The sequence below is a fragment of the Ambystoma mexicanum genome, chromosome 6q (genome assembly GCF_040938575.1).
Source record: "Ambystoma mexicanum isolate Mex_15411 chromosome 6q, UKY_AmexF1_1, whole genome shotgun sequence".
Lineage (NCBI taxonomy): Eukaryota > Metazoa > Chordata > Amphibia > Caudata > Ambystomatidae > Ambystoma > Ambystoma mexicanum.
In genome coordinates, this window is record NC_090937.1 from 673,724,989 (window position 1) to 673,869,167 (window position 144,179).

Sequence of the window (144,179 nt, forward strand, 5' to 3'; positions counted from 1 at the left end):
AAATGCACCCCTCAACCGTGGGCGCTTTTAATGACAAAAGGGCGCCCAGTAGCCCCCACTATGCCAGCTTGGGAGGGAGTCTTTCAGGGGCTCCCCCGAGCTGGCATAGTGGCAGAAGGTGTGGCAGGCACCCCATTGTTATTAAATGCGCCCACGGCGGCAGAGCGCATATAATAACAATAGGGTGCTGATGCACCCAACACATATAATTACCTCAACGCCCGAGCGAGGAGGTTAAAAACAACAAACAAATTGCACATCCTGCCCGCCCCTTGTTGACCAGGGGACGCGGGGGTGGAGAGCGGGCGCCAATTCACCAAGGGCGCTGCTGCCCCTAAGGCCGGCCCTGCTGAGATCCCAGTCTCCTGTGCACTAGCTCAGAAGACCATAGGCTTGTTTTTTTAAAAAATGTTTTCAATGGGACTTGCCCGTGTTAAAATATTTGTGTAAATCAGGCCCTATATAATACAGTATATGAAGCTAGAAGCGCTATAATAACTAACAAGACCTGATATCCACAGAGACACGTGTGGGCCAACGCTGTACATTTGCCCACCCCCCTCCTTGCCCCTCCCACTCCACCGCAATGGCCGTTTTAGGGCACCGCAGATGCAACAAGGGGGTACACACAGAGAAATGACACAAACACAAGAGACACAGGAATGAATGGAAGTGGGGGAGCCTTCTCTTCTAAAATAGCATCTGATAGCATCTGCGCTCTCTCCTGGCGATAGCAGGTTAATAAACGTGTTAGTTCTTAGCTCTGGAGGCAGGAAAAGTCCACCAGAATTCGTTATGTAAAGGGCACTTCTTCCGTATTCCCACATGTGTGTCCCACTCGAAGCAACCAATCCCTTGTTGTCTATAAATACTTGTTTTTGGAAATACCACCTGTTTTACTGCTTCACCAAATTAGGGAATTATTTCTCCAATAAAACGTTCTGCTTTCGAGTGCAGGTAATTACCAAAACATAAATACAGTAAAACTGTATGTTACCAATGGAGTCCAAAACAGGGAATAACTGTGTCCACGTGATTCGAAAATCTTCACATTACCACATTATCACACCATGATATGATATGATATGGCATTTATAAAGCGCTGGTACACATGTGTTTCTAGGCAAGACAAGGGGGGGGGACAGAGGGACGACAAAACAACGGTCTTACTAGGCCTTGTGTCATTCAGATCACGCAAGTGCATGGAAGGGGAGAAGTGCCAGGGGGGAGGCGAAGGGGGAAGTGCAGGCAGTCAAAAAGTTCAGCAAGCGGGAGACTCAGTGCAGGTAAATCAGAAAGTGCAGCCAAGGGACGGCTTGTAAGTGCAGAGAGAAGGGACTGTAGGGTTACAGACACAGATCAGAAGTGCTGGGGAGCCAAGAGGCAGTGTGAGGTGCAATAGGCCATGCAGGGACCTGGGCCCAAGTTCAGAGGGTAGACAGGTGACCAGTGTGTGGTGCAGTCGGGACATCAGCAGGGGATAGGAAGGGAGAAAGCAGAAGCGAAGAGGAAGGTCTTGAGTTGTTTCTGGAACCGGCGGTGGTTCTGCCCAAGTTTGAGAGCGGCAGGAGGCTGTTCCAGATGGAGGCCCAAGCCGAAAATAGAGATCTGCCTAGATCTCTCTGCTTGGAGAAGTGACTCACCCTCAGAGAGTTTGAGGTGGATGAGCTGAGATCTCGAGTAGGGAGATGTTTAGGAAGAGAGAGTTGAAGGTAGTGCGGTCCAAAGCCCCAGAAAGCCTTGTGGACGATGCAGAGGGTCTTGAACTTGATCCTTGCCGCATCTGTGAGCTAATGAAGAGATTTCAGAACTGGAGAGATACAATCCCTGGGCTTGAGGCCAAGGACAAGTCTTGCAGTACTGTTTTGGATAAGTTGTAGAGGACGGAGAGTATGGGCAGGAAGATTTAGAAAGAGGCTGTTGTAATAGTCCAGCCTAGAGAGGACTAGAGCTCCTGAGACAGTGAACCTCTTGGGGAAGGTGAGGAAAGGAAGAATACCTCTGAGGAGGTGCAGCTGATAGTTTGACTTCTTAGAGTCAACAGAGATGTGAGGAGAGAAGGAGAGGTTGGAGTCGAAGATGACCCTAAGGTTCTTAGCCTCACAAGTAGGAGCAGGAAGAGGGCCTAGAGTGAGCAGCCAGAGAGAGGGGAAAGGAGGGATCTGGTGTTCTGATGAGGAGGATCTCCATCTTACTGGCATTAAGGCAAAGATCATTGGCGGCACACCATTTCTGAATTGTGGACAGACAGTCTGGAATGAGAAAAGGAGTAGAGGTGGTCGAGGGGAGCCTGAAAGAGAGCTGGGAGCCATCTGCATAACACTGAAATTTGGAACAGAGAGCAGCGATGCAGTGGGTAAGAGGTGCCAGGTATTGTTTAAACAGCCAGGGAGAAAGGATAGACCCCTGGGGAACACCAAAGGAAGAGAGAGAGATAGAAAAGAGGAAGGACCCCATCTGAACCTGAGAGGGTTGATCGGTGAGAAAGGAGGTCAGCCAGGCCAGTGCCTGATCAGTGATACCCAGGTTATCACATAGGGGATTAAGGAGGATGCATGGTTGACCATATCAAAGGCATCAGGACAAAAGGAAGGTTAGAGTCAAGGTTATAGAGCAGGTCTTCACGGATGTTCAGGAGAGCAGATTCCATGCTTCTGGCAGCTCTGAAGCCAGACCGGTGTTCTTGGAGACAACCAACAGCTTCAGTGTGACGATTGAGCTGGGAGATGGCCAGCTTTTCCCAGAGTTTGCCCAGGAAAGGAGTGATGGAGATTGGGCAATAGCTAGCCGGAGAGGAAGGATCGGCAGAGGGCTTCTTTAGGAGGTGGTGCAAAAGGAAATGCTTAAGGATGGAGGGGAAATTTCCAGTGGCAAAAAAGAGTGCTTGCAGAAATCAGCCAAGGCTGGTGCAAGGGTGTTGATGTGGTCTTTAATGGTTCTGGATGAACAGGGAAGAACCTGTTTTGATAAGGCTTTTATATATCAGACTTATCTAGAAGGGTTTTCAGGGGTGAACAAGGGAAAGGAAGAGAAGGGAGGAGGAGAGGCGGCCACAGACAGGCCAGGATTGGAGGAGGAGGAGGAAGAGAGGGTGAACAGTAACGTTAATTGAGTTTGGTGGTATTATCCTATGTAATACTGCCAAACTCTAAAGAGACCCTAAGGGGCTCTTTTTTGAAGTTCCGGGAGCATGAATGAATGTGCAAAAGACCGGTGTATTGGTTTTACACCTGTCTTAATACCTCCATTCATGCTGTGGGGCACTTTTTCTTTGTTTCTGAAGGCAGAAGGTGGAGTGAGAGTTATATGTCTGCCTCATTTTTACCTTTCACCTTCAAGAACAATGGGTTTTACGACAGAATGACATTTTCATGATGCTGTAAAACCAATGATTTCCTATTGTGACGGATTGCCATTTGGCAAGGGTGTAGGGTTTTTTGATTTTTTGATTTTCTTTAATTTAATAAAATGATGCGGGTAGTTCAAGCTCTGAAAGGGTAATATGCTGATCAGATTCCCCTTTCATAAGCTGCATGCAAAAACATAGTGTGGACTTGTGGCCTGCTGCATCAGTTGCCTGATCTGCAGCACTTTTACCAGTGGCACAGAGCAGGTTCATAGGTCACATGTGCCCATTTCACAGCTTCAGTAACATCCAAGTCTCTGTAGTGCAGGGGCTGCATTTAATATGTGCACATCTCTTTCAAACCCTATAATTACGAGTCTACCTCCTAGTGGCAGAACAATCTTTAAAAATAAGCTATACCTAAGTTATGGTATGGTGGATATTCTCATAATTATTACATCCAGAGCAATTCGATATCACACATGTGTCAGCCCTGTGAGCCCATGCGCAGCTGTCAAAGGAGTATGTGTATTTTCCTCAGACAGGCTGGACCTTGATATGATATGATATGGCATTTATAACACGCCTATATACACGCGCCTTGGCACTCCTGACAGAACTGCAGCCTTGGGGATTGCCTCTGTTTGTTCCTTTGTAATGGTAACTATAGCCCTCCCCAGAAGACAACCACTCCACAGGAAGCTGGCCTCGGAAAAAGATTTAAAGGGCACACCCATTCACAAAAGGCTTGGCCTCACACCAGAGAACTGCATTTTGAAGGGCCTTTGATCCTATTGAGGAGGGAAGGTGCTCTGTACAGATGACGGAACTGAGTGGCAGTGACCAGGCCCTGCCACTCAGTTGCTTAACCCACCACCAGTTTTCACACCTTCCAGGTATATTCTTAACGACTGCAGGCCCATTCCAGGCAGAGTGCATTGAGGAGGCTACTGATCATGTGACTAGGACCTACCACTCAGTTGTTCCACCCAAAGCCAGCATTCACGTCTTCCAGGTATCTTCTTAAGGACACCAGGTACACTTTATTGAGGAGGCTGCTGGTCACCTGACCAGGCCCTGCCACTCGGTTCCACCCACCACCTCTTTAACCAGTCCTCCTTAGGTCTCCTTGTCCCTGGTGTCTTCAACAAAGGACAGCCGAAGACAAGGATGTCACCTGTTTGTGCCTATTCAGGCCTGATAGGGCCACGTCCCAGACCTGCTATCCTGCATTCCACCTAAAAAGTAGTTGCTACTGTTATTGCTCCCCGAAAGTTATCACCATGTGCTACCTCCATCCACAACCTATCCCCACCCTCGATAGGGTTGAATCTGCAAGTGTCCTGGAAAACCCCGGCAAGCTACCCTAGTGCACCTCATCAATATCACCATTGCCCCATCCAACACCCTCAACCCACACAGACATGCCCCTCATGCTGATCGATACTCTCTCAGCAGTCGCTCATGCCACAGAGTTCGCCAACCTCATCTCATACAACCGTGAAGCCATTTTTGTCACAGAAACATGGTTAACCCCACCCTCCCCACAGGTTTTTGATGTCCTTCTCCCCCAGGAAACTGCATCCAACATGCTGACCAGCCAGGAAGGGCAGGAGGCAGAGTGGCAATCATCCACAGGAGAGATGACCATGCTCCATTATCCAATCTCCCTGAACACGATCATTCAAATCACTCAACTGCCAATTCCCTCTATCTCCCAAGGAATCCATCACCTTTCGCCTCATCCCAGACCACCTCACATGAGTGGCTCTTTCACTGCTGACATCTCCAACTTATTCTCCTCAGCCGAACTAGCACACACTAATAATGTATTTCTCAGTGATTCTAATGTCCCTGAGTCTCACGACAAGTACCACACTCAAAGCACTCTTTTTGCACCCCCACGCACAACAAAGGCAACACCCTAGACTGAGACTTTACATCATCCCCCCCAAGCCCCTCATCACCAGTTGTCGAAATGGGCAGGAGCGGTTGAGAGCGGTGCTCATCTACTTTTTAAAACATCTTTTACTGTCCCTGTACTTTTATTTTAAAAAAGAACCGTTCCAGAATGGTTTACTTTTGAAATAAAAATGTAGGAAGAAGTTTAAACTTGCCCTTCGGTACACTAGGCTGAGCATTCCCTTAAACAGCGGGTCTGTTTGTTTGATGCTTTGGATTGTGCGTGGGAGGGGGCATAGCGATGGGTTTTGCGGGGAGCAGAAGCAGGCCAGCAGGGAACATAGTTCAACTACTTCTTTTCTGACACTTCGACCACAGCTCATCACCTGCACAGACCCTCTTCCACTCAGCTGGTCTGACCACAATTATTCAACAACTCAGCTATGAATCTGGTGGACAATCATGTCCCCCTAAAAACCACCTGTGCTAATACCAAACAATCTGCTTCTTGGCACAGCCCCAAGCTCACCTCGAACAAATGCTCAGTTTGAGCCTTAGAGAAACAGTGCACAAAAAACATAACCCTGGACATCTCACTAACTTCAGATCTCTCTGGGCCAACCATAGGATTCTGATTACACAGCTTATTTTATTTCTTTTATTGTGACCGTGAAGTGCAAGCAACTCAGGTAGATCTCTGTCTTCGACTGGGGCCTCCCTCTGGAACAGCCTTCCTGCCACTCTAAAACTTGACGAGAACCATCTGCGGTTCCGGAAGCACCTCAAGACCTTCCTCTTTGCTTCTGCCTTTGCCCCCCCCTCTCCCCTGCTGACTCTACTCTCCCTCTGCACCATGCACCTGGCCACCCTCTTTCCTCTGGGCCCAGGTACCTGCTACTCTTGCCACCCGCACACACTGCCTCTGGGCCACCCCTGGCACTGGGGTCTGTATCTGTACCCATGCAGCCCCCACCCCTTTGTTTTGTTCTTCCTGCACTTATCAGACCTACCCAGCCTGCTGCCTTAAACCCAGCACGGCCACTTGCTGGCTGCACTCCCTCTGTTTGTTGACTTTTTATTTATTAATTAATTTATTATTATTTATTGTTTTTGTTCCTCCTTTTATTCCCCCTTCCATGCACTTCTCTCTCTCCCCCTCTACCATGCACTTGCGCGTTCTCAAGGTCACTGGCCCTAGTAAGATCGTTGTTTTTGTTTCTCCTCTGTTCCCCTTCCCTTGCCTTGTCGTGCTCTGAAACACTTGTGTATGAGCGCGATAAAAGTAAAATATCAATATATCAAGATCAATAAAGATGCTACAGAATCAACAACTATTTTATTTAAAAAAGAGACTAAATTTGACAGATCATTGAAATCAACCTCCCACAGCATTAGCCCCACCACCCTGAACTCCAGCACGCACACTGCCCCTCTTAAATGGATTTTCGCCTCCCTCTCCCCAAACCTTCAGAAAACAATCACCTCTCTCAACCTACTTCCTACTAGGGGTGTACCGAACTTCGGCTTCGAGTAAGTATTCGGCCGAATTCCGGCTGAAAAAAAGCTATTCGGCTCCGGCCGAATAGTTTCTTGCCATTCGGCTCTTGCCGAATACTTTGACATCCTCATTTGAATACAATGCAACATGAACTCAGAAAGGCAAATATAGACTGCAGTTTGCAAAACTGAATAGAATTAGACCAGACAAATTGCTATCACACTGCTGAAAAATATCTTATATTGTATAAAATATTTGTCTGCACACATCTATTACTGCGCCACTAGGAAGTATTCAATATCAACCAGAGCCAATTTCATAATGTTTTTCCTGTATTTTATATTAGGTTTCTGCACGCACCAATGCGACACTAAAGATACTAAATCATTGTGATACTAATGGAAGTCGCGGAGGTCTAAGGGTGAAATATAAAAGTTTCCCGTGTTTCTCAGATCTTATATTGTAATCTGCTCTTTAGGGCATGTTTTGTTACAGATTCTTAGACAAAAAAAGGTGTTAATTTTTTTATACTTAGCCTGCAACAATACAGGAACATCCTTTCTTTTGGCGAATGCTTATGTGCAATGTGCACTTTTTTCAGTTGGAAAAAAACAAACTGAAAGAAATGTGCATAGAAACTTTAAATTCCTGTCATGTCACTTCCCATTGCATACGTCATAGTCCCCCCTTTTCTTCTTTTTTAAGAACTTGAGTCCTGAGTTTAACATTATCTGATATTTTATCAGGAATTATAAATTGCATATGTTTGTGTATTGGTGAGATGGCGTGGCGAGGATAAGTGAAAAGTGAGCAGCATTTGTTTGGGTGGGGTGAATAGTTGTGAGATGGAGTTCACGCATTTCAGATTTCCTCTTGACTTGTGTCCTTCCTCAGCCGACATGAACCATTTCATATATTTCTATGTGAGCTGCAAAGAAGTTTCAAAAATCGACCACATTGACTTTGTAACTGGATAGAGAATGCAATGCATCTGATTAACAAAGGCAGTCCTTTTGCATTTGTGAAGTCTCCTACTCTAATTGGCACTGAATATGCAACAATCTTCTGTACATTTGGTCCGTTCATTTTGGTTACATCTGCTTTATTTCTGGCTTTTATACTTTAAATAAAGATGCTACATGAATTACAATGAAGAGAAATAAAAGTATAGAATGCATTTAAAATGGTGCTTCATATGATTTTTTAATAAGTGTGTTTTTTGAAGTTTGGAACATGATTTACTAAATAAAGCAACTATTCGGCTTCATACTCGGCTTCGGCCGGATAGTTGACAAACTATTCGGTATTCGGCCGAACACTAAATATGCTATTCGGTACAGCCCTACTTCCTACTCTGATGATATCATTCCAGCCTCCATCAACAAATACTTGATGGGCCCGGCACTCAAAGCACTACTCAGCATCATTAATCCCTCCCTCACAGACATCCTTAAGATTGGTCTCATACGACGATATTTGACGACTTTTGACAAAAATGACCCTAGACCATAGGTCATCAAGCTGTGTGGCACAGCCCCCTAGGGCGGCGCTGCCGCATCCCAGGGGCTGCAGGCACAAGAGCCCAGCATGAAATGTAAAATAAAATTGTAAAAGAAAAAGTATTATTTTTCAGATTGGAGGAAATGGGCAGAGGCGGCTCACATGGTCTGACTGGGCCATAAAACTGTCTCAGGCACCAATGAAAAACTGGCCCACAGTTGCAAATGGATATTCATTCCCTTAGTCACAGACTGTTTGAATAGTTCCCAAGGGGGTGTTTTTTGTTAAAAAGAAATGTAAGCAAATTGTGATATTTAAAGAATATTTATTCAGCAACAATGATCAAAACTACTAGTTGCATAGTGAAGTAACTCATCAAATTGGCCCACATTGGCCAAAAAAGTAGCCCATTTTGACTGGCCTACACTAGCATTTTCCATTTTTGGTATGGGCATTGCCCTATGGCGCTATAGCCCCTGCCCCGTTATGGAGGAGCTGAGGAGCCAGTCCAGTGAAACACTGAGCACTCCCTCAGCTGCATTTTCCAGCTGAGGAAGTGCTCCTGGGCTGGCAGAACAGAAGTATACTCTAAAATGCAACATTTTAACCCATTATTTTAAAATTATTCATGGGGGGGAAACCCCCCGAAACCCCTTTGATTGGTTCAGGCTCCCTTGCTGCGCTCGGTCGCTATGGCATTTTTTAGTGAAATATTTATGCACCTCCACTTAAAAAATTCACCAGCTCCCACTGGCCCTCGGACTGTGTTGGGAATGGGGTCGGGGGAGCCCAGGGACTGTGGTGGTAGCAGGATAAGCGGGAACACTGGGATAGTGGTGGGAGCAGGGTGGAGAGAGCCCAGGGTCTGTGATGGGGTGAAGAGAGCCCAGGGACTGGGTAGGAGTGGGATGAGGGAGCCAAACATCTAGGATGGGAGCAGGTGGAGGAACCCAGGGACTATACTGGGAGTAGGGTGCAGTTACGGCAATCAATAGTTCATAGCCATTTGTACATACTGTCCATTTGGCATTTTTGGGGCGGGGGCAGCCTGCCCAAATTTTACTCAGGGCGGCCCCAGGCTAAACAAGTTTGAAGACCACTACCCTAGACCCAGGCGACTGACGAACTACTGGCCCATTATGAACCTCCCGTTTATTGGCAAAATCTTGGGCAAAGCAGTTGCTACACAACTACTCACTGGAATCAATGCACTATGCCTCCTAAATGATTATCAGTCAGGGTTCCATCCCAAATGTAACATCTAGTTGGTAATCATCCAGATGTTGGATGATGCCACCCAAATCAGGGATACGGTTGACTCGTGCCTCCTCATACTTTTTGACCTCAGGGCTGCATTTGACAAAGTAGACCACCATATCCTCCTTACCCTCCTCAACAAAAGTTGAGGATTCTCTTTCACCGTCCTGAATTAGTTTACCTCCTACCTCTCGGGCAGACTCCAGGCCATCCAGATGAACACGTGTTCTAACCAACTTCCAGTCTTGTGCGGATTCTCCCAAGGCTCCATCCTCTTACTGATCCTTTTTAACCTTAACATGGAGCCTCTGGGGAGACTCCTCGAAGACCCTGATATAGCCATCTACCAATACGTGGACAATACTCAGTTGTACATGAGAATAAAAAGCCAACAGGAAATCAGTTGTCTGCGCATTTACCTAGCCATCATCCAGTCCTGGATGTCTGCTGCCTACCATAAACTTAACCCAGTCAAGACCGAATTTGTCCTCATCATTCCCTCACTAAACAAAAACCTCTCCAACACTGGCTCAGTGAAATGCACCTGGAAGGATTTCATCCGCAACTCTCCGACAAGGCAAAATCCTTAGGGCCTGATTCAAGGAAAAGTGCACATTTATCCAGCAAGGGCCATGCACCGACAGAATATAAAATGCACACTGTATTCACAGAATTGTTTTCACAAAGTAACCGTGTATGCAAGTCACGGCTGGAACGCCCCCGACACGCCGACATGCAAAGCAAAAACATCCAGAACAGCCACCTTTGCATGCTCCCCCAGGTGCGTATAGATGCACCCTTCAAACAGTGGCTGTGGTCCCCCTCAAGCATGCCTACCTCTCGGGGACCCTGCACGGGGTACCCCGTAACTGTTTCTGGCACCCCAATAACATGCATAGGATACTTCTTAACTCAGGTAAAACTCAGAAAACATGCATGCAAACCACTTTGAACCATTCCTGCACCCCGCTACACAGCGTATGTGCAGCCCTAAGTCAGATCGGAAGCAGGGCTGTGTGCACGCATCCCTAAATCCGACACCTAATCTTACCTCTGTGTGGGGATTCACATGCGCAAGTGTCTGTATGCCTGTCTTTGGGTGGCGGATAGTATGAGGGCTTTGTGTGTCCATTTCCACACTGAGAGGTTGTGCACTCGGATCCATGAATATGTATCATTCCACACAATAGTCGGCATGCGATGGACTGCCTGTGGAGTGTCCCTCGTAAACACCCACTTTTTGCTTTGTTTTTCTTCATTTTCTGTGTTCCACCCCTACCCTGCCCTGTGCGCAAGCCACACCCATGCTCTGTGTGGTGTCTCATGCAAAGCACTCGGCCTCTTGCAGCAATGTGCCGAGCTTGTGCAAAGTCACTGCAGAGTAAGAAAAAGTGTAGCGCAGTCGATTCCATGAATCAACAAATGGAATTTTGCATGCAGTTTGGCACGCAAGTCCCGATTTTCCTGCAGATAATTCCATGAATCATGCCCTAGGCTTTGCCATTCACAGCAGTGTTTCCTTCCAGAAACACATAACCAAGAAGGCCAAAACAGCATGGCTCCAAATCTCTACCATTCACAAAATCAAACCCTTCATCCCGCCGCAGGAATTCGGGACCATTGTGCAGGCCTTTGTGGTCTTACACATCAATAGGGGAAATACCCTCTTGATAGGGCTCTTGGCCACTCACTTGGCACCCATAAAACAGCCCACCTCTCTGCAGCACGTCTTATTATGGGTGTGCAGAAATTTGACCAAATTACCCCTGTCCTATGTGAACTACATTGGCTTCCTCTCCAGGACAAGATAATGTTCAAGACGGAATGTATAATCTACAAAGCAGTCATGAGCAGCACACCAGTGTACCTGGCAGCTAAGCTCCATATATCTGGTGGCAAATGTCCCTTGCACAGCATATAGAACAAACAGCTCGACTCACAACTAGTATGCAAAGAGAGGCCCTGCAAACAATCCTTCTATTTTCATTGACTCACCCTCTGGAACTTGATCCCAGTATCGACTCGAAAGGCCCCCACAATTCTCCAATTTAGCTAATTTCTCAAAACCTGACATTTTCAACAGCATCTGACCATGGACTAATCGCAATGGATGCACAGAATGCAAATCACAGCTCTGCGCTACTGGTAAAAGACGCCAGCCCAATTGCTGGTTACCCAAACATGGTACATTGCTCTGCTGCACTCAAGTTAGGTACGCTCTTTAAACAATAAAATAAAAAATAGAAATAATGAAGTTTCCACCATCTTGTTTCTCTCTGCCTCTATCTTTCCTTTTTGCCCCCTCCATTTCCTTTAGCACAAAGCACTTTGGGTGGGATGTCAGAAGAACAAAGTCCACTTATTTTAAAAGCAGGGATGGGACACCCAAAGCAGGCTAGCTTTAGACCAATCACCCGTGGACATTTACCAGTAAAAGAAGGGGGCATACAACACTTCTTTACTTCACTTCTGAACATAGGCTTGGAGAAGAATTCATTAAGCCTCTTTTGGGAGACTTGATCTTTCCAAAGTCCTCCGGCACTGAGGTGAAGACTGAGTGTCCAAGGAAGAGGTGAGCTCTGTCACCTAACCATCCCCAGGGACCATTAGGGATGACCTGCTGATGATGCATGGCCTGCCTCTCTTCCAGCCACAACAGTAACATGACCTTATCGCGTTATAAGATTCCTGCACTTGTGGACCAGCCTCCCTAGTGCTCGAGAGAACAAGGACCAAAACATATCCTAGAGCTCTTGGATGGGGACTCACACCAACCAGAGGACCAAGACAGCTAGGAAACCTGTGTTCTTACTGTTGAACCAATTTGCGACGTTATTGGAGCCTGTTTGATGCCTTAAGGCCCACAGGACTCTGAGGAGCTGCTGTCATCACTTTACCTCCTTGAGCCAATGTCCTGAGTAATCAGAACTGTTCAACACTGAACTGCGCTAGCTGAGCATGTCATTGCCACACTCGAACTACATGCTCATCATTGCATCTGCTTCATTCAAACCGCTGCTCGATGGACCACCATTGCCAGTCGAACCAACCCAGGTGATTCATAGAGCCTCCATCATCAAACACTACATTGACCCACTTGAACCAAACTGCATATCCAATCTTCAGCATCTTTGCTGTCGAACCAACTTTGAAATTGACCCTGGTAGCCCTTACGATCTGCAGCTCCTCAAGCGCTTGATTGAACTGATTCAGAGGAACCGCGCATCCACTCTCCAGCATCTTCAAAGTCTAACCAACTGTCGAACCGATCATGGTGGCCTTTCTGCGTCACCCTTCTCAAACATTATGTTTCAACTGCAGTGAGCCCCTGTTCAAACGCAGCTCAGCACCGCTCTCCATCTAGAACAACGTGACTGCTGCTCTTGAACTGCTGGACTCTCCCTTCAAACCAGTTTGCAGTTGCATCACACCAGCTGAGCACGTTGCTACCCCAGCTCAAACCTGAAGTTCATCCTTGCACCCGCCCTCTTCGAACTGCCTCTTTGAACCACCAGCATCTTCACTGCAGGTCTTCATCAGCAGTGAACCAGGCTGTAGAAGAAACCTGATCTTCGAACACTGCATTTTAAGCACACATCCAGTCACCAGCAGCTTCACTGACAAACCTACTCTGGTGTCCCTCCTGCTCTGGTCCTTTTGGAACGGCAAGGAACTTCTATATAGTCATTTTGCAGATGGTGTGCTTTAATAAAGTATAAAGTGAGTCACATTCCCAATCGTCTTAAGAGCGCCTTCCCTCGGCCCAGGTTACCACAAAAGGCATAGGAGGTACATCTCTTAACGGTGCCTGTTATAACTTCAGGATTGCGCTGGTTCTTGGATTGTAGAAGTGTGAGGGGTGAGTGGGCATGTTAGCCTCACCTTATCCTTGTACTTCTGCAGGGCAGAATCCAATTTTTCACACCTACGTAATCCACCGGCTTTTTACACGAGCAAAAAGCAGGCAGATTGTGCAGGAAATCTTTTCTAAACTCTGACTGCATGCATACATGGCACACTGCATTTACTCATTTTGCACTGTGGAGTGCAAAAGAGAGGTTTAAAGAGGCTTCCAATATCACTTTACGCTTGTATTTTTCACTCTGCAGTGCACATGACGAAAATTGCCCGGAGGGGCCCTGTTTGCAAGTAAGTGCAAATGTAACCGATCCCCTCCGGGCAATGTATGTTCATTGTTTAAATGAGCTCCAAAGTCTTTACATTTAATGGCCCATTCCTTGGCAATGGCAGGTCAGAGAGGGCCTATATTTTGCCAAAAGAAAAGAAGTGTGAGAAAAAAGCATACACAAAATGGATTAAAGGGGAGGGGGCAGATTTCATGATTAGCTAATCGTTTTTAATTCTATTTCACATACCTATGCTAGTCATGTGTTTGGTATGTGTTGGGATGTCTATCAGAAAGACACATACTGTGTAACATTAAGAGCACCAGGGACCATGGGTTGCCGCGCCCTCCATATTTGTTATCGGTACACTAGCAGCCAGTTGTTGGAAACTTGTAAAAAGCCCTGTGCTCGTGGTGCCTATTGTGTGTATCCAGAGAGAATTGTTATAGTTTCCACTCATTCGGCGCGTGTGCAATTTCTTATGCTGGGATTTACCCCATTGTCTTTTGCTGCATTTGAAAAATGTAGTTAACCAAGGTTTGTGATTTTCAGTTTTTCCAATCTTTTATTCTCTCGAATTCATCAATTGATGATATAAAAGGTGGTGACGACACGTGTTTCGACCTAACAGGTATTTTTCTAGGCTACCGTTCATCATTTTTAATAACAATGGATTCAATACATATTTGGTGCCAATGTGGTCCCAAGATCGGGCATTCACCATTCGTGATTGGGTGTATATCATGTGACATTTGTGTTTGGACATATTATGTGTGGGTGATTTAATTCCCAGTGATCGTGATATATATACAGATTCATAGTGATTTGCAGATTGGTTCATACATTTTGCAGTCAAAAACAATTATCAATAGACAGTATTGAGTACATGTTAAGGGAGAGAAAAGAAGAGATTTCCGTAAGTTTGGTTGGCAATGGTCCTAATTGGTTTAGAGTGTTTGATAATGATTGGTAATGATTGACTCATTTGCAAGGGGTCTCACCTGGTAGGTAAGATAGAGGGATTGTCCTGGTTCCTGCTTGTTGCAGGTAGGTCAGTTAGTTACTGGGTAGTGGTAATAACAAGGGCTCAGTCCGCCGAGTGCCTGGTTTAGCAGAGGTCAATACCTACAAATAAAGAATTAAGGTAAACTAGTGTGAATATTTAGTGCCCAAGGGCTGAGCTACTAGGAATAGTTAAGAGACATGATTCCGTGGCTCAGTTCATGCGTGGTATCAGTTGTTTCCATTGTGTGGTCCCGACAGTGGGGAAGTGCCCAGTTGGGTTTCAGTTTTCAAGGTGATTATCATAATTAGGGCACTGGTGCCCTGGGACCCTTCCCTCACTGGCCTTGAGCGGCTTCCTTGGGAACGGTCTTGGTGCTTATTGTGCCGAGGATGCATATAGTATACTTAGTGCTGACCCACATTGTGAAGGCCGGGATCTAGATCAGTGTCGTGTTGGGCTTTGTTTGAGTGTGCTCTGGCCATGGGAGCGCCGGTGCGTGAATACATATGATGTTACGCATACTGTGTAACATCTGTTCTGTAATAAACACTGCCTTTCTTCAAGGATAATGACTGAACTTTGGATGGGTCTTAGATAACTGGCCTGTACAAAGGTACATGGAAACAAGCACACAGGGCCCTTACTTAGTGGAAAGGGTTAAGGTTATCATGGAACGCAAATCTCCATTTGAATAATTTAACCTAAGCCTGAAAGGAAGGGATGTGATAATGGAGTGAAAGGATTTATGTTAACAAATTAAAGCAATTGGTTTTCTGTTTTCTCCATATAATAATAATAGTAGTAATAATAATAATAATAATAATAATAATAATAATAATAATAATAATAATAATAATAATAATGTGTTATTTATATAGCGCTTTTATCCAGAGAGCTTAACAAAGCACATATTTAAATATTGTTGTGGCATTCATCCCCCATTCCAGCGTGCAGCCGGCCGTCGGGTGGCTTGGAACGCAGGCTTGTACCTGCGGTTCAAGCCAGCGTTCCTAGCCATCTGATTGGTTGCCCCCCCCACCCGGGTGCTAATGTTTGTTAAAGCCTCATTGTGCGTTTGGTGGCAGTAGACAAATAGTTGTCAATTCTACGTGTTTCACTGCTCTGCCAAATATTCGTTTTTGTTACTGAAAATCGATGTTTTTTGTGGAAGATAATTACTCCTCACAAATGAGGTAACAGATGCAGTATTATTGTATTATTACCCTGAGGATGGGGGTGATATGATATGATATGACGTGGCATTTATAACGCACCTGTACACAAGTGTTTTTAGGTGCGACAAGACAAGGAGGGGGAAACAAAGGGAGGACAAAATAACGATCTTGCCAGGTCTTGTGTCATTCAGATCATGCAAGTGCAGGGAAGAGGAAAGGGGAGAAGTGCCAGGGGGAGGCGAAGGGGGAAGTATAGTTAAATCACAAGTGCAGAGAGAAGGGACTATAGGGTTGAAGATACAGACCCTTAAGAGCTGGGGGCCGGAGGCAGTGCAAGGGCAACTGGACATGCAGAAGCCTGTGCCCAAGTTCAGAGGGTGACCAGGTGACCATTGCACGGAGCAGTCAGGTGCATCGGCAGGGTGGAGGAAGAGAGAAAGTGGAAGTGAAAAGGAAGATCTTGAATTGCTTCCGGAACCAGAAGTTTTTCTGCTCAAGTTTGAGAGAGGCAGGGAGGCTATTCCAGAGGGAGGAGCCGGAACACCATCTAAGGCCCATGATGAGGCCCTTTTTCATTAATTCCCTTTCTTCCATGCTGGACTGATCCTCTTTTCCTGGGCACCGGCAACCCTCCTTCTGCCTGCAGCACTCATCGGAGAGCGCACCGCTTTGCCAGGGTAAGCCCATGAATTGTGCTGCACATTGCGCCTGAATTTCTTCATCTTTGATTTAAAAATGTTGCTTTGCTGCTGGATGGGCACAGGATTGTATGCATTGCAAGTTTTCCTCACTTTTCACCCAATTTGTGGCTTTTAAACTTGCCACACTTTAACTGCACTGTGCATCGGCCCTTCCAAGATGGCCGTATCTTCTGCTGTGAAAGAAAGGCTCTTCAGCTGGTCTGCACTCCTTCCCCTCATTGGTTGGCTGAGCCTTGAAAGGTCAATTGGCACAACCGCTAGACGAGAGCCGGCACACAATTGAAGGCCTACCTCAAAGGCACCTGTCAGCTTCCTGTCCACTACAGGTATGCTACCCATGCCCCTGGTAGCCTGTGTTGTTGTGTGTGACCCCAACCCTCCCCCCTGGTTGCCTGTGTTGCTGTGTGTGCTCCCCACCTCCTCTGGTGGCCTGTATTGCTGTGTGTACAACCCACCCCCCCTAGTCGCCTGTGATATTATTGTGTGTGCCCCCCACCACCCCCTTGTCACCTGAGTTGCTGTGTGTGCCACCCACCCCCCCCTGGTCGCCTCTGATAGTGTGCCCCCCACACCCCTGTGGTTGCCTGTAATATTGTGTGTGCCCCCCCTGGTCACCTGTGATATTTTGTGTGCCCCCCTGATCATCTGTGTTGCTGTGTGTACCCCCAAGTCCCCCCTTGGTCGTCTGTGTTGCTGTGTGTGCCCCCCACCACCCCATGTCACCTGAGTTGCTGTGTGTTCCACCCACCCCCACCCCCGGTCGCTTCTGATATTGTGTGCCCCCCACAACCCCCTGATCTCCTGTGTTGCTATGTGTGCCCCCCACCCCTCCGGTCGCCTGTGATATTGTGTGTGCCCCACACCCCCCTGGTCACCTGTGTTGTGGTGTGTGTCCCCAAACCTCCTGGTTGCCTGTGATATTTTGTGTGCCCCCCACCCCACCTCGTGGTCATGTGTGTTGTTGTGTGTGACCCCCATCCCCCAACCGGGTCACCTGTGTTGTTGTGTGTGCCCCCGCCCTGGTCGCCTGTGATATTGTGTGTGCCCCCCACACCCGCTGGTCGCCTGTGTTATGGTGTGTGCCCCCCATGCCCCCCATGGTCCCCTGTGATATTGTGTGTGCCCCCCACACCCTCCTGGTCGCCTGTGTTGCTGTGTGCCACCCACCCTGGGCGCATGTGATGATATGATATGATATGATATGATATGATATGATATGATATGGCATTTCTAACGCGCCTATACACAAATGTTTCAAGGCGCGACAAGGCAAGGGAGCGGGAACAGAGGGAAGACAGACAACGATCGTACTAGGCCAGGTGTCATTCAGATTGTGCAAGTTCATTGGAAGGGGGAAGTGGGAAAGTGCGGGGGGGAGGGGAGGGGACAGTGCAGTACATAATAGTATAAATAACAGTAAGTAAAAGTACGGCCAGCAAGTGGCAAGTGCAAGGGTAAGTGCAGACAACAGGTGTCAAGTGCTGGTAGTGGGACTCTAGGGATACAGAAACAGTCCCCAAGTGCGGGGTTTGCCAGGAAGGCAGTGCAGGTGTGCGACTGGCAGGGGAGAGGACCTGGGTCCGAGATCAGAAGGTGGCCAGGTAACCAGTGCAGTTTCAGTTTCGGCCAGAAAGTCAGCAGGGGAGAAGAGGAGAAAAAGCAGAAGCAAAGAGAAAGGTTTTGAGGTGCTTCCGGAACCGGAGATGATGATCCTCAAGTTTCAGGGATGCAGGGAGGCTGTTCCAGAGGGAGGCCCGCCTCCAACCCCTGGGGTAGTTGGAGGCGGATGAGCGAGGAGCTCGAGAAGGAAGATATTCAGGAAGAGAGAGTTGAAGGTATTGAGGCCCCGGGCCCCAGAAGGCCTTATGGACAATGCAGAGGGTATTGAACTTAATCCTCAGAGCCACTGGGAGCCAATGGAGAGATTTCAGTCCTGGAGATATACAATCCCTGGGCTTGATGCCAAAGACAAGTCTTGCAGTCCTGTTCTGGATGAGTTGCAGAGGGCAGAGGGTAGAAGCAGGCAGATTTAGAAAGCGGCTGTTGCAGTAGTCCAGCCTAGAGAGAACCAGAGCTCTGGAGACAGTGAGCTTCTGGGGGAAGGAGAGGAAAGGAAGATTACCTCTAAGGAGGTGCAGCTGGTAGTGTGACTTCTTTGAGACGTCAGAGATGTGAGGAGAGAAGGAGAGTGTGGAGTCAAAGATGACCCCGAGGTTCTTAGCCTCACAGGTGGGAGCAGGAAGAGGGCCAAGAGAGGCCGGCCAGAGAGTGGCAGGAAAGGAGGGAGCGGGTGTGCCAATGAGGAGAATCTCGGTCTTCCTGGCATTAAGGCAGAGATCATTGGCGACACACCACTATTGGATGGTAGACAGACAGTCAGAGATGAGAGAGGGAGAAGAGGTGCTGAAGGTAGTCTGAAAATGAGCTGAGTGTCATCCGCATAGCACTGGAAGTTGGGGCAGAGCGCGGCAATGCGGTAGGCAAGAAGGGCCGGGTATTGGTTGAACAGCCAGGGAGAGAGGTTAGACCCCTGGGAAACACCATAGGTAGAGATAGAGATGGAGTAGAGGAAGGTCCCAAGTTGAACCTGGGTGGATCGATCAGAGAGGTAAGAGTTCAGCAACGCCAGGGCCTGACTGGAGATACCTGGGTTATCACGGAGTTGGTTGAAAAGGATGGCATGGTTGACGGTGTCAAAGGCAGAAGAGAGATCAAGTAAGATGAGGACACAGTGGGGGTTGGAATCAAGGTTGAAGAGCAGGTCTTCACGGATGTTCAGGAGAGCGGTTTCCATGCTTCTGGCAGCTCTGAAGCAAGACTGATGATCATGGAGACAACCAACAGATTCAGTGTGAAGATTGAGCTGGGAGATGGCCAACTTTTCCAAGAGTTTGCCCAGGAAAGAAGTGATGGAGATTGGACGATAGTTAGCTGGGCAGGGCTGGTCGGCAGAGGGTTTCTTAAGAAGAGGATGCACAAAGGAGTGCTTCAGGAGGGAAGGGAAGAGTTCAGTGGTGAAGGAGTGGTTGCAGAAGTCGGCCAGAGCAGGAGCCAGGGAGTTATTGTTATCCTTGATGGTTTTGGAGGAATGGGGATGAACCTGTTTTGATGAGACTTTCAGAGATCAGACTTGTCTAGATATCTCATCTGGGGAGAATAGGGGAAAGGCAGAGAAGGAGGGAGGAGAGGTGGCTGAATAAGGGCCGAAGGAAGAGCAGGGAGTAGAGGGAGGAAGGGGAGAGGAGGAGAGAGAGGACCAGATGGTCTGAGTTTTAGAGATGAAATCAGAAGCCAGTGCTGTGCAGAAGGCCTGAGAAGGGACAGGAGAGGTAGAGACTGCGGCAGGATTGGCCAGTTCTTTGTATATTTTAAAGAGTTCAGCCGAGTTGTTAGATGCCACAGAGACGCCGGCTTGGATGTGAGCTCTCTTCTTGGTGAGGACAGAGAGCTGGTATTGCCTTTGGAGCCCGCGGCAGGCGAGTTTGTCAGAGGATGTACATGAAGCACACCATTTCCTCTCGGTGACCCTGCACTTTCGTTTAAGGGTGACGAGGTCTGAGTCGTACCAGGAGTTGCTCTTGGCTTAGAGCTTCAGGCGGATCCTCATGACAGGGCAAGAACATCATGAGTATCAGATATAGCAGAGTATAGCATGGAAAGGGCTGTGTCAGTGTGTGAGTCAGTCAAAGGAGGAGGGAGGGGTGAGAAAACAGCGGCAAAAGCCTCAGCTGACACTCGCTTGATGGGTCGGATGATCGAGAAGGTGGGGGGCAGTGATGGAGTTGGCTTGGCCTGAGGGGTAGAAAGGGTGAGCTGGGAGGAAAGGAGAAAGTGATCGCTCCAGGGGAGAGGAGTGGTGAGAGGGTTAGAGAGGGGAAGGTCTGAGGAGATCGGAACATCCAGAGTGTGCCCTGCTGAGAGAGTCAGGCCAGAGTGGAGAATAGAGAGTGAGAGTCACAAAGGTCGCAAAAGAGTCCATAGGAAGGACAGGAAGCATCCAGGTGGATGTTGAAGTCTCCAAGAAGGAGGAGTTGAGTGGTTGAGACCAAGAGGGAAGAGGAGAGGTCTGCCCACTCAGAGAGGAAGGAGGAGATCTGACCAGGTGGCCGATAGATAGTAGCCACAGTAAGGCAATGGCTATGAGAGAGAGAGCCTGCAGACAAGGCATTCAAAAGAGGAGTAGACCTGTGTAGCAATGACAGAGGCAGGAATCCACTCAGGGAAGATCAGGGCAACACCCCCTCCGGAACGGTTAGACCTGAGAGGATCTTATAGCCATCAGAGAGGAGAATGTCAAAGCTCGTGATAGAGCTGGCCGTAAACCAAGTCTCAGCGAGACCGAGGACATCGAGGTCAAGTTCCTCCAGAAGGTGGCAGATGTCGGAGGAGTGTTTGACAGCTGAGCGAGAGTTAAGAGTGGCAATATGGAGACGGTTGCCGTCCTTGAAAGATTTGCAGGGAGCGGTACAAATCAGAGGTACGCCCTGCAGAGGTTTAGAAGAAGCCCTAGGGTGGGGCAGAAAGGGAAGGAGGAGAAGGCAAGGTAGCCAAGGAGGCAGCAGCAGGGGGAGGCAAGGAAGCCATGGAGGGGGTAAAGGGGACAGCAGGAGAAGAAAGGAAATTGATGAGGTGCGGGAAGCAGAGAGCTTGAGAAGGAAGATGTTTTGGAAGAGAAAGTTGGAGGTAGAGCGGTCACAGGCCCCTGAAAGCCTTGTGGACGATACAGAGAGTCTTGAACTTGATCCTTGCAGCCATCTGGAGCCAGTGAAGAGATTTCTGAACTGAAGAGATACGATCACTGGGCTTGAGGCCAAGGACAAGTCTTGCATTCCTGTTCTGGATTAGTTGTAAAGGTGGAAGAGTAGAAGCAGGAAGTTTTATAAAGGGGTGGTTGTAATAGTCCAGCCTATAGAGGACCAGATCTCTGGAGAAGTTAGCTTCTGGGGGAAAGTGAGAAAAGGAAGAATACCTCTGAAGAGGTGCAGTTGATAGTTTCACTTCTTAGAGACATCGGAGATGTAAGGAGAGATGGAGAGAGTGGAGTCAAAGATGACACCAATGTTCTTAGCCTAACAGGAAGGAGCAGGAAGAGGGCCCAGAGTGGGCAGCCAGAGAGAGAGAGGAAAGGAAGAAGTGGGTGTCCCAATGAGGAGGATCTCAGTCTTACTCGCATAAAGGCAAAGATCATTGGCGGCACACCATTCCTGAATTGCGGCTAGGCAGCCAGGTAGTGGTTGAAGAGCCATGGAGAGAGGTTAGACCCCTGGGAAACACCACAGAGAGGGATAGAAGAGAGGGAAGACTGCAGTTGGACCTGAGAGGGTTGGTCAGTGAGAAAGGAGGTCAACCAGGCCAGGGACTGGTAAGTAATACCAAGGTTGTCGCGCAGGCGATTGAGCAGGATGACATGGTTGACTGTGTCAAAAGCAGAGGATAGATCGAGGAGAATGAGGACAGAAGATTAGATTCAAGATTGGAAAGCAAGTCTTCACAGGTGTTCTGTAGAGCAGTTTCCGTGCTTCTGGCAGCTCTGAAGGCAGACTGGTGGTCATGGAGGCAACCAACAGATTCAGTGTGTAGATTCAGCTGGGAAATGGCAAGCTTTTCCAAGGGTTTGCCCAGGAAAGGAGTGATGGAAATCTGGCGATAGTTACTCAGAGAGGAAGGATCGGCCAAGGGCTTCTTTAAAAGGGGGTGCACAAGGGAGCGCTTACATGGGGATGGGAAAGTTCCAGTGGCAAAGGAGTGATTGCAGAAATCGGCCAAGGCTGGAGCTAGGGTGTCGATGTGGTCCTTGCTGGTTGTGGATGAGCAGGGGAGAACCTGCTTTGACAAGACTTTCATATATTAGATCGGACTTGTGTAGAAACATCATCAGGGGTGCACAGGGGAAAGGAGGAGAGAGGAGGAGGTGAGGCGGCCTTAGACGGGTCAGGAGTAGCAGAGGAAGAGGAGGTAGAGGCAAATAGGGTGAACAGGATGTCCTGAGCTTTAGTAGTGAAATGAGAGGCTAAAGCTGTGCAGAGGGCTTGGGAGGGAACAGGAGAGGTAGAGACTGCAGCAGGATTGGCCAGCTCCTTGCAGATTTTGAAATGTTTGGCTGAGTTGTTAGATGCTGCAAAGATGCAGGCCTGGGTGTAGGCTCTCTTCTTAGAGAGGGCAGAGAGGGCAGAGAGTCTGTACTGCCTTTGGAGCAGGGGGCAGGCCAGTTTGTTGGAGGTGCACCCGATTCCATCTGCTTCCTCTATGCCACCCTACACTTCCGAGGGTGACGAGGTTGGAATTGTACCAAGAGCTGCACTTGGATTTGGGTTTCAAGCGGATCCTCATGACAGGCGGAAGGACATCCAGAGTGTTAGAGAGAAAAAGGTTAGAGGGGGCTGTGTCAGGGTGTGAGTCAGCCAAATGTGCAGGAGGAGGAGAGAAAGTAGCGGTTAAAGACTCAACTGACACGCGCTTCATGGGTCGGATGACCGAGAAGGTAGGCGACAGTGCTGGATTCAGCTTGACTTGCGGGGAAGAGGGAGAGAGAGGTGGGAAGAAAGGAGAAAGTGATCACTCCAATAGAGAGGAGTGTTCAGAGGGTTAGGGAAGGGGCAGTCTGAGAAGATAAGAACATCCAGGGTGTGCCCTGCAGAGTGAGCCGGGCCAGAGGGAAGAATAGAGAGAGCGAGAGAATTGCAGAAGTTGCAAAAGAGTCCTGAAGAAGGGCTGGTAACATCCAGGTGGATGTTCAAGTCTCCAAGGAGGAGAAGTCGAGAGGTAGAGGCAAGGAACGAGGGAGAGAGGTCAGCCCACTCAGAGAGGATAGTGGCCACAGTGAGAGAGAGGCCAGGAGAGATAGAAAGCCTGCAGAACAGGCATTCAAAGGATGAGCACTGCTGCATTGGAATGATAGATGCAGGGATCCACTCCAGGAAAATCAAGGCTACTCCCCCAACGGGACGTTGTTTCTGAGTTCAGAGAGGATCTTGTAGCCGTCGGGAAGGAGAGTGTCAAAACTCGGAACAGAGCTGACAGTGAACCATGTCCGGGGGAGACTGAGTATATCGAAATCATACTCATACAGGAGACGGCAGATGTCAGAGGAGTGTTTGACAGCTGAACGAGAGTTGAAAGTAGCGATGTGGAGCAGGTTGCCACATTTCAAATGACTTTTGGTGAGGGGTACAGGCCAGAGGAACACCCTGCGGAAGTGTTGGAGGTGCCAGAGGATGGGCATAGGAGGAAAGAAGAGAAGGAAAGGTAGTTAGAGAGGGAGACGAGGATGCCGGAGGAGGGAGGCAACAGGGTGGGCAGAGAAGGAGCAGGGTGTGCCGAAGAGGAGACAGAGGAAGGCGGTGGCAGAGGAACCAAGCGGGGGTACGAAGGGATAGCAGGAGAGGAAAGGAAGTTGATACGGCATGCCAAGCATTTATCAAAGAGGAGGAGATTGGCCTGAGGGCCCTGGACCAAGACGGTGCCATTTAAGTAGACATTAATGATGGTCTTAAAGGAGTGGAAGGGGGCCAGGAGGGCCTCCCACCGGGGGTCACCATTAATGAGAGAAGAGGAAAAAGGAGAGAGAACAGTGACCGTATGGGGGGTCCATAGGCCTGGAGAGGAAACGACAAAGAGAATGTCGGTAAGGGTCTGGTATAGTTATCAGTGATACGGAGGCCTGGGTTAGAGACCAGGATGTCGCTTTTGAGCTAGCTTCTTCCTGCCAGACTTAGTGAGAGGGATAGGATAGTCAATAGAAAAGCAGTTAGAAAAGATAGGTGAGACAGAGCGCACCATAGAGGGTGCAGGTAGGAAAGAGGGGTGTGAGGTAGGGAGTGAGGAGCCCAGACAGGGGGGTAATACAGGGAGGGCAGACAGGAAGGAGGCACACAGCGGACACGAAAGGGAGGGGGGCACAACAAAAAATAAGAACAATGGACATACAAATCAGATGTAGTACAGAAGCATCAGAAAGAAAAGAGTACAATAGGGAACCTAGAAGTAGAGAAAGCAGATGTAGTACAGAACCAAGGCAAAGCTCAACAGGGAACCTGGAAGTAAAGAATGCAGATACAATACAGGAACAAAAGCAAAACACAGAGGTCAGCAGGGAACCTAGAAGTGAAGAATTCAGGCAATTGCAATGTGGCACCGCAAACCTGGGATAGAAACACAATATTAAGAACCGTAGAGAGCAAACATAAATTCAATACAGTCAATGAGGCATAGACCACAACAGGAACCCAGAAGAAAAATGCAGGCAGTAATGCCAGAAAAACAGTAGAGCATTAGACAGTGTCAGAATAGTACACAATAGATCGAAGAGGGAAGGGCTGAGATGTGAGAGGAAGGAGGGGAAATGCAGGAGGGGAAACGGAACAGGATGCAGGGACCTACGATGTGAGGAAGGGCACGCGGCTAGAGAAGCAAGGCAGAGCACGCGGCTAGAGAAGCAAGGGCGTGCACGCTGCCAAGTTGTGCGTGCCAAGTTGTGGGCTAAGTATTTGATAACAGGACAGTACAACACACACAAATTCAACTTTCCTAGAAGGGGCAAAAGGCTATGTTTTCGAGCACAGCACAATACATCAAAACCAGATTCCACTTTCCTAGAAGGGGGGAAAAGGCTACGTTTCTGATCATAGCACAATGCCACACATCCAGATTCGACTTACCTGATCAGTTGGGTGGGGAAGAGCAGATAGAAGAGGAAGAGGAGAATAATCGGTTGGGAAAGGGGAGAGAAAGATATTTTGGAAGGTAAGGGGAGAGTTCAAGATTTTAGCAAGGGAATGGGTGAGTGGATAGAAGGGGAGTGGATTTACCCATGGGTCCAAATGTTGTGATCCGGGACAAGTACCTTTGTCACTGTACTGTGAATTTCTATTCGGCCAAATCTGGAAGGAGTTCAAAACAAGATTCTTCCAAATTTTAACAACTATATAAACAAATATTTGCGTTGTGTGCTAACAGTAAAGCAAACACCCAGGCTCATCACATCAAGGGGTGGCTTCATGCACCCTGAGGTTGCCCGATACTGGTTAAGCCTGGTAGATGCTGATGTGCCCAGTAGCACACTATTTGATCAAATGGGGGAACCTGAATTGGAGAGGACAAGATTGCTGGCTTTATGTACATCCTAACCAATAGACAAGGGGCTAAATCCTAAACATCACATTGCAATTGTTTTGTATTTGTCCATGGGCGAGGCTTGCGTTTTTCATCTGTGTGCCACTAAATATTTTCAGTTTGGTGCAAAAAAACACACGTGTCTCTTTGGGTGAGCTGTAATGAGCTCATAGTCTTCTGTAGGCCTGTTCCATTCAGAATGGACTGGGAAGCATCCTAGCTGCACTGGCAATGCTTTGGTGTACGTGGCCTAAGAAAGCCAGAGCTGTAATGCACCACACCATTCCCCCATATACGCAGGTGTTTTGTTTCTCTCCGATTCCTAATTGAAATCTTGGATGAGGTAATAGGCCAAGCACAGACTGGTGTTGTTCGAAAGCTGTGAACTGCTATGCTAGCGGGTAGTGACACTACTGTTGGACAAACTTGGTCAAACGGCAGGACTGTTTCCAGCTAGAGGAAGACAACTAGACACACGTCAAGCATAATAAAAGCAGAGTACTTAACAAATTGAAATATTGGGGGTCATTATGAGTATGCGGGCCGGAATTAAGGTGCTGGTAACAACGTGTACCAGCACCTTTTCTCTGATTCTGTCGGTAGGGACAGTGAACTACTGCAAGCCCTGACCTGCTGGTAGTTCAGGCCCCTACCAGAAGATAATTCACTGAAGCACTGGCACCGTTCACAACAGTGCCAGTGCTTCAGTGTTTCCCATCCCATGGAGTCCGACTCTATGGGAATGGGAACTTACCGTTACTCTCCGGCCTGTGATATTTCGGTAATACCTGGTTAGGTGGGCAGTCATAATGTCGACACCAATAATGTCGACAGTCAAAATTTCGAAAAATTAATGTCGAAAACAATAATGTCGACAAACAAAAATGTCGACATTATTTTTTTTCGACATCTATTTTTCGAAATTAGTAAAATAAGAAGCATTCATCAATTACTACAATATTAAATAATTTATTAATCACAGGTAAGTAAAGTAAGTTTTTATTAATACAATATAATATTCAAATAGTAAATATATCATTATAATTATTAGTTACATGTAATTATTGTTTTTAAATAAAAACTTTTAGATGCATGTATCTACTTAAATAAATAAATAACTGTATACTAAGTCAAAATTTCATTTGAACATGTAATATATTAAACGACCATTTCATGGTGCTAGTGTGCTAAAAATGTATGTATACTAATAATAACAAATGTTTGTTTTGGTTTCTTACGCACGGTACGTCCGGCTACGTAAGCGTAAGCGCCATTTTTAAAGTTCACTCTCGAAAAGCTTCTCCCGCGGTCGCGTCTCCGTTAGTTCCGTCTTCGTTTTTTTCAGATTTTTTCGTGTTTTCACTACTTTTTCTTGCATTTTTCATTGGATCGACCGGGTCTACTTGGATGCTTCCTGGATTCTTGGATTTACGGATTTTTTCCTTGGAGCTTGGATATTTTTTTTTTCCTGTTGGTCTGGATTTTCCCCTTGGAAGCATCACCTTTTTCTGTTCATCGGAATTTCGTTTTTTTCGGTTGGCTTTTTCGTGGTTCAATTATATGGTATTCAGCTTTACACCAGGATTCGTGGGATTTTCTTGGAGTCTTCACCTATTTCACTGTGGAATCGTGATCACCATTAACTGTAAGTGCTTTTCAACATTTTAAATTAAATGCCAGTGAATCTAAATAACTTTCCTTGTTTTCCATGTTGAATTCGTGTACTATTTGCATTAATTTACTGCCATAATCTCTGTTTTTTTTTCGTTTTGGTGCCTGGTTTGCCAACGATATTGTTTGTGAAATATGTAATTCCTGGTGCTGTTCTTCTAATTTTAAATCCTTTAAAAAGTGCCATAAATTAGGATGCTGTGTGTTGAAATTTTTATTTATGCGACTATGCCAGCCTTCTAATGCGTTATTTGTTCTCGGTGTGTTTTCCATGGTAGCCTGGTGGCAGTTCCACAATTCTATTGGGTATTTTGGTCTGCGTCTGTTTCCACTTCTCGTTAATTGGCCTATCCAGGTGTTCTCAAAGTAGTCAAGTAAATTTGTACACTCCTCCTCATGATTTTTATAGTATTGACTTTCTATTAAATGTTCGTAAAAAGCAATGACATGATTTTCTGGTACAAAAGCTAAGGCAAAAAGTTTCTTAATGTTAAATTGAAAGCAACTGTCCTCTGTATATTTTGATCCCAAACCTAATTTTTGTATCTTTCTCCAAACACTCTGTGTAAAATGAAAAAAACATCCCTTTACTTTAGTTTCTCTGTACACGGTAGAAAATCCCTTGATCTGAGCTGTTTCGTAATCCATGATTATTGTCTCTGGTTTCGATTCTGGTGCTGTTTCCTTAATTTTATTGTACACGGTTTTGTATGTTTCCTCTGTTTTTTTTGGCATAAAAAAATATACTAGCGGTATTATTTTGTCATTTATTGTCCCATGTACTGTGTAAAATTGAAAAAACGGGTGAGGGCATACTTTAAATGTTGCGTCACTGTGCCATTGTTTGCTTCGACTCAGATGCTCAAAGTTATTTGCGGTAGAGAATACCAAGATTTTGTCAGTGTTCATTGCAAGTGTGCCATGGTAAAAATTCTCTCCTCTTGCAGTTACCTTAAAAATATCCGGAATTGTTATATTTTCAAAGGACATTGGTGGTGGTGGCAGGTTTTCATTTGCATGTTTTGTTCGGTTAATTGTGCGCTGCATTAATTTTTCAGCCGGCAACTGAGCTGTTATATGGGTCGGTAACTGGCCACAAACTTCTCTTAGCACAGATCCGCTAGCTTCCCCCTGATGTTCATTTGCTTTTCTTTTCAGTTCCGCCAAGGTTTTCCTGATGATTATATTAGTCTGATCAGGCATATGATTGTGTTCTTGTTTCCCTTGTACGTCTGATCCGACTGTTATTGCGCGTGCTGTACACTTATTTTTTGTATATTCCGCGCAGCGCCAGTAAATCCGTTCTTTTCTCTGTAGTTCTTTATTGAACACGTAACCATTTAAAATTAACTGCTTTCCGCCTTTTTGACTGCTTATGAATTCCACGTTGTCTTCCATTATATCACCTGAAACAATACATACAATTATTTTTTGTGGTATTTTATACTATGTGTTTTATAGTACATTTTATTTTATTTTAATGTTCGTGTCTTACCTGTTTTGAGTATGAATGAATTGTAATCTATTGCCTGAAGTACGATCTCACGAGATGTTCTGTCAGGTAATGACGGTTTTCCACAGCCGTTACTGGTTTCCTGCTACCAAAAGAAGGTGCTTTACTCAGGAATGTCACCTATTGTGTTAACCATTTCGTAACCTACCTTTCTCTAGTGTGTTAGACGAGTGGGTGATCACGGGTGAGGGGGAGGGGAGGGGGTGTTGGGATGGTTCGTGATGTAGGGTGAGGTTGGGGGGTTGGGGGGGGACCCCCCCAATAATAAACGGTATTTTTGTTATGTTTATTTATTTCGTGTTATTGCTTACGTTAATCGATCATTTTTTTTCGACATTTTTTTTTCGGAAAATTGACTTTCTCCATTATATGCATAGGATGTCGACATTATTGTTTTCGACATTTGTTTTTCGACATTTTTGTTTGTCGACATTTTTTTTTCGACATTATGACCATAAACCACCTGGTTAATTGGGTGGTGCAAATGGTAGAGCGAGATTTTAGGCAAACTGCTGGTACTAGCGCCGTCTTACCGACAATTTCGTAGTGACCCTCATCGTCTACTAAAGTTTGCTGCGGTCACTTTCATGGGCGCAATTAACTCTGCTCACCCTAAGCCCTGCCCACACGGGACCCTCTGTCAATCTTGCCTACCAGGTCCTTTGCCTTAAATATGACATGGGGTTATGGATGGACAAGCCTGAGAAAACAGTGTGGTTTGCCGTCAGTCTGGGTGGTAATGACTGCACCCCCTGAGCACCCAAATGTGGACTTGACGAGGACATGGCATACAAAGGAAAGGGATCATCAGCAGGAATGATAGTGCACTTGGGCGCCAGTCCTGACACATACACTGGTGATAGTGTGGGTGGGTTATAGTGTGCGAGTGTGCGTGTGATACTGAGCGCACAGGTGTGGAACAATGAACATGAAAGTGGGTTGGGAATGGGAGGGAATGGTGTATGCCAGGGGTCAAAGCGTAAAACATAAAAGTCGGGGAACAATGTTCCCTCTGCGCCTTTTCGCCCACATATGTATTTGCATTTATTTAATTGTTATTTAATAATGTCGCTAATGCCGTACCTGAGTTTGGTTTCTTAGCACAGAACTGTGATTTGAACCTCTGTTGCTCTGCGTGGTCTTGCTTCCAAGACCAGCGCGTTGCCTCTGTGCTATCCTCCCTTTATATCCCATACGTACCACCACTCCCCACCTCCCATTCAAATTGCATACCTGGGTACTTCTTTGCCTACACTCCACCCCAAGACGTTTTACAACACTACTGTCAAGCCTGAAGAAAACAACAAATGTATTTAAATGACCACCATTACCCACACAGCATGCGAGTTTGTGCAACCTCCCTTTGCATTCACCCACCCATTCCCACTGCTTATGAGACATGCCCATGACTGTGGCCACACACATCCGCAACCCTCCCATTAGCTGCAAAGACCTCTGTAATTCGCAATTCAAAGGCAGCTCGCTCCCGAGCTGGGCGCCTTGGGAGGGGAGATAGGTATGGCCCAAGCAGTTTGTTGAACTAAACAGAGGGAACCCAGCACCTGCCAGACAGCAGTGCATGTCACAGTGAAGAGTAACCTGCAGGTATCTGGTTCGAATACCCAGCAGATAAAAATGACAAAGAAAAATGCAAAGGTGGCCACCCGTGCCATCCTGGATCATCATACCCATTAGTTCCCGCCCACTGTGACCTCTGGTGTATGGGGAGACAACACTGCAATATAGGCTGCTATCTCAGGGATGTATGGGATTTCTTCCAATATATTTCTCCTAATGGGAAATTCACTGAATCCATTTCACTGAAAAACAAAATATTTCTCCTTTTTCTACTTTTTTTATGCTTGTGGAGACCCCCCTCAGCCCCCTCTCACCTCTCCCTACCCTAATTTATACCCTTACCCCACACCCTACCTATTATGCATTACACATTTACTACCTTTTTCTGTGAAATATATTTGGTGAAATCTCATTAAGGGAAATGGTATTCGGGGAAATCTACGGTAACGCTATCTAAGAGCCTCGGTAAGGATCATGTGACCCTCTGTGATGGCCACAAGAGGACTGTATATTTACATGAGAGGAATGGGTAAGAATGGAGGAGATAGTGTATAGGTCAATGAGTGTCGAGGGAGGGAAGGAAGGAAAGAATGGAGGGAGAGAAGGAAGGAAGGAAGGAAGGAAGGAAGGAAGGAAGGAAGGAAGGAAGGAAGGAAGGAAGGAAGGAAGGAAGGAAGGAAGGAAGGAAGGAAGGAAGGAAGGAAGGAAGGAAGGAAGGAAGGAAGGAAGGAAGGAAGGAAGGAAGGAAGGAAGGAAGGAAGGAAGGAAGGAAGGAAGGAAGGAAGGAAGGAAGGAAGGAAGGAAGGAAGGAAGGAAGGAAGGAAGGAAGGAAGGAAGGAAGGAAGGAAGGAAGGAAGGAAGGAAGGAAGGAAGGAAGGAAGGAAGGAAGGAAGGAAGGAAGGAAGGAAGGAAGGAAGGAAGGAAGGAAGGAAGGAAGGAAGGAAGGAAGGAAGGAACTCTTACCCTTTCTAAAGGCAAAATTACTCGCTGAAATAGAAAAGACCATCCGAATGCAAAGAGTGTGCCTCAGAGTTTCACTTGTTAAGAATGCTGGAACGAAGTGAGTATTTCTGAAGTGTTTGAGGAGGACCGCTGGCGCTGAGTGCAACACTTCGCGATATCCAGTGCTGATTGAACAGTCTCCAGTCGGCACCGTTGGGGGTCAGCTTCTACGCTCTCGGAGTGCCGATGGAGGGTGAAACACTACTCCTTCACGTTGCTGAATGCTAATCCCCCTCGCCCACCGCGCGGACGCTTAATCGCGAAGGTTCCCGATTTGCGAGTGCGTCACACGGCAGCTGCGTCAGAGGCACTCGCTCCCGTCGAACGAGGGACAAGTGACCGAATTGAGTGGTTCCTATGGTGCGCGTTTCTGCGTTAGGAAACAAGTTCTTCACGGTCAGAAGAGGGCGTGACTCCATCACTTAGCGCATGGGCTCTTTTCGGTGTAAGAGATCCCGTCAATGTTTTGGGGAGCGTTGGTTTCGTTTGATTGCAATCACACGGTTTGTTTTCGTATTTAATATTTTTATATACTCATTTGGGTAATCTATCACTGTTTCAAAAATATAGCACACACTCGAGTGCGAGTTAAACATGCAGCCAGTCTCTGTTTTGCGTTAGACTAAGAGTACAGTATTATCCCACAAAAAATGAAAAAAAAGTCCGGCTTTAAACATGCAACTATGAGAAAAGCCTGTCGACATTCAAACAAAATAAAATCAATTCGTCGGTGAGACAGAGGGGACTGGCTCTCCATCCACCAGCATCCAGCACAGAGAAGCCAAGAAGGGCGAAATCCGACTCAACAAGTCCCCTAAGGCAGAGCCTCAAACCATGGAGCGTCCAGTTTTGAAAAGGTTTACACTGTAGTATATATTGTCCTAGAGTGTCTAAGGCTGTTCGGGGCTGCATGTATATCATGCGTAGGGAGTGCCCACGTATTATTATTATTATTATTATTATTATTATTATTATTATTATTATTGCAACAACACAAACTATATCCTTGAAATTACTGGACCTTCGAAACGTGATACCGTTTCTCCTTCCTGGCATATGACAGGCACCTGCAAACATTTCGAGATTACAGACCAGCAGAGCCATCTCATATTGTATATACTTACACTAAAAAAAAATAAAAAAAAAACAAAACTGCATGTGTGCAACACACAAGAACACATTCCACTAACTAAAAACTACGCGTAATACCTTTCATCGTTAAAGTGGAGCGCTACAGGATGAACAGATAAAATGTGTACTGGAGCTCAGGGCTCCCTTCTAACGCTGAAATCGTCTGGACTTTCGTTTTTTCCCCTCTTCTTACAGAGCCATCATCGCTCATACGTCCTATGTTATCCTCACATGAAACAGAACGGGGACTCTGTCTGGTATAAATAACCCAGACAAGTCTTTGAAGCGCGAACATGTGTTCCGTGTGGGAAGCCCTTCGCAGTAATATGGCTGTCCCGGAAAAAAAGGAGAAAGAAAACGCCTTCATAGCAGAAATATGAAAGAAACGATGAGTGCCAGGTTTCGCTGGAAGCCACACAGCCCCTGTGGGGGTGCGCCTTCTCGCCCTGTTACGGCGTCTCTCAACCCTGCGCAGAACCCGAGCAGAAGTGACTCACTTTCTATCGCTCTGCGCGGAACCCGAGCAGACGTGACTCCCTCTCCCTCCGCCCTGCGCGGAACCTGAGCAGAAGTGACTCCCTCTCCCTCCGCTCTGCGGGGAATCTCCCAGCTGCAGAAGTCACTCCCTTTCCCCTCCGCTCTCCCAGCCGAAGACTGATCGCCCTCCGAGCAAATGCATTCAACTACCCTATTGCACCGAATAACACCTCTAAGAGCGTATCATCTCCGCACTGCTCTCCCGCTCCGGTATCTCCTGGTGGCTCAGGCATGCTCGACACCTTCGCCAAGAGCCTCAAGAGGGCTCAGATATGACACCGGGTCAGGGCAAAGGTGACCGCGGGGTCAAAGGGCAAACCAAGTGGTACATCCCTTCTAAAATGTAATTCCGTACCAGGGGTGCATTTTAGGGAAATGGCTCACCTCAGCAATATTCTGTCACACGGCGATACCCTGTGGGAGAACATCTCCCGCATCATGGCACGTGAGAGGGGGCAGAAACGACATGCCATGTCACTTAGAGGCGGCCGGCAGGCAAGCCGTCCTGTTTTCAGAAGGGGGCAGCGGGGTGGCGACTTATTTTAAGTTGGACGTTCCGCGGGCAATGTGCACGGTCCTGAAAGGCTTCTCACTCGCAAGCACACACGTGTAGTTCAGAGATGCACGTCTTTAAGACGGACACCTTGTGCGCTCTGTGTAAAGCCCAATGTGTGATTTTCTTTCCGCGGGGTCTTCCTCACAAAGTTAACCGAATGCTACCTTTTCAAATATGTAACGCGTGCCAGTGAAGCTTCAAGGTTTCCGCCGACCGTACTCACCATGTTGAATAGCTCAATTCGCAGCGCAGGTATCACCCTCCATGTGTTGCCGAAATGCAGCGGGGTGGGGGACAAGCTCTCGGAGGCGCCCCTAGGTAAAAAGCGGATCAGTCAAACCTTATGCCAGTCAGAGACTTGGCTGGGCAGCTCTCCGGGCATGGCACAACCCCAGGGCTGCCCCTTGCGCATCCATTGGGGATTGCCTGCGTGGGCCGGAGAAAACAAACCTGTATTCCTGGGGTCTGCGCTTGGGGTCTGCCACTTTTTCTATAAAATTAGATGTCAAAATCCAGCGGACGACCACCCCGCTGCAATATTCCCTCTCCACGTCAGGTGGTTTACAGATGCGAAGAAAAAGTACCCATTACACCAACTCAGCAAATATCGATTCTCTGGCAGATGCGCACACAAGAACGCGCGCAAATACGGTCATACGTGTGTTTATTTTACACGAGGAAAACCACTAACTTGTCACACACACATATCTCTCTTTAAGTTAAACACGCTACATCTGTTAATTGGTACAGCACACCCATATCGCCCATTTCCCCCGTGGTATGCCTTATTCTGCACTCTGTGTGCTTTGATGTGTCTTCCCTGCTAGGTCGCTGGCCTCGCCGCCTCTCCCTGCCTCCCCAAGTTCTGTCGCCAGTTTGCTGCTTGCTCTTATACCTCGTGGGCGGGGCCTATAGGATAGAGTATAGAGCGACTGGCGATTGGCTGCGTCTCCCTGTCCCGCGCCCCCTGATTGGTGAGCTGTGTGCCAGTGCCTGTGGGTGCCGGGCAAGGGGCGGCTCTGCGCTGCTCCCATATTGACATCCCGCGCCTGGTGCTGTCCTGCCACAGACTAGCAGCGGGGACCGCACACTGCACACACACAGCTCAGCCCTGCTCCTCCCGTGGGACACCGCCCGCCTTACCGACGCAAACCCTGCCTGCACACAACACAGGCGCGCCAAGAAGCCTGCCCCGAAAGAGCTTTGGCCAATAAAGCGCCTTGGCCCAGCAACCTTCCGCGGCACTGGATCAGAGCAACAGGCGGCTTACTCTTTCAGACGTCCATAGGGGGCGAACATTGACAGGATCCCACTCTGCAGGCGAGGAGAGGCGTGTACCGTGCAAGGTAAGGTGCCAGCATGCCCCTTGCTTCTGCCCTCAGTCTTTCTCTCATCACCCTGTGTCTGTGCTTCACAGACCCTGGCGGGCCCCACACGCGCCCAGGTGTGGCTCCGGACCTTCTTGGTATTGTGCCCCTTGAAGCCTTCCTTAGACTGCAGTGGGAAAACTCTTTGCGGTTGCTCTTGTAGTGTGCCCCTGTCTTTGCGGGCGGGTGCGTGCACTCACTGGGGCTCGCTGCCCGTGGGGTGGCCTCGAGCTCCCGAGATGCACCCCAGCAGGACACTGCGCCCGGAAAGGGTAGCTTCTCTGCGCACAGTGGCGGCAGCAGTACACATCCGACAATGAAGCGGCATCCCTAGGACTTGGAATGTGCAGGCGATTGGGGGGCCCCACCCTACCCCCACCCACGGCTTCACTCGAGCACCCACCGTTTTTAGTGCGCTCGCTACAATATACGCAAACATCACAGAACTTTCCACAAAGTACCTTACATGTGCATTTCTATCAGTACTGGGCACAGGCATCATGCTGCCTTGCTCTCGCTCTAAGTGTTTCTTCCACCGTCATCCTCGCCATCTCTCGCCCACTCGCACGTTTCCAGGTGGTTGGCCGAGTAATGTGCGGGTCCGATGAAGGTGTGGCGCGCGTGCCCGCTTCTTCTGTCCCCTGCCTGTTTGCGTCGGGCGAGCGCAGCGTCAGGCGCGCGGGTTGGCGGTGCTGCCGCCCTAGATAGCGCCGCATTGAGACTGCGTGTGCCAGGCTCTTCAGTGCTCGAATCATGACTTCTGGTTGCAGATGTAGGTAGGCACATGCTATGCTGGCCCGTCAGGTGGCTGCAGCGTGTCGTGTCCGTGCGTGCCTCTCCCTCGCCCGGCTGGAGACTGCTGGCTGCGGTGCGGGGTGCAGTGGAGTTCTCGTGTTCTGGTGCTTGCTGTCCAACTCGTGCTTGGCTCTCGGGGTCAGTGGTGGCCCGCGCTGTGCTTGTGTTGGGTCTGGTGGATGCGGTGTCACGCCAAGGTTCTGGTTGCGATCGTGTGCCGTGCATGTTAGCGTGTGCTGTCTACAGTGTCGGGCGGATGGCCTGGTTATTATACCAGGCTGTGTGTTAGAAGGTCGGATAGATTTGCGTGCACGTGCCCGTTTGCAGTGAGTGGTGTTTCCGACTTTGGTGTTGACTGCGCGTTTCTTGTTCTTGCCTGGTGGCTGGCGACTGGCAGCCGTGAGTTGGCCTTGGAGTTTGATTGTAATGTGCTATTTTTCCCCCTTTTTTCGGATTGCTGCAGTGTTGGGGTCCATGTAGAAGGTCTTCCCACAGTTCGGTGGCTGTAGTGTTTCGCTCAGTGGTTGGGTATGCAGTGTGTGATTTTTTTCCTGGTGTCTAGAGTCTCTGGGTTGTGGTGTGCTCGTTAAGGCCTGGTGGGTAACGTTAGAGGGTGTGCTTCTTAGGGCCTGGTGTTAGGTCTGTGGCCGGGGTGTTATGGATGCGTGCGCTCTTGCAATCTGCTTGTCTGGGTCCGATGACTGGAGGGTTAACGTGTGGCTGCACGGTGATTGCAAGGCCCTGGGTGCAGGGGTTAAGGTTCGGGGGCTGCAGGTCTAGACCCAGGGTCCTGCTGAGCTGCACTCGCCAGGCTTAGGGTCCATGTTGGCTGTTGCTGGTTACAGGGTGGTGGCAGGGTGCAGCTCGGGGACCAGATGGCCAGCAGCGCTCTCTATTTTCCCGTTGGCGAGTTGGCACAGGTCTGCCCATCCTGGGAGAGGGTTCTCGTAGAATCTTCGTGCGGGGATAAAAGATCTCATTTTCTTTGAAGACACAGGATTGCAGTCCCCCAAAACCAAACCTCAAACCCCGGATCAGCGCAGTAAAATAAACAGGAAATTGCCGCCGCCGTGGTCTTTAATCCTCGGCGGGCTCCACCCGCAGCTGTCCTCAGGTTGCTCCCTGTGGCATCTGCTGTTTGTTTTCGGAAGGTAGGAAGTGTTCTTTCTCGGGAGAACACGCGGAACCGATCTGGAGGCTGCGAGGAAAAGTGTGGCTTCGTGTAATGGAATGGGTTATTTATAACGCGCTTCAGCGCGGGCCCGGGGATCGAACCCGTTTTGCTCGGCGTCCCCTTGCTTGCAAGCCGAGCGCGTATCCTTCCCGTGCATGTTGCCAATGGACGCCTCGCTATCAAGTCGGTAGATGTGTTAAGGTCGTTAGCCAACGCTAGTCAGGCATGTAGATGTTGTTTGCTTTTCTGAAGTGTCACGTGTCGTCGGTCTGCCAGGGAGCGCTTAAGCGCCGCGCAGAGGCACAGCTCCTCGCTAACCCCCAGAGACCCGGGGGATCAGAAGCTTCACGAGCCGAGCACATCATGCACACGTTAAATATCATTTACGTTAGACGAGTTAGCGCGTTGTGCTTTCTTTTAGAACTGGGTTCCAATTGGTGAAGCAAGTCTGCCTGTGTAAAGCGAACACACAGGCAGGACGGCGCTGCGAAGGCGGGGGTGGGGTGCAGAGCCGTGGAGCACCCCTCGCGCTCTTGTAGCTGCCATATATGCTGGTAATTCTTTGGCTCCTCGCGGGGCTGTTTCCATTCCCATCATGCTTCACCCGTGGAGGTTTTGCCCTCGTTCTGCATCCCCCCACACGCCCCCCGTCCCCGCCCTCCCACCCCACACACACACATACTGTTGTTCATGTTATGAGTGCCCCTGAAAAGCACACGGGGAAATAGATACTAGTCCAGCCTGGCAGCAGACGCCCGGGCCATGATGACCCCGAGTCACCGGGGCAAAGTGTATGGCAGAGGACCTGGGCGCCTTAGAAGGAATATCGGGGACATCACGGCTGACAGGGGCTCGGCGTGCGTCGGTGGCCTCCTGCGCGACTTGTCGCTGTTCCAGGCAGGGGCCACGGGCGGGCGCCGCGCTCTGCCCTTCTCGCAGGGTGCGGTGCCTAAAGCGGCCACAGCGAGGCACTCGAGGGACGCGCCTGGGGGAGGCTCCAGTTAGCCTTGAATGTTGCCTCTGCAGAGCGGTAACACTGAAACCCGGTGCATGTGTCCGGGGAGGGTCGAACATTGCTTAAATAATGTAGTGGAAAAAGAAACTCTCTGGTCCTCCTGTCAGTAATTATGTATTCACTGTACCAGTTACACCTCATTCACGGAAGTTCTCCTAATTGACAGATGATCAAAACGGATTTTGCGTTCGGGGTTCACAGGCCCCACACCACGTTTTCGTAACATGTATCTCAACATTTTCCACATCAACTTTTGAGATTGTTGGAACTTATCTCTGTACTTTACGTGGGACGGGTGCACACAGCACAATCTCCTAGAGGCAGGGTCGGACTGGGACTTACAGTTGTCTCGGGCACCATTGAAAAAGTGGCCCACAGTTGCAAATGGCAATTCATTCCCTTTTGTGACACTGAATAGTACCCAAGGGGGGGTGTTTTGATAAAATGTGATGCAAATTGTGTATTTTATAGAATATTTATTCAGCAACACTGGGAAAAACTACTAGCCACATAGTGAAGCAACTCATCCAACTGGGCCACATTGGCCAAAAAAGTGGCCCACTTTGACCAAAACAACGGACCCACATCAGTATTTTGTGTTTTTGGTTCGGCCACGGGCCTATTGCCCTATAGGGTAGTGCGCGCCTGCCGGCATAGGGGATCGTAGCAAGAAAACTGGACCCCACTTGTGTGTCTACATTTCGGGTGTGCACAGTAGATGTAGAAAACACGGCACCACATAACTAAACAGAATATACACGCGCAAGCACAGACAACGACACAGGGAGCCTGACCTACAGTAGGGCTTCACAATCATGCGATCCCATTGGAAAATGCTTTGTAAATCAGGCCCCAAGGACACAAAGATGTGTGCTTATGACACATGCACAACACACGAGGAACATAAGAAACGGTGTATAAAGGAAAGCTGAAAAACAGATGTGTCATCAAATTATTGTCATGCACAATTTGGCGATGCACAGAACACACACACACACATCCATACACACAAAACACAATTCAACAATATGAAAATGATACGTTTAAGGAAATGACCAAGGCTATGCTGTGGCATCTCAGTAATCCGGCACGCGCAACGCTTGGAAAACACACATACAAATGCGCACGCGTACAGAAACAGTACACATACGAAACACGCCTGGGCATATACATGTACCAACCGATCTTCATTAGACAGAAGCACTATACAGTTGTGGCATGCCCAGAACATGTGGAAAGCACATAAGCGCTCTGGAGAACACAAGTATTGCCAATACAATTCTGCAAACACATATGCTTGAATATGTAATACGTGTGTGTGTGTGAGAGAGAGAGAAGTACAGTTCTCCTTTGTGCAACTGACATTGTGCGCATCTGAGAAAGTCAAGGTCACAGCATAAAAGTGTAGCTGGGCAGGCTCCAGTCATGTGTTGAGTAGTCGGCTGCATGTCAGGGATTTCAGGGGGGGGGAGGGCAGTGCGTCTGTTAAACGTTAGTGCTGCACTGTCCGCGCCATGGTGGAAGGGTTTGTTTCGATTGCGTTCCTGTGGAGAGAGCTTCAAACTCAAAAGGAGAAGAATTATTAACCGCTGGTTCATGCTACTTTAAAACAGCAGCATGGAATTCAGATATAGGACACCACTTTGCAACAGCGTGCACAACATTGGAAGGTCAACATAGCATGCTACTAGAAAGAAACTGCCCTCTTCTCCCCCTCTCCTCCGACAGCAGATGCCCCATCAGCGCCGTGGAGGCTCTTTTTGTTTGCATTAAGGAGCTGGAAGGCATGGTAACATTACACACGGTGAACACAAGTTCATCATAAGTTTGAACAGGGCCACCGAAATAGTACGTTGATTTGCAAATATTGGGCCTGCATAGTATTTAAACGAGAAAAGAAAACATACTCATATTTTGAAAGGGCCGGACGTTGTATTCCATACATTTTGTTTCGGAGGTGAGGGGTCTGGGAGAGTGGTAGAAGTGCACCAAAAAAAGTAGTTGCACTGTGTCCCCGGCGGGGCACAGAATAGGAAGAAGTACCGGAGCAACGTGCAACACATTTGTCAAGGGTGGCCGCCATGCTGGTTGACAGCGAATTGAGTTGAAACAGGTTTCTGTTTAGCTGTAACCGCTATCCGGTGGTAAAGTGGAAAAGAGTGCTTTAACTTCACAAGGAACAGTTCCAGGATGGTGAAAGTGGTTGCAAAAAGGCGTGGAGCTATTAACAGTAAACGATTTCAAAGAAGTGGAACGCTGTCCCCGACCGTTCCCGCTCACTTCGAACGCTGGACTTGGAAGGAATTGTGTTTGTTTATCATCTGAACAGGTAAAAATAAAGAAACATAGTATTTGTAAAGGGCACCCTAACAGCCACCTTCACCCAATATTTTAAAGAGATTGTGACATAGGGAGGCAATGGTGTGCCAAATCGCGTTTTCAGTAAATATTTCCTGCTTTTCTGCCATGTGTGGTGCTTGAATCACTACAGTGTCCAAACTCGAATGTTCACTGCTGGTTTCAGCGCACATGGGGTATCATTACACCCCTGCAAAGTCAACTTGCCATGCAGCATTGCCCCCCACCCTACAGCATGGGGCTATATGTCGCATGTCAGGCCACGCAGCCGTCTTGAAACTGCGTGGCTGCCCCCCCCCAACCCCTTCCAGGGGGGCATGGCCAGGGAGCACACAAGCCTCTTAAAAAAGGGAGTACAGTGACTGCTTTCAATAGAAAATGTAAGTAGATATGGCACCTATGGGAGGCCCGGCAATACCGTTTTTACTCAAGGAGCGGCTCAGCATGAAAAAAGATTCAATACCACTCAATACCACTCAATACCACTGCATTAAAAAAAAAATATGCTGTTACATATGAAAAGTTAGTCTATGAACATGCCGAAGTTAAGGATCCACCTCTTGTTGAACACTAAACATAATATAACATAAAATTAACATTAACACCAACATTGTTGTAACCTTAACTCACACGCTGGTTTTGTATTGTTGCGAATTTCTTAATATTATTTGATGCTAAGTTTGTATGTGCATCTATGCTTGTTTGCATTTTGCCTGTAAGTGCCTTTCTTGAGTGCGGATCAATTTCATTTCAAGAATTTAGTAAGAGCGTGTTATGTAGTGAACTAGCTATTTTATCAACTGTGGTTGCATGTGTTGACGTTATTGTATATTATTCCTATCTATTGTAATGGTAATGTGAGTTTTTAGAACACATTGTGGGTTTTATGTTGGTTTTTTTTTTGTTGGTGTATGTTGTAAAGTTATGCCTGTGTGGTCATGTTATTCTGTTCCTTGTCCTTTGTGAGTTTGAGTGAACACAATGGGCTTTATTGCTGGTTTTATTTTATGACATGTTTAGTGTTTAATGGGAAGTTTAACATTAACACTGGCTTTCCCAACATTTGTAGACTTTTACTTTTTGCTGTGAGAAACCTTCCCTTTTGAAATGTTGTTTTCCCCACTGATTTCTGTGTATTTGAAATAATTTGTCTATGAGTTGTGTTAGAATATTTGTGTTTGACACGGGACATCATGGCGTTCATTTTGGCACATATTTCTAATTATGTGGAGTATTTTTACTGCTGTTGTGTCGCTCTAACCCTCCTGGTGAGGGGTGGCAGCCCTAGTTCATGCTGCCTGGGCCTGATCATCTCTTGCATTTGGCAGAATGTTTCTATTTCCCTGGAATATTTACTCGTGTCCCTCCAACTCTCCAGAACATGACTGAAGTAGCGGTTTCTTTATGGGTGTGGGGGGAGTGGGGTAGGGGGGGGGTTCATGCGATTCTGACAATTTTGTGGATTTCTCTGGTCACCCCACTGCTCCACCACACCTACTGCACATGTAAGGAAATGAGCAGGAATATACCGACTTTTGTCATATTCACTTTTGTGTGTGTGGTGTGCATTACCTCAGGCTATGGGTTAGGTTTGTGCTAACGACGTGCAAAGTGAAGAGAAGAGTTTGAGGTAGCATGGGCCAATGAGAACGTTTTACCGCTTCTGTGGAAAGGGCAATGCAACACACGGTTTGTTGCCAGCACGCATTTTCGGTATGAAAACATTGTGAAACGTTGGCATGTGTGTTTTTATTTGATCCGCTCAGTGACCTTTCCCATTTATTGAAGTTTCATGAACAACAAAAGTTACAGGGGGCAACCTTTATACATTTTCTTTTGTAAAGTGATATGTACCCTGTTGTTGTATAACATATTTAAAAAGTCCTTTTTTTGTTTTATTTAAAAGGCACCCACTACAAGTTGATTTGTGGCATGCATGGAGTTTTTCTGGCTGTCTGTGATTGGTCAATTCATGACCACATGACATCGTTTTTTCCTCTGTCCCAGTTTTGAACCTCATCAACATCAATTCAATTTGGTGAGGAAATAGGGATAGACTGTGGAGTGATATGATATGATGTTTTATTTCTATCGCGCTCATACACAAGTGTTTCAGAGCGCAATAGAGTTGGTTTTGACCTGGACATTGGAACAAGGAGGGCCCTGAAAGTGGAGACCGGCCTAGGGCAAGGGGTGAGGGCTCAGGCAGCCATAAATGGGTTCTGATTCCCATACCTTGTTGTAGGCATGTGACATGGTCAAGAATTAAATTTGGCACCCCACCCCCATCAAAGCAGGGGGGGATTGAAACGGCACAAATTTTGCGCTGGTGCTGAAGTGGGCACTTAATTAGAGCGCCACGGCTAACCAACACCGCTCTATGGAAATGGAAAGCGCCCTTCTCCCGTGCTGGAGTACCCGAGAGTGGGGTGCTTGTCTTTTTAATGGGGCGCCTTTACAACGCCAGCTCTGTGAGCCTTTACCAGACCCCCCCAAAGTGGCTTGGCAGGGGGAGAATATGGCACCCTGGGCGATTGCTGAGGTCGCCCATGTCTCAAGCCGGCTCTGCTTCCCAGCCACCTCACCTTACTTAACTGCAACCGATTTCTGGCATCTTCAAATGAATGCACACACCTTTTCAAAGACCACCCACCCGCTCACTTTTCACAGTATTGCTGGTTGTGCAACGCGACCTGCACAACAGCACTCAAGTTCCCTCCATCAAAAGTATACTTCGTGAGGTTCGCGGATCCGTCGTTACACTGACATGCACTTCATATTGTTCTATGCCGCACGTTGATCTATGCCGCGCGCCCCTATGATTATTCAGATAGAAATGCAGGGTTTGCTTGCAGTGGATCACGTCCACAGTAGCTGTAGCCGTGCAACCACAGACCATCCTGCGCTGGAACATCCCAATTGTGGCCTTTCTTGACTCCATTCCAACTTAAGTGGCTCTTTCAGGCTGTGCACGTGTACTTAAGGGCTCAGCTGAAACATGTGAGCGTGAATTTCACACGCGCTGCTTCAGGACAAAAGTGTATTTATCTTGATGTACTGTAAAAATGGAAACCACCATTCAGTTTTTTTTTTCAATTTGTTCTTATTTTCACAACAGCAAATAATAACAACATATGGTATTAATCTTTAAATCATGCTCCTAGTCAATGAAAGTCAAAACATACTAAGCAGTTCATCATAAACTACCACTAAATACCCTACACAAGAGAAAGAATAGAAGTGTAAGAAGGGGAGAGAAGAAGAAGAAAAGGAAGAAAGGAAAAAGAAAGAAACCATCAAAGCCAGAGACAAAAAAAAAATCACAAATGTTATAACCATGCAGCAGATTCAAGAATATCACAAAAACATTGTATAAAACTATAAGTAAATATACATAAGAGTAATATACAAAGCTAGGGGTACACCATTCTTGAACGAAAGTCCAAACTCAACCATAGACATCAATTCATGTCTCTACGATCTTAAAACAAATTAACCTAAAACCTTAACATTTGAGTGAAATATCCTGGACACTCGCTCAGGCCCTGCTCTTCATAAATAACTTGCTTTCCAGGCCTGCTGCATATCCCAGTGGGGGCCAGCGTAGGCCGCTATTGCATAAAGTGCATTCTTCTGTAGTAACTGTGAAGTGGGACAGTCTGTCGTGAGCTCTGACTCCGTGAAACAGCATGCGTGTCTCTAATGCGATGCGGGATATTGTGAATTCTAGCTTAACACCTCTAAACGTAGGCCAGTTTATTTCTAAAAGCCTCGAGGAAAGAACGAGCTCCACAGAACTCCAAAACGACATACATGCACGCCCGACTCTCCACGACCAGGGCGTGCACCGCATCCGGTTGACACTTCGCATGCAGCCACTTCGGAATCTCAAGACATGTCAACACCACTATTTCTATCATTCATATGTACGCGTCTGTGATGTCTCTGTCTGTGGGAAATTCGAATTTGAAGGGCCTAGTCAAAGTAGTTCATCCTTTATAATATATAAAAAGAAAAAGCACATACGCGCGCGCGCACGAGAGAGACAGCACGTTAAATCAACAGTTTAACACTGGTCTTTGCCATACAAAAGACAAGTAGAGTTTTAAGAAAGCAAACTGAGTGCTGGGTATTTTGAGGCCAATATGTGCAGGAGATCAGGATCGCTTACATGTCATTTCACTTCCAGCAAATTTGCTTCAAAGTGATCACTTCGAAATTGTACTTCTTTAAAAAAAAATAATAATAATTTGAGGAGGCCGCCCACCACCTAGCCCCCTTTCCTTAAACTACTGCCCCTAACCCAAGCCCCTCCCCACCCCCTTTTAGCCCTTATCCCACAACCCTATATATATTTCAAAATAAGTCAACGTAATTACTTCGAATTGATTTCCATCGGTTAAACTATGGGATACCATCATGATCTATGGCTGTCCCCCATTATCAGATCATAACAGCTAGAACGAAGATACAAACATAGCTGACATTCTGGTCCTGTGAATATATTGAAGGCAATAGGACCCCCATCGCGAAAAACAAATTAATCACGGCTCAAAACCTGCACAGTTACAACAGTAGCTCTGAACCGTTGTTAAGGATAGCGAGCATTTTTTGTAAATCCCCTTTAAGTATATTTGTAGTTTATTTTGCTCTATCTGTCTACTTGCCGCCTCTCTCTTAGGATGAAAAAAGATAGTAGACACTTGTGGTTCATGCAACTACTGATTTATTTTTTAGTGTGAAAAAGGGTGCAGTCTTTCCATTGCATGCCTTACATGGGGAAATGTGAGAGACTGGTGGACCTTTTTTTTCATTACCAATGATGTTGTTTTGCTGGATAATGGGTGATCTGCTGCAAATGTTTGTTTCGTGGACAGACGTCCACATCGGGTCCCACGAGGGAACCTCATAATATTGCGGAATGGGTTTAATGGGTCCGCCACCATTAGCGGCACCTGTTAACCCATTCCACAATACTTATAATGAGGCCCATTGCCTTAAGAGAAGAGCTAAGGGTTATGTGGGGCATGGACCTCTGTTTCATAGAGATGACTACACGAGGAATGAACTGCAGGAGCCCCTTTCTCATCCCTAAGCATGCTGGTTGTCATGCCGAGCGCCCTCTCAAACTTCCCCTAACTTGACTGGTGAGGCTGGATTTGTGTCCATCGGGAAATGAAAAGTTCTAATCGGGCATTCGTAAGGCGGCTGTGAAGGGTCCAGAATCCCCAGTCATTGCTCCCAAAATTCGACCCCAGTGTCCCTTGCAAGCCTAAAGCTTCTCCCACACAGCACAATCCGACAGATGCCAACATCCAATTCCCACCACATTTTCACCTGGTTTCGAGTCAACTCTATAGCTTAATTTTCAGAATGATGATGCGCTCAGCAGGGGGTTCACATGATGAGATTAGGAGCAGAACTAATTAAGGGTGTTAGGTGGATGCCTCATAGTGTACCGTGAAGATGGGTTTCCCATCCCTTGTCCTGTAGGGGGTGGCCCAGCTGCAGGAAGGTGAAGAGAAGCCTGCTGAAAATGACATAAAGGGGAGTGGGTTGGGGCCTAGGATAGGCAATCCAACAGCATGGCATTGCCAAGTCTAGAGGATCTACACCACCTTACTAGCTACTGATCCAGGCCAGAGCTTAGTGGTAAGCTTTCCAAAAGAGCTAACGAAGGAGCCATGTTACAGACTGTAACGCAGGACTCATATACTTGTAGGGCGTGCCTGTCAAGGCTTATCACATGGCTTATCACATGGCCATGGTGTGAACTTCCCCACATAGGGCTCTTGGAGCCGGGAAGAAACTGTCTCACCCATCAACAGCTATTTGCACTATAAAGAGGAGGAAGGTGTATTGTGTGGGTGGACAATGTGTATGCATACATGGACAATTTGACACACTTTTATATGATTTCTAAGATGAATTTCAAAACTGTGTTTGCATAGTTTTGAAGCTGTTTCCCAAAAACAAATAAATGACATATCCGTGTCCACATGGGCTCCTTTTGATTGCCTGGTCATTTCTGACTGCGTGTGACACGCGGTCCAGGCCCTTCATGTTCTCCAGCTTTATCCTTGCTTGCCCGCTGATGACTCTTTCCCTTCTGCTTATTGCATGCTTTCACTTGCTACGCAGGCCCGTCTTTATACCTGCCTTTCCGGTGCTGTTTCGCCCTTTGGTCTGTACAGGTCCTGCCTTCTTGTGTCACATGGGCCCTCATGGCCCATTATTATTGTTTGTATTATTATTGTGGTATTTATTGAGTGCATATTGAACTTTGTGAATCAACGGCGCGCTATACAGAGGTATGCCACAATGCAGATACACAACAGAGCGCTATACAGAGGTATGCCACAATGCAGATACACAACGGAGCACTATACAGAGGTATGCCACAATGCAGATACACAACGGATCTCTTTACAGAGGTATGCCACAATACAGATACACAACGGAGCGCTATACAGAGGTATGCCACAATGCAGATACACAACAGAGCGCTATACAGGGGTATGCCACAATGCAGATACATAACGGAGCACTATACAGGGGTATGCCACAATACAGATACACAACGGAGCGCTATACAGAGGTATGCCACAATGCAGATACACAACGGAGCACTATACAGAGGTATGCCACAATGCAGATACACAACGGATCTCTTTACAGAGGTATGCCACAATACAGATACACAACGGAGCGCTATACAGAGGTATGCCACAATGCAGATACACAACAGAGCGCTATACAGGGGTATGCCACAATGCAGATACATAACGGAGCACTATACAGGGGTATGCCACAATACAGATACACAACGGAGCGCTTATAGTTGTATCTTGCCTGCATTGGGTAATCAGCTGTTGGTCTGTGTCTGATTCCAGTCCTTGTTGTGGTGCTAAGCAGGGGTGTTGCTAAGTCTGCAATACGTCCAGGGCTACACTGATGTTGAGACTGTCGGGTCGCAGGGCTAGCTAGCCTTTGGGATCTAGCTCCTGGGGTTCTATCAGGGGCTACAACCAAAAGACCCGGGGTTATAGCCCCCTCAGCCCCACTTAGCAACGTTTCTGGTGCTAAGTTCACAGAATTCAGACTGTCCCAGATACGGTCCCTTATTCTGATGGTAGGTAAAGTGCACTCCGACTTTCACAGATTCCAACCCTGGTGATGGTATTAGTTAACCCAATTTGAGTGGTCCTTGAGTTCAACCCTGGGAGTGCCAGGTAAAGAGCATTTGGACTGTCCCATACACAAGCTCTCATTCGACTTCTGAGGGTAATAAGTGAACTGATTTGGACTGTCCAGGGTACTATCTCTGTGGTGATGGTATTCCTCAAATAGCACGTTGGTCTGTCCTGCATGCACGCCCTAGGGGTGGCGGGGAAACAGCTATCACACTGTCTCTGATACCAATCATTGTGGGGCAAGGGAAACATCATTAGAGCTGTCGCAGATAACTTCCCTGGTGGAGTTGCTAGGTAAACAGCATTCAGATGGCCCCCGATACCTTCCATGGTGGTACTAAGTTACAAGCAGTGACTGATACCAGGCCTGGGAGTGCTAGGTAAACAGCTTTCGAAATGGCCATGATTTGCACATGATATAAACACCACCTGCAACGTGCAACATAGTAGTGTGGCCCTCTGTGATATGGAAGCATGGGGAAACAGTGGGGCAGTTTTATCGCACATGCGTTCTTGCTGTTATGCAAGTTCCCTTTTATATGTTGTTAACAGTTGTGTATGCATGCTACTATCATAGAATACCCCAGGGCATTTCTGCCATTCTTAAATGGGTGGAACCTCTATGTTGGCCGACAGATCCTGATGAAGTCCCGGGAGGATAGCTCAGGGGCAACATGCTCGCCTTGGAAGCAAGATGATACGGAGCAACATAGGTTTGATCGCCGGGTCCGCGCTTAGAAAACTCTGGGTAGTAAGCGTGTTATAAAAAACCTATCATAAGTACCAATTCTGCCCTAGATTTGTGTATGCATTTATGAGTTTGGCATTGCACAAATGATTTTATTCTGTACAGTAAAAGGACAGGACAGGCCAGGCTCTGATTTATTTCCCTAATTATATATTACCTGGAAATTATACTAAAATGTTGTTTTTTATATTGTTTTCCTTTCATTGGTTTCTTTTTCAACCTCCGCAAAGGCTATTGTAACGAAAAAACCCATTCAAGACGCTGCCTGTCCATCCAAAGCAAATCCTACCTTGACGTTTTAGGAAGCTAAGTCATAAACACCCATGGATTATCCTGTTTTGACATGTCAAATCCATGTTTTTCCTCCCAAACATCACAGGAGAACAATGATGCACTTCAAGTCGATTTCTTGAACTGTCCTCACTGTAAACACAGAAATGAAGGCGAGCCTGTGAGCGTGCGCCGCTCGCCGGGCAACAGCCTAACCACACACATCCATTGCACGCCGAACGCAAAAGACAGGAAGTCTGCGCACGAAAATAGAACTCTTTCCACAGAACTGAAAACGAACATTTGCTTAAGATATTTACACTTGCTCAGGCTCGCAAATCAATCCGCAGCATCACGGAGGGAGTGTGGGATCACAAATTGGACACAGTGTACACACTTCGGCCACAGACCAGGGATGTGGGTGAAGCTAGTTAAGGTCTGTCTTTCCAAAGAGGAAGACCACATCAGCAGAGGGCAAAACGAGTAGCCTTATTCAGTGGTGCTCTTTGCACCGTCCAAAATAAACCCAAAGAAATTGCTTAAACCAAAGATATGACACGTGCAGTGTTGATGGGGGATATATATATTTTTTATGTGGTGTCATATTCTTAGGCGGCATACGCGAAAGATTCATTGTGTTGCTAAAAACTGCATATGTAGAATGCAGAAAGAAAGGAAAGTGACAAACCCTTCCCTATTCATGTTATGCTATTAATTTAAAATGTTTTGATGTTATGTCCAATACATATTTGAAAAAAAAAATGAATTTCAGACTTTGTTTACATATACCCTATTACAAAGGCACTGGGCCTCATTAGAAGTGTTGTGGTATTTTGGTGGTAAGTCCACCAAAATACAACCAAACAGATTCATTGGTACCACCACTTGGTCTTACGAAATGACCGCCGGAGAACAAGTAGTGGTAGGTGGTGTTAGCCCCCATTTATTAGAGACCTTAGGACTCCATGGGGATTTTGCTTGATTTACCGCTGATGATAATGGCCAGACAGAAACACAAATAAAAATGAGACCAGTGAGTAAAAAGTAATACAAAGGATACAAAGTAACGCTTATATGGATGAGCTTAACAACAGAGCACGATAGCACAACTGCATTCTTTCAAGAGAAACTGATTTCCAGGGTCTCTTTTGGTTCCCGGTCCACCCTTGCTCATAAAGCAACAACACAACAACGTAAGGAGTCACATGAGTGAGATCAGCCTACGTTAAAGGCGCCCACGTTGCTCTGGCCTATTACATTGGGCTTGGGGAAACTACCACCCGATAAAGCCCTCAGAACACTGTCTTATTTGTTAGTAGAACACTTTCCCCTCTTTGTCACTCCGTGTAACCTTTTTTCAGGGCAGTTTCTAGTCAAGATAGCACCACAGGCCAAACTCTAGAATGCACCCAGGCCACACAACCTGCACTAGAAATCATCCCCCAAATTACACCTTCATTGCCTTTCATACACAAGTCGGCTTTATTAACGTGTAATTCAAGCACATACAAGTAGTATGTAGACAGCTTCAACTTTCTTTATCTCATGTAACAAGTCCACTATCCTAAATTTTGCAGATGCAAATGTGTTTTCTGCTGCTGCATTAACACATAGTTTTTGATCTAATTTAAAAGTATAAATTGAGCCGATAGCTCCAATGTTAATTTAGAGAAACTACTCTCAACTAGAAGTATCAGCAACTGTAACTAAGACCCACAAGAGTCCCCATGTATTTGGAATTAACACATGTTTCTTTTTTGGGTGTTGTAACAAAAAAAAAGCAAAACATTGTTGCTGTTCACTAGCCTTGTTTGTTAGCTTTGCCTCTGCTACACTAGTCTTGTAAACCAGGAGTATGTTTTAAAAAAAATAAAAATAAATAATAGCACTTACTCTGAACTGAAGCACATTTATGGACTCCCAGGTAAGGCAAAGTGAGATAAAAGGATTGGCCAGGAACAAGCATGTTGGCTAATTGGTGAAGAAACCATGTTATCCCATCTGCTACCGATGCACTTGACAACATATCTAAGCAGCTCTAGTTGGTGCTGATATATGCTAATATTCGGTTTTCCAGGGATAAAATAACATAATATTTCGCATTTGAGAGATGCGTTTTAAAAAGTACATACATCACATAATAAGGACAGCTGACAAAACATGCATCATCATAGAAACATGCTGAGAAAAATGAGAATGATTGTAGACTTAAAAAGATAAAAGTCAGCAGGCGGGCCATACACATATGAATTGAGGCCTGGTAAGGTTGGAGCTTGGAGCTAGTGTAGGTAGGGGGGTGTCCTCTCTGATATCTGGAGCCAGTTCAAGGTGCACCTTATATCAGCCATCACGGTGCCGAGATACACTGTGTTCCTTTCAGTGCCTGGAGAGGGAGCTATCACTCCAGCCAGGTGTCAGGGGCAGCCTGATGTTTTGCTGCGCGTGTCCAGGTGGACCAATGTAATGCAGGGCACTGTGTTTGGAAATGGACCAACCACGCCCTGCACCTATGCTGACAGCATAGCAAATCCTCTGACTGAAGAGAACTTGCTACTGCGGCATTAAGCCAGTGGTGGCATTATCAGTCTAAAATGGTGCCCACGCTTGTCCTCATTTTGTGAAAGCACTCACATCCCTGTTTATGACATTGACTTGACCCCCCTCCCACCCAAAGCCAATGAGTCGGCAAATCCCATTATTCCACCCATATGCTTAAATATGACCAGTGGTTTGGTCTTAGCGATTGGTATTGTTATTCCGTTAGAACCAAAACTTTGTGCTGGATTCCCTGTCCCGCCCTCTCACTGTCCCGCTCTCTCACCATCACTTGGCATGATCTTCACCAAGGGAATGGAAAAGGCACAGAAGCGGCTTCCCCATTAGACTTAAAAAAAGAAATCCAAAGCACACTCAAGCTAGTAATGCACGCACACCATTGTGCACTTTTCTCACCTAACATAATTATTTATACCCAGTGGTCGAAGTGAGCGGGAATGGTCGGGGGCGTCATTCCACTACTTTTATTTTTTACTGTTAACAGTTCCACTGCTTTTTGCAACAGTTTCTCCATTCCGGAACTTCTCTATGTGAAGTTAAAGTCTACTTCGACATTGTCCCATCCGATAGTAGTTACAGCTGGACAGGAATCGGATTCAAGTTAATAGGTTGTCAACCAGCATGGCTGCAACCTGTGAAACATATTTTGCGCATTTCTCCCTTCCTGCCTACTCTGTTCCCCTGCAGGGGCACAGTTGCATTACTTTTTTTTAGTACACTTCTACCACTGTATTCCAACACACTCTTATTTCTCAAATGAAATGCAGGAACAGATCTCTTAAGTCCTGTACTGCAAGCCCATCATTATTGCATGCCAATTTGCTTTCCTTTGTATTGTAGTTTTCCACATAACATCAAGTTAGTAGTCACAAGAATACAATATGGGATGAGCATGAAAGGCAAGATGGCCGATCATGTTTTACCTCACATCATAGGGTCTGCTAAGGGGGGCTTAGAGGGCTATAGCCCCAGATCTTTTGGTTGTAGCCCCTGTTAGAATCTCAGGGTGCACAACCAAAAGGATAGCTAGCCCCGAGTCCTGACAATCCTGACATTAGTGTAGTCCTAGATCATTTCCAGACCTAGCAACACCTCTGCCTCACATAAGATAACCACAGAAGACTTTTAGTTATTTTTTCATACTGGCATACACCTTATTATGCAGGACGTGCATACCATTATCAATCTTTTATCAACGGTAACCAGGTTTTCCTGTCAACCAAGGAGATTGACCACAGACTACTCTGCACTGTTAGCAGTGGTTGTAGTGAGCGGGAACGGCCAGGAGAGGTGTTCCACTACTTTACTGTTAACAGTCTCCGTACTTTTTGGAACCATTTTCACCATTCCGGAACTGTTCTTTGTGAAGTGAAAGCACACTTCCCCACTTTATTACCGACGGCAGTTACATCTAAACTGAAATCTGTTTCAACTCAATTGGCTGTCAGTCAGCATGGCGGCAACCCTTGAAAAAAGTCTTGCACAGCGGTCCCCTCCTGCCTACTATGTCACCCACCTGGGTCACAGTCCGACTACCTTTTTTGGTGTACTTCTAACACTGACTGATAGTTTTAAACACGAGGTTTAGGTCTTGAAATGATTTACTTTGGATGAGTGGCAGGTTGAGGGGCTTTGAAATGCAGCGACCCATCTAAGTGAGTTTCCACTTAACAGAGAAATGGGCGTTTCCTCTTTGTTTCACACACATGTCTGAAGTAAAGAGATTTGTGGAACATTGCCTGCATCATGTGAAGCCCTTTTGTGGCATTGCCTTCACTTCCCTTTACAGGCTTTGAACACCATCTCCCTCCCTGTTTTAGAAAACAAACAAAACGTGAATTAGAAAATCCCAGAGGTGGACAGCCATGGTCTATACTTTACAAAGTAAACCTTTTCTGTATTTTTAGGGATGATGGTGCGTACCACACTGAAGTAAGCGCCACCAGAGTGCTCCAAGATGGCTGTCCAACAGTATTAATTATTGGTGGGGCTTGAGGCCCAGGGGCCATTACACCCCAGAGCGGAGGCTCCTATCATGGAGAGGTTGCTCAGCGGCCAGCATTGGCATCAGCAACAGTGGGCAATTATTTTCAGACAGGTGGCTAGGGCGGCATTCGGGACTGTGGCAAATCATCAACGCGGTTGTTTCCAGAGCCTGGTTTCACCAGGTTGCATCATCAGAATGTTGGTCTCCCGCAAGAATCCGTTTAGCTGGATATTGAGGTGGGAATGTGGTTTGGTGATTGTAAGGGGCAAAGGTATGGGAGACATGCTTGTCGTCAGACTCCGCCCCACTCGTGCCTTTGTGACTCTGCTTCTATTTTCTGCATACCTAGGAAAGACCTTTGGGTAGGGTTGACCTTCTGGATGGTGAAAGAGGACTTTCATGAATGGTAGCTTTGTTCCGGCTGCCTGCCTTACCCTGACTGACTTTCACATTGCGACCAGCCCCCTGAACCCTGAATCCCACCTTGGAGACACCTGCCCAGATACTTTGCTATGAGGGGCTGGTAATGAGTTGGGGGCCTTTAGGTTTACATTTCAACGCCTAACTCTCAACCTACACTGGACCATCTGCAGTGCCTGACTGCTATTGGGTAATGGTCACAGTCGCTCTGCAGTTCTCCACCATGTCCTCTCCCCTGTCCTTCTCTGGCGAGTGTTCTTCTGTGGGTCTCTGCGGTATTGAAAGTATGGCATGAGGTTCTGGTGGTTGCTTCCGGGTCTCTCCACTGTCACTCTCTTCCACTCGACCAGATCTACCTGATTTAGATTTTGCTTGGCTCTTCTGTTCTATTATCAGTGTTTTCTAAAGTGCCCTTGCACCTTCTCTTCAGCTTCCTTGCAGCACTGTGATGTCTCTTGATGGGTGAATCAAACCAATTCAATGATTGGAGGCAGACTTTGTTTTGATTATAAAACACTTGATATAGTAAACATGTCTTGATAAATATAGTGTTTTGCAAGCCTGGCCCCCTCTGCTCATCAAGGTATCAAATACTGTTGGCAAGACAGGTTTCAGTATTCCTATTTTATGTCTCGGAAAACGTATCTAGCTAACAAAGGACTAGACAAAATACGTATAATGCATCCAGTTAACCTTTAGTGCATGGATTGGCAATTCTATCATTATTGACTGTGATATCGGTGCCAATGCGCGCTATTTCCTTTTCTTTGCCATACTTCAACAAATCAAATTACTGCAGGAAGTTTAATAATGTCCTTGTTTTACAAAACCACAATGTCTACTGTCAGCCCAGAGACTCCCATGTTTACGTTTTCTGATTGGAAAGGGCATGTTAGGAGATAGACAGTTATGCCCCCTTTTTTAATTTCCAGGTTATCTTTCTATGTGCACATGGAAATTAGAAAAATTGTCATGATACACTCCTGAATATAAGGTCCCAGATCAAACATTAAACATACAGTAGGCTACACATGAATAGCCCAGGGAATGGATTGCTGAGAAGAGCAGAAGTACAGTCTGGAATGGCCCTAGACATTATTGTTTGTGTCCCCAGGCAATTGTAGCGCTCGTGGCTGCTGAAGAGTAGGGTATTTACCTCGAGTGTATTTCCATTTGTGAGTAGAACACACGCGCCATCATGAAACAGAACAAAGTGGAAGTCGGAAGAAGTGGCCTCCTGGCTGTGGCTGGCTCATGGTGTAGCGCGTCTGTGGTAGAAATAATCCTGTGCAATGGGACACCTTTAACCTCTTAAGAAACATATGAAGATTGCTGATTTTCCCGAATGCCCTGCGGTATTGCATTCATCATGGTTGCTACCTGAACCGTGAATCATGCCGGATTGTGTGGGAATATGACATTTTAAACGATCCGAAGGATCAATGGGTGCAGACTGCATAGGCAGGCGTATGATGAATGCTATAATATATGAAGGTTGTGTGATGTTTGCTAAGAGTGAACTGGGGACATGCCAGCTCGTACTGTCAGATCACACACAATATCATGCGTGGTGCTATTTCTAATGGCCTGGCAGTACATTAGAACGTTTGAAAACGTTGCACAGTATTACACAACATGTCTCTCTCCCTATTCTCATTTTGACAAGACTTAACTTTTGTGAAGGTCAGCTTACATTGGACAAATACAAGCCTCACTGCACTGAGAAGCCGCAGGTGTGAGATACTGTGGCCTACTTTCCTTTTTATTTCCATATATCCTTCCCCTTTTGCGATTTCAAATTAAGAGAAAAGAGGAGATCCTGTGATGAGGACAGGTGGACACAAAGTGAGATGGAAAGAAAGAAACAATTGACTGAAAAGGGAGGATATATTAAGCTGGAAAGAATGGGGGGGCTGGCTGTGGCCGAGATTCCTGGTCTAAATCTGTGGTGCAGGCTCTGTGCAGACATTACATAATGCACCACGTTTGTACAATTGTGCAGTGTTCTAGCCACATTACACTAACACTGCTGAAACCTCCACACAATCAGAGTTCCTGAATTGCAAAGGAATTACTGCCTAAAAGTGTGCACGTCCAACCATGTTGTGATAGAAAAAAGTGTGTGCTGCACAACACGGTTACATCCAAGCCCCAGATCTCTTGGGAGGCTGGGAATGGCCGTGCTGTCGAGGGTCATTCTTTTTTATTTCAGTCCTTCCACCTCTCACTTTCGGGCTCTTCCTTGTTATTTATGTTAAGCTCCATCCCTTTCACCCCTTCCTTCTATTATATGACCTCTGGCCGAGTGTAGGCATTGATTGCACATCCCAGCAGCGCGTGCTAGTATTTAGAAACTTGATGAATCAAAACAGTCTCAATGTTCTAACAGGGACAAGGTGGGCGTAGTAGTGTTCTTTGGCGCATCCTCAACATCTTCTGCCCGCATTTCAGGCTTTCTTTTACGGGCCCATGTGGGGACAGTCCTATGGTTAAACATCAAATTGGATCACAGTTTGCCCCTGATATAGCAGATTACACAGTTTGTTTCATTGTGTTTCTTCAAGCTTCAAATTGTTAAACAAATCTTTCCTTTTCTCATTTATTCCCATTTCATGGCTGTTACAGCAACTGAATGATAGACACCGGACTTACGAAATGGAAGACACCAGAACCTTACTGACTATAGCCTGAAACGCATGTCTGTCATGCGTCCGGTTACCTGGAGGCTCTGGAATAGGTTTTGATGGGGCCGCTATTAATGGTTCCATTACGTTTCCCTTAATGTGCTGGTAATGGTCTAGTCTTTCCTTTCTGCACTGTGGTGGCTGGGAGGCTCTTATTCTGCTTCCTCCCAGCATTCCTTGCGTTGCAACCAACTTCACGGCTTTCGCTCTGTTGCTTTAGGTTTGCTAACGCTCCTTGTGTCTCTGCTTACCCTTCTTTTCTCGCTCTTCTCTGGCTAACACCCTGCTTCTACTCCTTCCTCGTGCTCCGTTCTGCGGAACGGACCTTCCGCTCCCGCCATTCCTTCCTTGTTTTCTCAGCTGCTTGCTTCCCTTCGTGGAACCCTACCTGTTACTTTGCGCCCTTCCTGCCAATCGGAGTCTGTTGTGTCTATCCTTACCTGGCTCCCTCGCTATTACTGCTACAAGACTACGTGGAAACTTCAACTCCCAGCATCCATCAGCACTGTCGTCATCATTGGTCTTCTGATACTGTTTCTTCCCGAATAGCTGGCATCAAACACAACAACTACTCCTCAAGGTTTTTTTTCAGCCTTTTGCTTTTTCCCCATTGCAGTCGGTCTCGGTGATGGGGCCGCAGGGGCCACTGTCTTCCAGTGGCCACTGTGGCTTCCAATCGGGGCAGATCACCTCAACAGAAGGACAGGGAAAGGTATGGGTACCGAATCAGACAAGACATTGACAGATCAGACTCCAGCAGTACAGGTGAGGAGTCAGAGAAGGGGAGTGGAGCAGAGGAATTCGAACAGGTGTGTGGTAGTCAGACTCCTGTGTGTGACAGGGTTGAAGGTATACGTTACAATGTCAAGCTCATTCAGAATTTGGCCGCCTGACTTCTTCCCAATTCTTGCCATCAAGCATCGTCCTCTTCTTCTTGCAATGGCTCCCCATCAATTATATGGGTTGGTTCAAAGCACTGTGCTTATCCCCCACAATTTCTATGACTGGGGCTCAAATGTTCTTGCCTCCCACATGGCCCACTTCGTACCTTCTAGAGCTCTTTCCTCGGCAGGCAAGCTCCATCTGAACGTTCATCAGTAAGAGCAGGATAGGTGGACATTCTATTCCAGAGCTCTTTCCTCGGCAGGCAAGCTCCATCTGAACGTTCCTCAGTAAGAGCAGGATAGGTGGACATTCTATTCCAGAGCTCTTTCCTCGGCAGGCAAGCTCCATATGAACGTTTATTAGTAAGAGCAGGATAGGCGGACATTCTATTTCAGAGCTCTTTCCTCGGCAGGCAAGCTCCATATGCACGTTTATTAGTAAGAGCAGGATAGGCGGACATTCTATTCCAGAGCTCTTTCCTCGGCAGGCAAGCTCCATCTGAAGGTTCTTCATTAAGAGCAGGATAGGTGGACATTCCATTCCAGAGCTCTTTCCTCGACAGGCAAGCTCCATCGGAATGTTTATAAATAAGAGCTGGCTAGGTGGACATTCCATAGCCTTCATCGCCACAGCCATATTGCACTCCCTGCTACTGTCCATTTGAGTAAAAAATATCCTGGCATTTCACAAAGTCAACAAGAGCCATATTTTCCTCGTTATCTTCCTTTTATTCATCTGTTTTGGCCGACATTGTTCTCTTTTCCTCCCCTAGCAAAGGGAAACTAACTTGTGAGTATCTGTGTGCTTTGTAAATTGATACAACATAACCTATCGAGAGCAACACTAAATTTTATTAAACTATTTTCTACATTATTACTGAACTGAATCATTTCTAGGTTAATTAAATGTTACCAGCACAGTAAATAATTCTGAGTTAGGCAGTGAGTTCCTCGGGATCCGATTATTTGACCAAATGGGGAAACCAGGTTTTGACACCAGGTTTCCAACTCAAACTTTGCAAATAAGCCCCTAGATCACATGTCCTTCCACCTTTAGTTTTAGACCAGCATAAACGCCTCTATGCCCTGTTGTTAGTCTTAAACCCCCAAAATAATGCAGACTTGGACTCCACAAGTGTTGCATTCCCCATGGAAGGCGGGTGACATGGCCGTCCAAGTACTTGAGCCAATCCCTAATTATGTAGACTCACACTGTGGCACAGTTCTGTGGTTAACATCATTTTATTGTGGCTTTGTACAAACCTAAACGAAGAAAATGTGAAGAGAAATTGGAAAGTATGTATCAGCATTAATGATCATAACCAACATTGTAGAAAGCACACTTGCATTTCAATAGCTAAGTAAGCACTCTGTCTTCTATTAGGCTGTATTTTAAAGCATGCAATTCACATGATAAATGAACCTGCCAATTCCCAAGAAATCTTTGTAGACGCATATTAATATAATTCATTTCCATAAGGAACAAGAGCACAACAGAGAGCAAATATCTGCAGATATGAGTACAAGACAATCCACACCCTACATGTGTGTTGTTCTCCGTGGGGTAGATTCAAATATAAGGAAGGAAAAAACTATTGTATTTTACAATCTATGCCCTCCGTAGATTTTGCCATTGGGTAACCCTTTGAGAAGTCTATGCATATTCGAAGAGTTGCTCACGGGACGCAAGAGGATATTCACCCGAGGTGCCACTCCCTGTTTTCTAGCATTTACAATGAGTGAAAGGGGCCAGACATCCATACAGGAAAAACAAAGTTTGGAAGGTCAGAGGCCTAGCAGGGTTGCACAGTAGCACGTCTCCATCATCTTTGGATGGATTCATCACTAGTCAAATCAGCCAAATGCCAGAGGGGAGGAAGAAAAGACCAGCAGCTAAAATGGCAATTGAAATGCAGACCAATGACAGCAGTTGTCCTTCTCCGCGTCAGAGGTCCAAGAATACCCATAGAAAGTGCAAATGTGAAAAAAGGGCGCAAGAATCTTGGAAATAGATAAGTGTATATGGCCCAATGCTATGTGGAGGCTCCATGGCCCCGTAGGGTAGTGGTGCATGTTATAGTGTCCCGTGGGTCATGGAGCTTGCCCTCCTTCTGCAGGCGATACATGTGTACCGCTGGGTGACTTTAAACTTTTCTGGATGCACTTCCAGAAAAGGTAGAATGTGTCACGGCACTTGAACCACTCAAAATTCGGGTGGTTCAAGTTTTGCGAGTACTCGTTTGCCCACCCCTAATTGCTAATCAAGCAGCATTGCCTCTGTGGTTCCCAGACCCTCTAATGCTGCAAATCCAGCCTCTCTCACAACAACGCACTGTTCAGCCAGGTGTGGCCTGGCCTATAGGGAACTCTGGGGATTTCCCGGTAAGCCACTGCACCCTGGAACTCTTTTGTGTGGTAACCTATTTTATTTACACATTTTCTCATAGGAAAAGGCTTGGTCTGGCTGAAAATGTGTAATATGGGGCCACTTTGAACATTATTTCCAGGGCTTCTTTTGGTTCTCAGCCCACCCACTTCAGCCCACCATGGAGGCACTGTTTAGCGTATTGTAAGTTTTACTGAGCAACACCTCAAGAAAAACAACCGGAAGCAGCCCGACACAGGTGATTCTCCAAGAGCATCAGTCTGGTAACTGTCAGTAGATGTTATTTGGTGAAACGCTTCCCCTTTAGAAAAGATTGAGGGTATGACGCTCAAATACCTGCAATGCTAAAGGGTGTAATATTGTTTGGTTCTAAGAGACAGTGGGGCACAGATCATTCATCCAAACGAATGCATGCAGCACACACAGATGCGCACATAGATTAACCACACTAATCTGAAATGCACATACATGCACTTAATGCCTCATGAAATATAATATTTTAGTGAGTTTGACCTTCCGACTTTGCAGGGCATGGGGACTACTAATGCTGAAATCGATATAATGCCATTTTTGCTAACATTAAAGGAGCGTTGCCATTTGCTTAACTGTGCCGTTGCTCTTCGATTATTGAAATAAATAGTGTTGTCTTGTAGCTTTTGGTGGTATTGTGGAGGGGTGACCTGATATCCCGCCCCTCCCTGGGCCTTGGATCCCTTCTCGTAGAACAAAGGCTATTAGAGACTCACACGCCGCTATTGTCAGGGTTTAGAGTTAAGTGCTGCATGCTGCCTCAAAAGAATGACTAATGGGGTGAAACTCAACCCCATCTTGCCGCCCCGAGGGGCAGGGATCAAGTAGACTCCGTCATCTGGGATGTTGAGGGGGGCGTGAGCGCGCCTGGGTCCGGTCCCATTCCTTGGGTAGGGCGATGACCGTGCTCAGTTCATTCCCACTCTGCTGAGTTGTGCTTTCTCCATTCAGTGGACGAGAGGTTGGCAGAGTTACATAAAACCCAAAGGCCGTAGTGAAAGCAGGAACTGCCTTTTGGCTACCTTGACAACGAGAGACTGACATCTGGGCCGATTCTCAGCATTTGGAGAGAAGCAGGTGGCGTGAGGGTGTTCCGCAAACTTCTTTTTCAATGAATGCACATTAAAAAGAATCTTCAAACCAAAATTTACTGTAACATTATGAAGTAGATTGGGAAATTTCGGGATAACAACGTGGGTCATTTTGAAAGACCATAGTGGCGGTAAACTTTTGCTGCCTTTTTTAACCAATCGGCGAGGTTGCCTTACATGTGTCAGCTAGAACCAGAGAGCAAGGCAGATGTAAACGCGCGCATGCTTTTCCACCTCCACTGGATAAATGTTGCTGCACTACCACCAGCATGTGCTTTTCATGGTATTAGAAATGCAATGGATTCCCGTGGAATTGACTGACTTAACCACCTGGCTAAAGGGGCGGATTCCATAGGAGTCCATAGTAAATGCTTCTTGCAATCATTAATTACAGGTGGCATTTACACTTCTCACCAACACATGGCCTAGAAGAACAATATAAACATGATTTGCCTGTGCTTGCACTTTTCTTTTGTATTAGCCCATACAGACATACAGCTCCTCACTGATGTGGTACATCTTAATATATACAATTATACATCACTATCTAAATCAAGAAATATTGCATTCTCTGGAATATGGGGGATTCTCTTGGATCTGGCAGCTTATATATTCCATAAGTGCCCCATGAAATTTCCATGTTTTGGGGAACTATGTCCAATCATAATAAAAGCCTTCAGTTATCCCTGTGACCAGTAAATGTGTGTTATGTGTGGATTTAGACAAAGGGAAACTGCACTTGCTAAATGTCTGTGAACCTGTAGACATGAAACACAAATGTGTGGCTTGAGATCTGCAGGGAATCACTGAACACATCTTTCAATTCCCAGACTGCCACCACAAACAGTAGGTGAACGTACATAAATGCAACATCCTTAAATGGAGACAAACATCCCAGAGCCTTCAGTGAAGCAACCTAAACTAACCCAAGTTACAAAGCCCGAAAACTCACCTAACTACCAACAGGAGAGTTTTACCTGAATCAAACACAGGTGAGGGCACCCACTTTTTTCATGTCCATCCAAAGGCACCTCATTCATAAACACTGGACTGCTCAATAAACCTTCCACTCCGAAGCACAAGAGTAACCAACGCAAACACCACAGCAGTGCCTCATAGAACATTGACTTTCAAGCATATCAGGTATTATCTTCAAAAAAAGGACCCCATTGTGATACACAAATTCCAGAAAAAGAACAACTCTTATTGTAGTTGGACAAGCTGCTCTCACACACTGAAATCCAAGGCACACTGTATTGCTCATTAGAGTTAGGGCCGTACCAAATAGCAGAATATTCGGCCGAATACCGAATAGTTTGTCAACTATTCAGCCAAAGCCGAATATGAAGCTGAATGGTTGCTTTATTTAATGAATCAGGTTCCAAACTTTAAAAAACACACTTATTAAAAAAAAAAATAAACCACCATTTTAAATGCATTCTATACTTTTATTTCTCTTCATTGTAATAAATGTAGCATCTTTTATTTAAAGTATAAAGGCCTAAAAAAAAACAATTTAACCAAAATGAAGGAACCGCATGTACAGAAGGTTGTTGCATATTCAAAACCAGTACCAGTTAAATTAGGAGGCTTCACAAATGGAAAAGGAATAGGTTGCAATGAACAAAATGGGTATTGCAATTTGCAACTGCCTTCGTGAATCAGATGCGTTGCAATCTCCATCCAGTTGCAAAGTCGATGCGGTCGAGTTTCGAAACTTCTTTGCAGCTCACATAGAAATATCTAAAATGGTTCATGTCGGCTCATGCAGGACACAAGTCAAGAGGAAATCTGAAATGAGTCAACTCCATCTCACAACTATTCACCCCACCCAAACAAATGCTGCTCACTTTTCACTTATCCTCGCCATGCCTTCTCACCAATACACAAACATATGCAATTTATAATTCCTGATAAAATATCAGATAATGTTAAACTCAGGAATCAAGTCCTAAAAAAAATAAAATGGGTGACTATGACATAAGCAATGGCAAGTGACATGACAGGAACTGAAAGTATCCGAAAGTGAAATATGCACTTTTTTCAGTTTGTCTTTTCCAACTGAAAAAAAGTGCACATTTCCTATAAACATTAGCCAAAAGAAAAGATTTTCCTGTACTTGTGCAGGGTAAGTATAAAATATGAGCACCTTTTATGTCTAATAATCTGTAACAAAACATGCCCTAAAGAGCAAATTACAATATAAGATATTTTACAGCTGTGTGATAGCAATTTGTCTGGTCTTGTGAGTATGTGTCTGGTCTAATTCTGTTCAGTTTTACAAACTGAACTCTATGTTTGCCATTCTGAGTTCTTGTTGCATTGTATTCAAATGAGAATGTCAAAGTATTCGGCAAGAGCCGAATAGCTTTTTTTCAGCCGGAATTCGGCTTACTCGAAACTGAAGTTCAGTACACCCCTAATTAGAATGCATGATGTCCCAGTACATAATTAGCATAAGCACTTCTCTCAAAGCACTGATATACCCCAGCCCAAGATATGACTTCTTCATCTGGGATGGAGTCTTCAACTGGATCTCCCACCCTTAGGCCTCAAAGTCCCGTAGACAGATGTCTTCAAATTATCTATCGACATCCCAAAGAACAGAGAAGCGTCAGGACTATTAGAGAACCTAACTGCTCAGGGCATCAGACATTTCTAAAAGGGCTACTGATATAGATGTGTATAAAGTGTATCCAGTATTCAATCATACTACCACATGTAACTACCCTAGCAGTGCAACCAACCTATGCCATTCCTTTAATTAACTACTCTCCATCTCTAACATGACATCCGTACAGCCTTTGTGAGTTGTGGGAGCCCCACTACTCAACAGCCCCTAGTCCAGCCCAAGAGCTGTTTATGGCTCTGGGCAGGTGGAATATCAAGGGTCCTTTACCATATTTTGACTTTTTGTGATCTGCATCTGACCCTTCTGACCCCATTGCAATCCCAGCCAGACCCCATTATGTTGTGGCGCACCAACAAAATCAAGTTTCACTTCCAAATGTGTGCATAAAGCATCTGACAATTAGTGCAACACATTTATAATCTTCCACAGACAAATACAGCAGCCCTAAAACGTGTCTGTGTTGAATCGAAATCCATTGAATAGTTTTTTTTTCTTTTAATCCATTTGGCCACAAATGTATGTGGGGGAGACCCCTCTTACACCCTTGCCACCTCACCTTAATTATTACCATTACCCACCCCCCACATATATTTGCGGCCAAATTCAGCCCAAAAAATTCAATTGATTTGCCTTTGACCCAATCTCCTGCCATGAAACCTCCCTATACCTATTTATCCACATCTACATTTAAAACCATGGAAGTTGATGAGATGGTGAATCTTACTAACATGATTATAGCCTCCACGTTGCCTTCAGAGACATACGTGAAAGGGATGATGTCTTCATGCTTTTTTCTAAGAGACACCTTGTCACTACAGAAGTCATGAATGTGTCCGTGCTCAGGTCTATTTTTCTGACGCAAAACAAAAGAGGTGATGGCTAGGAGGTTTAGGATTAATCTTAACCACTGCCATCTCTCTGGGCAACCCTCCAGCCCATCGTTCTTTGCCGCCAAGCCATTAAAGAAAGGGGAAAGACCATATGGAAATCAGGCTTAGTCGCACTCCCAAAGGAGCAGTTTGTGGGTAATATTAAATGTTAAAGTCACCAAGGAAGAGAAGTTTGGGGGAGGAGGTCAGGAGAGATAAAGAGAGGTCCGGCCATTCAGAGAGAAAAAGAGAGGAAGGTCCAAGGGGCCTATAGACAATGGCAAGGGTGAGAGAGAGGATAGAAGAGTTACCCAGCCTACAGAGGAGGGGAAGTTAATGATAGACATGGAACATTTATCGAGGAGGTTGGGATGACAGCCCTGGGCTATGATAGTGCCATTTTGGTAGACATTAATAATGCACCTAGATGATGAGAAGTATGCCAAGAGAGCTTCCCATCTGGTTCCACCATTAATGGGAGAGGAGGAAAAAGGGGCTAGGATAGAAATCATATGGGAAGTCCATAGATCAGGAGAAGGGACAGTGAAGATGATGTCAGTGATTGTCTGGAGAAGGCATTGACATAGGTATCAGCGATGGGGAGGCCTGGGTTGGAGGCTCGGAGCACTTTCTTAAACTTTTTCCTTCCAGACTTCGTGAGAAAGGTAGAGTAGGTCATATAATAACAGTTAGAGTAGATGGGGGAGACAGAGAGCACCATGAATACAGGCGTGGGTGGTGGGGTGGGAGGGTCAGGAAGAGGGATTGCAATGTGCAGGAGGAATTCACCAGGCAACCGAGCAGCCAATACAGTGGTGGACTTCCACAATATGATGTAATGACTGGGTAATGCTGGAAAGGGTCCCTATCTTTTATTTTTCCTGGACACCATGGGGCTCACTTTAAGAGTCGCCATAATTAGGCTATAGGGACCTGCAATGTGAACACTCTTGTATAAACGGGACCCCACTGCCTCATTTTCCTCATTTGCATGCATAGTGAAAAAGGGGAGTAGAACAAGGTTTGTAAGCTTCTATCTTGCACTCTGCTGTGCAAATATATTGCCACCTGCCATGTAGGCCTGGCATGCAGCATGCACAAAGGTTTCCTATGGAGACTGCCTGCTTTTTGCTGGTGAAAATGCTGGTGCTTTTATATGGCAGAAAGGAAGGGGGTAGTGAAACCGTAACTTGCTATCCACCATTCATCTCGGCGATACAAATAAATGAAAAAGGCGGCATGATGTAAACGAAAGGTGTAAAAGCCTTACCTAAAGGCATTTGCAGCTTTGATTTACGTTACACCAAGCTCAATGTGTCCTTCACCTATGAGGAATAGTGTCCAATCCCTCCTTTTATAATCACGCACACCATGTTTGAGAAGAACATACAACCACCTTAAACACAGGCACAAAAAGAGGCTTTTTCATGGATCGCTCTGTATCTTCACAAGTGATGCCTTCAACCCATATTAACCTCTAAGAGATGGATAACAGGCTCCATACACCTACCCATGCTTTCCCGTGACACTGTGCCACAGATAAAACGTGGTCAACACCCTCAATGCCAGCAATAGAAAAAAAGACTGGACACTCAGTTGGCTGGAGCCATAGCAATCGAGTGTGAAACGGCATGTCAGCATGTGAAAGTGCTGAACCATAGACCTAGAAAAACTATTGCACCAATAACATCAAGCCTACAAACATACGAACACAGAGTTTCAAACGAAAATACTCAAGACACACACTATGGTGGCAATATGGCAATAGCACTTGTGCATCCCCAATGATGTCCAGAGGCAATCTCTTGAGCGCGCAGTTACATTTTTAGGCAAGACTGCTGTACATCAACACTAGCTGAGCCCTACAAACAAGAGATGGGTGACAGCAGAAACAGGGCATGAACCTAAGGTGTAGAAGAATTTCTAGATACACTGCTGACAGGGCAAGAGAAATAGGGCTTCAAGAAATACCCCACCGCCAGCACTGGCCAGGTGATAGTCATACTAGCAAGTTGTAGGCAATACTCACAAACACTGAGACGGTAGATACAAGGCCAGCACTCCAGCACCCACAAATAACGGAAAGAGAAGGAAACCAGTGCTTAATTTGTACAAAATAAATAAGTGCCAGGGCCCAAATATTTTTTAGCACTCCCATGATACGGCGGGCGGCCAGACCCCCACAATTGCTGCCACCACTCATAGATACTGCCCACAGTGCCGACATATTTGTGGTTCCACTGCAGCTCACACTTGCTGATTGTGATGGATGGATGCACTGACTATCACCACTGCAGGATTAATGAATAAGTCCAGGGGCTCAACAAACAGTGCCACAGCTGAACCCTGGCAAACACCCCCACAAATGAAGCACTGAAGTAAACATTGTATTGGGAGGGCCACAGCATCAGTTATTGCAGAATTTTAAGAGCACCTACATTTGAAGAGGGCAAATGACTCAATAGTACTTCGTGTGTAGCTGCAGTGTTGCTGTGTCATTTCAAAAGCATTCACAAGTCGCAGTCGTGTGTGCCTGCTTGCACAGTCTGTTATGTCATGTTCTGGATTGAAAACACATTTCACTGAAGCATCCACAGTGCCTCGGTGCTGCAGGCACGGCCGTATGCAGCCTTGTATTACCAACACGGACATTTTAAGAACACACCATATTTCATGCAGTCTCTGAACCAACAGGGAAGATGTTTATTTTTCAACGTGTTCATTTTTGGCCTCAGATCTAGACAAGGGTTTAACCGCAGCATTTCAAACACTATATTATCACAGGCTGTGGCCCATCCAGGATCACAACACTTAGAATTCACAATCAAAGTGCATGACGGCATTGCCCAGCCCCTCGCCACACCAAAGACTCGAGTGGGCTCTGGCGCTGTGTGTCTGCATTTATATGAAAAGGCAAACCAACTTCAAAAAGTGTTAGTGTAACTCCCTCGGCTAGGTGAAAAACAACGATTACCATGCGATGAGACAAAGTACATTTTCTAAAGTAAAACCAAAAACAAACAGGACAAAATTGCATTTGCATTTTCGTTATATTCTCAAAAATGAATTTAAAAAAGCTCCCATGCAAGAAAATTGTCACGTCTCGTGATGTCAGTTCAGTGCTAGCTTTATCAGGACTGGTAAGCACTTTCTGTGCTGGTGGCAGGGTCAGGAAGTGAAAAGTGAGGAAAAATAGATCTTGTGTATCCCAAAAATGGGCCAGAATTTTCAAATCAAGTTTTTTGATTTCTCGCAACAAACTAGGTGAGAAATTCACGCCTTGAAACACTTGTGTATTGGCCCGTTATAAATGCCATATCATATCATATTTTATCATTCCCGGTGTAAGGTGAAGGGGAAATAGTCCATCTAAGGAACATTGGGAGGTTCACTAACTTATAAAATTGCCCACATGTGTCCAAAAAAGTAGCCCACATTGGCCAGTCAGACTGGCCCTCTTAGACCAGTCCAGCATGCCTAATGATGGTGTTAGGCAGCAAACATTTGCACCAGAAGGGAGTCCAGAAAAGAGCTCAACATTACAGCTTGCATCTTTCACAAGATCTAATGGACCAGGTGGGAATGCCTGGATCACAAAGGAAGGAGCCTTGGCTTGGTCAACCTTACCGCAATAGGAACAGGTCAGCGGCATTCCATCGCTGCTCTGGGCCCGCAGTGCTATTCCTCTAAGAGGGCAGCAACCCACACATGGCTTTTTTTTAACTATATGTTGGTAGGGACATTGAAGGAGAGGTTATCAAGGCCTATAGGACCAGCGAGATTGCGACTCCCATAGGCGTGTGCAGGGAGTGGCCTGGGGGGGGCACGTGATACCCCTGGAATCTCATTGGCCACTGCAGGTGCCACCTCATTATCCTAAACTATGATCATTATGTGTGTGTGGGCTCATACATCATGCCACCCAGGCGTAAGTCAGTGCCCCAGTTGGGCCACCCCAGTCAAAAGAGTCTGGACACGCCACTGACGACTCCATTACTTGGCTTCAGTTTGTGTCCACCGTCAATCACTTTTCTCCCGGTGTGGAATCATAATTGGCCTAAAAGGCAGTTGGGAAGTGCTCAAAACCAAACTATTATGGGCGATTTTTCAAGGCTGTTTGCCAAACTATTCACTGTACAGGTGGCAGTTTTAAACAATGTTAATGGCCGAACGTGATTTAAAGAGCACTATTAATTAGTTAATCTTCTATAAGACAGCGCGGGACCGGGATTCGAACCTGTGTTGTTCTGGGTTGATTTGCTGCCAAGATAAACTCTTGAGCCTGGATTATTCTACCGAAAGTGTACCGTGAAGTACACAGGAATACTTTGTTCTGAAAAGTCATATTCTCTTCATGAGAGAATATTGCCACTTTTTTTGGTAGTAACGGGGTATTTTTTTCTGTTCTACTCCAGTGCGTTTCACGAATGTTGAGAGTGCATAGAATCATGCCACGCTCCTGTATTGATAGCTGTGTAACACATGCTATAGTCACATTCCTGTACGGTTTCACTGTTACTCCACTTCCTCATGTTCATGCCGTAGAATGCAAAGGTTCAATCTGGGAGAAAAACAAAACAATCTGCTCTATTAAATGTACAGTACAACACACACCAGTTTTTAATAGAACACAATTGACATTTCTCACGTGATTTCCGTGCCTCGTTTATAATCGATGGCTGTTAGCAAGTGCTTAGGTTTCTGGTTACTGCAATGCTGACAACTCTGTTCCGGCTCAGTGTAAGCCAGGCGCGGACTGGCCTTTAGGGCAGTAGCTCATGGCCAAAACAAAAACGCAAAATGCTAGTGTGGGCCCGTTTTTTTGGGTCAAAGCGGGCCACTTTTTTGGCCAATGTGGGCCAGTTTCATGAGTTACTTCACTATGCGGCTAATAGGTTTAACCAGCCTTGCTGAATAAATATTCTTTAAAATGCACAATTTGCATCACATTTTATCAAAAAAACTCCCTTTGGGCACTATCCAAACAGTGTCACAAAAGGAATGAATAGCCATTTGCAACTGTGGCCACGTTTTCATTGGTGCCCGAGACGATGGGCCTCATTCCGAGTTTGGAGGTAACCACGCCGCTATTTGCGGCATGGCAGCCTCCAAACTCGTTCCGATTCCGCCCTGGTGAATGGATTAATTACCGGTCCATTCCAAGGTTGGCGGGACCTGTAATTCCCCATTCACCAGGGCCCTTCCCCATTCCCATTTCAGCCCCCATAGGGCTCAATGGGAATGGGGAAGGCGCTAATAACGGTACCGAAAATTACGGTTCTATTATTAGCTCTAAAGTCCCTTTCCAGGTCCCGTCCTTAACGCCTGCTAAAAGCAGGCGTTAAGGAAGGAGCCGCATAGGGAACTCGTAGTAGGGCGGTAAGGGTTTAATGGCACTGGTCTCGTTACCGGTGACCGTTAACCCTTACCGCCCTACTTGTAATGAGGCCCAATGTTTTGGCCCAGTCGACCCTGGTGAAAACTCCCTCATCTCACAAGGTTCTGAGGATGTGGCAATCCCGGGCTTTAGAAAGCTGCCTGCCTAGACCAAAGTACATCTTTCCGATGGAAAATGCTGGTGAACCCAGATGCAATTGCTCCAACGTGCACGTTGGAGGCTTTGAATGCTGCTCACCATCTTTTTCATTCCATATATACGCAATGTTGCCCATTCCAATGCTGTGTTGCAGTGGCGGAGCCAGCATTGGCTTGGTAGGCCCTACCAAACTGGGGAACCTAAAGCCAGAAAGCAGTACTCTGCCAAGACGCCCTGCCCCTGGCGCTGATGGTAAAGCGGCACTGCAACAAGAGACTCTCAAATCGCTCACCTTTGCGAGCAGACTGTTTCAGTGTAAACAAATATATACAGGCAGCAGCAACAAACCAACTGGGCCTCATTTCCCAGGCGTGTTTCGGTGGGATTGTGCCATTGTACAGTGCTTTTCTAAATCCGCCCCCCCCCCCGTGTCAGACAACACAAGCCTGCCTGTCTGTCTGCAGTCTTCTCTCCTTTGCTGTGCATTTAGAGCAATCTCACCTGTCACGGGAGGATAGCTCAGCGGCAACGCGCTCGCCTTGGCAGCAAGACAACACAGAGCAACACAGGTTTGATCCCTGTGTCCACGCTTCAAAACCTCTGGGTATTAAGCATGTTATAAACAAACTATCATATCATTATCATACCTCTGATGATTAGCATCCGTGAATTGGGGTGAATGGTGGACTTAAGGGGGCAAAGGAAGGTGCAATATATATGCTGCCTCCTGGTGTCAGAGGAAGGGGAGAGTTTGACAGTGCAAAGGGCTAATGCACCCACTGCAGCTGTTTATGTGTCACCTACAAGCAACACATCCAGTTACTGGTGACATATTGATATAGGTGTGCCTGCTATGCTGGTACCTGTAGTCCTCGGATCACTTCAAGGAGGTGCCCTATTTGATTGCCAGCACAAATACCCGATCAGCACTGACCCCAATTAACTTTTTTCCCTTCGTTTTTCAGGTCTGTTGGGATCAGAGAGACAGTGTATATATGAGGGTGTCTCTGGCTAAAGGCAACAAAGGCACAACTGGTCACGGGCGTGCAAGCACTTGGATATTGAGTGAACACTCATGGCCCACTCAAGACCTACCTTTTGAAAGTGCCCTCCACCCCTTCACAATGTTGAGGCTTGCTCTGCCACTGTCCCTTACACATTTCTAATAGGGTCTCAATTCAAGTAAGTGCCCCGCTTGGGTACCTCGACTGCCACAAGGGGTCATTCATACATGCTTGTTTCCCATTGAGCAGCTGAAAGTCAGCCATTTCCTTGACACCGCTGTTTACACACCGCACAGTCTTCCGTCATCTACATTTTTGCATGTCCATCACACCTTTTAAGGGAGCCCAGCTGACTACTACCCCAACCCTACTACTTCACCACACTTACTGCATCACCAAACCAACTACGTCCTAAACCTACTGCTTGCTCATCCCGATGCTCCACCAATTTCCTGGTTGCCCAAACCTATTGCTGCCCTAAACCTACTTTTACCAACTCTGCTGCTTCAACAAAACCGCAGCTTCACCACCCATGCTTTATCAAACCTACTGCTTTCCTAAACCACTACTTCACCAAACCCACTTCTTGATATTATTCAGATCGTTTATTTATAAAGTGCCTACACATAGGAAAGTGTTTCAAAGCGCTCTTCAACATAACCAGTGTCTCAACATATTTTCTGTTACCAGTCCCACTGCTTCCCCAAGCTGCTGCTTTTGGGCTGTGGTCCACATCCAGGGTGGGCGAACCTCCAGCAGAGTGGAATTCTTCAAAGTGTTAAAGTACCCGAAATCTTAATACAAGAACAAAACAGGCAGTAACTCAAGCACATATTAAAAGCAGATCAGCAGCACATGCAAAACCTCGCCTGCAGCACTTTCCGTTTCTGTGATGAGATGCCCTTCTCTGCATCAGCTTCTTTAGTTGGCACCAAGTGTGCACACTATTTAACATGTACTTCTGGGACCTGTAGTTGTATTATACATTCCTAAATGGTCACATGGTTTCCCTTGCAGCTGAAGGAGGAACGCTACACGTCAAAGAAACAGACTTCTGTCAGGGAAAAGCTGACTGCCTGGGATTGCCCGGTAAGTTTGGCACAGCGCGTGCGGCCGAAGTGCTATGGTGGCGTCACACAGACGGCGCACGCGCGGCTGCAAGATGCTCGCGTTGTTTTGATGGCTCGCGCCCATCGCGGCGGGATCTGTATCAGCTGCGCTTGAAGAGACGGCTCACTTTTCGCCTGTCAGACTGGACAAAGGGACAGTCAGCGTGCGGCCGCCGACAGGGTGACGTCCTCCGCTTGATCGGAGAACATTGAAACCACCGTGGAACTGGCAAAGGCATGTCCTCTCGTCTTGCAGAGCAAGGGGTTCCTAATGGGGTCAAAAGGTTTTGCCAATTCGTGTTATACGCACAACTTAAGGCTCCTGCTTTTTGCCAGGGACACGAAACAACGTGAGCCTTTAGGAATGGTTAAGCCGTATAGGGTCTAATTCACAGAAGCGTTTTATAATGGCAAAACTCCAATGAAAAACGCTCTGTGAATTAGGCGCATACAGTATCGACACACACACGCAGCCTAAAGGAGCACTTTGAAGCACTTCACCCGTGTATAAGCGCTATATAAATAAACAAATGAATAAATAAGGATAATTGTAACTAGTTTGTTTACACACCAATAACATGTTGAGTACATCTGAAATTGCGTGTCTGTATTCCTCTACTCCACGTTACATCTGAAATTGCGAAACACATGGCTGCATTCATACAATACTGGATGCCTGTTGGTGTCTGTATTACTGTACTCCACCCTATGGTAAGATTTAACACAGGCGTTCTCCACATACAGTGCACATTCTACCAACTCACAGCATGCACAGCATGCACAGCATTTCATTTGGAAAGTCCTGTGCATGGCCGGTCTTACACTACGCGAATTCATTCCCCCAGGGGAGATCTAGGGAGTGCAATGGTGGATTTAAACCCCACTCTAAGGCTGGAGGGGGGCACAAAATGGCGGCGCACATCCTTGCAGCGTCTCTGGTGGTGTGCGTGCATGTATTTATGAAGTCGTTTATGGGGGCTTCTGCAATGCCACATCCTGCTGAAATGTTGCTCCAGATCTATCTTAAAACTGTGCACTTGCTTTCAGCTTACCATGGATTGCAATGCATTAAGCATATTTAAGTATGAGCTGGCAGTGCATTGCTGTAATCTGTGGGCCAACGGGGACCACATTGAATAATAACAGCAACAATAATAATACATATTAATAATAGTATTATAATGTTGATATTAATCGATAATAATACTAATAATACTGTACAACTTTGTTAGACATTAAAACGATTTGAGCCCATGACTGTGGCTGTTCAGCGCTATACATATATCACCTAACATGCCAGACCGGTGCTAGCGGCCAATGAGATATCAGTTGGATAGGTAATGCTGGATTTATATCTTTCTATAGGTAGGCATGTGATTTTTCTGCCAATGCTTGACATTGTAAGGTTGCCTGGGGTCTCAACTGGTATCCCATATGACTCTCTTGGTCCCCCTGGTAGGACCCTGGTAGGCCCCGACTCAGGGATCTCAGTGGGAGTATTGCAAAATGAGAGCCATGCCCACTTTCAGTAGTCCCGTACCTTTGTCCCGCCCCTAGACCACAAGGAGCCTCCTATTGGCAGCTGAACGGTTAAGGGAGAAACACCGGGATAGAAACACTTCCTCCCACCCTCACCACCTCAACTGGAGGTTGGTCACATGGGGCAGGGATGGGTAGAAGAAAACACGTAAAAGGTGGCGTGGGGCTTACCCGTGCAGCGTATCATTGCATTTTGAAAATTGAGAACTGAACTGAAGGAGCCACAGATATGAGTTAGGCGGCGAGGACTAGGCCCTGTGCGGTGGTGGGCAGGGAGTATGTGGGATGGCGGGCATGTGTACTGGTAGGTGTTTTGGGCAGGTAGACAGGCATCCAGTTTGGGCATTTGCAGAGAGGAGTACATGTACATGTGTGGCTGCACCTGACATATGTTAAGTCTGCTGGATATATGACGCATTAACTGGCCTTCAAATGCATTGCTGGGCCATTTCAGGCTGCCCTTGATATACGATGTAACCAACTGGAAATCTGAGGCTGTGCATTACATATAGTTCCTCAGACCTACACCTGAGGATTAACTGACGCGTGTGTTATTATTGAGTATTTAAGGCTGTGCATGGTTGGGGAAAGTAGCACCTGGCCACGTGAGGCTGCATATCACTTGTGGCGACTTTAGCAGGTGTTTGCTGCATTGGCTGGTTTTAGGCGACATTTCAGAGGCATGAAAGGTTGTACCTGTCTTGTGATGGCAGCACCTAAGCACGTGAGTCTGTATTTTATACATGATGTCGATATTTGGCATGTAAGGCTGCAAAAGACATACATTGGTGGCATCTGCACATAAGAGACTCCACTTGGTACAGTATGCAGACATGGGGATATACAGCGGGTATACAATGACAGCAGCTGGCCATATGTGGCTATACTGACAGAAGATGACCTTGCACTGAAATATGTTGGTTATGCTTTGTCTATTCTGTCATATCTGGAATTTACCCATAAGCACCCTAGTTGAAATGTGGATGCTATGTACAGTAGTCCTTTTTCCTACTTTAGTAACTATTAGTTACTGTATTGACTTTAAGCGTATTATGTTTCATTTTTACATCTGTGATGTCCCTTCTGTGTAGTCTCCAGGAACAAACGTCATAATGCATCACTTCCTGTCACATGCACTACCTGTGGCATTTTGGCAAACTAACAGCCTTGGGTATGTAAGGAATATACATGCATTATAAAGAACCATTCACATACTTACCCATTTCATGGGACATTTTCATTTTCTTTCTGAACCTATTTCAGGCTGCATCTGAGACTCAGGAGAGTTCCTTATACCTGCAGTATATACTTTACTCCTTTGTTTAATTAATATTTTAATTAAATTAGGTTGCTTTTTCTCCAGAGATACAGTTATGCAAACCGAAGTGTACATTATCCCAGAGTGGAATGGTGTCATACACAACATGAAGCCCAAGGACAAGTACTTTCTTCAACCAAAGAACTCTAAGGGGACTTTTTCCCCACAGCCAAGGAGGGGTCACCAAAGGGTGCAGCATTCTCATATAAGAGTTGTTCCCGCTCAGTAAGCGATCCCCAATCTTACATTTATAGGATTATGATGTAATTGGCCAGTTGTGATGTCACAGCTAAAGATTATGGGGATATTCTATTCTATTAATACAATGTATGTCATGTTAGGCTTGATATTCTGAACTAAGCTTGCTAGCTTGCCATTGCTGATCTGAAATACTAAAACACATGCTCTCTAGCTGCAGCATGTTTTGGGAAGGCTGCTCATTGACATGCCCTGACCTAAAGTGCCATCCCAAGGTTCCTGCTCTCAATTGGTTACCATTATTTTGGTAAATTACATATTCCATGCCAAGGCAAACCATATTGTTCTGCCCTGAAGCACATCATGGAATTTCCTCTGCTTCCTCTGGCAGGGAGGTGGATACTTAATAAAACCGATCTGATCCTGAATATTCATACCTGTCTCCGGGAACCTATCAAGAAACAGAACGAGCTGCTCATCTTCGCTTGCACAACCATAGTAATTTAAAGGGCACATAAGTTTCTTTGGCACACAGAGTTTGAACCAACATTGAAACGTATGTCCAGTAGGTCGAAAGTTGACTCAAACGAGTCACATGCATTCAAACGTGCAAAATGTCGAGTGCCTTGGAGAGTGGTTGACAAGTCACAGCCTGCCATGTTTATAGATCACACTATGTGTTCATTTATGCATTGCTTCCTCTGGGTCTGCATCCATAAAGACAGTCTCACGTCACCAGGATCCATTGAATGGGTTATGGTGTGAGTTGCACAGAGAGTCCTTGGTTTTCAAAATGTGATTTTGATATGTTTGACTTCAGATCAGATTTATTTGAGGTGTTCTCTATTCATTTCTGCTGTACTTCAAACATCAAGCTTCTGTTTTGATTGGTTCAGATTAATGGTCTTGTAGATTTCTGTGCCAACGTTTAAATGTCGTGAATTATGGGTAGCTAGATTCCTCACAGAGGTCTACTTGCAAATATTCACCCTTTCCGTGCAAAAAGTGGGGTAACACAGCTTTATTCATAGAAACTACTTGTAAACTGTACCAGATTGTGTTGCTTGACATACTGTGTAGTACTTCAAAGATGACTGCATTGTCTTTAAATGGGTGTCTTTTCTCAGGAAATACAAAATATTTCTCACATTACAATCTAACACCCAATTCACCACTTACTCCTATGGTTGGATGAGTTTCAACAGAGGCAGTCACAGCTAAATGCATATACTTGCCGTGCCCTTAAAAACAGCAATAGACGTGTCTTGCAACAGAAAGCTACTTTAGTGCACTTTATGCAATTAGACTCAGTGAACAACATTTTTCAAAATGTCTTAATGCATTTCAAGAAGGCGGCATATCAAAGATAACCTTTAGTGCCACTCTTCTTGCCTTTAATGGTTGTTTTCAAAATCCACTAGCATGGCAAGTTATGGTGAAGTTTCCATTTCAGAATTGGAAAGACAGTGTTTTGTCATGGACCTTCAGCCAACCTGGTCTCCAACTTTACACCATGAAGATCAATAGAAGGCTATGTATGCAAATCCAAAAACCATTGCAAAAACGGAACCTGCCTAGATGAATCTCACTATTGGCAGTCCATACAAGAATTCACTCTTAATAAAAACAGTCTTCTTATAAATACACTGTATTCTAAAAGATACAAGACATTATAATTATTGCAATACATTCTTCGATCTCAGAAACACAACTCTACTTTGATACACGCATTGCTGCTTCTCAGTCAGTGCATTCATATTTACAAGGAAACCCTTTAAGCCACTTTTAACAATACTGTTTTTTTCCCCAGTATCAAGACAAGTATGGTATCAGAGTAAATTATTTGAATATAACATTTAACACACATTTTCAACAGATATATTTCCCTAGTGTGTGGTACTGAATATGTATAGGCAAGGTGCAAGCCACTTGACTTGCATCTATCTCCTGTAGGTTTGAATTAGATATGTAATCCCAGGGATCTGATGATTCTATTCTAAACCCACATACATGCTGTGCTCTCAAAACATGTGGGTGCAGCTTTCACTAAACATGAGTGTGGAACTTGCAGTAGGTACGTTTGTGTGTGTGTGTGTGTGTGTGTGTAACTGTGAATACAGCTTTCTATGCAGCTTTAAATTCACTTGTGTATGTACTTTTTTCAAACTACTTGCACGTGCAACCTTCAACCTATGTATGTCTACACAACTTTAATACATCTGTGAGTGTGGATTTCAGCCTGCATGTATTATTTTGCTGAAGATATACTTTTTTCCTCTAACATATACAATGTTAAAAATTCACCTTTTCAATAACATTAGACATGCATCTGTATGTGCATTGAAGATAAGGGAATGCAGGGATATGCACTTCTCACAATTCATAATAAATCAAATGAATACTGTACACTAATTTATGTTACGCCATGGCTCCCCCCAGCTACATAACTGCACAATATAAACTGGACAATGATATTTTACAATTATCCAAAATGAATGTGGACGACCGCAGGGCACTAATTATATTTGAATAGTACTTAACTTTACAAAGGCAATTTCACATTAAAGTGACACCAAAAAGCATTCAGTTTTTCCATACAAAGTAGATTAGGCTTTAAATAACACCTTACTTTGTATTCAATGATGTTGGGGAACATGTGACATTAAGCTATTAACACCTGTGCCCCAGCTTTAAAATCACATTCCACAGTTCCCTTGCCTTTATAATTATACCCTGGCCAAACTATTTGGACAATTTGGGACTGCTTAGGGTTTCATGCACCTTCTGAAATGGCTTCTGATTTTAGAGAGCCAGTAGGGGACTCAGTCAGCTTGAAATCATTCCTTTGTATGTCTTGTCTGTGCATCACATACCTATTCACTTTTGTATGCTATTAATATGTACCCAGAACAGACATAATTTATCATACTTACATTCTATACCCTTCCCTTTAATAGTGTGAATGGAGAGTTTTTTATGGCAGCCGTGGACTTTAACAGATGATGACATGCCCTTTGAGGCTGAGGGCTTGAATCCATTAGTGTAAGATCTGATATGGCCATTATAGATATAATCTTCAGAGCTAGCCCAAACATGTTAACGCCCTTTGCGTGTGCCCTTGGAAGGTTTCATATCCTCATTGTGACCATGTCTAGCTCACCCTTCAACATTTATGGCAAAGCAGAAATGAAAATGTGCATGAGATTTCAGTTCTTTCCTATATTTCAGATCATTTTGGTTAAACTATAACATATGCAAATCTATTTACTGGAATTATATATTCAGGGATAATTCACATGCTGCAATAGGCCTTATATTTTGTTTTGCACAGTTTAAGACAGTCCTTAAATACAAATCACATTTATACTGCAGACATACTTCATTCTATACAGGACATGTTCACAATTAAGAGGACATATTAAGACATCCAGTCCTTTTAAACTGCAAAGTTGCAAGACTGAGTGTCCTGGAGAACCAGGGTTGGATAACATGCTCCATGTTGCTAAAGTGTTAGAACATGCATTCTGATCATTTTAATACTTTCTGTTGCCTGCTGTATTCCGTGGGAAATAAGTGCACTCTAATAGATGCAACATAGTTCTTGTTTGATTCTCAGCATTGTCCATTTGAACTGTCACAAAGTGGCTAAAATAAAATATGCAATCTACAGTGTATTGAAATGTGAATCAATGGATTGTCATCCAAAAGTTACTTCCACAATATTTACAATATATTAGACGCCCCAGTAAAATTCTTTCCACTTTTCAGTAGCATCCTATTTGAACATTACACAGAGGTATCCTTATGACAGTAAGCAAGACACAGACATCTCAAACAAATGACATCATCTATGACAGGTGCCTTTCTTGCTCTGTCAGGAAGGCCTTTTCAGCTCACTTTATCTTAGGCCATCATTACCTGCTGTATTTTACCTTACAAAATCCTGTAGCACTTAATACCACATAAGTCAATCTGCTTCATAATTAATTTACAAAAACACAGTGATTGTTTCTGCTAGACCCATACATGCAGTACATGTATAATCTTCAGCATTGTCCAAAATACTGCACAAGAGATGGGATTATAGAAAGTAATTACATTTTAGCCACTAGTGTAGATGTGCACTGCATGCAAGTCTTCCACTGGCGTATGTCGGCATTGGGGTCACCCATAAGAGTGGGCGTTTAACTAGTATTTAAAGGCTGCATTATACATTTATGGGGAAATATTACCTCTATAAAATGCCACACTCTGGAGGAAGTAAAGAGTCACCTACTTATAAAACTGGACTTTATGTCATAACCAATATCAAATTTGGGAGGTAGATTCTTTAACGGCAACAGTAGATCCATCATATTCACACACTTCTTGCAACATAAAACAATTGATTGTCAGTAGCATTTGAACTTTTCTAAGCAGATACGGTTAAAGCAATTAGAACATCAAAGAAGGAGGTAGAGCTCTGGCAGGGACTTTATAGTGTTGAATTAGAAAGCAACTTCCAAACTACAGCATCACTAAATAATTAGGTAAATAAATCAATTATATAAACCAAACACAATTAAGAAAATCTATGCTGATCACAAACATTTACCAATCAGATAATACTGTCTTTTTGACTTTGGTGAGTCCTGCGGTAGTATCTGTGGTCCTAGGATTTCAGTGTATCCATAATGTTTTGAAACTCCACATTGTATTACTGGGGCATACATGCCATACAAAAGCAATGTCTCCCCCGAATAAACTCCTTTGGACCTGTTGTCTCATTGAATATAACATCAATCACTCCAAGAAATATAATGAGGTGATATGCCCTGATGTGGTGGACCCACCTTCTAGGTAACGGCCCGCTGCCCAAGTCAAGGACCCGAGTGTCTTTACAAAAAAAGATATACACATAGGGTCTGATTTACAAAAGTATTTTACAATGGCACAACCCTTTCAAACTTCTTAGCAAATCAGGCCCTTATTTTTCTAAAATGTATGTTTATTCCATGTATTTTAGGATGCACATATGTCACTGATATATTTTACTTTGAGTTCCTCATATCCTTTTTATAATTTTGAACCCATAATAATAGGGAATACATTATTATCTGTTAATACCCTTGGACCTTGATGGTGCCCTCGCTCTGGTAACTCTTTTATGTGTTGAGTTTATTTGCTAATAGGTGACTCATACAAAAATTAAAAGAAAACCTCTTAACATAACGTGATAGGTTTACTTGCACAACTGTCTTCTTCTAGCATCTGTCCGGGCAATTCATTAACCCACTGTGTAACACTTGGCTTTTGCCGTGGCCACAGAACTCACGGGACCCTAGTTTAGTCGTGGAATTTGCAGATCTTGGATTCCTTGCTTGAAATCATAAGAGCTTTCGCGTAAGGGAATGCATGCTGCAATAACAAGGTACACATCATATATTTCAGATGTGCAGGAAAAATACATCTCAGCCTTTCACTCCTAACATGAAAAGTAGAAATTGTGGCTCACATTTGAAGTTCTAATGCCCAGGACCCATCAAGCATTTAGCAAATGTTAGTTTTCCCGAGGAGTTACTGGTCCTAAAATGAGTCCCAGGGTCTTCTAAAAGGACAACCTTCATTGCTTCATTCCCAGTAGTTGTTTTTGTATTGACACCCTCCAAACTGTTTTTTCTATTGACAGTCAACACAGACATTCATGTATGTTTACTTGTGTGAAAGAGGATGGCTAACGGTGACAACAATGTCCTAACTATGACCCTCTTGATACTGGTAACAAACTAAAACTGATCAAAACCTGGTGCACAATTGTACTGTCAGTCATAATGTGAAAAACATGTACAGCTAATTGTTGACCTTTGGGGCTTAACTGTATAAATGTAAGGGGAAAGTGTGCCTGTTGCTAAACTGCATTATACAGTGAAACAGAAAGCATTCAGCCACTATGTTCATCTTAGCGTATTCTTCAGGAATTCTTATTTTGATGAATTTCAATTTTTCTCATATATGTAACAATATATAAATTTCTTTCTACATTCAGTTTGATAATCTGAAAATGTCAAACAGATGTGTAAATAAATAGTTCAACCTAATTTCAAATATAAAGATTAATACAACGTGGAGTCAAATACAGAGCCGTGGAGGGCTGTGGGTTTCCTACATTTTTGGACAAATTGCTTATTTTATTTGCTCATGTCAAAACCTACTCTTTGTATTCTTAGGCTAACTTAAAAATATCTCAAATTACTATCTAAATGCATTTTCCAATTTGTGCTTGAAATGTATTTGACAGGATTTATGATTGACCTGTCAAACGTGTCAACTTCGTTTCGAAGAACGTTTGTCAGTTTGGTCTATTAGTTTGAAAGGTTTCAGCGTTGAAAGTTGCACTATACTGCTGTGTTTTTCATTAAGAATGAGTGAAAATGTCTAGGGAGGAGGTTCTCTGGGACAGGCTTTTCACAGCATATACACAACGTCTACACCTCTGACAGAGTGTGATAATGAGACAGAACCACGTGTTGACTGTACAGTGGTTAATGTAGTCTACGAATGGAAACACACAGAAGTAATGCAACATGTCCGAATGGGCAGGAGAACACAAAGGTTTGGATTTCAATATTGTTCAAAATATAATTATTTTTAAAATGTGAGTGATGATTGTCCCCAAAAAGTAGAAGTAATGGCAGTGGGTAGTGATGCTGCTTGTTGTCAATATGTGTCATTATTTTAATGATCTTTACAATATAAATGTGCCCTGTGGATACAGTGATGAACGATTAACAACCATGTTTTGAGTTATACTCGGACATTATGTGGTTGTAGCCTGCATATGCTAAGGTGATCTTTGAATTACAATAGATATGCATGTCTTGCATATGTAGAAATAACGACTTAAACTGTGGATTTAATTGAGAATGATTTTGGTCCAGAGATCTGCATGACGGACAATCATACATCAGAAAAACAGAGTGGTGTTTTCTCCACTGTCACTACGTTAAGGAAGAGCATAATGAGCAGGCAAAGGATTCTAGAACTACATCACATAGAGGTACACACGGTGAACTCTCTGACACAGCACCATAACGAGGCAACCGTATGCATTCATTTTAGCGGGTGGTACATTGGGCAGTACTACCACAGGGCCTTACCTGTATCATGTGGTTTGGGTACTGAATTTGGACCTAATTCATTACAGTTAAAATCTCTATATTTTGCATGCATCCCTTCAATGTGTTAAACCTTTTGCACAGATTATAATAAATAATGCTGGCTGGCACTGAATATAACAATTAAGTAGACTTTTACAGTATAATGTGGGCCCCCGTACCACCATTTTATAGACCTTCCCACCCCCCCCCTTTGTCGCACACACCTTTACTCCTCAAACCTATGTGTATGTGTGTGTATATATATATATGTATGTACCAGCAAAAAGGGTCACTAGAAGGGTAATCTGCAACAATGCATTGAGCTTAAAGTTGAAACAGTAATATAGTATATCCATTTATTTTAAAATGTTTTTAAGACATGGACACCCTTTCACACTTTTTCAAAGGTGAGCCATTCATCTATTGTTGTTTGTATGTTTCACTAAACATACCTAGGCTAACAAGGGCTATCAAAGGGCCTTACACACATTTGCTGCTATCAACATTGATTAAAATTCTCAAAGGATAGAGGGAAGTTATACGTGCTCAGGTTTTGAATTGTCACAGTGATTGACAGCAGGGTGTTCACAAATTGGGCCTCATTACACGGTAGGCGGTAAGGGTTTACCGGTACCGGTAAATCCTTACTGCCTTACTACGAGGTCCCTTTGCGGGTTGGGGTATTTAACGCCTGCTTTTTGCAGGCGTTAAAAACCAACCCGCAAAGGGACCCAGTGAGCTAATTACGGTACCGCAATTTGCGGTGCCGTAATTAGCGCCTTCCCCATTCCCATTATGCCCTATGGGGCAAAAATGGGAATGGGGAAGGGCAATGGGGGAAGGGGGAATTACCGCCCCATCAACCTTGGAATAGGGCGGTAATTCCCCTTTCCTCCAAGGCTGTACCAGTAAATTACCGGCATGAACCATGGCGCCAATAGCGCCATGGTTTACCGCCTACTGTGTAATGAGGCCCATTGTGTCTATTTTATATTAGGTGTGATCTGTATTAGTCAGTAATTTGGCAAGGATTCTCTACTTAGTACACTTCTTGCAACTTAATGCATTGGTGTTTCAAACATGCCACATTCCTTCCATCAATATTGAGGAGAATGAATAAGTAAGTATTTGGGAGCCCAGAAATATAATTAATGGCATACACATGTGATTGATGAAACTCTTTTTGCTCAAGTGGTTACATGTGTTTCATGCCTCTGGGAGATTTCTTGAGGTCACAAACATCGTTTTACTCTGTAACAAAATAACAAAAAGAAAAGAATAACGCATTAAAGACATGGCCCTCATTCCAACCCAGGTGGTAAATTCCCTACTTTACCACCATGGTGTAAACTCCGTACACCATGGTGGATGGCGGATTTACCGCCCCATTCCAAGGTGAGTGGGGCAGTAAATCCCCAATCCCCATTTACCCTTCCCCATTTTTGCCCCATAGGGCATAATGGGAGTGGGGAAGGCGCTAATTACGGCACCGTAAATTACGGTGCCGTAATTAGCGCCAAGGGAGCTTAGCGCCTTGGTACTTAACGCCTGCTAAAAGCAGGCGTTAAGGTGGAAATCAGGTGTTAAGGGTTAGCGGCGCCGACGGCGCCGTTAAACCCTTAACGTCTGGGTTGGAATGAGGGCCATTGTGATTACTGTGTCTCATGATAAATAACTGGTAGGCATGTTAACTACTTTTTTGTTGTTGTCCATTGCTAATTAGTGTGGCGTGGTTGGTGAGTCTTTTAGGTATTCTGAATTGCTTGGGGAAAGCAGGATGATATCTGAAAAAAAGATTAAGTAAATCCTTTTCCTGACCCATAGAGGCATCCGTATTCTGAGATCAAGTTTCAGCATCCAAATACGTACCAGTGCATCCTTAGTTGCTACGGTTACACAACTAGATATAAGGTGATCCTGTATCTAAAGGAAGTCCATTATTGACATTACTGACACTATGAGATGTAATACATGAAACACTGCGGAGCACGAATCATGCCCACACCCCATACTGCCATTCCGGTCACCTCTTCCTAACCACCTGCTTGCGTGTTTTTTTGGATGGAAAATAAAGAGGGACTGGTGTGTAGATTGCATGACACCCATAATGGTTTGGTGGTATTCTACATTTATGTTGTCTTACTAATGATTATTGGGAAAGGTTAGACTCAGAGCCCCACTGGGTGTATAGGCTGGGTAGCAAACACGATCACGCAACAATGTATTCATGATCAATGAATGATCAGTTGGTATGTTGCATTATCAAGTATTTGTAGTGTCAATCCTACTATGTTACCATATTCTCTCGCACAGAAAGACGTTAATTTCTGATTGCATATTAATGAACATTCTGAAGATCCAGAGGCATTCTGCAACCCACTAACCTCTCTCTGTCACTGTTATATCAGCCCCATTGGGGCACTTACCTTCTCCCTAGCTGGCACTCATCCTGGGGCACCACGCATGAGGTTGCCTCATAGCCCACCGCAGGTGTGGAGGACGGACGCTGTGTGGCTGCTAACGCCAGCAGTATGGGTGACGTTAGGCAGGCACAGGGGATTAGGGCTGGCCTTCTGGGCATGCGTATCGCATCACGCTCTTCAGTCTGTGGCCTGTAACCTGTTCTGGCCTTCTTTTCTTGTGCTCCTGCTTTCTGAATTTGCTGTCTGCTTTAACCTACAGTCATGCCATCCCTCTTTGGCTAACCCTCTTCCCCCCTTCCTTTTGTTACCTGTGCCTTCCTTGGTTTCTGGCTGCCTGCCTCGGGCCCACCCCACTGGCCAGTTGCCTTGCCATATGCCTGCTGCTTACCTGCTGTGGACCTCCTCACCTGCCATGTCGTTGACTACATCAGCCCAGTACCAGCCTTGCAGGATTACGCCGTCCATCTCAGAGTCATCGCTGTCCTTGCTCCATGTTAATGGTGGTTGGCTTGCTGCTTTGTGGAGCAGGTAGTGAGGCATCCCCATACCCTGGTGTTCATTACTCGTGCCTGTTTATGATTCTCTTGCTGCACACACACTATCAGCATCTTGGACCGCAACCTCAATTCTACCACCACTAACATCGCTCAACAACTAACAGGTACATGCCAACAGCGAGACAGACCCCTTGGCAGTCACCTCCATTAACTGGTTAATTTATTTTGACACAACTTGTGTACCTCAAAAAGTCAATAGTGGAGTAGTCTTATTCTCTTCAGCAATTGGCTCTTCCGCATCCTTGCTTTTTATTCTAGTAGTTAGTACTCTAGAAATGTGTTCAGTTGCATCTGCATATGATGCATGTTGAGTGACAATGAATACAATCCTGAGTACTTGTGCACATTGTACATTTCTGTACTTATTCTGTTTACTACCTAGTGACATCTCGGTCAGGTCCTGCATTTTTACAAGTCTTATGTTTTTGTTTTGAGTCAGGTTACAATTTCTATCTATCCTCAAGATGGCTACACCGCAATATTCTCGTGAGCAAAAGTGCTTTAGTGAAAGTAACCAGATACAAGTGCATTTTCAAGAGCTGCACAAGGAGAAATTGTGTTTGAAATTTTAGAGAAATGGCTGCTGCTCCTCCAACTGTGTTATCAGTCTCAACTCTCCTTCTTGTTCTGCATTGCTTTCTTTAGGTTCTAGTATATGTTGCCTTGGTATCTGCTTAATTTGTGTCACACTTGATCACGGACTTGCTGCCTGTGCCCACAATTCAGGAATCTGTTCTAGATCAGTCCTTCTTCTTGCGTATTGAACTTTGGATCTCAGCAATTCCCTGTGGCTCTCATTTGATTCTGCCTCTGCAATATTGTTAATCTCTGTGGACACTGGTGGCCTGGACGATTGAGTTCAATGCCGAGTCTTTCATTTTAATTGTCATTGTAATTTGATTTCTCACAATGTACATTTCTCTATAAATTACATGAATACATGCTTTGCTTTCTGTCATTGTACATTTTGATTTGAGTGGGTTTGAATCACATTTTTCAAAATATTCATGGAGTGCTTGATATAAACCATCCAAAATCATGCCAATGGACTATGTCAAAAATATATATAACACATGTAGCAGCCAGGGTGCAGGGGGTGTGGGTTAAACAGCGTTTAGTTTTCTTATAGGTTCTACTCACAGTACCTCATGAAAAAAAACAGCAAATAATGCTAATGATGGATTATTTATATAGCTCGTGTGCCTAAGTGCTTTACATAGAGCATACATACATTCAATATCACCCAAACGAAGTTGCTACTCATTTGTTGACCTCTGAAAGATGAAAGAGTTGGCCTTTGCGGGATTCGAACATGCAACCTGCAGATCACACAGCGATTGCAGCAGAGAACACTCAACCCACTGAGGTACCTTACCGGCTAACACATATAGATTATACATAGCTCCTGTCACGGTGCCAAGAATTTGTTGGTAGTATTTCCCTTTAACAGTGAATACATTATGCTGTAGAACAGTGGCCTGCATCCTTTTTCTCCCCAAGATGTTGGCAACTAAAACTCTCATCAGCCTAAGCAAATGTGGGGTTCATGTGCGTCGGAGCCGAAGACATCAGGATAGCTGCAGGTTGCAGACCACTCCTGTAGAGTAGAAGAGAGCATGTGAAGAACAATGTTGTTTTGCTCATAGTGGTATGCTGTTCTACTGTCCGGTAAGCTCACCGGCACCCTTGTTTCCAGACTGGCAAACTACGTGCCTGCCTGCCATGTCCACTGTGCCTGACAGTGGCCACAGTAGGCTGACAGCTCACAGATGTGTCGGCACTGTTAATAACGGTGCCAGCGCTTCCTAGTCCCCACTCTTATAGGGTCCTATGGGACTCTATGGGAATGGGGACTTACATTTTACAGGGCGCTTGATTTCAGGTACCGGAAAGTCAGGCGCTGGTAAAATGTTACTTGTCTGTCAACAACCCGTCGGTAGCACCGGCAGAGTTGCCGCCAGACTCGTAATGAGGCCCATAATGACTAAAGTTACTAGCACATAGTATTGTATTGCAATTACTTCAATCTTTTCAAAACATCCATGTTTTTCCGACATAGGAGTATCATTTGGATACAATTAGAAACAGTAGTTTGTCTTAGTACACGGGTAGTGGTTCCAGGAAGGCTCCAATTCCATTATTTATTGTTCTGCAAAAAGAGAATAGATATCCATCCATGTACACATTAGGCAAAAGTAGATGTTGGCCGTAAATGGTGTATCCTATACACTACCTGTACCTGTAAGTAGCTATCTTATTTTTGGCCAAGCAATCAAGTCAATTTTCCCTTGTTCATAGTTATTATTTCTTTGCTATGATGTGTTGGGTTTGCTACTACATGTTTTCAATATATAGTTTGCTATCACACTTCTAGAGCTTCAGCAATATTGTATACTGTGCCATCACAATTCTACTCCCCACCTTGTCACCCTCTTTTAGTGTGATCTCATAATCTTCTTGTGCATTTTGTAAGGCTTTACATTTTTCTTTTTTCATGTCATATTTCCTATATTTTCTCATGTCAATTGTTTTCCTATTGAGTTTATCAACAAGTGCTAATAGATCACTTTGCACAGCTTTTGCAAATGTATCCATTAGGTCATTTTTAGTTTAACTTTGGCTATTAGGTGGCGCTGTAAGCACCTCTTTTAAGCCAAATTGCTTGGCATGGAAAGTGAAGGTAGGAGATAGATGTGATGTGATGAGGGACATGTTAATAACAATGCCTGTGCCAACCAAGGAGTACAAATGTGAATGTGAAATGAAAATATATGAAAAATATATTAATCCATGAAAAGTTTGAGCCAAAGGTTAGCACTCAGGAAATTTGGTGCATTGAGTACACTACTATGTGAGGAGGGACACACAACGTGTGGGTGTTTTCATGCTTTATACTAACTCAGTCACCATCCACAGCCATTCCCACCCCACTACCTGACCCTCCACACCCAAATATACACCCCCAGGATCTCATTGAGGTAGCTGCGTGCTTTTATGATAATGCCAATTTGAACCCTTAACTGGCAGGCTATTATGCAAGTCTAGGCAAAAAGGACAAGCATACTCGTCCTTGGCAATAAAGGGGTTAACCCCTTAATTGCCGTCTTCTGAAAGGTAATTGCTTATTGCAGCTGTAATCCAGCTCCTGGTGGTACAGTATGTTATAACCAAATGTGCCTTCAATCACTTTATATATCATCAATATTTGGGACGGTCCATCTGTTCTTTGCACTGAAAACCTGTAAAACAGCCAAAGTTTCCATCATGTATAGACACTGGTGTTGCCTTAATATGCCCAGGTGTTAACCCCATTTGCAAGCTGTTGTCATCTTATGGTCATGTTATACCACTATGACAGTGCCTGGACATTGCATTTCCCATGCCTACATGAAAGCCACACATGTTACCTTTCTTGATGCGTGTTAGTATTTGGGGGAAACAATCTAGATTTTGTTTTCAGATCTGTATTTGTGCCCAAGTGATGAGTACCAAAATCTTCAATTAAGGTTTCAATTTCTGGGGCTAATTCATCCCGCAGAGACAGCAGAGCAGGTACCAATTAATGAATGAAATTGTTGATAGGAAATTAAATGATTGTCCATGTTAAAGTGTCAGTTTACACCTCGGAATTGGCTTTGATAACCTCAGTGTGCTAGTGATTGATAGCGTGGGGGTTTCAAGGTGTGTGGAATGCCAGAAACTTGTCATACTGGCAGGCATCCATATATTTATTTGATTTTCTGTCCCTACCAGAGGGTCTTGGAACACCTTACATGTTCAAAGATTGAAAAGGTGAGTGGTCAAACAGAAGTTAGAAAATATTTCAGGATAGGATCACAAGATTAGAGTAGACAAACTGATAGCATGGGAGGAGGGCAGGTTATGTGTGGCGAAACATGTATGTTTTGAAGCTCTTGATGGAGCGTGAATTGTGGATGTGAAGAGATAGGGTGTTCCATGCACTTGGTACCCTCTAGGTAACACTTGTTTGTGTGTGCATTTTTGGTTGGAAAGTGGAATGTGTAGAAGAGGATGGCTGGCTTGTATGGTGTTTTTGTGGGTGATGGGACTGAGTTTCTAATGAGGTTACGATGGGTATTCTTGTTGGATGGCTTAAGATACAATGCAGAATCATTGAAGGCAATTCTATGGGGTATGGGTAGACAGAGGAGCACAGAGAGATATAGAGTGATATGTGAATGTTTTCATAGGTGGAGGATGAGCCTGGCTGCTCCATTTTGCATGGCCTGAAGGGGGGGAAGTGTACTGTTGGGTGACTGCTACTGCTATGAGGAGAGCATTGAATCCAGCTTGGACAGAACCAGTGCTTGGGCAGTGTTGTGAAAGTTGTCAGGGGGAAGGATGTGTCTGACCCTACGCAGGAAGTGTACTTGTGTAATTGTAGATTGCATGTTTTGGTGACAGTAGCTATGTTGTGCATGAAGGAAAGGTGGTGGTTGATGGTGAAGCCAAGAGCTTTGACAGGTGTGGAGAGGGATATGTGTGGGTTGTCCATGCTGAACGCATTGGTCCAGATGTGAGGTTTGGTTTGTGCCTGTGGGCAAATGAAGAAGTATTCCATTTTGGAAGGGTTGAGCTCGAGGAAGTGGGTGAACATCCAGTTGGTAGTTAGACAGCCTTTGACGCTGTGGAGTTGTGAAGGGCATGAGATCTGGAAGTATATTTCCATGTCATCTGCATATTGGGGGAACTGGACATTGTGCTTGCTAGGGGTCTGTCCAAAGGACATACAGGTTGATAAGGAGTGGAGACAGAGAAGAGCATTGTGAGACTCCATACTTGATAAGCCTGGGGTCAAATTGATAAGGGGGCATGGAGGCAAAGTGTGTTCTGTCAGTGAGGAATGAAGGAAGTGAACCAGTCGTGGGTGGTGCCTGAGACTTTCATTCTGTGTGATAGGATGTTGATAAGTATGTTGTGGCCGATGGTGTTGAAGGCTGCAGAGAGCTGGTGTACAAGTAGTGCTTTGTGTCCCTTGTCTGTGATGTTGTGGAGGTCATCAAGGATGTGACGTATAACTGCCCCAGTGCTGTGTCCGGATCAAATGCCCGATTGCAATGGGTTGAGCAGGTTTTTAGACATAATGAATCACAGCGTATAGAAGAATATTAGATGACTCAAGGGCATTAATGTCCAAATGTGTGGCAGCTTTACATGAACATGGACAATTTATAGCAGCTTTGTCTTCAATGAACATTTACAGAATAAACGAATACATTCTCAGTGAATTTTGAATACAAAGACATACCAATAACGACTGCAATTTAGAGTTGTGTATTGCCTTGAAAAAGCCCCAAAGGGTGAAACTCATGGCCATGGAGTCAGCATTTTGATATGAGTTTGCATATTATTTCAGCCTGTCATGGCATTTTGATATTAGGCAATTTGATATTAGTTTGCATATAATTTGAGCCTATCATGGCGTTATTAAATTAGTCCATATATGGTATGAGTTCACTATGACGTTCTACTGTCACCTTACTAACGCACAAACACAGAATATATGTTTGAGACATGAATTGCTGAGGGACCTTGCAATGGAATTAATGAGCACTTTTGAAGAACTTTACGGTTGGTATACGTAACAATTATTTTCTCTGAACAAGCGCTGAAATTGGTATTTGTTTTGAATTTGGGTTAAGGAGGTTGTTTGTGGTGATGTTTTGTTGCATTTGGTAGTGATGAAGTGCTCCATGTTTCTTGAGCGGTTTGGCAGGATACTAAGGGGGTGGTTGTTTTTGAGAGTGTGGGGTCAAAACATTATTTTTGTAGAGGGTTGAGATTTGTCCAGTTTTGAGGGCAGGTGGGTAGTACCATGTGAGAGACAGGAATTGATGATTTGGAACAAGTTCAGAGCAAGGGTGCTGATGCACTTGGATGCGCCTTGAGGTGAGCATGCATCATCCAGGAAGTGTGCATGTTTGTTTTGGCAGTGAGGGAGTTGAGAGTATTTGTGTCAATGGGGTGGAAGGTGTCCGATGTGCTAGAATATTTGAGAACGGTAGTGGGAATGGGAGAGCAGCAGGGGAGGGCTTGTTTGATTTTGTGTATTTTAGAGTTGAAAGAGTCCATGAGGGACTTACCTTCTGAAGTGGGTGGGGGAGTGGAAGGTGCGCCGGTAGGTTTGAAGAGGGATGTTACAGTGTTCAATAGTTACTGTGTATGATTGTTGGCGGATTGGATTTGGCATTGTGTATAGCTCTTTTGCATTAATTGTGGCAGGGCTTGATCAGTTCCCCGTGGTGGGGCAGGGCTTGTTTTGCCAGGCTCTTTCTAGATGGCAGGTTTCATGCTTGATAGAGAGGAGGGAACTGTTGTGTTAGGCTTTATGGTGGTAGTTGTGGGTTTTTATGTGATTTGAAAGGGGCAATTTTGTTGAGAGCTTGTGTGATAATGGAGTATTAATTGTTGAGGGAAATTGAAGGATGTGTGTTCGGGGAGTATGGTTCTAATGCTGTGTCTTTAATGTGTTTGGTTTGTCCGACTGGGGGTGAGATGGAAACATGGCTGCTGGGAGAATGTTGTGTGGTAGAGTGAGAGTGAAGCCGATTGCAAAGTGGTCAGACCATCCAGTTATATGTATTTCCGCATAGACATGATTTTGGCGTGAAATCAAAAGGTCCAGGGTGTTGCCAGCTGAGTGTATGTGGTAGTTGGCGAGTTGTTTGAGGTCATAGGGTGTTCAGGAGGTGGACAGCCACTCATATACAGCCAAGCAGTTAAGACAGGAGCTGGGGAAATCACCATACACAGACAATTAATTCCTGACCCTTCTTGGTATTGCCACAGATTTTTTTCATAGATAGAAATGTATTTCTCTAGCAATTGGAATTCCCTGTAAGTGCCGTTTAAGGGCAACTTGGGGCCTAACATCAGCAGGCTCCTGCCCTCCACCCTCATGGATCCCGAGAGAATTGGGTAGAAATGCCCAATGTCCAGGTCTTGTGTGTAAGGGGGCTGCACAATGTTCCACCGACAGCTGCACCGTTCCATAATGCACAGGTAACCTTAGTGACTAATATATGCTATGTCCTGCACACTGCGGGTCTGAGTTACAAAGCGTTTTTCAATGTGATTGCACCATTGTAGAACACTTTTGCAATAAGGGCCAGTTTTCTTGCACAGGGCTGGATTTGCACGAGCCGAGTTACCAAATTAACTGTGAATCTGGCTTATGCCTTTAAATAGAAATATGAACACGTGTGTCGTGTATACAGGTGTGGACTGGCCTATAGGGAACTCTGGAGATTTCCCGGCAGGCTTCTTGTGTGGTAACCTGTTATTTTCAAATGTTCCCATAGGAAAATCATTGGGCTTGCTGAAAATATGTAATATGGGGCCTCCTTGAAAATTAATTCCAGGGCCTCTTTTGGTTCCCAGTCCACTCCTGCGTGTATAGTCAGTTTCAATGTAACAAAAGCTTCTTGGTAATGAGCTACCTCCACACTCCCAAAAAAACGGGATGGGTTCAAACCGACATTGCAAGAGGATGAAAGGCGTATTATTTGGTATTAATGTGGTCAAAGAAAATACCAATTGGTCAAGTTTCTAGATATAATTCCGTTTTTTTTAATCTCCGTGTAATGACTAATCCCGTGAATATTATTGGAGAAAAACAATCTCCACAAGGTTGAAACCTTGTGGCTGTCCAAAGCTCCGCCCAGCAACATAAAGCAAATATTAAGACTTACAGTAGCAACATTTAACATGCAAGAGCAGAGTATGCATATTAGATGGAAGAATAACACCTCACACATGACTTAATCTAAACAGAAAACATTCCTTTCCTGTTCTCAGAGGGAGATATTTGTGCTGGAGAGGGTCTCCGGGCAGGGAGAGGTTTCCAGCGCGGGCGCACTGAATTGGCACAGTGTATGAAAATCTTTTAATTACCATATCAGTGTCAAAGGTTTAGAATGGATGGATGCAAAACCACAGTCGCGGGCTTACATTGGGGTCTCTGAGCAGTTTGCAGGAAGTGAGCATGACAGTCCTCACCGGAGGAATGCGCTGAAATCACAGCCCCGGAGAAGCAGGGTGAGGCCTGGCCAATCAGCGGAGGCGTTCCAGCCGCGGCTCGGGAGTCTTTCAAGTGGATTATTCACCCACGGCCCACGAGGCGCTGGGATATGGTCAGCATAAGCCCCACCACCCCCCACCGCATCAGCGCGGACACAGAGCGAGGCACCCTGGGGAACGGGATTCGCGGAGTTCATTTAAAGGGCGAGGTCCCACGCGAAGCGTTATCTTTAACGCAGCGTCTTGCCATCCCTTCCCATTAATCCAGAGCGCGGTTGCTTCCCATCAGCTGCGAGTAATGCACGTAAAATCAATGCGGCCGTGTTTTTTTTTATCGTACTTAACTCTCGCCTGGATGGCAACGAGTCAGCATAGCTGTGCTGACCTGGGTGATTAGGGGAGACGGTGTTCTGATGACTGCTGCCTTTTCCTGAAAAGGCCGCATGATGTCACGTTCGATGCTTGCCATCAGCATCCATGGGGCCTATTTCTATAACGAGTACCGTTTAAGATGATGGTGACGTCGCCGTCCATTGTTAGCATTCTTGTCATATTGTGATTACTGATAATCGTCGCCATTTACATAAGATAGGCAGGCTGATGGGATGGCAAAGCAAAGGATGGGTAGAGAAAAAAATGGCCAGATCTTGTTGGTAGAACTAGGACACACCATGAAATGCAAAGCCTGACTGGACGCTAACACACGCATACACATATATTCACCCTAGCCAAGTCCGCTAACACACACATACGAATATATTCACCCTAGCCAAGTCTGCTAGCACCTATATCGAGCTATGGGCAAATTGTGGTATGCCACATTTCTTACACATAATTTAGAACAATACACAGTCCATATGACTGTGATCTGCCTCACCGAACAAGAGTTAGCTCCGGTATATGTTATGGTGTGTTATACATTCCGATAAAGCACAACATTCAATGCTCTGTCAATCCTTCCGGCTGGAGAGCTAGTATATCCATGGTACTATATTATAAGATAGTGCCAACCATGATAGAAGTTCACCAGACTAAGTAGGTCATTATTTATCTAGGAAATATGTTAGTTTCTCTACTGAGCGCTAGGGGACCATTTGGGTGGTGATAGTGCATGGAATAAATATCCTTTAACATAACATAAAGTGGAAGTGAACCGTTGTTTAACTCCCCGGTGCTGTCTGGCGTTAGGAGGCATACACAGCACCTTCAATGTTATCCTCTCTGCTAAAGGTAGCCATTGAAGGCTAAGCAGAGCAGGTGTGATATGTTCTGCAATGCGGGCTAACAGTAAAGTGTGCACAGCCACATTTTACACTCACTGCAATCTAAGTGTGTATGTGCTTGGGAGGCCCACACATGCATTGCAATATTCGGGTCAACTTGAGGTGCAGGCGCTGAATAACTTTGGGTCTAATTCACAGAACGTTTAGCGCGCAGAAAAGTGACTTTGCACCGCAAAATTACACTTTGCACCGGCCTAATTCACAGAGCTGAGCAAAGTGACTTTGCACTGCAAAAGTACTCTTGTGAAAACAAAATCAAAATATCGAGGCTGAGTACCCCAAAAGGAAATACACTGAACACGGGTTATAAAGGAACATACAAAGAACTTTATTTTATACTGAACAGTTTTCCAAGGAAAGTAAGAGATAGCTATCGGCCCTCAGTACAACACAACGAACTCCAGCGTGGTTTAGTGTGCTCAGTGAGAGACGCTGTACATTAGAATTTGTTGCTCTTTTATACCATCTGCGAACATGATGTCCAACCCTACTTCGAGTTAATATTCCTCTGATACATAACTGATCTAGGGTTCATGCCGAGTTCGCATATCCACATGCAACTAGTTTGCCTTTAATACATATGTCAACAAGCCTACAACTGTGTATTTTGGGATTTCTCATACAGGTCTTCTCAAACATTAATACAATGTAGTTAACAAGTGTTCTCAGTTCCGTATTTGAATACATTGGTCTTAACATATGCTTGCGGATTAGTTTCACTGGTGCGAGTAATCCTTTACACACAGGTCAACGAAGGACAAGGGCTCAGTTCACGACCTCAACAAGTGGCCTGCAGGCAAGTTACATATTAATTACACACAGAGGTCAAGACAGCCATGTTGTATTTCGGAATGACATCGTCCACCATTTTAACTCACAGGGTGACTTTACAGAGAGAACCTAAAATGGCGGATTGACCTAAAATGGCGGTTTATATTGATTCTAAGGTCAGGACCTTGCAACACAGATTTTCTTCGCAAGTGGCTTACAAGCAGCTTGGCGTAGGCCTTTATACATATATTCGTTGCAATAGGAGGTACGATATAATTTCCAGTTTGACACTCTTTGCACAGTGTTAAATGGGACTAATTCGCAAAAAAGGCACTTAGTCCGCACTATTAGTTCGCTTTACTGTGCTAATTTAGTTAGGGTTCTTTTTTTCCAGCATTTTCCCACGGGCCTCATGTGGTAAATTATTGGTAAATAAATGTAAGCTATTGTGAAGAAAGTTAGGAAGAGGTAGATACTAAACCTTGTAGAACACAGACTTAAAAAAACCAGCAAGCCTTGCTAACAATTAAGCGGTATTTAGCAGTGCTATGTGTGAGAAAAAAAAACTGTGATGCCACCCAGTGCAGATAGCAATCCGATTACCAGTGCCAGAATAGAATAAGGCACATTCAAACCTCAGGCTGGTGAGCTGCAAGCATATTTTTGGCATGCATTTTCACTTAATCTACCATTCTTGCAACTTAAAAAGTTCTCTTTTAAATAAAAGAGGAAGGTGCTGATAGTGCTCAATGGCGCGGCACAATGCGCCCTTTATTCGTTCCTGAATCCAATAGGGCCCAATTCATGGAATATTTGCCTGGTTCAAAGTGAGTATGAACTGCTCAAATGTGACTTTGCAATGCCGAAATAAACCCTGATTCATGGAACCATGCAAAGTGTATTTTTGCCCGCAAAGTCCGGGCAAAGTAATTTAGAACTGCAAAAATGACTATGCGCTGACTTTGCCCAGACTTTGCCCTGCAAAAATACACTTTTCACGGTTCCATGAATCAGGGTTTGTGGCGGCAGTGCAAAGTCACTTTTCAGGAGTGCAAGTCCCTTTGAACCTGGCAAATATTCCACGATTCGGGCCCTACTGGATTCAGGAACGAATAAAGGGCGCATTGTGCCGCGCCGTTGAGCACTATCAGCACCGTCCTCTTTTATTTTTCTACAACTTTAAGTCGAAAATAGGATTTATTGACGTTCTGCATTCTTGTTTTTTTACCATCACAAGCTTAACGTTATTTACATTTCCACAAATCTTCTGCAGCCCCTAACTCCAAGTGTGACTTTTGCACTCATCAAATAAAGTTGTTGTATACAAGGTTCTCTGTGGATCGCGCATTCCAATGCCCAAAGCCGTAAGCATGCACTACTATAAATGCTTTCAAAATGAAGGGGAATCATTGCTTGAATTGACATTCAATGAAGCAGCAACTCATACATTGCTACACAACCACCATCTCCAGCTGGGGCCTGGTTTGGATACTTTGGGGACAACATGTTTAACTTGTGCCTTGTTTTGCGCTGATCTAGTTGCATTTAGAATTTCGAAACATGCTAGTCATTGATGAGGCCAACACTGAAGTATTCCATCCATTTCTTTGTCATCCCCACTCCATAATGGCACCTGTAAACCATCTTCCTGGAGGTCAGCTAAGGCAGCGCAAGGCCTACTCCATTAAACATAGGTACTGTATTGTATGAAGTTAAATACGTGCCCAGACTGGTGGAGATGAAGCCATCAGGAGACCCTGTGTGACCGACAAATGTGAAGACCCGCGAGTAATAAGCAAAGTAGAGGAGATGAGCATGGTCCCACATAGTAGTGCTTATGGAATATGAGGATCTTTTGATAGGAACTGTCTCAGAAATGCCTTAACAATGGCAAAAATAGTTCATCTAAATCAAGGCCTATTCAATGCACTGGACTCTAGTAATGCATGAGCGATATGGAAAAAGCCTATCAAAAACCCCAGGACAGACTGAGGAGATGGGCAAAAACATCTCATCCTAAAATTCAGTGGAAAAGGGATCATTGTGGTTTATTTTGGTCCACAAGACATTAACACTACTCAGGAGATACTGCAGCAAGTTTTATTACGGGAGCACAGAAATTTGCCCAAATTGCCCTCATCCTAAGCAAACAACATTGGCTTCTACTTCAAGCCAGGATACTGTTCAAGATGACACGCATCATCTACAAAGCGGTTACGAGTAGCAATCCAGTGTACCTGGCAGCTAAGGTCCACATATCTGGTGCCATGCGCTCCTCTCGCGGCAAATCAACCAACCAGCTTGAATCACAACTTGTCTGCAATTAAAGGATCCGCAAACAATCCTTCTCTTGACATGCACCCACCCTCTGGAACTCGATCCCTGTGTTGGCTCGGAATGCCCTCACCATTTTCCAATTTCGTAAATCTCTCAAAACATGACTCTTTCAACAACACCTAACCATGGACTATTTCCAGTGGACACACATACTGATGCACAGACATCACATTACTCTTCTACTGTTAAACAATGCTATCACAAATGTTGTATATCCACATGCAGTAGAGTGCTCTGCTGCTTTTGAGCTAGGCCTGCACTTTAAACAATAAAATTAAAAAAAAAACATTTCTTCTCAGAATTTAAACTTTGAGACAAGAGCCATTTTGAGTCAAACATGTATATCTTTTGATCTCCAACCGTAATGAACTTCTTAGAAAAGATTGCTAAGTATAACAAAGAGACACAGAAGCCTATTCTAGGTCAATGGTTTAGAGCCCTACCAAAATGCAGTGAGGTGCTTTGTAGTTGTATTGGGACACTGGCATGATAAAAACACCAGCGCTGCCCACCAGTGTTTCTCTGGTAGGCATCATTTTGCAGGCTCCAGGTGATGCTACCTCACAAGCTTCCTCGATGGAGTTAAGCTAAAATGCCTTTTCATATTCTTGCAGGTAAGTAGTACACCAACAACCTGATTACTGCATGTATCAAAGTTGAGCACGTGTGTGCAATGTCTCAAGGATATAACTAGTTAGAGAAAGAGCCCAATCTATGATAACAAAGTTATTTAATTGACATAGTAAATACATGTGTTTTAATCCAAACACAATAGCGGCACTGCTTGCTTGTTCTTTGGTTTTATGAGCAGTGTGTTAAACATATAATTCCACAACCTAATGTTAACAATTGGTTTTAACCGCTTTTCACTGCAGTTCTAAATTGTCAGTCTTTTCTTTGTTTCTCTGCTGACAGTGCTTCTGCAAATCCTTTCAATGTGCTATGTATCTCTTTCTTTTAAACGAAGAACACCTAGCAAATTCACCAAATAGTGTTCTTTTTGTGCAGTAGCCCCCAAACACCCTCTATAATATAATGTACGCTTCCTTGTCATTTCCCCAGGATGCTCCTGCTTCACTGTTCCCTGACCTTGCTGCTGCTGCTGCCATTCAACGCCAGGACTCAAAAGTTGCCTACAAGGGACGAGGAACTTTTTCAGATGCAGATCAAGGACAATACGCTTTTTCATGACTCTTCAGTCATCCCGGATGGAGCTGAAATCAGCAGCTATCTATTCCGAGACAACCCGAAAAGGTATTTTCTCCATCCATGCTGGCACTACTCCTGAGTTACTGCCTTCGCTGTTCAGTCCTGAGAGTACTGCCTCGTTTGCATTTTAAATACATCAACTGGGTGACAGAGGCATAGACAGGGTAGGGCCTGAGTGGGCAAGGTCCTCCCTAATTCTGTAAATATCCACTCAGCATTGCTGTGTGGGCATTTACAGATGTTAATGTCACTGCTGTGGGCCCAACTACATTAGTTTCACACCAAACTTGTTAGACAATCCTGGCTATGCCTTTGCTGGGTGAGCCAAGATCTTCAGAAATGAATGTCCTGTTTTCTGATGACTGTTTCCTTTAGGTGGTAACGTTTGAGCATTGGAAATTCATTATCTTGATTGAAACAATGATATACCAGATGCTGGTCCTATAATAAGTGAACGTCTGAAATGCATGACAGTACACGGCTTCAGAAAAGTTCACACCACTTACATGTTTCCTCGGCAAAGCCTGTCACCTTGTCCCTGACCAAGTTTTAAAATCCCTTCACAGAGCGACAGTGAACCATCAAAACCAGGGACGAGTTTCCTTACAAAACCTGGGTAGACTGTATATCAAGAATGAGTTGTAGACTTCAGCATTGACTCTTCCATCCGACAGAGATAAATCCAGTCCTGCGTTTGTATGCAACACTGTATAGTGCACTCTTGAGATTTAACAGTCCCAGTTGATTCCATTCTGCTAATTGCTGCGGAAGCAACACAGGGACGTACAGCCGGATTGATGCCCATTGGTGCTCCTGAAGATCAGCGTGAATTTAGTTTCAATTGAGCACCAGGCAGCAGCTGTGGGCTCTCATTAGGGTTTCCCCAATGGCAGTGACATTCTGGAGGGTGGCACAAACACAGACGAGGACCATATGGGCAATATACGTGTCACACAGATCCACATACACACTTAAGACCTCGGAATGGTCGTACGTCTGGTGGTGACAGCTGGTCCCAACCATAACTCCAGACATTAGGTAGTGACAGGTTGTTGGACTGCCTTAACTTTATTATGGCAGATTTATGGGACTGGGCAAAGAATTATTCCCATTTGTCAAAACTGCATAATTATGATGTGATATCCAGAGTTACGCACAAATACATGAAACCTCAAAGCCATTTACTGCTCAGCCCAAGCACTGCCATCCGCTATTTTATGATGAGACTTCAGACCAACTAGCGCCCATTATTGACAATTAGGGGTAAGCAATGGGGGATCCCGAGTGACTCATTGGATTGTCAGCTGTGTAAATCTTCTGGCTGCCTAGAAAGTGCGCAACACGTTACGACCGAATGTCGAGTCCTTGTGTCGGCCTATATATATATGTGCTTGTTAGGAGATAGAGTTCATTATTATGACACAATTAAATCCGAGGCATTTTGGTTATATTGCCTTAACTCAGATTCTAATGAAATGCACACAGCACTTTATTGGGTTTGAAAACGAGTGTAAAAGCACTTGGAAGTCAATGAAATCTCAAAAAAAATTAATCATATAGAATTGTTGCTATTCTTAACCCTCTTTTTATGAATTTCTAAATGACTGTGCATTTGATATTAACATTCTTAGTTTTTCTTTGGAAATCTTAGGCCTTGGCATGTAAAGGATGAATATTTTAGAGATTTATATGGATTTTTATAGCACAGTATCTTTTAATTGTTTATTTGTTTTGTTCGTTATTTGAATGGGAGGACATTTGTGTATTCACTGTGTAGTTGTTGTGTAACAATTTTGTAAAAAGAGTTACGAGAACCACTCTGTGTTTGTATCTATATTTTGTGGAAGTTCTTTTGAAATATAAACAAATAAAGATTATTATTATTATTTATCAGGGTTGATCAGGCATATGAACAATGAGAGGCTGGCGAGATGCGTATTTCTGCACCATCCTTATTTCAGAAAGAGGCATCATAGTATGTCTGTCTTTTGCTTGTATTCGACTGCCGTGTAGCCCTTTAGTCCTATGTAAGAGACAGCTCGATGTTTCATGCAATCTCTCTTTCCCTATGTTCAGAGTTTAAATACTCCTTTCTTACCCTTTCTGTCTTCCCAAATTCAGCGCTTTCTGGTAACATTATAGTCGCGCTAGGGCATGCCACTTGCAGCCATCCAACAAAGCTGCCAGTTCTAACAATGTCATTATTTTAATCTTATAATCTTATTGAGCTTCTGTTCTGTTGCCGGCCTTGGCCTCAGGGCCTGGCTCTTTACTTAACTCCTTTTAATTGTTATCTCATCTAATATGATAATTCCCGTCACTATTAGCTAACCATATTGCATTATCCCCCATTTAATGTACTTGTTTGATCTTCCAATATTTCTAAATGCTTGGATGACATATTAATGTATTCTTAATTTATGCTTTAAATACGTTTAAGCAATGGGAACCCAGGCTGTGGGTAAAGAGGCTTCGGCTCTAATTTCCATTGGTTAATTGGTGCCCTTGCCCCTTCTGCAGTGCATGAGTTCCTGCCATGTATTACATTCCCTCTGTTTCACTTTCGATTTCATTCTCACCTCGACCTGATGCGGTTGCCCCTTTGCAATCAAGAACCCTGGAATGATGCCTTACCTGTCATTGTGTTTTCCCTCCGTTTCTCTTCTCCACTTCTTAATCAGGCGTAGCTTTCTATCTCATGAATGTATTTCTCATCCTCAGGGGAAGTGTCTTTATTGATTGATCAACGTGTTCATTATTGCAACACTTTCAGCACTTTGAAAATAAAATCTTCTGAAGCACCAAAAACAATGTCCACCAAGACAGATGAATAGAACCATCATGACATCTTTAACACAATAGAATTTAAGGTGGTCGTGTGTAGGGGTTACAGAAAATGTGAGGTCAAAAATAAAATTAAGATTCACAGCTGAATGACCAATCTCAGCAATCAGTATACAGATTAGGCTAATTTTAGAATAACACTTAATTCCCAGATGCCTCCTCTAATAATCAATGTCCAAAGTTGGAAGGATGAAAAATGATTTGGCACAGCCGGGGTCCCATGTCCTTGGAGCATTTCTTTCTGGAAATTGAAATGTACCAAGATGATGGATGGCCTACACCCCAAATCTCACCAATATAAAAATAAGGACCTAAATCAGTATAATAAGGGGAGAGTAGCGAGAGGTAGTGCTTGACAACCCGCAGCGATTCTATTGCACCATCATCAGACATTGCTATATATTCTGCATTCACTAAAAGTACTGGGAGCAGGTTTGGCTCATTGCTGGCTAGCAGCACATGCACCTTTCTGTTATGTTATGGTATGTTATGTTAATTTGCTTGTATACTGTGCCAAAGCACAACGGTTGTAGTATCAGAGCACCTAGCCCTGTCCCTAGCGTGGCATACAGTGCCGCTACAATGGGTATTCAGACTTTGGTCTGCTGGAAGAGAGAAACACATTGACACATTGAGGGGGAGGTAAGAGGAGGAAAACGATGCTGTGGACGCAGGCAGCGATGCAGCGGGGAACAGGGTTTTCTGAGAGATTGGGAGCATGTAAGTCCTGTTAAGTGCACCACAGTTCTGTGAATGGTAGAAGGCAGATACTTTGTAAAATGTTATGGTAAATGGGTTGTTTTTCCAAAGCAGATTTGGTGAATTGTTAACTAGTATGGAATGGATTGTTGGATGCATGAGTGTAATTAGGCAATCTTGGAAGTTCCATGGAATATTTGCCTCCGGCATATTCATACAATGTACCCCAGGTCAAACCCCAGAATGTTAATTTTGTGACTCTCAAGATTGAACCAAGAGTGGCGTAGTGAAGAATAGACTGTGTAGAAAGGTGAATGTTGTTGGTAATAGATGGTAAGAGACTGGAGTGACCAAACTAATACAGTTATATATATATTTTTTTTTAAAAAAGCCTTGCCTCTTGATGGTAAGACTTTATTATGTGTTCAAATCCATATGTTTGGCTTAAGTGCACGACACAAAACTGAGACCCAAAATAATTTCCAAATTGATTTGTTTCATTTGTTAATTTAAAAAAAGGTTATTCATTCTGAAAGGTGGTTAGCAAAGAGCTTTTGAAGCGGAGCCTGAGTTAAAAAAAAAACGCTCTTGAAGCAAGCTCTGTTTTGTTCATGTGTGGCCACCTATGTTATACTGTACCTCAGTACTGTTATTTACACTGTAAGATACATCATGTCTTTTATTTTAATAAGGAAATCTGTAAAAGTTATAGCAAGGTTATTTTATTTAAAAAAAACAAACAGATATATTGTTATTTTCAAGGCAATTCTAAAAGGAGAGATTGCTTGAAATGCTGGTAAAATCGTTCTTTTCTGCCTGGCTTCTGGCAGGTATTTCTTTGTGGTGGAAGAAGACAATACACCGCTGTCAATCACCGTGACACCATGTGACGCACCGTTGGAATGGAAGCTGCACCTGCAAGAGCTCCCGGAAGATGCAAGCGGAGAAGGATCAGGTGACTCATTTCTACATGATAGTGGTGTGTGTAGAGTGTAGGATCTGTGCATCCTCATTACTTGCCATTCGCTTGCCCGTGCATGTACACTTTCAAGGAGTAGAGGAACAGTCACCTTTTTAACAAATGAAAGGGAGAAGACACATTGGCTTTTCGTGTTGATGACACACAAATATCATTTGAATAGAACGTTTATTAAACATGGAGATACGGTCATCCTCGATTGAATGATTTTCTCAATTACTTTTCATACCAAGCTCCTAGCACACACATTATTTGCACCTGCAGGGTGATTTTTGAGCTTGATGCAGTGTTATCGCTTAATTGTATTTATCTTGTAGGTCTCAGTTATTTGCTTAGACATGGCCTGGATAGTACACTTCTGTTCAAGTACAGCAAATATGGTGACACTGTATTCATTCATTTATTAAGAGGGACAGGTGTCTCAAGCAGAAACACTTAAAACAGTAACATCAGTCTTCAGTGCAATCCTGTAGTAGTTGCCTTACAATGGAGGAACAAGTGGTAAGTAACTAACCAGTAGATGGTGTGTACTAATACTACATAGAACAGGGACACGAGAGGACAGACAATGACTCAAGGGGAGTGTGGATTTATACAGGGAGAGTGGTTCTATTTACAGTGGTGACAAGGGCAGGGTTGTCAAGGAGGGGGGTGATTTGTTGGCATATGAAGGGTGCTTATTCCAGACTCAAGAGATGGAGCTTCGGGGTATAGCTAAAGGAGCAGATTGGAGTTGTGTTCTTAAAGTGAGGCGTGGAGATAAAGCTGGGTGAACCTTCTCGAAAGTAATCTGCAGGCTCCTGCAATTCTCGGTGGGTCTGTGGGTTCCGATAGAATTTTCTTCAAGCCTCAATCTGCCTGAAACTTCTTTAAGAGAGTCCATTGATAAGGATCAAGGAGGTAGAAGGAACAGAAGTGATGGGATGACCAAGGTGGCCGGGAAAAGGAAAGATTTATGAGGGTGGTAAAGTGGAGTTTGCAGAGAGGAGAGTAGTGGCTAAGTGGGAAGGGTGGACAAGCCCATTAGTGGATTTAAAGACAAATAGAAGACATTTGAAGAGGGATTCATGTTCCATAGAAATGCATTTGAGATGTGTGAGTAGAGTGAGGAAAGTGAAGCAGAGAATTTTTTTCAGGTGAGAAGGAGGCGTAGAGGGGGGACTAATGAGGTGGCTAGTACAGTAGTCGAGATGACTGAGTACCAGAGTTTGGATAAGGGATGTGGCATAATGGTAGGTGAGATTAAGGCAGATTTCCTCGAAATTAAGATGGTTAGCCCTATTAACAATTCTAATAGCAGTGATACAAAGGTAACTATTGAGATCACTGTAAAAAAAATAGTTGTTGTGCTTTGGGGTGAGGACAGCAGATTATGGGGAAATGAAATAGGGGAGAGGAGAAGAAGGGCAAGCATAGAGGCCAGGAGTTATAGGACTTCATCCTTGATGGATGCGACAACTAAGTGTCAAGTGATTGAAGGGAATGAGGCAAAGAATTGGGTATCATCAGCATAGGGGCCGTAGGAGAACCCAAAGAAGGAGAGGTGTAAAGGGAGGCGGAACAGAGGGCGAAGAGTAGAGGGCAGTGTTGTAGACTTGTGGAATCTTGACTGGGAGTGCATTAGCATAAAAGGTAGCTGCGCTCCAAGAGAGGGATAAGGAATCCTTAGAAATATAGGAGGTAATCATGTTGAGAGCAGTGCTCTGCATTCCAAGGTCGGCAAGGGTCTGATGGTGCAATGGGTGGTCTACATTATCAAATGGAGCAGAGAAGTCCACAATGATAAGGATAGAGCAGGGTTTGAGATTGTGAGCAGAGGTCAGAAAATTGGAAATCCTAGTGACAGCTATTTCTGTAGAATGTAGGCTGCATAAGCCAGACTGGAGAAGGCCAAGAAACTCAGTGTTATCTATGTAGGTCATTATCCTGTTGAAGACAAGCCGCTGCCGGATTTTAAAATAGTTTAAAATAGTGGTAGAAAATGTTCAATAGGTGAGACACATGTGGTAAATAGTGATTGTCCAGGTGATTAAGCCCAGTCTTGCAGTGGAAGAGGAGTAATGGATCACAAGTTTGACGGTTGGGGAGAGATAAAGGGCAAAAGGATCATAGGGGCAGAGGGAGGAACCCTTTGAGCCCCACAGGCCTAAATGGCGTATAATAAAAAAATGCTCTTAGACTAAGTACCCTTCGAAATGGGTACACGTGCAGGGACACCTGGAAGTGCTACTGATGATCAGTGGGTTAGAGGGCGTGGCCTCAAAAGTGGTCGTTGCTGGAGTCATTGGTAGAGGGAGGGAGGGGGAATGAGGGGTGCTTGGAGGGAGGAAATCCTTGAACCTGTTGGCAAAAAGTGCAGGATTCCACCAATGTCTTCACCTCGTTGCAGGCTTCACCCAAAATGGAGCCGAGAAGGCAGAGACTTCAAGAGGTCAGTGGTGCTTCCTGCGTCACCTGTGAGGAGGGGTCACATAAAAGCAGCTTCATTTCTTGTCATTCGTCTCTCCAGGCACCCCTAACATTTCTACTCATGATCTTAAGTTTTCATTCTCCCAAATTATGACCATAACGCTTGCAAGATCCAAACATTACCCAAAAAGGCACCACATCTTTCTGGAAATCACTAATCCCTTTCTCATGTGTGAGGTCACTCCCCTAAGACTTGGTGCAAATCCTCACTCTTTCAATTAGCCTTACATCTTTGTACCATTATATCTCTTTGACTTCGTCTGATTTACCATTGGTCGTTCCATACACGTATCCCTCTGTGCACAGTCAATATAAACTCGTATCAGTCCATTTTGTCTTAAATATACAGTCAATATTACCCTAATACTCCCCTACATACTTCTTACCACTTTCTCACATCTGTCCACCGACACCACAAGTGTCACGCTCCCCGTCACATACATAATCTGACCTGCCAGTATAACACTCAATCACTATGTTCTTTTTTAACAATTTGGTTTTCTTTCCTGTAGTTTATCAAATAGGATTTATTTTTTTAACGTCAATATTTATGAAGATGAAGGTCATTAATCATTATAAATAAGGTCTCAGGTAATTTGTTGAAAAAACGACTTGCATCATCAGTTGTCAGTAAGAAAAATACACAAACACCGGACTAACAAGGTGGTGAATGGGATTTTGAAACATTATTGTCAATTACTCTTCCATGCCTGCAGAGTACAGCAGGACCCTTGTGAATGGAGTGCATTAAATGCTACTAGTAGGCACAGAGCACACAAGTAGCCCTTATAACCTGAGTTGAAAGCTGAATTTCAGAAATGTGAAGATGTTTTTGCCACGCAAAGTTTTGATTTTGAGTATGTATGCACCTTCAAGTGCATTTTATTTAAAGAAATCCTACAGTACTAATACAAGTTGCCCCAACCTTGATACCCATTGAGCCCCGTGCAAGTCATTTAGAAAGTGCAGTGTAGAGAATTTAACAGACTCGCCAACTGTTCTCTTTGCAACATCAGAAACAAAGTGCTCCTTTAAAACTCAATGTATTTTCATTTCTTACAGGTGAACACGAGCCACTAGAGGAGCAGAAACAACTCATCGTTAATGAGGAAGGCACAGAACTGTTCACTTACAAAGGGAACGATGTTGAGTATTTTGTCTCGTCTAGTTCTCCGTCTGGCTTGTACCAGCTGGAGCTGCTCTCTACAGAAAAGGATACCCATTTTAAGGTCTATGCCACCACGACTCCAGAGTCTGATCAGCCATATCCAGAATTACCCTATGACTCCAGAGTGGACGTGACTTCTCTTGGCCGTACAACAGTAACCTTGGCATGGAAGCCTACTCCCACTTCTTCTCTATTAAAGCAGCCAGTGCAGTATTGTGTTGTCATCAACAAAGAGCACAATTTCAAAAGCCTGTGCGCTGTGGATGCCAAACGGAATGCAGATGATGCCTTCATGACGGTTCCTAAGCCAGGACTTGACTTCAGTCCATTTGATTTTGCTCATTTTGGTTTTCATTCGGACAACCATGCTGGAAGAGAACGCAGCTATTTACCCAAGGCCCCATCATCCTCAAAGCTTGTGCGACAAATGCATGCCAAAGCACGGGTAGACCTGCAGAAAGTGTGCATTGGAAACAAAAATATCTTCACAGTGTCCGATCTCAAGCCTGACACACAGTACTACTTTGACGTGTTCGCCGTGAACGTTCTCACAAACATGAGCACTGCCTACGTTGGAACATTTGCTCGAACCAAGGAAGAGGCCAAGCAGAAAACAGTGGAGCTGAAGGATGGGAAAGTCACTGATGTCTTCATTAAGAGAAAGGGTGTCAAATTCCTACGCTTCATTCCAGTTTCTTCACATCAAAAAGTCACCTTTTCTGTTCATTCTTGCCTAGATTCTGTTCAGATCCAAGTCAGGCGAGATGGAAAACTGCTCTTGTCTCAGAATGTGGAAGGTGTCCGGCAGTTCCAACTTAGAGGAAAGCCTAAAGCCAAGTACCTCATTAGATTTAAAGGAAGTAAGAAGGGGGCCTCCATGTTGAAGATGCTGGCCACCACCAGACTCAACAAGCAGCCTTTCCCTTCTCTCCCTGAAGATACAAGGATCAAGGCCTTTGACAAGCTGCGCACATGTTCTTCTGTCACAGTGGCATGGTTGGGCACACAGGAGAGGAACAAATTTTGTGTCTACAAAAAGGAAGTCGATGACAATTACAGTGACGAACAAAAGAAGCGAGAGCAGAATCAGTGCCTGGGGCCTGATACAAGAAAGAAGTCTGAAAAGATCCTCTGCAAATATTTCCACAGTCCAAACCTCCAGAAAGCAGTAACAACGGAGACAATCAAAGGACTGCAGCCGGGCAAATCCTACTTGCTAGATGTTTATGTCATAGGGCATGCAGGACACTCTGTGCGGTATCAAAGCAAACTGGTGAAAACAAGAAAGTTCTGTTAGTAGCCTTGCACACTACAAAATATAGGGAACTCAAATCTTGACATTATCTGACCTACAGTATACAGAGTGACTACTGGCACAGCAGAAAATCTGTGATCTGAACCTGTACTGTGTAGAAAGATATCAGCTTGTATATTTATGTTTACATAATTAAGTGGTTGTCTGAAAGGACTGAGCTGACGGCATCAAGCATGCGTATTGTCTTGTGTCCCATGTTCTCAGTTTGCTGCTCGGTGGATGTCAGAGGAAACAGGAAACCTTGGAGGAGCTGCCATTTTGTTTGATTCACACGCTGCATGAATTGCCTATAAATTATTTTGTTTTTTACTCAAGGGTGAGGCGACCATCTAAATGACTCTTTACTCACATCCAGCAGCATGTCCTGTTTTTAGACAATAGACTTTCCGTAAATAATTTATAAAGTCTTGTTTCAAAATTCTTTTATTTTATAACTGTACATTATTCAACTTTTTTTAAGCAGCTACAATCATTCCTATTAACCGTAAGAACTAAACATGAACTGGACTGCACTCTTGATAATTCTGTTGCTTTTGTAAATTCTTCTTCAGTTGAATTTTATGTTTAAATATGTATTTCATGTAAAAAGTTGTCATACGTATATTCCTGTACATAAAATTATAAATATTAGATTATATACTGTTTCTCTTTAATCACTTATCGTTTTGGGAATACTTAGTAAATGTTGATGCATACATGCATTCTATTTGTAAAATCAACAATTTATATTTCAACTAACAGATGGCATAAACTGTGTGAGAAATCAAAGGACTTTGTCAAATTCTGCACTTGAGAGGATTGAAAACACATTGTGCTTGAGTTTTAAATCCCAAGTAATGTGCACATGCAGTTATTAGCATTCAAATGATGGTGTCTAGAGGAAATTCAAAACACACCGTCAAACCTCTTGAAAAGGCAAAGATGTCGTCATACATCTTTTGTCTTTCTAAAGCCTCAAATGGTTGCCAGTAATAGTCCAAATAAGGGGTTGGTCAGTAAACTGTCATGAATAAACTGTTACTACATCAGATACTTCCTACTTTGGGTGGGATATTTAAAGATTAACTATTCAAGCGGGATTGCTGCCATAGACACCGTACTCACCCTTATTAATTATAATTGAAGGTGACAATTAACATTGTCCAAATACCAGTGCCAGATTCAACACTTTGCAGGCCTCCAGGCAGTCGATATGTCAGGGCTCCCCTCGCAAATTATCTCCTAATACATTTTTAATTTTCTGCACCGCTTTATTTCGATACGTTGTTGCAGGGCCCCTAAAAGGAGTGTGGCCCATAGGCCGGTGACTACTCGGCCTAATGAATAATCTGGCACTGCCAAATACACTACACACGTAGACTGAAAGACACCAGAATTACATCCTAAGAGTAGGGTTGTACCCTGCTAGAGTGTACACCAAACTCGATTTTCTCCTTTTATTTTATTCCCAAAGTATGTCAATTTCCCAATGGACTCTGACCCAATAAACAAGTCGAAGAGGAGAAATACAATTGTCCAATGGTATTGCAATACGTATTTAGGGTAAATTAGCATTCACCACATTATGTCAATTGTGTTTATTTTCTATTAAAAGGTTTTAGAAGATAACCAAAATAGTACACAGATGTCATTTTAAAATGTTTCAAAATAAATAGTGCAAAAACGTGTTTTGTTTTGTGTAAATCCATCACCAAAATGTTTGCAGCACTATCATTGATCTACCATAATTCAGTTTGCATTGGAAAGAACAAATGTGGATGTATTACCAATTGAAAATAATTCACTCTCCCCGAAGAACTGTCCCACACGGGATTGATGCAGGGGGGATTGATACAGCAAAAGGAAACGTAAAGGGATAGCAGTAGCCATGTCTAGAGCTTTTCAGGCATGCATCATTACTGGACATCTACACGTGTGGTGATTATAGTTTTAATCCTGGGACAGCACGAGCCCTGTGGGAAAACTAACAACCCTACACACCTGTGAGAAGAAGACAACCAATGGAATCGACCTGTACAATAGGATATTGCACCTGACTAGAATGCTCTCAAATCCATAATGTATCCCAAAAAAATGATTATTTCAACATCTTTACTTCTAGGTAGCCAACAAAATACATAGGCAGCAATAAATATCATAGCATCCTGTGTGTATTTATATAAAATGTAATGCTTTAAATAGTTGATAAAAAATATTTAAATTGACAACCTGATCCAATGGTATTGGTAATTTATTGTATAAGTCCATTTAAGTAGAGCACACACACATCGTTTTGTAAAAATACCAAACCATAACTGTTTTTAGTTTGCCAGTTGCCTGTTTGTTAACATCAATTGAAAGAAACTAGCATTTAAAATAAAAAAAATGTTAGTTCATAAAGAGATCCTTGCTCTAGCAAGGGTTTTCTGAACGTTCGTTGTTGATTGAGCTCCATTAGTTAGTCACATGCAGCAGTCATTAGATGAATGAAATGTCATAATTTCGGGAATCTCTTGTGCACAAATTGTTCTTTGGCTCTTATTGGTAACTCTGTTACTTAAGGGAACGAAAATTGACTTGTGGTGTGACATACGGCATTAGTACAACCAAAGCTCCACATCAACAAAACAATCACGCAGTTTCACTATTTTAGTGTCTCTCAAAGAATTAGTTTCAATAGATGTGAACAATGTAACCCACATAAATGAGATTAAAAAGATATTAAAGAAATGATGCCAAACATGTGTAAAGTACAATGCATTTAAAATTACAATGGGCCTGATTTACAAGTGTTTTACAAGTGCACAATCCTATTGGAAAAATACTTTGTACATCAGTCCCAATTAGTTTTATTTTGAATCTGCAACGCAATTTTCAGATGAAACTCAATACAATTTCATGGCAAGCTTCAAACATTGTTTTCTCTAGAGAGATATTAGATGTTTACCTGGTTACACATTAGTATTTGGCTGAAGAATCAGTTCAAATAAGCTAAATGCAAAATGTGTTTATTGATAACATGAATAGTGCACGTCTTAACATGTTAACATGAAAAGCACAAGCTAGGGATTTTGATCACAGGTTTAATGAATCATTAAAGAGAGCAATTAGATAAGCCTTTTTTCATGGTTTAATGGAACAGTCAACAGCACGTGTTCTGACTGATTAACTCTGAAACACTAGTTTCTTAAATGGCAGGCCAAGGTACTTGTCTCAATATTTTGGGCAATTTCAAGGTATTGGTCATAAGAATAATACTGTAATGCGAATGTTAACATTTTATGAATCTCTGTGTTTTTTGGGTTCACATTTTTAAGCAAGAGGGAACTGGTTGTTACCTCTTTGTGAACCATGAAACCAGTTGTTTCTGCTTTATGTTCTTAAAGGGCAGAATCAAAGCAAGATTATGATGGTTACAGACTCCTCTCCTCCATGCAGAGAGATTGCTGTGCTCCTGGTTCTCCTAGAAAACCTTCTCCATGGTTCTGAGGTAAATGCTGCCTGGGGTCATATGTAGTTGCTCTTCAGAATTGCTTATAAGTACTGGCGATACGCAGGTGGGAGGATATTCCCTTCATTGCTCAAGTACTGTCTATGCTGTCAATCTCATCTAACGACTAACAAGCACTAATCCCCCCAGGCTCATTATGGCACGCCTGAGATAATCATCCCATCAGCAGATCAGGCCTTTTTCCTGCTCTTAAGTCCCTGCCTTTCTGTTCAATACAACTGAAAACGTTGAAATCCATAAATTTAACATGAAGTACACATACATTCTCATTCACAATACAAGGAATAGTAGAAAGAGTAATGAAAAGTTAAGTTGATTACTATCCTGAAAAGAGTCAATTACCTACTAGGAATTGTATTTGCTGACATCCGCAGGAACATCTCAATATAGGAACATTCCAGAATGTCTTAAAAAACAAACTAGTATTTTGATAATCACATCCTTAATACATTGTTTTTGTTAAATCACGTTTAAAATTATACTAGCCAGGTAGATAGTCAAATCACACTTCGGAGATCATGGACAGGTCACAGTTTGATTTTTCAGTTCAATGGGCCTCATTATGATACTGGCGGTAGCCGTCCCGGTTACTACCGCCTTGCCGGACCTATTAATTGCCCATTTGTGGGCGCCATAAAAAATTGCTCCCGCGGTGGAAGGCACCCGCGAGCAGAACTCATAGTTTGCCGGTCTGGTAACAACGGTCAAGCTTACTGGTACCGTTTTTACCAGACCGTCAAACTTATAATGAGGCCCAATGAGTGTGTTGTGCTTAAAAATGGCTAACTCAGTTGCAAATAAATGTGCCTGTTTCCGTACCTTTCTGCCTCAACACATGGGCATAGACCCAGGAATTATGACAAATACCATTCTAAAATGATGAATTATCCCAAATAAATCAAGCCCTTTACCATAAGTGAACATCATTTTCATTGCAACTATTTGAATATATGTATCAAATCTTAATAGAAATGTTTATCCCAAATTGAAAGGTAAGAATGTTTTAAAAGACTATATTCATTTCAGAATAAAAGAGAGTTGCATAACCAATATTAAACATCCAAAATCATTGTGTTACAATTCATTTATATCTATCAGATTACCCCCTAATTTCTTTTAATAAACATATAAGCAACTTGACAAATTCCAAATGGACAACATTTTCAAACCACTTATTAATAAAGGTCAACGTTTCCATGGCATTTGATTATTTATGAGTAGGGTTCAAAAATTTTCTTTTCGGTAACCTCATTTTTCAACAGTACAGAATGACGTGCTGCGGAGTTCCCAAAATTAGAGCGCAAAGTCAAAAGATCAAGTCCTATTTATTGATAGTTAACATAGCTCATCTCCAATCAGGAAACTCTGCTACGCATAGTCTAAAGTTCATGATAACTTTTCACTGGTCTGCACCGAAATTTGGAAATATATAACATTGATGTAAGTGTTCAAGCTCAGGATCCACTACGCAGACTGAACATTGACAAGCCATAACCATTGGCAATGGTGCACAATCTCTAACGATTTTTAGAAATGTTTTAAGCTGTGGCCAAAGAGCTGTTGGAATGTTTAAGACTTCCCCTCATTTAACCATTACGCTAACATTCAGTCCAGTAACTGAAATTGAGGCCTGAGATGTTGTGTCCATTTCATGACACACTCCTCTCAACAGGGGTGACACAGGATCAGGAAGCAACAGAAAAAGCAGAACAATCCTAGATTCTATTAGATTTGCTGAGATTAAGGAGACTGCTCATTCCAGCCGGATGGTGCATTTAATGAAGACATTTCAATATTTAGAATACTTTTGAATGTTTCCCCCTCAGTTGTTCTACACTTTGGACTTTCTGCACAGCTCAGCACCATATATAACTGTTTGTGCAGATTTCACCCAGTGATACTTATCAAAGGAGCAATGGAAAGAAATGTTTCCTTGACCATAAATTGGAACAGATTGCCGGATCAAATATTTGCTACAACCTCTGGTTGTACTTCTTTGGGGGACCAGATCCCTCACCAATTAAACCACAACCTCAACTATTAAGTTTTATTATTTGATCAGCCCAACATTTATAACTATAAATTAAATAGCTGCTTTTCAGCAAGATTTTAAAATTGAAACAATTCCACCTAGATCCTGCCATCAACACATAATATTATTCTAGTGATGAACACATTTAAAAACACACATCTACCAAGCAATAATGGAAGAACATGATGTACTATGTGTAGTAATAATAGTAATGATGATAATTATAAACATATCAATAATAATAATAATAATATATCAGGATTGTATATCAGCGCTTTGAAGCATATTCCTTGTAATGCTGAGCACTGTAATAGTAGTTGTTATTAATACCAAATGTTAGTGGTACTCAGTTGCTCACCTTGAAGGGTGATGGGCTGAGTCAGCCCAGCTGGTGATTCCAACTTGTGAAGTTCAGCTTCCCCAGTGTAATGCCAGAGATGAGTGCTTAACTCATTAGCTATCCACTTGGCAGTTTTGGTTCAGTACCAATGCATTTTGGGAATTCTGGATTAGTCTCAATACTGGCAAAAATGACTAAAGGGCAGCCTGCATTTTGAAAAATATTTCACCTAAACCACAATTTATTCTTTAGGCCACAAAAGACCATTAAGACCCGGGCGGTAAGGGATCACCGGTACCGGTAAGGGCACTGGTACCAGTAATCCCTTACCGTCCTATTACGAGGTCCCTTTCCGGGTCCTCCCTTAACGGCTGGTAAAACCAGCCGTTAAGGACGGATCCGCAAAGGGACTTTAGAGGTAATAACGGTACCGCAATTTGCTGTACCGTTATTACCGCCTTCCCCATTCCCATTGAGCCCTATGGGGGCTAAAATGGGAATGGGGAAGGGCCATGGTGAATGGGGAATCACCGCCCCACCAACCTTGGAATGGGGCGGTAATTGCTCCATTCACCATGGCGGAATCGGTAAGGTTTTGGGGGCAACCATGCCGCTGATAGCGCCATGGTTACCTCCAGGGTCGTAATGAGGCCCCATGAATAACAGACTGCTCAATTAACATTTTCAGGCCACCATAAATTCCAATTGGGACAAGGCAATCTGGAAAGATTTGTGAGAATGGGATTGTAAATCCTTTACAGTTACCCTTACAAGCACCTTCCCTTTGATGTACATTAGAGCTATGAACCTACAACTTGATGGTAGATTTCTGGGGTATTTTCTATACAAAAGGTATGAGGCGGCCTGTGTTTCATAGGTCAGGAATGCAGGCTAGAAGCCATACTCTTAGGCATACAAGAGAAAATATTGATAGCCCCCTGAGTTAAGTCACTTTTTTATCAGCTTTAACATAGCCACCGGGCCCTTGAGCCACAAAATCAGTTACACCAATTACTGTCAACTTTACAGCTAGTGAAGTTTAGCAATTAATCATAATCGTTTTTTTATTTGCACAAATTTAAAAGGAGAACCATATACAAACAGTCAATATTTCAACAACAGTTATATCAGTGATATTCTGTAATTGGTGTCAAAACACTTCTCAAGACTTTCCCAAATGGTGAGACATGATATTTAAGCATTTCTTAAAACTCTTTGTAACATAATGCATGATATAATTATTCACATTTTGTCTGACATCACTCCTTTTATTACAATTATTTGTGTTAATATGAGTGCTCCCTTCTGTTGGTTTATGTGCCTTTACAGGTTTACAAGTGTATCTAATGTACGCTTCTAAAATGTATCTTACGCTATTCTTTCTTTTTTCACAAAAGCCACATAAATAAAAGGCTTTGAACAGTTTAACAGGCCTTTTCATTAGCATAAAAGGAAAGTTAAACAAAAGCACTTCTATCAAATGTTCACAAAACAAATCCTCAAATGTTTGTACGTGTACCAAAGTGTTTTTTGGTTCTAATAAAAGTTAATTACAGCCTTCACAGCATTTGTTCTAGACCAATAATCCAGGACCTCCATCAGCACATCCTGAAAGGGATTAATCCAAATAGAGAGAACAGGGTCATATCTATTTATTAAAAAAACATAAAGTTAGCAGGAAGTGGAGGAATACCTAGTGACATTTGAAAGACTACAATGAAGAAGGTGTGAATGCAAAAACTGACAGATGCTCACACACATGTATTACCTTTCCAAAGATATCTGTGCCAATAATATCAAATCATGACCTAGTATGGTATTATGCACATCAGATTCAAGAGTAGGATGGACTAGAACATGGCATGTCCCCAACCAACAAAAAACACTGCAGGATCACCCTATTTACACTGCACACAAAAATAATGTGTCCCTTTAAATATGTTTTGTACATGCCAATGGTGACTGGAGTGATACAGATATTAATCAATTCTGTCTCCAGTTTACCACCAATAGAACAATTCTAAGTTAAATTCACAGCATCCAGGCAAAGAAGATCTGTGGGAATTTGGTAGGCCAATATTAAATAGAATATATAAATTGAAACACATAACCATTCACTTGGCCTCCTTCAGATGTTAAGAGAGGCAAAGGTATCAATGGCCTAGAAGTTATTATGGCTCAAATCTGCCAGTGTGCACATTTATTGTGATAAAACTGTTTGCATTTCTTCTGCAATTTGACCACATCCTGCTGCTGAAGTTTGTATTCTGCACTAGCAATATTCTGGTACTATGGAGAACAGATACTGCTTCATCAAAGGTGATATTATGAATAGGAAAGATCCGCCTGAAGCACATTGTATCACCAGGAGCATCCATCACTTAATATTGTTGAGTTTTCCTGTTAAGCTATTGTGTTACATTTTTCTTGTTCTAAAAATGTTTTAAAAAATCAAAAGCATATTTAATTTACTAATCATATTTAATTCTAATCCACCAACAACACACATATTCTGAGTTATAATAAATCACTTGACAATGCTCTGGTCGACACATGTTTCGCTTAATATCCAACCTTCTTGCAGTGGAGGCCAGTGAGCTTCTTCATGACTATGTTTTGTAACTTCTTATTTTCAAACTCTGTGTGAAAAATATAACATGATATATCTTTAACCACCAAAAGAAGTATATTGGTGAAACAAATTTCACTCACCCCTGGTGCATGTCTGCAAATCTCTCCAGTTGAGTAAACCACTTCATGACTTATCATTAGATGTGCTCTGTAATATTAAACATCCAATCACTTATACCCCTGATCTGTATTTAAAACTCATCTGTAAATACCAATCTTATTAGACCTTCCCATACTCCACGCGCCTTTTCCACATGAGTACTTCTCCCATCTTGCATGTACTTTTAGAATAACTTTTCTTAGGTGCCGAATCTGTAGGTACATGTTTAAGAATCTATTTCCACTGTTCCTTAATCTTAGCTTTTGATCCCCTTTAGCCCTCACATGCATTCTTTACTAAAGGACCAACCTGTAGATTTGCTACAGAACTTTCAACCTCAGCACCGCCTTTCAGCTTTTTTCGATGTTTACATTTGCTTAGAGCCATTTTGAGCCTGTTTTATATTCATGCATGTTCCTCCATGCCAGTGGCCATTTTGGAATGGTCTGCTGGACTTGGTTTCCAGAGATAGTCCATGCCTCTCTCATTATTCAATTCAACAATACTTCAACTATTTAAGTTCCCTACACAGTATGCCTATTTCTGATTTGGTATATTTGGCACTTATTCTCCTTATTTATTGTACTTCTTACCCATCGATGGGCCCCAAATGTCAATGAGCCCCATATATTTTTACTACCGCCTATATGTCCAGGAGGCAATTGGACATTTAGCATAGTACATAATTTAGCATTCATTAATAGATTGTTGATTCTACCCGTGTGCCTCGTGTCATCATCACCATTCCTACACAATCTTTCGAAATGAGACTTGATGCTGTTGTTTAACCTAAAAATTATTTGAGTTTGTTATCTGAGTTGAGGCCAAGAGTAGTGGCCCTAAATTTGAAAATGAATTGGGCATCTTCCTGTCTCATAGATTTTGCTAAATGTCCGCCTCTCTCGTTCTGAGACAGATGTTTTAAAACATAAAATCTGATCCACTGTAGGTCATATGACCCATGTACTAAATTCCAATGTACTGCCAGAGGGGAACTCACATCATGTATCTTAATTGCTCTTAAATGTTCATATATTCTCACCTGTAATCCTCGTTTCGTACTCCAATGCATACTTTTGCACAGATACATCTGATGGCATGAATTGCGAACGTGCTCTTACAATTGATTAACTCTTTAATACAAATAGTAGTGTTGTGTGGATCTGAAAATGTACTATTGCACATTCTACCAGATGATGACTGTCATTTTACGGTAGGATGAGTAAATCTAGATTTTCGGATGATATGAAATTAAGGAATAATATGGACAAACACTTTTCATGTCAAGTAAGAAGGACTTTTGTAAGGAAATATTCTGCAAAAATACCCCAAAAGTTGATTTTCATAGACGTTTTTATGCCCACAATGAAAGCATAAAGTAAGTCACAAAAGATGTCTCATATCATTTTTATTAGGAGAGGCACCGTTCAGACATTTAATATTTAGCTTTTTTCGTTTTCCAAATCTTCCATGTCTAATTTGCTACCCATGTGACTTCCCTTTCTCTATTTCCTTATAATCATTCTAGTATACGGCACCTGCAGTATGAATAGTATGACCACTCTTTACACACACATTTTATTTATGGCCAGCGCTTGAAGATTAGCTTATGTAAAACTCAAACAACCACCCAATTTCACTATTGGGCCTCCTCTATTTCTTTTTTGTAATGTCCTTGGGCTAAGATCAAAACTCCCTCCACTTGTATACTTGAAGATACTGATTTAGGGCCTGATTAACAGAGCATTTTCCTATGGGATCACACTATTATAAAACGTGTATGTGAATCAGGCCCTCAGTATGTGTTCCCTTTGATGTTGTGATACTGGTGCCAGGGTTGGATTCACATACCCTCTACAGGCCCAGTAAGAGGATGCCAGGCTATGTCTGTTCTGAGCAACCGAAGCACATTTGGCAGGGGACTGTGTGGGTTTGACAAGGGTATCCAGAGATTAAAGTGTTGCAAAATTATTTTGGAGTGCAGTATTCCCCCTCCCTGATTTTCAATTGAAAATCGGATGTTTTTACTAAAGCATTTTATAGGTTTGACTCACTGGACAAGATATGTTACCATGTACATGTTGTAGTCACGTTAAGGTCTAGTATTGTGATTAAGTTGCCCTATATTCCCTACCTGAGCGGGGGAGACCATGCAAGAGTCAGCTTTCGGATCATTATCTAAGACTGGGTTCAAGGCTAATAGTTTCAAGCACACACACAACATCTCTGAGGAATATTTAAGGAATCATCAGGAAATTCTTCTCCACCCCAGTCATTAAGCCCTTTGGGATTCCTTGAAATGTATCTGGTCAAACTTAAGGCAAAGAATCAGCACTGGCACTTGAATGGGGCCATACAATCATCTTTTTCAAAAGCAAATCTTTCACTTGCATTGCTATTTAAAATCATTATTTATCTTAGTACCAGCTTGATTATGATGCATGTCCAAAGCTTTGTCATAATTGTTTTTAGTTCACATGTTATCACAAAATGAAAATATTCGAAATAGCAAGTATATCTTTTAGGAAACCCAATTCATCCTGCAAAGTGCTTGTACAGATCGTTGATGACTAGAGGTGTATGCAAAGTAATTCATAGCATTGGCTAATTTCAACAAAGGCATCTGTCCAATGGGATTAGTGCTAGTTATCCCATCAAAGCTAAAGTCTTCACAAATATCTAATGACTTTACCTGGGTGTGATCGGCAGTCAACCTATTTGGTACCAATCCCCATACAAAAAACCCTAAAGACACATCTCACCAATACAGCTCGCTTCTCTGCTGAAGCCACAACATGGATCTCATCCTTCTTGGAGGGCAGAGCTATGAGGGTCTACTCAGACCAAGCGTCAGCCACTCCCTCCCCCATCAACTGCGGAGTACCACAAGGTTCCTGCACCTCCCCCACACTATACAACCTATTCACACTCCCGCTATTCAACGACCTAGGAGAATTCGGCATAACATTCACTAATTATGCCGACGATACACAAATTCTTCTCCCATTAACAGGTGATTACGAGCAAGACCTAAAAATCTTACAAAACACATATGCCATCATCCAGGCCTGGATGGCAGCCAATGGCCTCTGTCTCAATGGAGGCAAGACAGAGATTTTACTGGTGGGCCCTAAAGAATCCCTCAGCAAATTAGACAGCAAATACAGCACCTTCTTAATTGAGAACTCAGTAATCTCTGTCTCCTCTACTGTAAAACTCTGGGAGTATACCTAGATTCTACCCTGTCCATGGACAGACATGTCAGTTACATCTCCTCCTCAGCAGCACTAACGACCAAAATAATCAATGCAGTAAAGCCTCACCTGTCCACTATAAACTGCCTCAACATCGCCAGGGCCACCATAGGTGTCAAATTGTATTACTGCAACTTCCTCCTACTAGGTACTTCTGCCAAAAACATTAATAAACTTCAATTCACACAGAACAACGCCTTGGGAGCAGCCCTCAATATTCCTAGGAGGGAACACATCTCCCTAGCAAGACAAAATGCCCACTGGCTCCCAGTCAAAGAGCGAATCCAGTTCAAGACTCTCACTATTACCCACAGATGCATATCCCAATCTGGCCCTAGCTTTCTTACTGAACGGATACAACCAGTCCAGCCACTCAGACCCAAAAGGGTCCTATACGCTAACCAACTCCCAGTCTCCAACTTCACTAGAGCTAAAGCTGGCGGCTCGAGTTTCGAAGTCCTAGCGCCAAAAGCTTGGAACTCCTTACCGCCTAAACTAAGAGCGGAAACATCCCTCATAGCTTTCAGAAAAGCACTCAAAACCACCCTATTTAAGTGAATCCCACTTAAAATACTACGGCAATGTAATAATGTCTGTAATTTACAACTATACCCACGCTCACTGTTCCCATGTAACTTCGGAACTTTAGCTATGTGTGTAACCATGTCTCCATTTGTTCTCGTGATACTCACCCATGCCAAGTAAACTTTTTTTTATAACAGTGCCACGATGCCTGAGGGCAGCTGTGCGCTTTAAAAATGCAAATAAATAAATAAATAAATAATTAAATAAATAAATATCAGTGTTATTGACAGATCCAGATTGGCATATATTTTACAGGAAAGCAATTTTGATTGTATTATAAATGTGCCTCGCTTATTGTTTTTTGCAGTGATTGAATGGCTCGGATGATAACCTGAGACTAATATAGCAATTCTCCCATGTCGGGGGGCGTACCAGGCCAGTAACGGCTTGTCAGCCCGAGCTTAAGCAAGTCTTAGTGAAGCGAGGGCCTCAGCAATGCATCATAGGAGTTACCTGCCCAGTACATGCCCCCACTACAAGGGGGTGATATCTATTTGTACACCAGGGCTCTGTCCTGGGTCTGAATAGATTGTGTTAAGAGAGATGGGCCCGCGCGTGTTTTGAAAGCCCACTGTCCCATGAAAAAATAAGCTCGCTGCCATAGAAAATATAAAAGTGACTAAGCAGCGGCGAGGCTGAGAGACCCAGCAGGTGAGTGGGTTTGGGGGGTGGTTGGAAGATGATGTGTGGCCGGGGTGAGGGGAGGTGGGGCTGGTGAGGGCCGAGGGCCAGGGGCCCAAGGTACAGAGGCACCTAAATGAAAGAAAAAGGCGACATGCAAGGAAGGGTCTCGGGTGGCCGGTAGAACGTGGGCGGGGCACTGGCAGTTCTCATCCATGTTTCCATGCACCTAAAATTCACAGAACGTTTCCCAATGGGGTTTTTACCATTATAAAACGCTTCTGTGAATTAGGGCCTGAGTCTACTGCCTTTATTCCTCAAAGCTGCAGTTAGACTCCAAAGTTTAAATCAAAGCATTTTCAGTACAAGACTCAAAGGATGTCTTTTCCATTGCCACACGGCTTCGACCAAAAAGTGCTTAATGCAAGCGTCTCATACTATATTTTTAAGAAGATTATATTAATCCTTAAGCAGAAAAGTGCTGAATGTAGATTACTGAATGCGTACACAAAGTGCAGGAACCAAAAAAACATCAGCTGGGTTCCAAGAACAAGGCTCGATGACAACATCTGGGTACAGGCAGTAAATGCAAACTTCCTGCACCTTGTACCAGCTAAATTCCCCACCACTCCTCGTGCACAATCCTGTTTGAACGAACAGCATTGCATGGTGGGGCAGGAGAACTGCAGAAGTGACACTTTTTTGCCAAAAGTCCCATCGGTTTTGCTACCGCTGCATGCTAGTCATGTTCAGGTGGGTGCAGATGCGCTTCTATCAACACTTCCTCAGCCAAAAAGGCACAGCAGTTATATTTTTCTAAAACATCTGAGCTAAGCTTCGAACAGATTAATTTTTATGATAACCACTTCTTAAAAAGAAATTGTCCTGTGAAATAACCTCCATCAGCACTTTTTAGGGAATCTTGTCATGTTTCAGAACACGTGGAGTTTATTCATATTTGCAGTGTAATCAGAAACGTATGTATTTGAACATGTTTAGCATTGATTTCCTGCCACATAAGTCAAATGCACACCGGTGACTCCGTTATACAGTTGTTACTAATAGATATAACTAGATATGTCTAGTGATGTTTTGGACACAAGGGTGGCGGGGAGGTGGCCAAGGCCGGTAACAGCCTGCCAGCCCGACCCAAGGTAGGCCCCCACAGCAGGGGTGAAAACCATTCACACCCCAGGATTTATCCGGGGTGCAAATGTTTTTTTTTTATCCTCTGGAGATTGGCGGTGCAAGCAGCGGCAATCTCCAGGGAAAAAAAGAAAATGAAACCAAGATGGCCACCGCCATAGGGAAAAGGGACTACATTCTTTTTCCATTTCTATTGCTGCAGCTGGAGCGAGAGGTGCGGTGGATGGAGCATTAAGTTCAGCCATGCAGGTGAGTGGGGAGGGAGTGGGCAGGGAAGATGTTAGGTTTTAGGGGTACGGGAGCTTGGAGGTGGCGAGGCAATAGGAATAGGCTCCTTGTTGCCTCCCCACATTTAAAAAGGAAAAGAAATTCACCACCCGAGGAAGGGCTAGAAACAGCGGGCGGAAAATGTATAGTCTCGCTCACTGTTCCAGCCATCTGATTGGCTCAGTGCCCTTCCCTGGGTGCCAATAAATGTAACAAAAAAAAATGGATTTGTTACTCATTCTTGACACATGACACAAATCCCCCCATATTTCCATTCCTATGCTTGTTTTTGCAAACACTATGCATTTATCTAAACACTAGCATACATATGCATGGGATTTAAGAAGTGCAAACCTAGCTGCTAAGCCGTGGTGTGTTGTACACAGTCGATACACTCAGGGGGTAATTCATAGATTTCAGCGCAGAGGCAGCACATGCGAGCATCGCAGAGAGGGAGCGTGCATCAGAGTACACCAGCCGTGTGCACTAAACAGCATTCTGGCGCACCGCGTATTCATGGAATTTACAAGCCATTTTGAATACCCCTTGCACAAGGAAAAGGCATTGAAATCCCCAATGCAGCGCAAAGGGCCGTGATAACCCTGCACCAGCTTACAGGGCCGGTACACTGTAATCGCGTGAAAATACTACGTGTACCCCGCTCACGGTTTCCAAAAGCATTAAAATGTACTGGCGCACCCCTCGGAATAGGCGTACCCTGCTCGTGCCAGGTAAATTGCCTAGAAAAAGCATCCCCCAGTGGCGTGGGCTGCCTGTGGGGCATGCCCAGGGCGGATGGCCTGCCTGTGGGGCATGGGGAGGGTGAGTGGGTTGCCTGTGGGGCATGCCCAGGGTGGATGGGGTGCCTGCGTGCATTTCGGGGGTGCGCAGGAAGTTTAACACGCGATAGGCCTTGGACGAGCAGGGAACGTGTATTTCGGGGGTGCGCGGTAAGTTTTACATGCGATACTCCAGGCGACAGCAGGGTATGTGTATTTGGGGGTATGCGGGGAGTGTCACACGCGATAGGCCTTGTGCGAGCGGGGTACGTGTATTTGGGTGGTGCGCGGGAAGTTTCACACGCGATACTCCAGTCGAGAGCAGGGTATGTGTATTTTGGGGGTGCGCGTGGAGTTTAACAAGCGATGGGCCTTGGGGGAGCAGGATACGTGTATTTGGGGGGTGCGTGGGAAGTTTCACACATGATAGGCCTTGTGGGAGCGGGGTACATGTATTTGGGGGGTACGCGGGAAGTTTCACATGTGATACTCCAGGTGAGAGCGTGGTACGTGTATTTCGTGGGTGCGCATGGAGTTTAACACACGATAGGCCTTGTGGGAGCAGGGTATGTGTATTTGGGGGGTGCGCAGGGAGTTTCACACGTGATAGGTCCTGTGCGAGAGGGTTATGTGTATTGGGGGGTGCTCAGGGAGTTTCACACGCGATACTCCAGACGAGAGCGGTGTACGTGTATTTGGGGGGTGCGCAGGGAGTTTCAGATGCGATTTGGCATTGTGAGCCCTCCCGGGTGTGCGGTTCCCCACTCCCCATGCCCTGAAGGCAGCCCACACCACAGGGGACTACCCTACAACCCTCCCCATGCCCTGCAGGCAGCCCACACCACAGGGGACTACCCTACCACCGTCACCATGCACTGCAGGCAGCTCACATGGCACCATGCACTTGTGAGCACACTTGTGAGCCCTGACTCATGTCCCCCTGCACCCCCACCCACCCAGCAGTGACGGGCACCTGCCAGCAGGCCCCGACTCATGTCCTCCAACCCACTCACCCACCCAGCAGTGACGGGCACCTGCCAGCAGGCCCCTACTCATGTCCCTGCACCCCCACCCCCCCAGCAGTGAGGGGTACCTGCCAGCAGGCCCCGACTCATGTCCCCCTGCACCCCCACCCACCCAGCAGTGACGGGAACCTGCCAGCAGGCCCTGACTCATGTCCCCCTGCTCCCCCACCCAGCAGTGACGGGCACCTGCCAGCAGGCCCCGACTCATATCCCCCTGCACCCCCACCCAGCAGCAGTGACGGGCACCTGCCAGCAGGCCCCGACTCATGTCCCCACCCCAACACGTCATCACGATCCACACTCATGGCCGTTATGGCCACCCAAATCCCACCCCACACCACCCCAGTCCAAACACCCAAACAAATATTGGCAAGTATAAATGGCAAGTGTGCACATCAATACATGTCCTTCACACACACAAAATGGGTGCAAGTGAATGAGAAAACCCACATCATGACATGCATGAAACCAGTGACAGAATACCACACAAATGAAGCATGAAAGCAAAATGTATTAAATACAACAAGGGAATGAAAGAATATCACACAATAACAGAAATAATAAACAAAAGGCTGCATGTGCAATATAAATGAAATAAAACATATGAATGCTACATCAAAATAAATCCAAATGAAAATGTCTCCAAAGGGTTTGTCTATCAAACAAAATCCAAATGAAAAAATAAATCCATAGCTCCATGGAAAAAAATGAAAAAAATGAAGTCCAATCCAGTCTTCAACTATATACAATTTCCAAATCCAGGGTCCATGAGCCCAACAATCCAAATGAAACCTACCAAAACCCTACCTAATAAACAACTATATACAAAATAGGTGGGGCATAGTCCATGCGCCCCAAATGAAATGAAAATACAAAGGAAACCTAATGCTAATTAACTATATACAATGGCGGCAAGCAAGTCCTATGGCTCACTTATTGATTTCCCGGGCCAGGGCATCATCGAACTCCTGTTCTAAGTTCTGGAGGTGGGCCTGTTCCCTGGCCACGAGGTCTTGCAGGGAAAATGCCATGTCCAGCTCCAACTCCCTGTGAATTTCCTCGAGGCACTCAGCCCGCCTCAGCGCCCTGCGCATGGAGTTCTCCGCCCTGACCATAGTGAGCCGTGCCTCTTCCGCCCGCCGCCGCTCCACATCTATTTGCTGGCCCAAACACTGCCACACAGAAGACACTCCCAATCCAGGGTCCTCCTGCCCTCCAGCCGATGCCTGCCCCTCTGATGTTGATGGCCCTGAACCATCATCGCTCCCACCTTGAGCCTGCTTCTGCCGTGCTTGTGCCCTGCCTGTTGATGCCTGCATGTCCTCCTCCTGCTGGAGTCCAGTTGTTGTGGTGGCCACCCCCGCTGGACCTCCGAATCCTGACTGTGGCAGGGATGTGTCCTCCACCAGCCTGGCCGCTGGGTCAGAGGCAGCTCCACAGGGTACCCAGGTGATACTTGGGCCGGAAGATGGCACGGAGGACGACTGGCGCATAGGGGGTGCAGTTGAGGAGGGGGTCGGTACAAGGTCCAGCAGACGGAGGAACCCAGCACTGGTGACCCATCCTAGTAGGTCGACGTGGTCAATGAGGCATCCCAAATAACGTGCAGAGTCCTCACGAAAACTCTGCACATCATCCCGAATGCCCGTTGACGCAACGCCACCCTAGCCAGGACAGGCTCAACATAGTCCCGGATTGCCACATCCGCAGGGAGAGGAAGGCCAGTTGTTGTTCGCGCATCCCCTCCCTGGACGAAGGCATCCCTGCTGGTGCGGGATGATGCAGTCACAGGATCATGGACAGAATTACCCACAGGCACCTATGCGGCGGCCTGTGCTGCCTCCTGTCCCTGCCCCTGGACTGCACCACTAGCACCAGTGGAATCCCCCCTCCAGACCCCGTGTGTGGCCCTTCCTCAACCAAACCCTCCACCAACCTGGATGACTCGGTGCCATATTCATCCACAGGCCCCTGTGGGGTCTCAGCTGCCCCTTCTGCTGCAGAGGAGTCCACCTCTGACCTCTGTCTCTTGGACCTACCCTCGGCAGCTGCGGCCACGGACACGGCACCAGACCCCTCATTCCCCGACGGGATGACAACATGGGAGGGGGGCTGGGCCTTGCGTCTGCAGCTGGCGGTGGGATCCCTGCCGCTGTGCCCCACAGCACCGTCTCCACCCTCTTCATCAGTTGACGCTGCAGATAGGGAGAGACAGAACACAGGCATCAGGGCACTGATACACACATGACAGTTGGGCATGAGTGGAAGTCTCAAACTTCACACATGGCATCAAACTCCCCAACACACATATCATTTGAACCCACACACATGCACAAATCAACAGGAATGTTGCAGCAGGCAGCACCATCCATACATATGCAAAAGCATGAGCATTCGAAGGATAGCCTGACGTCACATGCAACATGGGGAGTGCCGAACACATGCACACACGTCACCAGACATACATGCATCTGTACATCTCCACCACCTGTCATAGTGAAATCATCGGCATCCATGTCACATCTGCCAATCAACCTCCTACATGTTGCTGTCACATGCATCCATGGTGTATCACAGTGGCACACATGTCAAATACACACACACACACACATGTACATTGTGCACATACATGAAGGTGGAACCAGCATCCATGTATCACACCACAACCATGCCACGGTACATACACATGAATTTAAACATGTGTGCACCGACACATGCATTTGTGCACCATGCATTTGAACACATACACAATTGATATGTCTCACACATGACAGGACTCACATGCAGGAGGCTCATGTCCCTGTACATACACATCCATTCATGGGCCTTCCAAGACATATGTGCAACCTGCACACTCCTGCCACACATCCAAATGCACAGCGTCCAATCAGTATGCATGGACACTTACTGCTCGACTCCGGACGGGTCTGCCTCCGAAGGATCTGGAGGTGGAGCGCTGGGTGTATGCGTTCCAGGACCCTCATCTGGATGTTGATAAGGTGGACCCGGCACCCTTCTGCATGCTTTGCCTTCAAGAGGTGCCGTGCCTTGCTGAGGGTCCTGGACCTGAAGTCCTCCCAGCGCTTCCGGACGTGTTGCATGTCACGGGCTGCCACCGCCTCCACGTTGATGGCAGCCACAATGTCCTTCCAGATCCCCTTCCATCATTCGTTGTCGGCGCGTGAACTGCCAAAGAGGGCAGCATAATGCCCCAGGACTTGCTCCACCAGGATGCCAACTTCATTGGCAGTGAAGCTGGCAGCCCTCTGCCTCTCTGTCTGGGGGTTGCCAGTGGTGTCTGATGGTGTTTGTTTGCCCCAACATGGCAACGCCCGCGGCAGGTGTGGGTGGACAACTGGGTCCTGGGGCTGGGCTGTGGAGCGATGGAATACCAGTCGGGAGTCTTCTGTTCCAGTAGGGGTGGTCACAGCAACTGGACCCCTGCTGGAATACCAGTCGGGAGCCTTCTGTTCCAGCAGGGGTGGTCACAGCAACTGGACCCCTGCAGGGGGCTGACATGCTGGCACCAAATAGCAGGGCACGTGACCAGCAGGCAGGCAGGCAGCAGCAGATGGCAGGTGGGAGCGTGCTCGGGGCTCTGGGGGGCAGGAAAATGACCTTCTGGGCAGGAGCGTGGTCTTCCGTGTGTTGTAGCGTGGCCAGCTTGATATGGAGGGATTTGGCACGTGAAAAAACTGCACGTCAGCATGTAATTCAAGGAAAGGCCCTTATCGCGTAAGCGCATCTGTGACGTAACGCGCACGGGCATTTCCCTCAACACAGGTGCATGTTGATTGTACACGTGCACAAACTGCACATCCGGGTGTCACTGTGTGTAATTGGAGGAAAGTCCCTTAGCGCATACGCTTGTAAGTGACGTTGCACGTGTGGGCTGGCTTAAAAGGTACGCGTAGGACGCCATTTTCTTGTACGTGCTTTTTGTGGAGAGCGAGCGGGTGATTCTTGTCCTTCTTGTCAGTTCACACGTGATTACTTCACAACAGTTCCAGTTCGTACTCCTTGTATATTCAGGCGGCGTTCAATTCTTCTTTTGGTGGGGGTGTTGCCAACGCGCACACGTGCGTCTTTTTGATGTTCTTTTTCCAGGCAGACGGTGAGTCGGGCACATATTGTTCAACTGTGGTTGCACCTGTGTGTTGCGTACCCATTCAGAAGTCATTGTAGTCAGCATGTACCACACGTACGCTTATTTTTGTGTTTCTGGGTGCCACAGCGTAGTGCGGGTTCTTAATTCCATGCACGTGGGCTACCAGGGGTTGCGTGCACATTAAATTTTGTTTTCGGGGTGCCTGAGCGTTGCCTGACCTGTCATCTTCCCCCAGGGGTCACAGAAAGCCTTGCTAGAGAACTAGGGTATGTATTCCATCTAGTACCCTACCCCTTTCACCCCAATTGCCCAGGACAAGTGTTTACTGCACCTCCCATTCGCACAACAACATCAGTGCCATGGTTGGGAGGCGACCAAGCAGTAAGGGAGGCAAAGGTGGCCGACCTCAAAGAGGTGGGCGCGGTAGGGGACGTGGCCAGGATGTGCAGGGTGGTCCAAGAGGCCAGTGTGTGGAGGACCAATCAGGGACACCTATGCCCCCCACCCAATGGGTCAGGGAGATGCAGCTGACACCATCCCAGCTCAGGCCTTGTTAACCCAGCCCATATTGTCAACCGAACTGGCACAGGATGACTCCCAGACTGACTTCCGTGTCACCAAGTCAAAGCCACGTGTGGCGGTGAAAGTTGCTGTCACCAGGCCACGTGGATCTGGGGCAGCAATGTCATCTGCTGCCCCAAGTAGCCAGGATGAGGAGGCTGCAGGGGCAGCTGCAGCTCAATCCACCCCAGCTCTGAGTCTCCCAACAGGGACAGTGTTGGTCCAACTCCATCACACTGAGGTTGGTCCTGCCAACATCACCCAGCAGCCAATGCCTGCAGTGAGACCTTTGGTCATCGTGCTTTGGCTACTTCCAGTGCCCAGTCCACCTGCACTTCAGCCCCTACCAACCAGAGCGGCATTAGCCACTCAGGGTCCGCACCACCTTCCAAGATGAAGAAGGGTGCTCTTGCGGTACAGGCTGGGACCCCAGACACGGCTACCCACTCCGGCACGTCAAGCAAGCGTAGTTTCAATGATGCAGAACTAGACGCACTAGTAGGCTACGTGTCGGCCCATGGCCGCAAAATGCTGATGACTGCAGGGTGCATGACTACGACTGCTCAACGTAGGGCCCACTGGCAGTGCATTGCGGACGACATTAGTTCCCTTGGATTTGTGAGGCGCACAGCTGATGATTGCTCTAAGCAGTGGAATGACCTCAAACGCAGAGCAAAGAACAAGCTGGTTTCCAATTATGCCTCTACTCTGGTGACTGGCAGTGGGTCTCCACCAGAGGAGGATGAACTAACAGAACATGAGGCAATCGTTGGAGAGTTAATCGGATCAGATCCAAGGCGTGGGAGACCTACCAGATCTTGAGGCAATGTCCGGTGAGTGGCCATGCATGTGTGTGCAAACCATGTGTATGTTGCTTGGGTGATGTGTTGTGATTGAGTGCCAGGTGAGGCTGTGTAGTAATGACTGCTATGGGCCACCCATGTGGTGCCTCCAAACCATACCCCAGCCTTGGGTTTGGGTTTTCAAGTAGCCCTTCTGACCGCAGTAGACAATTTGCACCACATTACTGCACTTGCCCTTCAACTGTCATCTTGCCACAACATTGTTCATACTGTTTTCCTGTTCATTCTGCCTGATTGATGAAATCCTTAGCATTTTTACCACACATTTTTGTGCCCCAAATGTAACATACTTCAGTTATAGATTACACACCACAATGGCCCACATTTGTTACCTTATTATGGAAATGATTTCACCATTCAGACTGATTGAGTATTGGCCTGCACACAATCAATTCGGTGCCCTGTTTGAATGTTAAACATGACAATTGTCTTCTGTCATGTCAAAGTGACCAACCTTTGATGTATCCATGTGCCTGCCATCACTGCATCAGTGAACACTGGCTTTGTTACAGCGTGTGGCACATGCTTGTTTTGTCACACTATTTTGCATGTTCAATTTCATGATGTCCATCTCACATGGATGGGTGACAGTACTGATTTGCTACCATCTGGGTGTCCTTGTCAAATCTGCCATGGCTATGCTATGTGCCATCTGTGTGCTGGCATGTGTCATGTATGTGGATTGTCCATGCCACTCACAGGCTAATGTGTGATGCCAGTGCTAACAAGCATGCAGCACATGTGTTGCTTTTCCATCTTGGAGTCCTCAGTGTCTGCTTTTTGCCTCCCCTTCCAACTCATTGACAGTGCATGCATGCCAGAGTTATTGTCATTTGTGACATGTGTCTGTCATGATGCATACCCCCGGGCATCCAGACCACGTCCATCAGCCCCGGGAGCAGGCATCATGTTGCCTTGAGAAAACCCAGCAACCCCTGCTAGGGGCTGTCTGGGTTCAGTCCTTGCGCCTATGGCGCCAGGCTCATATGGGACATCAGTCCTGGCGCCATAGGCGCCAGGCTCATAGGTGCACACTTACCTGATGCAGACCATGCTGCAAGAAGATCCAAGCCCATGTGAGGCCTGGAAGGGACTACTTTACCTTAGGGACTATTTTGTTACTCGGGTGTGATCGGGGAGGAATACCTACCTGGGACTACTTTGGAGGCTATTTAAACCACGCCCGAAGAGCAACACATGCTTCGCGTTATTCTGCATCCAGCAGCGTAACGTTCACCGTGCCAGCAGCAGCATCCAGCCTTCTGCCACGCCTGCTTCGAACCTGGAGCACCTAGTAAGAAGGAAAGAAGCAAAGGTTAGAACAAGAGTATTACCTGATTTCTTACCTGATCCCGGATTCATCGCATCTTCAAACCAGAGGAAAGACTTTATTTTAAAAGAGTCGCATCACCAGCAGCAGCGCCGCGCCATACTCACCGTTCCACGCAGCATCTCATCGATCCGGCGCTGTCTTCATCTTTACATCGCCGAATCCCGGCACCTAAGGGGGACAAGAAACAACAAAGTGAGCAGAGAGAACAGACAGAGACAATCTCTTTGGCCGCCATATGCTTACCTGATTTACCGGAGCACTTTCAGCTGTCAATCTTCTTATTGGGTCAAAACTGCAAGATAAAAAGAGGAATTGGACAGGAGTGAATTCCAGACATTTTTAACTCTTACGAACTATATACTTACGGCTCTTCGCCAGGACCTTTTGGAGTCAGGATTCGTCTACAACTCTTCCAATATCTTCAGGCCAGTGAAGTAACTGGTCATCAACGCGCCCCTGCGTACTTCGCAGGATGGAGAGCTCATCCTTCAAGAATATAAGGTGAGATTGCTGAGAGGGCACTTCAGAGGTGATTAGTGGGGAGGACAGTGGGGGTACTATCACTTGAATCCACAAGTGGCTAAATCCATCTCTCCACTTGTAGGACGAGTCAAGCAGACAAGATTAGGAGGGCAGATCCAGTGAGTCATCGCTGCACTACGCATCACGTGGGTAGAGGCCGTAGCAGTGCGGATCCGACCGACGCCCCTGTGGGAGCCAGGTGAGCGTAACAGTGTCATTTATGTACTGGATGTCTGCCTCATCATGCCTATGTGTGTGGGCTATGGGGCTCATGCCTGCTTTCATTACTTTTCTTTTATGTTTTTGCAGGTGATGAGGCACTTGATGATGTTGAGGAGGAGGAGATGGTGCAGAGCCAGGAGTACTCACAGCCACAACCGGGCACCAGTGGAGGACGTGGGGTGGTGGTGGGTGAAAACCCATTACTCCTACAGACCATAGTGTCCATGGGTGTCTCTGGGTACACCTCCGGAGACCTCCATGAATCAGGTGCTGAATCGGACATTGAGACATATGTACCGTTGCAGGTGAGTGTTTCTGGCAGGGATGCTGTTCTGTCCAACCCACCTGCACTGGGGGTAGACCCCTCTATAGGGGCATTCAGTGTCGGAAAGTCTGCCTGTGGCGGTTACAGATGCAGGGTCACACTCCACAATATTTGCTCCTGTTCCTGGGCCAGCAGATCAAAGGAGGAATGCAGTCCTGCAGCCTCAGGCAGTGACAGCACAGCAAGGTGATCATCACCTTGCCCCAAACCGGTGTGGTGCCTGCCAACGCGGTGGCCATGCGCCACCAGGCAATACTGTATGGGAGAACTCCATGTACACTATAGCAGCACAACAGGGGGCATTGTGTGAGATGATGGCTCAGGCCGTGAATAGGGTGGCCACTTCCATTCTCCCCCCTGAAATGCAGGTGGAGCTCCAGCAGCAGGCAACAGAGTCCATTTTCCACTCACACAGGGAGGACATGTTGGCGTCCGACAGGGACCAACGAGCTGGACTGGAGACTCTGCGCACAGCCATACCTGCAGAGTCACAGGCCCACAGGGATGCCCTGACGTTAGAACACAGGTCCCTCAGAGATACTCTATGTGAACTTGAGGTGTCCCAGAGTACGAGGTCAGAACAGCAGCTTGAGCAGCTGACACGCACACTCTCAGCTGAGCTCCAGGCAACCCGCAGGAAATCCGGGCATCACGCGAGGCCATGCAGGCAGAAATGCGTGCTACCCGTGAGGTGCTGCATGGGGATCTCTGTACCATCATCCTGCAGGACCAAACCTTTCACACCTGCATGCTTGCTGCCATGGAGGAGCATTCCAGGGTGTTGCGTGGTATGCCTCCCATATCACGCCCACCTTCTGATGTAGCACCAGAGGGTGATGACAGCAACAACAGTTCTCCCACTGTAGCGTAGCCGTGCAGGCCATGAGCCCATTGAGGGTTTTTTTTTTCTCAACATCCACGCATGTGGGTGTTGGGGTGCACCCTGTACCTTGTCCCTCCTGGGTGGCCTCCCCCCCCGCCCTGGTCCACACATGGCCATTTTATTTTTTTATTTTTATTTTTATTTTTTTCACATTTCATTCCGATTTGCTAAATGGAAATAGTATTCAATTAATTTGTTATCTTTATTTCTTCTTCTTGTTTTTTCTATTTTTTAGTTTCATTTTATTTTCAATCTTGATTTCTTATTTTCATTTTCATACATTTATTTTTATTTGGTTATGCTTCTGATTTTTAATTTATTATTTTAATTTGTTTGTTTTACTTTACATTTACTTTTGCTTTTTCTATATTTCATTTGCATTTACATTTATTTTCATAACCATTTCCTTTAGATTGTGAATTAATGTTACAGTGTGTTGCTTTGTGTGGCTCCCGTAGGCATCCACTCTGTATTCCAGCTGGGCACATGCAGGCTTGTCTTGTCTTTGGGTTAGAAACTTGGGTTCCTGACACACACACCCCTTCTGCTTCCCCTTTCCATGGGCTCGCAAAGGGGGTGACCAAGTGACAGTAACTTACACAGAGACATTGGGCTCCCATAAGTTATGTGAGCAGTTGGTAGTCCAAACTGTGTATACATCCCTAGTGGGGATTATTGTTCATTTCTCCACTGCATGGTGGATTTACATATGGTTTTACATACAGGACTTTTTCCTTATATGCATGTAGCTTGTTCATGCCTTCACAAGCCCATCTCCTTTGCAGATGCAGTTCATGTTGTATGCAGTACACTGCCACATTTGCCTACTAGCAACACTCTGCAGTTGTAAGGGGTCGATGTGCTATCTTAGTCAGGTTGTGACACTTGCACTACTTTCATTTTTTACAGTCACATGTTGCCACTGTTGGATCCTGTACTGATGATTTGTCTTGCTGGTAAGTATTGGTTCATGTGTGTTGTTTTTTATGCATTACTGAGAGGAAATTGTCTCTGGCCTGTTTCCATTTGGGACAGTGCACTTTGTGACACTTGTGTCATGTGTTGTGCATTCATTTGGTTGCTTTCACATTGCATGCCATGCCATGGTGTGTTGGGTAGCTGAGATGGGGAGGGGTTGGGTGACATGCCACTATTTGGAAGTGATATTTTGCAAGGGGGTTGTCCTTCATGCTGCATGAATGTGTGCCTTTTACTGACACAGCATTGGGTGTCTTTACATAACTAGGGATGCACACAATGTAGCACTTCCAGGTGAACAATCTCAGGATGGTATGGTTGTGACAGTTGACTGTCCCTTTTGTCAGCATCATTGATTGTCAGCTGGTATGTGCCAGGCCTGTGTGCACTCCGCAGGGGTGGGATTTTACGTGAAGTAATTTGCCACAAGTTGGGTACGGGCTGCCTCACCACGTGCCCTTTCACCTCCCATGCGCAGTGGGCGTGCAGTGGTTGGGGATGTGGGGACACCACCATGTCCACCGCCACGCCCCGCCGGGTTGCAACGTTGTGCAGGACACATGCTGCCACTATGATCCTGCACACTACTGGGGGAGCATATAGCAGCTGCCCACCAGAGCAGTCAAGGGAGCGAAAGCGTGACTTGAGCACTCTGAATGGGCGCTCCACTTTGCCCCGGGTTGCAATATGGGCTGTGCTGTATCTTATCTCGGGTGGTGTGGTGGGGTTCCGAATTGGCGTCATCATGTAGGTGCTCAGATGGTAGGCGCTGTCCCCTGGGGAGGTGATAATGGTTGTCATTAGTGGGGTTTTCACATTTCTCAGTGTCTGACATGCATGCATGTGCAGAGGCATTTATACTCACCAATTAGCCATGTGTAACCATGCCGCCCAGCTTCCAGGTCCCGGTTTAGGGGTGACATTCGGTATATGAAACTATCATGGCTGGACCCTGGATAGTTGGCATATACTGAGCTGATGATTCCCTTGGCATCACATACAACCTGCACGTTGATGGAATGCCAGTGATTGCAGTTTCGATAGCTGTGCTCAGTGGCCCTGGGAGGACGTAGAGCCACATGGGTGCAATCAATGACACCTAGCACTTTGTGGAAGTGTGCCACCCCGTAAAAGTCCTGGACGACAGCCTGCCTTTCTGCAGGTGTTCTGGGCATGTATTGTGCCTGCGGACTGAGGGGCGTGCAGTCATGATGGCCAACACCTGGTGTAGGCAGCGTGACTGCGTGGCCTGTGAGACACCCCCAACTATGGCACTTGTCCGCTGAAATGACCCAGTAGCCAAGAAGTGCAGTACATTGAGCACCTTTTCCAAAGGGCTCAGTGCTTGGGAGCACAGGGTGGGTGATGTGAGGTCATCCTCCCACTCCCTGACCAGTTCTAGGATTATTAGTGGTGGAAACCTGTACCTCCCATACACCTGGTCATGAGGCATCCCAAAAAGGCTGGTCCTGGGTTAAAAAATGCGAGGCCTGGCTATCCTCCTCCTCCTGCGGTGTCCCACGACCACTGCTGCGAGGAACGGTATATTAATCATAGCGTATGAGCTTGTTTGTTGTTTGTGCGCACTTTTATGCTGTGCGGGGCCGCTTACGCCTGCTTCCTTGTGGCATACGTGTTTCTGGATTAGCGCATATTTTTTGGCGCACGGCTTTCCCCTGTTCGATTCCATTTACCTCCTGTACTTCCCTGTAATGTCCACATTTTCATGCGTTGTTCCCCATTCCGCATGTTATGCCCCGTGTTCCACCCACTTTTCTTGTGTACGCTACACGATGTGCGCTTTCCATGTGCACGTCGCGCACGCCTTTTAGTGACCAGTGCGCCCGCGTGCGCCACCCATGGATTTGGCGCACATCCCAGGTTTTACAAGCGCAGCGCATTCCATGAATCGATGAACGGCTGCATGCACTACTTTAGCACGCATGCACTGCGATTTTCACACTTGCGCTCCCCTTTTCGGCGCACATTTATTCGATGAATTACCCTGTCAGTGTGTTACAGGTAGCTGCAGGAGTAGCAGAAGTTGCCAGAATGGTTAAGCTTATAACGTGTATTGGCCACATAGAACAAATAAAATGTCATGGTTTAACACTGCCATGTAATAATACAGCTGTTCTCGGCACCAGTGCTGAAATGTTACATTTGAATATCTTTCAATTTCCCACTGAAATCTGATTTATTTTTATTGAAAAATGGCAATACCTGACACATGCACACACGTGATATGATATGAAATTTAATTTATATTGTGCTCGCACACAAGTGTTTCAGAGCGTGACCAGGCAAGGGAGGGGAACAGGGGACACCAAAAACAACGATCTTACTAGGCCCAGTGACTGTAAGAACATGCAAGTGCATGGGAAAGGGAAGGGGAAAAGTCCAAGGAAGGGGGGAGAAGTGGAAAGTGCGCAGCAGAGGAGAAAGAGATAAATAATAATAAATAAATCAGATAATATATAATAAATAATAAACAGTGTAGTGCATCCAGCAGGTAGTAAGTGATGGGTATAAGGCGGCAGACAAGGTATGCTGATAAGTGCAGAAAAAAGAAAGGGGTTAGGGGAGACAGTATGGGTACAGATACAGACCCCAGTGCAAGGGGTGGCCCGGAGGCAGTGCAGGAGGGTGGCAGGGTGAGCGGGTACCTGGCTCCAGAGGACAGTGTGTGGCCAGATGCACAATGTCGGAACCGGAGATGGTTCTCCTGAAGTTTCAGAGTGGCAGGGAGGCTGTTCCAAAGGGAGACCCCAGCCAACGACAGAGATCTACCCCAGCTTGTTTCTTTGAAAAACAACTGACCCTGACGGAGTTAGAGGTGGAGGAGCAAAGAGATCAAGAGGGGAGGGATTTACAGAGGTATAGTTGAAGGTATTTAGGACGTGCATTTTAATATTAACTGAGGGCTCGTTCTATTCTCTAAGCTTCCTTCCTTACTAATAGTAGCAAATAGAAACACAAAACAAAACCAAGAAAAATGACATGTACTCTTATTCCCAGAACAGGTAACAATATATTCGGTGATTCCATTTTTTTGCAAGTTAACAACAGCGATAATTAACACCTGCTGCCAGCTCTATTCCTCTTTCTTTGCTGGGGCAACACTGCAGGTCGGGAATTCTCTTCCCTCCTTGTTGATGGTATTGTATTGATAGTGTGGAGGAGTAGCCACTTGCCTCTACAGGAAGTCCCGCCCTCCTACCAGCTATATGTGGAAAGCCTAAGATTGTGTCATGTTTTAAACCAACATTTCTGCCAATTCTGCATCGTATATTCGAGATAAGGTATCCACTGAGGAAACCCTATGAAATGTATCCCCGAAGAGATGACAATCTGATGAACTTTCTAGAGAAAGAGGAGCTGGTGACTTCACAAAAGACGAACGTGACGCCCTGAGAAGACTGGCTGAAGAAAATCTATGGACCATATAGAAATCGATGACGAAGTTGAGAATCGAGTAAACTTTCATATGCTAAGAGAAGATTGAACGTGTGAAGAGCACTGCAGAAAATGCAAGCCGTTCAATAAATGTACAGTTGCTGTTATGCAAACAGATCAACTAATCTTAGGAGCTGCCTATAAGTAGTGAATAGACTGCAGGCGAAGCCTCCATTATATAGAAACTGGACATCAGTGTCACAGAAAGAAGAGCCAAAAGCTGTGTCGCAGGACGAATTAGCTGAGATCGTGGAAGAGTCTGGCAGGGCTATATGGCCTTGTGTCAAACCTAAATCAGCCATGACAGGTTATCTATTCTTGAAGGCAGTGGACATGAGACGCTGAATAAGCCCTTGTTAAGGTGCTAAGAAAGAACACCATGCATGTCAAGTTTTATTCATTTCAGACAATTAAATGCTGCAAAATGGGCCAATTGTGGTCTCCTGTCACGTGAGCCAAGGATGGAAATAGAGTTGATCTTGGAGTTCCAGAATAACGATAGTGCATGCTCACACTACCATATATTCTCAGAGACACTCACAACAAGGAATGTATATTGGAACAAGTACCCAGCCATTCAGTGCTCCACACTGCATTCATACCAGTTTCGGGCAGGGCTGTCTCATTCATTGTGTTACATACCAGAAACCAGACACCCATAACATGAAGCGCATATTGGTCACTCACTCTATTCACCAAGGTCCCACCCCAAATGGCGTACCCACAACATAGAGTCGTTGGGAAGGCTCCAGCCAGTCTGGCCTGGACTTCCCCATAATACCAAATATGGAACTTCCACCCAAAAGCCAGTCGGGGGAAGGGACAGAGTCAGGGCTTCCCAGGACTTTGGGAAAACAAGGTAACAGGCAATTGAAAGCAACAGGTCACAGGGGCCATCTTGTCATCTATCAGGAATCAACTGATTCCAATGGCAGGGCCTGGGTATCCCAAAATGGAGGATACTCAGAGCACCAGTCAAATTCAGCATGAAGGTGCCACCAGCCCATACACTCCTCTGTGGGCCACACACAGGTGCCCAAAAACATACACTAGGGGTACAGGGTTGTAACCCCACCCATGGTTGCCATAAGGGTATCGCAAGGGTCTGTTCACCATGACCAAAAAGAGGAAGAGCTGCACTGCCAGGAGTCCCACATGGACTCCATGGCAGAAAACAATACTGAACACACATGAAAAAGGAGCACAGAACGCATATGGACTATTTGTTGATTGTTTAAGGGACTTAAGTTTAGTCACCCTAATTTTCCTAGTGTCATCCAGATGTGGACCCCTTGCTCACTGTGCTCAGGGAAGCACAACTCCACCTCACTGGTGAGGTTGAACAAGGCTGAAAAACGTGTCTGTGGTTGCTGTTGGTACTCTTGTTCAGAAGAAAATTGCCTCAGCATTTGGGTGTTGGACTGCCCATGTGGGCGGGACAAAAACAGATATGCAAATTAATATTTTCCCTTCTGTGAAAGGTACAGTGAGCTAACGTGTGGCGGTGGACTCTCAAGTGGGTACCTTACCAAAGAACAAGTCATTCAGCCGTGTTTGTTCACGCAGAGGGGCACACATTGACTGTTTTTTGATTGTTTAAGGGACTTAGGCTTAGTCACCCTATGTTTCCTAGGGTCATCCAGACTTGGACCCCTTGTTCACTGTGCCCAGAGAGGCACAGCTCCACCTCACTGATGATGCCCAACAAGGTTAACACGTGTCTGGGGTTGCTATTGGTACTCTTATTCAGAAGAGAATTGCCATAGCATTTCGGTGCTGGACTGTCCATGTGGGCGGGACAAAGACTGTGAAAGGTACCGTTAGCTAAAGTGTGGCTGCAGACTCTCGAGTGGGTACCCCCCAAAGAACAGGTCATTCAGCCATGTTTGCTCTCACAATGGGGCTCCAGTGGATGATTTTCTGTCCCTTTAAATGTGAGGTTGCTTGTGTACACCCAGCCACAGCCTAGGAAAACCAACAAAAGTTCATGAAGTTAATTGAGCCATATATGGGGTTGAACTTCCCATAGGAGAATTGCGGGCTTTGATTGCTTAACAAACTTAACAAAAATCATGCAAGAGGGCTACGATTGGCTAAACAAACCGGACAAATATGTCAGCAAGTAATTGGATGATAAATCAACTCGAGCGATCCGGAATCCCATGCCGAGATTGTCTGTTATTCTACGGCCCTAAGAACCTATCGCATTATCGCAGTACTGGTGAATCTTACCTAAAACATATGTCTGCTATTCCGGGTCCATCTTTGAGGGTGTTCATCCATGTCTAGTGCTGGTCACAGTGTCACCAGCCACAGTTTAAGGGGCTTCACTGGCTCCCGTTACCCTGTGGGGGGGACATAAAAAGTGGGTGTGCCTGGGCCACCTATTCTGGCATGCAGGCACATATTGCAAACACTGCAGGATGGTGGTCAGCTATGAGGAACATGAGGAAAATGCAACACAAGAAGCAGCAGAAGATTATCGGCATGCCCATCACCCCAATATATCCCATTAAAGTGAACACAAGGGAAGACTGCCAGAGGCTTAATGAAAAAAATGGAAAGGAAGACATGTTTGTATATTAGGGAGACACAGAGAACCATTTGCATGTGCAGCTACTTCATAGTGCTGTTGAAGCTAATACCAATCAGGGAGACCTCGGCATATATTAGCGGATGCAACTAATGCATAGCAGGGCGACCCAGGATCATGTCTGCATCTTGTGTTCATAAAAGATGGCAGACTCATTGTAATCTATTGAATGTATTTACCTGTCTCCAAACAATTACGTGCTTTTTTTCTACGGTATTAGTGTTCTGTATCATCATCTCAAAAAGGGCTATACTCAGTTGCAGATACTGGCCCTCATTACAACCCCGGCGCTAAACTATGGCGCTATTAGCACCATGGTTGGTGCCAGTGTTGTAACAAGTCCGCCATGGTGGAATGGGGAAATACCGCCCCATTCCAAGGTTGACGGGGCGGTATTTCCCCATGGCCCTTCACCATTCCCATTTTCGTCCCATAGGGCTCAATGGGACTGGGGAAGGTGCTAAGTACGGTACCACAAATTGCGGTACTGTAATTAGCACCGAGGTCCCTTTGCGGCACCCTAATTTAACGGCTGGTAAAACCAGCCGTTAAGGTCGGGTCCCGCAAAGGGACCTCGTAATCAGGCATTAAGGGTTTAACGGCGCCAACACCTTTTACGGCGCTGTGAAACCCTTAACGCCAGGGTCGTAATGACCCCCACTGAATTTCACCACCTGCTGTCCTCTTAATGATTTTGGTAGTTTGTCCTCATGGCTTTTAGTCAATGATGCGTGTGTGTCTTGCGTCATGGGATTCTCTCCTCCCTACTAGTCACACAAAGAAGGACTATTTCTTTTCATTGTGTATGCTCTTTTTTGCCTCAACTCTATCTGATTTCTTTGTTCTACGATCCCACAGCTAAATCTTATTTTAATGTTCTACATCTCCCTCAACTAAATAATATTTTAATTTAATATTTTTCCATCAATTAAATCATATATCAATGACCTACCTCTACCTCGATTTAATCATATTTTGATGGTCTACCTTTCCTTCTTCTAAATCATATTTTAATGTGTTACCGCCTCTTCAACTGTTCCAGCAGCCCCCTAAAACTGTCTCTGTTCATAAGACCTATCACACACCAAGCTGTGCATGACCTATTTCAACGCTTGAAGGAGGTTTGTGAAAATGTGGCTTGGCCAGTTCGATTGACTTGAGGTGATTTTAAATTCGGCCAAATCAATTTGCTCAGACTCAGAGAATGCAAAGGTAACGGGGAAACTATAGATTTTAGAGGCCATGCTGTTGACCGCGGATATTTGTTGTGGGTTGCATTTCATGGATACCTGATATGGGTTTTGAGTGGCTCAACGGCTGGATAACGTGCCTTGAAGGTGGATAGCTGTGGAATGTTCAAGGTGCTTGTGACATAGCTACACAGGTAACAGGGACATTTAAGCCCAACAGTCATGGATTGAGTGCTCTCTTTGCACATTCTAACTCTATGGTAATCGTGCATAATGTATCGTTGAGCTTCTGAAAGTGCTCCTGCTTACTGAAGGCTATACTGCCTACTTATGGGATAACATGCCATTGTTGTGCTTGTCTGTGCTATTTGATGCCTGTGATACAGGTAAACGTGTGCACCTTTCTTTTTGTATCAATCTTGCATAGCTCGGTCTGTAGGATTTCCTGCTCAGAAGTGTCCACTTTTTTTCTCGATTCTCAACCGTGGTATGTCTAGCTGTTGAGGCACTACTTGTATATGTTCAGGCAAGTACATGGAAGGGAGTTGATGCCCTTTACTTTGAATCACCGTTTTCAATTTTGCATGCATTGGTATACTTGCCAACATGACCCATTCCAATCTGTAGGTGCTAATCTAGTCCTGTTTTTTTTTCTTTGGATTCTGGTATTTGTAGTTCAATTTTTCCCATTAAAAAACTCGAACTACAAGTCCCATAAGGCAAAGAAAAAAACAGACCTGGATAAGCACCCACAGATTGGAATGGGTCATGTTGGCAAATATGCATTGGGGGGAGTGTTTATTTATAGTTTCAGTGTGGGTGATGGAGACCAGCTCTTGAATATGTTGTACATTTGTTAATTTGTATTTCATGTCAAGAAATGTGGAGCGGACATTCTCACCCTCATGATTGCCTCATTCCTTCCCCTGCACAGTGATCTACAGTTGTAAAGACTGCTAATGCTCCATATGCCTCTCCACAGTAGCTGAGAGGCACCTGTCAAAGGAAGCACTAGGTGCCTGAATGCCTCGTCAACTTGTCCCTGGATTTTGCCTAAATGAGGGCCCTGCAAGAGGTGTGCTGCCGCCAGCCACTTATTGGGACAGTGTTGGCAACAACGACATTCCGCTAGTCTGTCACCAATGCCACTGACTCCAATTGTGTAACAAAGAATTCTACTTGCCAGTAATAACTCACCTTAAGCCTAAGCCCCAGAAATTGATTTTTCAAACAAAAATCACGTGGGTGGTCGCCAACACAAGTCAGTATGTGGCCCTCTTGTGTGATTACTGACACGTGCTCTTCTTCTTCATCTAGCTGATGAGCTCCATTTCTATCTGCTGGGCCATCCGTGATACTTTGCTAGCCACCAGAATGGTGTTGTAGTCATCGTGGTCACTGATGATCTGAACATGATATTGATCCATTGGGCCGACGTTTGAGGTTGATTCAGAAAGTCTTGTGATGTAATTCTCTGATCTTTCAAAGTGTCCAGCAAAGTAGGTATGTGGTCTGCTAGCGCGTGAATGCTGTATTTCGCTGCCCATTTGAATCAACCCGGTTGCCATGCTCAAGCAAGCAAGAAACACATGTACATACCTGTGTGACTTCATCTACGTACACGTGATAAGATGTCTTTGTGAATTGTCATTTGTCTTTTTTACAAATGAAAGTTACTGCAGGGCAATAACATGTGTATCCGCTCGACGGCCAATAATCCTGTGTACTCTTTATCAGCTGGACTCACCCTGCCAATGCACACTGTTCATGTGCGATTGAATGTATGTTGTTGTGCCGGGACGAATTCAGCAGTACATGAACATCAGAATTAGTGGAAGTGGTCTCCTCATTTTGGACATGTACTATATTCGACACGCCCCACAGCATTCTGCTGGTAGACAACAGGTTACAGAGTCATCTCTAACTTCCAGGATGACAACATTACCTTGTTTATCTCTACAGAAGAGGCTAGTGTGTGTTCCTCATCTTCCATGAGAAGTATGTCATCAAACAGGATGCCACTTTTTTTTTTCCGGCTTGCCCATTTGTGGGTACACACTGTCATTATGCTGCACGCCATCTTTATTGTCCACTGAGATGTAGAACATGTGCAGTCATAAGCCAGTTTGGAAGTTGCAAATAACCACCCAGCTGGCGCAGCACATGTTACCCATGGGAAAGCCATTGAGCTAGAAGAGTTCACCAAAAAGGACAATGCAAGCACTGGAAACATTCTGGTGCACGTGGAGGAGCCCATTTCTCACAAGCCTCAACCCACCACAATATGCTTGCGCATCATGTGCTCTGATCACTTTGAACCAGCATATGGGGACACAATAGGAACTGTTCACAGTAACAAGACCTGTTCTTCCATTGGGTCTCATCTTTTTGGTTAGAGTTTCAACTATGTCTTGTGTGTTACGTGCATGTACCTTTTGCCTATAGATCTTAATCATGTTCAATGTTTATATCGTGGAACATTCTGTCGTGAAAGGTTATTGGTGCCGAAAGTGTAAATAAATAAATAAAACCCCAAACTCAAAGGAATCTCAAAGGTGGTGCTCAGAGTGTCCACGCCATTTCTAGGCCTCCTAATAAGTGATGCAGGATCCATTGTTTCCATAACTTTCTTTTGCAGGGGGAAATACAAGCTTCCAAGAGTGGTCCAGCCCTGTATCCCTTTCAGCACTCTATATGATCCAGATATTTCTCTCCTACACGTTTGCGCCAATTATACAATTCTTTCAAATTAGATAATTGCACACTTGGTGGTGGAGACCACATTCATCTAGCACAGGGGAGTACCACACTGCATTTGTCACAGAAATAGAAGTATGCAAAGATCAAGACCCCCAATGTCTCAACTTCCCC

General features: G+C 45.0%; 1 protein-coding gene across 1 annotated transcript; it reads left to right on the forward strand.

Moving 5' to 3' along the window:
• Positions 1-34,645: 34,645 nt before the first annotated feature.
• NDNF (neuron derived neurotrophic factor) lies at positions 34,646-109,671 on the forward strand. Its single transcript, XM_069631171.1, has 4 exons — positions 34,646-34,957; positions 98,384-98,575; positions 102,904-103,028; positions 106,584-109,671. The coding sequence occupies exons 2-4, from the start codon at positions 98,385-98,387 to the stop codon at positions 107,984-107,986; spliced, it is 1,719 nt and encodes a 572-aa protein (XP_069487272.1). The 5' UTR covers positions 34,646-34,957; position 98,384; the 3' UTR covers positions 107,987-109,671.
• The last annotated feature ends 34,508 nt before the right edge of the window (positions 109,672-144,179 follow it).

Coding starts and splice junctions, on each gene's coding strand:
- NDNF (XM_069631171.1), top strand. CDS start 98,385: ATGCTCCTGCTTCACTGTTCCCTGACCTTGCTGCTGCTGCTGCCATTC. Junction 98,576..102,903: donor TTCCGAGACAACCCGAAAAG/GTATTTTCTCCA, acceptor GGCTTCTGGCAG/GTATTTCTTTGTGGTGGAAG. Junction 103,029..106,583: donor TGCAAGCGGAGAAGGATCAG/GTGACTCATTTC, acceptor CATTTCTTACAG/GTGAACACGAGCCACTAGAG.